The 144,179-nt window shown below is 39.6% G+C and overlaps 1 protein-coding gene across 10 annotated transcripts; it reads right to left on the reverse strand.

The window, feature by feature from the left end:
- Positions 1-7,301: 7,301 nt before the first annotated feature.
- On the reverse strand, positions 7,302-109,545 carry LOC136886807 (F-box/LRR-repeat protein 2). 10 transcript variants are annotated; one of them, XM_068230603.1, is made up of 4 exons: positions 33,980-34,319; positions 32,927-33,064; positions 32,486-32,696; positions 7,302-7,744 (listed from the first exon to the last, which is right to left on the reverse strand). In XM_068230603.1, exons 3-4 carry the CDS (start codon positions 32,517-32,519, stop codon positions 7,455-7,457), a joined length of 324 nt encoding a protein of 107 aa, XP_068086704.1. In that variant the 5' UTR covers positions 32,520-32,696; positions 32,927-33,064; positions 33,980-34,319; the 3' UTR covers positions 7,302-7,454. The 10 variants fall into 10 exon arrangements, with proteins under 10 accessions (XP_068086704.1, XP_067015732.2, XP_067015729.2 ...); XM_067159631.2 differs by lacking the exons at positions 32,486-32,696; positions 33,980-34,319 and adding an exon at positions 109,309-109,491; XM_067159628.2 differs by lacking the exons at positions 32,486-32,696; positions 33,980-34,319 and adding an exon at positions 108,912-109,044.
- Positions 109,546-144,179: the final 34,634 nt, after the last annotated feature.

Genomic DNA, 144,179 nt, shown 5'->3' on the forward strand with positions numbered 1-144,179 from the left:
TATCTTCATTGACCATTTTCTCCACAATTCCCCTCGCCTGGCTATCACCAAATATCACTTTCGCCGGTGCACTGTGTGGGATTTTAGGCCTAACTTTGCCGCTTCTCGTAACGGATTTTGCGCTATACGTTTGACTGCTTCCTATACGGATACCTTGCGTATCGCTTACTTCCCTCAGGGCTGAAAATCTATTTTTGGTGTCAATTACAAAGTTGTCCTTATTAAACTGTACACTTTTCCTCCTAGAATCTGAAGCAACTTGACACCACGTGCTAGAATTCTCGGAGCCACCTGTGTTCTGAGTGTTTACTGGTACCGGTACTTTCGATTCCAGTAAACGTACCTTTTCCTTTAAAATCTCATTCTCCGCTTTTAATGCTTGTAAATCCTGTTGCAATAAAGAGAGAATTACAAGTACATTATCATTACCTTCATCCTCCAAGTAATGAGACGCCAGCGATTCGTTGACCAATGTAGGCCTAGGTTTGCTACCGCTATTCAAATTGCTCTCGCCACAGCTAACACAAGTCCAAGTATCTTCATTTTTAGCAAAACCAGCACTATATATACACTCAAAATGGTACCAAATTAAACACTTTTCACACTGGATACCATTCTTCACTCGCTTCTTGTTTACACCACATTTATTCCCGATTATTTCGCAAGAGAACCGGGAGCTATCTTCACTTACATCCTTCGCTGATGCCATCTTGTGATCTAACATGTCCCCAAAGATTATGTATTTTAAGATATTCTAATGGAGTAAGTTTAAGTTTGTGAAAAAATGTTTTCAATAGTTCTTGATTCATTGTTTACGAATATAACCATTCTTCGAGATTCAGATTTGGCTGATGATGCTCTGAAAGGGAGCGAAACATGTCCCACAAATAACTTGTCTATTAATGATGATATTTTAAATGTGACAACATTATAATGTATTGAACAGGTGGATTACAATAAAAACTTTGTTATTGCAAATAACAGATTTCAATACAGATTAAAACATGAGATTAGTCACTTGCAACCACCTCCCCTGGCGGCCAACATTCTGATAGTGAATTTCTTTTTGACAAATGGGACTCGAACCGGCTAGCCACAGCGTCAGACAGTTTAGATTTCAACGCCTTAGCGATCATAGCCAACAATAATGTGGGGGAATTCCATGGGATCTCAGGGTGTTTTTATATGGCAAAAGAAAGAAATCAGGTGCATACAGAGAATCTAAGGCAACCAATCAGGTAGGGCCATTTTCCAAGAACTGGGAATAATGACTCTTCCCTCAATGTATACTTTCCAATGCATAATGGATATCAAAGAAACCCAGATTAAACACCCATTAAGGAAGAAGGCACACCAAAATAGTACAAGAAGAAGAAATGATATCTAACAACTGCATCATGTGTCTTTCAACGTGTGCTAAGTGAGCGGTTTCCAAGGAAGGGCTTCAAAAAATATTTTAAGAAATGTGAAGAAAATTTACAAAAAATATTTCATAGCTCATTCAAAAATATGTTAATTTATATACCCAAGTCAGAACTAATTCATTCTTTAATATTATTTCCTGTTTTTAAGGGCACCCGGAAGGGGCTATGACTGCCATGTTAAAATGGGCGTTTTTAAGGAACATTTTCTCATGAAGTAATGAACCAAGGAAATTCTTTTTTTGTATACATATTTATTAGACCCTCGCACGTAGATAGACGACATAATTTTTTTAATATCTTCTGTTTTTTTTTTAAAATATACATTTTTAAGTGAACATCAACATTTTATATTTTAAAAGGAGACCTTTGGTTAGTTACATACCACCTACAAGTTTGGTTAATGTACGTTCAGTGGTATCCGAATAAATGTTCCTTAGATACACAAAAAACTACTTTTCAGGAAACGAGCCCCAAAGTTCCTTATGCATTCCACATTCGTACAGAGGATCATCTGGGTTCTCTTCCATCTCAACTTGTAATCTTCTATTTACACTTCGTTTCTTCTGTCTTCCAAGCTTCACCAGATCCCTTTCTGCTGCATCTGCTTTCCTTTATCTTTCCTTATCTATAATTGACATTCGTTTCAGTGTTGTGCCCTAGAGGTACCGTTATACGAAGTCTTTGTAGAACTTCGCTCTTCGAGATATTGCCCCCCATTGTATATTGCCACGGCATCATAAACACCAAAGTGGAGTGTTTTTATACTCACAAATACTCTCTTGGGTATCCGAGTCCAGATCAAAGATTTAAGCATTCGTTAGGGTTTTTGGGTTTTACCGAGAAGGCATTTCCAGAGAAGATTTTCATAGGATAAGTCTCTGAAGACTGGCCTTATGGTTTCCGCGACTGCATACGGGAGATTGTGCTTGTGGTCGTGGTTGCAGTTTCCTTCATTTTATGGTATTTGCACCACGTGTCCTCCCCTTTTGGAAACAAACCGTGCTGTGGTTGTTCATTCAGCATCTCTTTTGTAGTCAATTGGGGAACACACATTTGCACACTCACTCGTAACGTTCGGAATAACAACAGTGATTTTCCTCTTTCCCACATTCTTACGCATCTTGAAAATCCTATTACTATGTCTACGCATCTTGTTCAATGTATAAAACTAAACGAAAAAAAAACCCAGCTGAATACTGTTGTAAAAAAGTCGCCAAAACAAACAATAAACACATGCAGTTATGTTCTCAATCATTCTGCCATCCAGGTTGGCCAACAATTGAAAGTTGCACTTTCCTGCAGCAGAGATATCCTCTCGCAGAAAATGATCACGTTCTGAAACATAAACACCTTCAACAAAGTCTTTGTCACCGCTTACAAATGGAAAGTAATGTTATGTCACATCAGTTCGAGGACATGTCATGCCCGACATCTGCAGCACTCCAGGTAATTTAAAAATTAACACCCTTTCAAACATCACAGAGGTCTGAAACAAAAAGTATTCGAAGGAAGAAAGTCACAGGTATATAAAACTGCAAAAAAATAAAAAATAAAATTTTTTCGATTTCACCCCTTCCGGGTGCCCTTAAGTATTTGATTGGGCCAAATAGATTATTTTTTATTTTTTAAAATTAGAAATTCAAACTTCAGCAGATAATGAGCCCTCACAAATGCCAGTGCTAGGTCTTAACCATTATAAAAATAGCTGTGGGATACTTACCAATTCTTGAACTCTATGCAAACCTCACTGTGGACATTTTATGCAACGTAGCATGCAATGAATACCAAGAAATACTTTAATTGCCATTGGTGTAAGAAGTTGTTTCAATTCTTCATTTGTCTCTCATTGATAGTACTGGCTGATACACAATGCTTCACACTTGAAGACATTTTCAGGGAAGTACTCCTGGAAGTACATTGCTGGGATTATAGACACAACTGTATATCATTGTTCCTTTTACACTACTCCCACTGAATTTTCCTTCTTTAAGTTTTGTTTTCACTACATTATTAATTTCAGTTTATCTTTTAGGTTTTTCTTTTTACTTTTTGTCATTTGTCAAATATTAATTCAAATGACCTGACATTGGTGGGTGCACGTCTTCCAAATATGATTGTCCTGAGTATAATTGTGTTTATTTTTAATTTCACTCATGTGTGCAATTGAAAAAAAAATAGTGTTTCAAGCAATTAAAAATATTAAACCTTCATTTCAATTGAACTATGCACATTCATACAGGTACATCTGACCATAACTTGTTGGTCATGAAATGCCATCTGAAGTTGAAGAAATTGAAGAAAGGAAAGAATGCAAAAAGATGGGATCTAGACAAATTGAAAGAAAAGAGTGTGAGGGATTGTTTCAAGGAACATGTTGCACAAGGACTAAATGAAAAGGCTGAAGGAAACACTATAGAGGAAGAGTGGGGAGTCATGAAGAATGAAGTCAGTAGGGCTGCTGAAGAAATGTTAGGAAGGAAGAAAAGATCAACTAAGAATCAGTGGATAACTCGGGAGATACTAGACCTGATTGATGAACAACGAAAATACAAGAATGCTAGAAATGAACAGGGCAGAAAAGAATACAGGCGATTAAAGAATCAAGTGGATAGAAAGTGCAAGGTAGCTAAGGAAGAATGGCTGAAGGAGAAGTGCAAGGATGTCGAAGGCTGTATGGTCCTGGGTAAGGTAGATGCTGCATACAGGAAAATCAAGGAAACCTTTGGAGAAAGGAAATCTAGTTGTATGAATATTAAGAGCTCAGATGGAAAGCCACTTCTAGGGAAAGAAGACAAAGCAGAAAGATGGCAGGAGCATATCCAACAGTTGTATCAAGGTAAAGATGTAAATAATTTGGTTATGGAACATGAAGAGGCTGTTGATGCTGATGAAATGGGAGACCCAATTTTGAGGTCAGAGTTTGACAGAGCTGTGAGTGACCTCAATAGGAACAAGGGACCTGGAATTGATGACATTCCCTCTGAATTACTGACTGCCTTAGGAGAAACCAGCATGGCAAGGTTATTTCATTTAGTGTGCAAGATGTATGAGACAGGAGAAGTCCCATCCGATTTTCGGAAGAATGTTGTTATACCTATTCCCAAGAAAGCCGGTGCTGACAGGTGTGAAAACTACCGCACCATTAGTTTAGTATCTCATGCCTGCAAAATTTTAACACGTATTATTTACTGAAGAATGGAAAAACAAGTAGAAGCTGAGTTGGGAGAAGATCAATTTGGCTTCAGAAGAAATGTAGGCACACATGAAGCAATACTGACTTTACGTCTGATCTTAGAGGATCGAATCAAGAAGGACAAGCCCACGTACATGGCATTTGTAGATCTAGAAAAGGCATTCGATAATGTTGATTGGACCAAGCTATTTATGATTCTGAAGATGATAGGGATCAGATACCGAGAACGAAGAATTATCTACAATCTGTATAAAAATCAGTCTGCAGTGATAAGAATCGAGGGCTTTGAAAAAGAAGCAGCAATCCAGAAAGGAGTGAGGCAAGGCTGCAGTTTGTCCCCTCTCCTTTTCAATGTTTACATAGAACAGGCAGTAAAGGAAATCAAAGAGAAATTTGGAAATGGAATCACAGTCCAAGGAGAGGAAATCAAAACCTTGAGATTTGCCGATGATATTGTTATTTTATCTGAGACTGCAGAAGATCTCGAAGTTGCTGAATGGTATGGATGAGGTCTTGGGTAAGGAGTACAAGATGAAAATAAATAAGTCCAAAACAAAAGTAATGGAGTGCAGTCGAACAAAGGCAGGTGAGGTAGGAAATATTAGATTAGGAAATGAAGTCTTAAAGGAAGTAGATGAATATTGTTACTTGGGTAGTAAAATAACTAACGATGGCAGAAGTAAGGAGGACATAAAATGCAGACTAGCACAAGCAAGGAAGAGCTTTCTTAAGAAAAGAAATTTGCTCACTTCAAACATTGATATCGGAATTAGAAAGATGTTTTTGAAGACTTTTGTGTGGAGCGTGGCATTGTATGGAAGTGAAACATGGACGATAACTAGCTCAGAAAGAAAGAGAATAGAAGCTTTTGAAATGTGGTGTTACAGAAGAATGCTGAAGGTGAGATGGATAGATCGAATCACGAATGAAGAGATACTGAATCGAATTGGTGAGAGGAGATCGATTTGGCTAAATTTGACGAAAAGAAGAGATAGAATGATAGGACACATCTTAAGACACCCAGGACTTGTTCAGTTGGTTTTTGAAGGAAGTGTAGGTGGTAAGAACGGTAGGGGTAGACCAAGGTATGAATATGACAAGCAGATTAGAGCAGATGTAGGATGCAATAGTTACGTAGAAATGAAAAGGTTAGCACAGGATAGAGTGGAATGGAGAGCTGCATCAAACCAGTCTATGGACTGATGACTCAAACAACAAAAACAACACATCTGTTCTCTTCGCAGAATTTTACAAAAACTGGCCTATTATTAAAATGTGGCTGCGATCGTGCCTAAGGATTTCAATGTGTCCCTCGAGCACTTACAAACTGGAAACCCCTGTGCTAGACCATGAAGCCTTTTATGGAGAACACCCTGCCATCTAGTGAGGAAAATTTTAAAAATCCTTCCACTCCTCCCACATAGGGATCACTTTTAGAAATTCTACTACTATATTACTCCTGTATTTTATACAAAGAGTAGGAAACAGAAGAACAAAAATACAAATAAAACACACAATTTTTTAAAAATTTATGTCGCACCGACACACATAGGTCTTAGGCGACGATGGGATAGGTAAGGCCTAAGAGTGAGACGAAAGCTGCCGTGGCCTTAATTTAAGTACAGCCCCAGCATTTGCCCCGTGTGAAAATGGGAAACCATGGAAAATCATCTTCAGGGTTACCGACAGTGGGGTTTGAACACATTATCTCCCAGTTGCAAGCTCACAGCTGTGCGCCCCTAACCACGCGGCCAACTCGCCCAGTACTAAAACATGTACAATAAAAGAACAGAGGAGAGCAAAAGACTTCAAATTAAAAATTAAAAAAAAAAAAGCTAAAAATAATTCAAGAACCTTAAGTGCTAGAACATTTGAAATGGCCGAGTTTGATTCTGTGCATAAAATATACCTGCCAACTTTACAAAACCAAAAATCAGGAACAATTATGAAATACAATTGGTCAAAACTGCTTATTCTGCGTGTCTTGCGAAATACAGGAGTACTATGGTATCGTCTCAAAACCCGACTGTTGCTATAGGAGGTTACAAGGCTAAAAATTACACACCTCTATTCCCTCACAGGAAGTATGTGAGAACTCATGCTCTTAGATGTCATTACTTAGCAAATGTATGGATCCTATTTTTATCAAGTGATAAATTAAATATCGCCAGAATTGTCTCCAAATGACTAAATTGCGTGCCAAAAGCCTGGATAAAATTCCAAACCTCTCCGCAGTGCTCGTATGGAGTGAGGGCATATGACGGTGTCAATGGTGATTCGTCCATCGGATGGGGACGTTAAGCCTTGAGCAGATCCCTTGGTGCTATTCGACAGGAGGAGGCTATGTGCCAGCAGCAGGTTTCACCCTCTCCCTTCCTACTATCATATATCATGTCATTCATTTCATCTCAACTCCTCTAATGAGGTTGGCGTCAGGAAGGGCATCCAGTTATAAAAAACTGGGACAAGGTTTGGACAAACAACAACACTCCTTTGTCAGAAATCACCGAGAACAAATTGTGCTGCTTTCTTTTGGATCTTTTTCGGTTCTTGTAACAGATAGTCCTGGTGTAGGTCCCGTACACTGGAACCATTTGAACAACCAGTATAAAATGGCTGTAATTAAACGACACTTTTGGCATCCACCCACTGGATGTAAATAAATCACAAAAATTGAAAACACATTTCATCTAGAGTTGTATAACTTTTATTTGACATGAAATCTCTTCATTACAACTATTTTGTATTAATTAGAGGAAAGTAAAATAATTAATTTAAAGTAAGAGCTTGAAAAACAAAACATTTGATTGTATGAGTATCCTGGATTTCTTGACATTTTAGTTGAAAGATTTGATAAACACTGGAGAAAGATAGCAAAGAAGAATGAAAGGTTTATTCGTCAGGGAGGCCACAGAAGCTTTATCAGGTTTAGTGGTGGTGGCACCACCACCACCACCACCACCACCAGTATCAGGCTGTGGACTAGTTCCTGTTCTACGTACTCGAAGGAAGCTATCTTTCTCATTGCAGTCATCATTATCGCAGGAGAATTCTGCATTTTCCACCGGTTCAGAACCTGGAGGTACTGGAAGTTCTCCAGGAAGCCCGCACCCACGGACTGCCACAGCTTAAACAAATAAGAAAAGAACTTGGTAACCTTCAGAAACAAACAATATATATTAATCCTAGAAAGATGAAGCATGCGTCTGAGAGGCCTGCAACTAAAGTATGCTGTTGCATCAAATATAAACCGGAATTCAGAACTAGCGGCTCTGGTAGTGAACGGAAATGGGAGGGGCCTTGAGAGGATGCTAGTGGGGACGTCTGGAGTAGGGTCTTGATGCATCACACACCACAGAGCGACTGCTTGCTTCAGTACCCCATTAGCGAGAAGGAGGTACACACGTCTATCGTGCGGCGCATCATCAAGTTTCTGATGAAAGAAGGCACCAAAGCTTCAAAACTTTTGAGAAGGCTCTATGCCTGTATACACAGTTTGGGGAAGCAACTCTTTCAAAGACCAAGGTGTATGAATGTCACAAACAAGTTTTGGTAAGACGGATAGAGGAAAATGAGCCCGACCATTTGCATCTCTGCAAACAACATTCGTACTGTACATGAATTTATTGACTAAGATCAGCACACAAAAGTTTCTGAATTTGCTTTATTCATAGGAATAAGCTTTGGAAGTGTTCAAGCCATCATGAAAGTGAACAAAACCGTTGGAAATTTATTTTGTCAGGTGGGTTCCTCCTCTCCTCGCTCAGGAACAAAAAATTTCCGCCAGGAACTTAGTCGGAGTCATCTGAATCTCTACAAGGACGAAGGATATGATTTAGACCACTGAAAGAAGAACCGGGAGGAATATGATTTCATGATGATGCCGCAGTACAGGAGTACGTGTGCAAGCAGTAGCAGTGATTGGGGGGGGGGGGGATGTCACCCCCACACTTTGTGGAGAAAAATCTAGGAATTATTTTTTGAAAAGGAATTTTTAAAACCCTGTTGTCTATTACCTAATTCTTTCCTTTAATTTCTTTAAATATTTAAAAAAAATACTTAGCAGAAATATGCACAAAATGTCATCCGATCCAGCTGACCGATTTTTCAGCGCCATTGTAACTGAGGCGGAAAAGGCATGCTCGTTTCACCCGGTAGGACGTGGCTTTGATTCCCCATCAGGAAGCCAAAAAAATTAAGAAGTGAGATTTCCACTTTTGGATGTGCACATGGCCCTGAGGTTCACTCACCCTACACCAAAAACGAGTACTTCACCCCACCAAGAGCCAAGATTACGGATAGGGGAAGCTTTTACTTTTCACCACTCGAAGGGCCTTCATGGCCTTTATGGAGATGACTTTGCTTTGCTTTTACAGCAAGTAGTACAGACTAGTGTAAAAGCATGCAGAAGCACGATTGGTATGTGGGCCTAATGGCACAAAATCTTAGTTGCACTCATGTGTAATTGTTCCTTTGGTGAAAATTTTATTGTATAGAGTAGAACTGAAATCCCCCCAGAAATATTATCACTGCAGTTAAGTTGGTAGACTGTTAACTTTTACTTCTCTGTCAAAATTTACTCAGAGAGCATAAAAACTTACCATTTTGTAGCTATTTTGTTTCAGTTTTGTTTTCTATCCCCCACTATACTTCCCAGACCTCCAGTACTTTTTTTGTTTTTTATATATTTTTGTGCCCCCCACTTCTAACTCCCAATTGCAGCTACTGTGTGCAAATGGCTCCACCCATGTTCTCTTTCTTTCTTTGATGACAGCATCAAAAAATTGCCAATTTGATGACAAAAATCCACGTCAGATTTGGGAAACTATGTAAAAAAAAAAAAAAAAAAATGAGGTGCATGTTTTGTATTTGTTGGTGGGGACAGTGGGTCCATTTATTATAAAGAACCACCTCATGCATCTGTTTGCATTTTGAATACTTAAAAGTGATGCTACAGACCAGTGGTGTAATGTTAGGGCAAAGCAGGCAGGCCTAGGCCTTCAAGGGGCCCTGCAGACTACTCGCAAAAAAATAAAAATAATATACGAAGCATGCTTTTTTTAAAGTCATCATTATCATTGCAGAGTTCCAGTTTTGTGGGTACTGTTAAAGAGCCTCTTCCACTTCTTCCTATCCATATACAACTAGGGGCCGATGACCTAGATGTTAGGCAGGCCCCTTTAAACAACAAGCATCTCATATACAACTTGTCATGGAGAACATCATCCAATGTCCATCCTCTGGTAACTAGATCAACCTTGATCATGTCCATCCATCAGGTTTTAGGTCTTTGTGCAGGTCTTTTCCCCTCCACTTATCTTTCCAAATTTATTCTAGCTGTTCTTGTAGGCTCCATCCTCACCACATGCCCATACCACCGTAATCTGGACGTGCCGATTTGGTCTAGTAGGGATGTCTTTATTCCAGCTTCTTTCCTCACCACCTCATTTCTTAACCTGTCCATTTTAGTCTTCTGGATGGTAGATCTAAGAAATTTTGTCTCTGATGCTTGCAGTCTTGATGAATCTCTATTTGTGAGGGTGCACGCTTCAACACCATAAGTTAATATTGGTATGAAACTGTTAAACATCATCAGTTTGGCCGGTTTTGGAATCATGTCAACCCATAAAAGTGTTCTTGATCGTAGAATTCTGATCCCTTTTGCTCTCTGTTTGTAATTTCCTTTCTGACCAAATTATCACTCGAGATTACACTTCCAAGGTAAGGAAAATTATCCGCACACTCTAGCTGGTAGTCTCCTAGTTTTACACTTGCTGGACGCCCATCTCTGTTGACAGCCATTACCACTGTGTCTTGGTCTTGCTGATGTTGAGGTTATATTCCTGGAACTGGGATTTCCACACGTTAAGTCTGGCCTGTACTTCGTCTGTTTCACCCCAAATCAAGATATCATCAGCAAAGGCCACTGCATTCAGTTCACTTAACTTTTCCTTGACATTCTTCATTATATCATCCATATCAGTGATGAACAGTGGTTAGGACAGTGCACTTCCTTGCTGAACTCCATTCTTGGTCTCAAACCATGATGATCAACCTTCCCCAATTAATTACAGTCTTTCGTAGTCAATCCCAACTGTATTGTGTTATCTTATGGCTCTGTCTCTTCATGAACCAATTGTTTTTCACCACCAACCCATTCCTCATACAGAATGTTCACCTTCTATATTTCTTCCACTATATCCACGAGGTCCCATTACATCCTCATATCCTGTTCTATCTGTCCCAATCTATGCATTCAGATCTCCCATAATGATTATTCTCTCTTTACTAATAACTTTTTCCAAATCATCAAGAAACTGGTTCTTATCCTCTTGACAGCATACACCTGTACCAAAGTTAGTTTTCCTTTCACCTTTATTATTCTGTTGCTAACATACTACAGCGACTCCTCCTAGATCTTTACTCATGATCAAACCAACACCATTTCTCATCTCTCTGTCATTTCCATGCCAATACAGTGTATACTGTTTTTTTTAATTCATTTCTTTCCCTCTCTATTTGGTTTCACTCAGCCCCATTATCATTAATATTCTCCTTTGCATGAGGTCCACTAGTTCTTCACATTTTCCTGTGAGACTGAGTAAGTTGATGGTCCCAATCGGTGTTAGTCTCCTCCGGAATTTTTGCATTTTTGCAAAATACTGTCTATCATCAGGCCATAAACCATCATCCCTGACATGAGTCTGCTCATGCTGGCACCTTATTTAGTTGTTAAATGCATTCCGAGGCTCTTATGTGTTTTGAAAGCAACTACAAGTAAGCTCTTTTACTGGCTTACTAGGCCTAACATAATTGAGGATTTTCTTTTGGAGTTTACTCCCTTAGCCTTTGAGGATTTCTCCTCATTCCACAAGGCAGTGGGTTCCATCTGTACTACCCCCAGAGGAATGGGTTGCCTCCTCCGCCAGCTCCACCGTACCGAATCATATTCTCCGCCTTTCCTGCTGTTGAGGTCTTCACCCTTTACCCTGAGCTGGGATCCTTTACCAGATGTTACACACAGGGTCAATGTGCTCTGGGACTCACATAGGCATGGGTGCCACTCCCTGGGCAAGGCTCACTCTAAGAGGGTCCCTACCTGTTAAGTAAGTACACTGCAGTACTTTGGTCATCATTCAGAGCATGCGCACTCAGTACATACATCTATAGGCTCCGTACGCTGATGGGAGAAATGGACTGCTGCGCTGCGAGTGGCGAACATTGTAAGTTAATGCGTTTCACCGCGCACATATCCGTTGATATAGATGTTGATTCCCATAGGGAATCTGAAATATTTGTCCTGAATGAGTAAATTTATAATACCAATATAAATGGTCCGTTATTGGACATTATAAATTTTCCTGCTAACTCATTCTTGGTTGCCAGCGTTTCGCCCTCGTGTGCTAGGGTGGGCTCATCAGTTGGTACCTAGCACACCTACCAATACGCTGGCTAGTGCATACCGTGGAGGCCACTGCCTAGGCTAACTGGAGCCACCGGCAGTGCCAATGCACTAAGAGACTTTGTCTCATCAGCAAAAATTGATGCCTGCTTGGCCATCAAATGATATAGATGTTGATTCCCATAGGGAATCTGAAATATTTGTCCTGAATGAGTACCTAAATTTATAATACCAATATAAATGGTCCGTTATTGGACATTATAAATTTTCCTGCTAACTCATTCTTGGTTGCCAGCGTTTCGCCCTCGTGTGCTAGGGTGGGCTCATCAGTTGGTACTTAGCACACCTACCAATACGCTGGCTAGTGCATACCGTGGAGGCCACTGCGTAGGCTAACTGGAGCCACCGGCAGTGCCAATGCACTAAGAGACTTTGTCTCATCAGCAAAAATTGATGCCTGCTTGGCCATCAAATGATATAGATGTTGATTCCCATAGGGAATCTGAAATATTTGTCCTGAATGAGTAAATTTATAATACCAATATAAATGGTCTGTTATTGGACATTATAAATTTTCCGGCTAACTCATTCTTGGTTGCCAGCATTTCGCCCTTGTGTGCTAGGGTGGGCTCATCAGTTGGTACCTAGCACACCTACCAATACGCTGGCTAGTGCATACCGTGGAGGCCACTGCGTAGGCTAACTGGAGCCACCGGCAGTGCCAATGCTCTAAGAGACTTTGTCTCATCAGCAAAAATTGATGCCTGCTTGGCCATCAAATGATATAGATGTTGATTCCCATAGGGAATCTGAAATATTTGTCCTGAATGAGTAAATTTATAATACCAATATAAATGGTCCGTTATTGGACATTATAAATTTTCCTGCTAACTCATTCTTGGTTGCCAGCATTTCGCCCTCGTGTGCTAGGGTGGGCTCATCAGTTGGTACCTAGCACACCTACCAATATGCTGGCTAGTGCATACCGTGGAGGCCACTGCGTAGGCTAACTGGAGCCACCAGCAGTGCCAATGCACTAAGAGACTTTGTCTCATCAGCAAAAATTGATGCCTGCTTGGCCATCAAATGATATAGAAGTTGATTCCCATAGGGAATCTGAAATATTTGTCCTGAATGAGTAAATTTATAATACCAATATAAATGGTCCGTTATTGGACATTATAAATTTTCCTGCTAACTCATTCTTGGTTGCCAGCGTTTCGCCCTCGTGTGCTAGGGTGGGCTCATCAGTTGGTACTTAGCACACCTACCAATACGCTGGCTAGTGCATACCGTGGAGGCCACTGCGTAGGCTAACTGGAGCCAACGGCAGTGCCAATGCACTAAGAGACTTTGTCTCATCAGCAAAAATTGATGCCTGCTTGGCCATCAAATGATATAGATGTTGATTCCCATAGGGAATCTGAAATATTTGTCCTGAATGAGTAAATTTATAATACCAATATAAATGGTCTGTTATTGGACATTATAAATTTTCCTGCTAACTCATTCTTGGTTGCCAGCGTTTCGCCCTCGTGTGCTAGGGTGGGCTCATCAGTTGGTACCTAGCACACCTACCAATACGCTGGCTAGTGCATACCGTGGAGGCCACTGCGTAGGCTAACTGGAGCCACCGGCAGTGCCAATGCTCTAAGAGACTTTGTCTCATCAGCAAAAATTGATGCCTGCTTGGCCATCAAATGATATAGATGTTGATTCCCATAGGGAATCTGAAATATTTGTCCTGAATGAGTAAATTTATAATACCAATATAAATGGTCCGTTATTGGACATTATAAATTTTCCTGCTAACTCATTCTTGGTTGCCAGCGTTTCGTCCTCGTGTGCTAGGGTGGGCTCATCAGTTGGTACCTAGCACACCTACCAATTCGCTGGCTAGTGCATACCGTGGAGGCCACTGCGTAGGCTAACTGGAGCCACCGGCAGTGCCAATGCACTAAGAGACTTTGATGGCCAAGCAGGCATCAACTTTTGCTGATGAGACAAAGTCTCTTAGTGCATTGGCACTGCCGGTGGCTCCAGTTAGCCTACGCAGTGGCCTCCACGGTATGCACTAGCCAGCGTATTGGTAGGTGTGCTAGGTACCAACTGATGAGCCCACCCTAGCACACGAGGGCGAAACGCTGGCAACCAAGAATGAGTTAGCGGGAAAATTTATAATGTCCAATAACGGACCATTTATATTGGTATTATAAATTTACTCATTCAGGACAAATATTTCAGATTCCCTATGGGAATCAACATCTATATCATTTGATGGCCAAGCGGGCATCAATTTTTGCTGATGAGACAAGGTCTCTTAGTGCATTGGCACTGCCGGTGGCTCCAGTAAGCCTAGGCAGTGGCCTCCACGGTATGCACTAGCCAGCGTATTGGTAGGTGTGCTAGGTACCAACTGATGAGCCCACCCTAGCACACGAGGGCGAAACGCTGGCAACCAAGAATGAGTTAGCAGGAAAATTTATAATGTCCAATAACGGACCATTTATATTGGTATTATAAATTTACTCATTCAGGACAAATATTTCAGATTCCCTATGGGAATCAACATCTATATCATTTGATGGCCAAGCAGGCATCAATTTTTGCTGATGAGACAAAGTCTCTTAGTGCATTGGCACTGCCGGTGGCTCCAGTTAGCCTACGCAGTGGCCTCCACAGTATGCACTAGCCAGCGTATTGGTAGGTGTGCTAGGTACCAACTGATGAGCCCACCCTAGCACACGAGGGCGAAACGCTGGCAACCAAGAATGAGTTAGCAGGAAAATTTATAATGTCCAATAAAGGACTATTTATATTGGTATTATAAATTTACTCATTCAGGACAAATATTTCAGATTCCCTATGGGAATCAACATCTATATCATTTGATGGCCAAGCAGGGATCAATTTTTGCTGATGAGACAAAGTCTCTTAGTGCATTGGCACTGCTGGTGGCTCCAGTTAGCCTACGCAGTGGCCTCCACGGTATGCACTAGCCAGCGTATTGGTAGGTGTGCTAGGTACCAACTGATGAGCCCACCCTAGCACACGAGGGTGAAATGCTGGCAACCAAGAATGAGTTAGCAGGATAATTTATAATGTCCAATAACGGACCATTTATATTGGTATTATAAATTTACTCATTCAGGACAAATATTTCAGATTCCCTATGGGAATCAACATCTATATCATTTGATGGCCAAGCAGGCATCAATTTTTGCTGATGAGACAAAGTCTCTTAGTGCAGTGGCACTGCCGGTGGCTCCAGTTAGCCTACGCAGTGGCCTCCACGGTATGCACTAGCCAGCGTATTGGTAGGTGTGCTAGGTACCAACTGATGAGCCCACCCTAGCACACGAGGGCGAAACGCTGGCAACCAAGAATGAGTTAGCAGGAAAATTTATAATGTCCAATAACGGACCATTTATATTGGTATCACATATCCGTTGTCGTCTCACCGCGTACTGCCATAACCGACTAAATAATAACTGTGGGGTTTCAGAGTGTTTTATGCAACAACAATTGGCCAATTATTCCAAAGTTGCAGAAAGTGGGCATGTAATAAATTAACAACAATTAAAACAGTTTGCAGGAAATAGCTACAGAGCAATAACTGCAAATGTGATCAGAAAGAAACATTGGTTCCCTAGATATCCTACCATTTCACGATAGAGGCTATGTAGTCATTTATGTATTAGTAGTGGTGATAACAAGATTAATGTTCATATACACATTCAACAATGCTGTCTTCAGAAAAATATCCTTGGTCTATTTCTAATACGATATAATGTTAATGTAGATTAATGCTGCTAGGGAGGCGTGTAATTTTAAATTTAAATTTTAATTAATTTTCAAAATAAACACGTTTTCTAAGAAAGGCCTTGGTAACAATCATTATTTCATGAAGGAGAATAATAATTGTTCCCATGAAATGTAAGCATATTTCAGCTGCTGTTGGGCCGATGACCTTCGATGTTAGGCCCCTTAAAACAACAAGCAAGCAGCATCAGCTGCTGTTTATACAGTTTGCTCAGAACATGTATCTTCACGTACTGATCTACCGTGTGAATGGTAAAATATATAGGAAAATATTTAAAATTTATTTCCACCTAATCAATACAATATAAGATGTTAACATTTAAGTCAAAACATTTTTCAAATGTGAGACATGTTTTGCCTCTTACTGAGAGGCATCTTCAGTCACTAATTAAAACCTTATTACTTTGTGAGACAACATTTCAAACATTCTACAGCTATTATAAAAATGTTCATAAAACAACTAAGAATCTAATATAATGATGAACAATGTGTAGTACACTTGATGAATAGGACGAAATTAGATGGTACAGTAGTACGGATGATGGCTTGAAGCCATAGTCAATATTAGGTTTTAAATACATAGTGGAAAGCATATAAAATCATTTCATTGAAGATATACAGTACATTCAAATGATATTAAAATAGTAGGTTCTTAGATGGTACACTTAAAAATGGAGGTATCATAAGTGACAGTTGATGGCTTAAAGCCGTACTCAGAGTTTGAAGTATCGGTAAAATAACATGTTAATATACACATATGAAAAAGATTACATTAATGAATATAAAATGTAAAATGTAAAGGAAAAACATTCCAAATGTTGGGCAATTATTATTGACGCCAGCGTATATTTGCCCGTAATGTTTAATGGTCAACAGTTCATGGGTTCAGCGAGATTGTGCTGACAAGTAGTTTATAGTTGATTCATCTGAGTAAGTTTGTAGAGATGATGATGAGCTGTTATTCTCTACGTTGGTAAGATTTCGCTGTTGTTTTCTTAACAGATTGACAATATATTTTCAAAATGTTGATATTGGAAATTTTTGGGAGTTTAATGGGGCTGTTGAAATAATGTTGTTGATTGGTTGGTTCTGAAACGAAGAGAAAAATTGTATTAATATGATGAGAATGAAAGAAAAAACTTGGGAAGGTTTTGTTAAAGTGTTTGATGAAGAGAGGATGTTGGTGCTTACCTATGGCGTTGCTGGCCCGTTTGACTTGTTGCGTGAATCACTAACGTTTTTACTCCTTGTGTTGTACGCGTGTCGTCTGTGCGGAGGGGGCGGGGCTGTAGGCTTGCGATTGGCGCACGGAAGCGTGATGTGTATAGTGGGGGAAGCAGAGGGGTGTGAAGCATTTATTGGCTTAAGATTGGCCTGTGGAGGTAAGTTATGTAAGTTGGGAGGGGGGTGTGATATGTTTGTTGACGTGGAAGGAGTGTTTATTGATTCTGTATTGAAAATATTTAAGAAATTTTGTCCTGAAGGTTTACTTTATTAGACAATGCCACCATTTGATCATATAAAGGGCTTCTATTGCCTATTGGTTCATTTAAATTGTTGTTAGCATTGAATTTTTGGTCTAAAAATATATATAAATTCTCAAATTCGGTCATGAGTCTACCTTTTTTTAATCTTTTTAAAATTTGAAGGTCCTGTGGTAAAATTGTGCCCAGTTTATTTCATGTGATTGCTCATCGTTGAGTGTTATTATGTTTCTGAGCATTGAAATGCTCGGAGTACCTAGTTATGAAGCTTCTTCCTGTTTGTCCGATGTATGAGCTGAGGCACTCATTACATTTTAATCTATAGATACCAGAGCCTGAGTATTTATTATTTTCAGAATTTATTGTATTGTGGTTGAAGAACATTTTTTGCTTTGAGTTTTGAGTTTTGAAAGCTATTTTGATCTCTTGATTTTTTAAGGTATTGGTTATTTCATGTATGATTGGGTTGGTGTAGGGGAAAGTCGGGAGGTATCGGACAGTTTAACTTTTCTGCCATAATTTGTTTATGGAATAGGAAAAAATTCATGTAATGCATTTTATAAGCATCTATATTCTTGTATCAACGTACTCACTAGAATATATTTAATCACAATTAAAAATACGGACAGTATTAACAAATTAAGGAGGTCATTACACTTTCGTAGGTTTAAAAAACGGAGGGTGGTATCGGACGGTCAATCTTTTTTTAACAAAAATTTATTTTTTTCACATTCAAAATAAAACAAATTAACGTTTAGCCATTCTGCAAATATCACACTCATTAACGTTGAAGATTCTTGATGGACTAAACAAATATTTAGTCACAAGATCACTTAATTTATCAAAAATATGTCCACTTGCTCCTTGTTGAAGCCTACTGCTCGCTGCAAGCTGATAGACTCAGCCGTCCTCAAACGGAGGTCTTAATGCCTCTTCATAAAATCATAAAAAGGGTCATTCCTGCCATCATTTTAGTTTTATTAAACCTATGTTTAGCTCTCAATTCCTCAGCAAATTGATACACAAGTTTTAAAAATTCTGATTTGATGAGTGGCATGAGCTGACTGTCGGGGCCTTGATATGCATGTACAGGTCATTCTCTTCTTCATCTGAGAATGTTCTCTGAAAAGTCTCACTGTTCGCTGTACACGCTTTTATTGGCATCTCTTTACCAGCTTCAAGACCTTTAATTCTATCATCTAATGTGCTTTTGTGGAACAGAGGAACATTGACTGGCCTCTCTAATACTCATTCTATTGTCCCTGACACTATTCACGGCTAATATTATATTGCTTTCTTCCCATTATCCTCGTATCTTCCCCATGCTCACCTAAAGCAAAGGATAGTACTATCAGTAACCTGGACGGAACTGCAACCTATGTGTCCGATACCGCCCGAATGACTCCCTTAAGAAACAACTGGAACTGAACGAGAACGTTCGAAAAGAAACTGATTCTAAACCCACGATATTACAGAGTAAGGAATACTGCTTCTGCTAATGTACTTACAGTTCAATGGAACTTATCCTTGTTGCTGCTACTTCTTGGTAAAAATAAATCCGTGCCGGCCGAAAATCACACAAAGGACAAAAATACACCACCACTCATAAACGACCCTGCCTTTCGACTGAGTAGGATGTACCCACCCTTCAAACATGCAGGCGGACCTGTGAGTAGTTAAACAGGTTCTGCCACATGCTGCTAACAAAGACACCTGTGAATTGTCCGATACCAGCCGCCGTCCGATACCTCCCGACCTTCCCCTATGTAAAGGTTGCGTACTTTGATTTTTCATTTTTTATTGGGGAGAGGTTTGTGGATAGTTTCAATTTAACCTTATTAATTAATTTGTCTGTGATGGAGGGGTTATATCCATTGACAGAGGCTATTTCCTTTATTGTATTTATTTCTTTTTTTAAATTGATGGTTGAAAGGGGAATTTTTAGAGCTCTGTACACCATACTGTAAAAAGAGGACTGTTTGTGTGATTGTGGATGTAGGGAACTTTGTTTAATAGTTGTAGGTGTGAATGAGGGCTTTCTGTAAATTTGAAAATCAAACTTATTGAAAGTTCTTGTTATTGTGATGTCGAGAAAATTAATAGATTTTTGGTCCTCATCCTCTTTAGTGAATTTGATGTTCTTATCTAGATTATTTAAATATGTTAATATATTTTCACTGTTGTTGAGATTTTTGTCAATTATTACTAGCGTGTCGTCGACATAGCGTAGCCATAGATTTAATCCATTGATGTTTTTTATTATTTTGTTGTTTTCGAGGTTATCCATATACATTTCAGAAAGGATTCCGGATAAAGGGTCTCCCATGGCCAGGCCTTCTTGTTTGTACATTTTATCGTTGAAAGTGAAATAGTTGTTTTGTAAGGTAAAGTTTAGTACTTTTAGGAGTTGTTCTATTTCTATTTTGCTTAAACTGCTGTGTTTGGAAAGATTGTTTCTTATTATTTCTATAGTTTTCTTTAGTGGAAATGTTTGAATACATGTTAGTGACGTCGAAAGAGCACATTATGTGATTAGGTTTTAAGTTGAATTTCTTAAGGGTTTCACATAATTCTATTGAATTTTTAGGGTGTTTGTTATGGAATTTAAAATGTTTTTTGAGAAATTTTTGGAGGAATTGTGAAGTTTTATATGTCGGGCTATTTTGGCTGTTTATGATCGGTCGAATGGGAACGTCATTTTTATGTACTTTCGGTAATGATCTGACGGTGGGTAGACTTTGGTATTCATGTTAATTAAATAAAAATGGAGAGTTTTTTAAAAGTGTTTTTAGGTTACGTTGAGTTTTTGTAGTGGGATCCTTTGGGATTATTGTGTAAGTTTCATTAGAGAAGAACTCCTCTGTTTTACGGATGTAATCCTGTTTTTTCATTAAGACTATAGTATTGCCTTTGTCAGCTTTAGTTACTATGATGTTATTAGTGTCAACTTTTTTTCTTAGTTCTAGGATCTGTTTTTGTAAGGTAGAGTTATTTTTGTTAGAAATTTCTTTTACAAGAGCAGGCAATTTCTTTTTAATTTTGTATTTTACATCATTCTGTTTGTCTGTTGGAATTTGTTTATTTATGTTTGCTTCAGCTTCGGCTATTGTGGTGATTATATCTTCTGCTTTGTGTGGGTTGGGCCAATTATGTTTTAGGCCTTGGTTGAACAATTGTGTTTCTTTGTCTGAAAAAGTGATGTCAGATAGATTGATTGTAGTAGGAACATTGTTCCAAGGGGAGGGGCATATTTTTATACTACTGTTCCGATTTTGCGATTTTGCTTTTTCTTTTTCTTCTTTTAAATATGTTAATTTGCGATTTAGGGTTTCTCGTTTTTTGTTCAATGTAATCTATATTTTATATGAAATGTGTTGTTGATAAGAATTCCATTCTAGAGGTGATACGATTGCGCGATAATCAAATGTTCGCGATAAAGTTGGGTATTCAAAAAAGATTTCTTTTTATACAGTAGTTTTATTTCATTTTTGAGCCAAATGTTGTTGATTTTATTTAGAATGTCTTTAGATTTATGTTTTCGTATCTCAGCATATGCTTTCTCCCTACAGCAGTCCTGAAAACTCAGCCTAATATGGACCAAAGGGTGCCAGAGTTTGTGAAAATGCCAGGTTATCAGGAAATGGGGTTAAGAAAGAATAAGTACAAGTGTCTCCTCACAAAATACAGTACTGTGCTTGTATGTACTGTTTGCTTGAGAATACAACAGAGAATAAACTGCCCAAATGCCCTTAAACACAGGAAAAGTACATAATTTATGAAGGCATAAAGCCTTTAGTGCATGAAAATGAAAATTATTGAATACACAGAGTACAGTACCTGATCAGACAGACATCAGAAAATTAATGAATACACAAAGTACAGTACCTGATAAGACAGACCTCAGAAAAATAATTTATGAAGGCATTAAGCTGTCTATAACGAAAATTAACTATCCGACTTTGCAAAAACCGGCTACTTTTTCAAAGAAATGCATAATGTCCTGTTGTCTTCTGCGCTGCACTCTGCGTTTTGTAGCTCCATCACGAAGATGACGAAGGAACAGTAAGTCCATTACCGACGCACCCTGTTGTTCATAATACTGAAAGTCGATTTTGACAGCTTAAAATTTTTTTTTTTCAAGTTGCTTTACATCACACCGACATGGATAGGTCTTATGGTGATGATGGAATGGGAAAGGGCAAGGAGTTGGGAAGGAAGCGGCCATGGCCTTAATTAAGGTACAGCCCCGGCATTTGCCTGGTGTAAAAATGGGAAACCATGGAAAACCATTTTCAGGGCAGCCGACAGTGGGGTTCGATCCCACTATCTCCCAAATACTGGATACTGACTGCAGCTATCAAGCTCGGTGACAGGCTTTAATCCCTCACTATGTGATGCTTTAGGAGCTTGTACAGTGCAGTCCTCAATGTCAACGTCTCATTAAATACGACAGCAGTAATAATTTCTGCATTGGATATAATGTCTTGCTCGGTATCATTCTTGAACCACTGTTCGACGTCATTTCCATCAGTTTCTGCACATCCAGGAACTCTTTTAAGGAGTCGAGTAAGTTTACATTTTCTGCTTTATCATGTTCAACGAACTCATTTCCCTCGTGATCAAGGAGTTTTTGCCAGGAACAAACTGGTCTTAATGACTCTAACTTGTTCCAGGCATCGCTACCCATCCAACAACATCTAATAGGTTAATTTTCTTTAAGTTCTGGATAAGACGTTGACCACCATCGTTTGTGCTTGTATCTTCTCTTGAGACAAAATAAAACTCCATGGTCCATTGGCTGGCGTAAAGCTGTGTCATTGGGTGGTAAAAACATTGCTCATATGTCCCCATTTTTTAACTCTTCAGTGTCTGGGTGTGGCCGAGTTATCCGGACTGCTGGGTTATCGATGCTGAGTTTTTGGGACACAACTGTATTACCTTTCATCATATTTTCATTTATGTCTTTGCACTTCTTTTTGTACCATTCTTCTCTTATTCTCCTTGCTTCTCTATTTATCTTGTTCCATAGTTTTGCATATTCTTCCTGGTTTCCTCTCGCTTTGCACTTCCTACGTTCTTCCATTAACTCCAGTATATCTCCAATGAACCAAGTTTTGTAAACTTCTTTCCCAGTCTTCCAAAGCATGCACATCAGCCATTTGAGTTATTTCCTTTTTTTCCCCCCATTTCGCCTGTACATTACTTCCTGACATCTTCTTGAGGTCAATTTTTTCCATCTGTTTTTTTTCTCATTTAAAGCTTGCTTGTCACATTTTACCCTAATAATATACCATCTTTTATATGGTTGTTTTATAACCCTTCTTCCTAAATGCAGTTGGCTCTTCATTAATATCAGATTGTGGTCCGTGTCCACTTATGCACCTGGATAGCTCTTACATGATTTGGCGGTCTTTTATCATTATATAATCTATCTGGTATTTGTCACATTTCAGATGTATCTTCTTTTGTTTGGAATTCAAGAAGACAGATTGGGGCAAATATTCATTTACAGGACGGAGGAGTAATGGATTGGAATAAATTATCAAGGGAAATGTTCAATAAATTTCCAAGTTCATTGAAAATATTTTAAGAAAAAGCTGGGTAAACAACTGATAGGGAACTGCCACCTGGGTGACCACCCTAAATGCGGTTGGTCGGTCGGTTAGTTGGTTGGTATTGAACATGTGTCAGCTTTCAAATGTCTAGGAAGCATAATAATGGGTCATATGAGGAGCAGTAGGGATGTAAAAACTCACATTGCCATCGCTAAAGAAGCCTTCAACAAAAGGAAGAGACTTCTATGTGGACACTTGGACTAAAGTTAAGGAAGAGGATGGCAAAATGCTTTGTTTAGTGTGTGGCGCTATATGGAGCAGAGAGCGGTGCTGATTTTTGTTTTAAGAGGAAGTACAACTATGTAATGAACCTCTCTGAACAATTTAAGTGGAAAGGAAATTTAAAATAAAACTTATTTATTCAATGAAGGAATTTTGAAATGAATTACAAAAATGACTGTATTGAGCCAAAAGGTCACTAACAAATAAAAGGGAATGTAAGTTTCCTGTGTGACAGAACACTTGAAATTTACATACCCTTGATTAATCCACTCTCACACATAAAGCAGATGACAAGATCAGAGGTAGCCACATCATTGGCTGGTATGCATTTGAGTGTCACCTGCAGACCAAGGTTCTGTCTTAGATCAGAAATATCGGCGCACTCTTTTAGGATGTGGGGCATGGTGAAGTCGGAACCACAAGAACACACTCGGTGGGGGTTGGGGGGTCTTCCCTCTTTAGTAGATAAGAATGGGTAGATCATCTGTGACCTATCCTTCCTCAAACTACACAATACTGTGGACGCTAAGGAAGATAGATGAAAAGAGACTAGAAAGCATTTCAGATGTGGTTATGGAGAAGGATGGAAAGGGTATAATGGGTGAAAATGGTATGTAACGGCCAGGAATTGGAAAGAGTTGGAGAAAAGGAGAAGTTATTACAGATCATCCATACAAGGAGGAACTGGCTTGGGCACTGGCTGTGAAGAGAGTGTTTGCTGGTGGAAGCTCTAGAAGGATCAGTAAATGGGTAACAAATGGTGGACGGTGTCGGAAAATTACACAAGAACTAAAAGGACGACTGCAGGCAGGACTGGGAAACTACGGAAAACAATCTTCATGGCTGCCGATGATGCGTTTCGAACCTACGATCTCCAGAATGCAACCTACATCTATATGGCCCGTACGACACACTCAGTTACACTTTACTATTGCATCATCTTCCCTTCGTCGAAGCTACCGTAGTTATGAGCAGATTACACTCACTGTAACAACGCTATAATGAAAGCTACACTTTCTCGTACGGTATCGTGTCGCTTTAGTGTCGATAATATTATGAGATTATAATTTCCACTGAAAGCGATACCCTTTTCTGTGGGCAAGTCATGCTCACCCATATTTGAGTAATGTGTAGGAAGACAAACAGCTAACTGGCATTCGGTGCGCACACCGACGAATTTCATTGGTCGCGACAAGCAAAGAGTTGTATGAAAGATACTTCTGTCTCCATTTTCAAACCAAAATTGAAACTTTAAGGGATGTCTAGATAAACATCAACTGAACATTGTTTATGCAATGGAAGATTGTGAACGATTTAGACGTTGTTTAGGTAGACGATGTCTAAGGCTTAAAACTAGTCATCGTTTCTGCAATCGGCCAAAATATGTATATCTTAATGTAGCAGGTTATAAGTGACGCCTAAGAACAAGTAGGATTCTTTCGAACTACACAATGTTAACGATAAGAAAAGTTATAGCAAAAACTACTATCTGCATCTGATGAGAAGTCGCGGCAGCTTTTATGTATGAAATGAGTAACAGAGACTACACTAAGCTGATCACTCCATGTTAAGAAAACAGTAAGCCAGGATTGCCATATCGAACAGCTCTGATCAACAGCATTGCGGAAAAATGGCGGCACATAGATTTCAATAATAATCATTAAATTTACGTCGTAATGGCCCACCTTTTTAACCCTAGAATCATAAACTTTAGTCTCCCAGACTACGCACCCCTGTAGTTTCCGCAGGAATTTCCAGACGCTAATGAACTGTGCTTTCCCCCTCCATCTAATCTTCCCCAGCTATCAACAATAAGTGCTGACCTTGATTTCAAGCATAAAGGTCCAGTTGTTTGTTCACTGCGACATGACCGTCAGGTGGTGGTGGTGATTATTGTTTTAAGAGGAAGTACAACTAGGCAACCATCCTCTATATAACACTAATCAGAGTGAATATATGGAAGGGGTCCGACACTTCGAAAAATGAAGATATCGGCCAAAGGAAGACAAGGGCCACGAAGGGCATGAAAATGAAAGACTCCCTAGCCCTCGCAAACCTAATAGCGTCGGGGTCTGAAAAGAACAAGAGTTGACCAAGAGAGGTCGGATAGGATAGATGAAAGTGAGGAGCCTGGCACAAGCAAGTGGAAGAAATGCCAGGACTCAGCTACGGGCCCCGTGGTCGCTGACCCACGCTCCAAAGTTCAGAGCCCCTGGGGCCCCTTTTAGTCGCCTCTTACGACAGGCAGGGGATACCGTGGGTGTTATTCTACCGCCCCCACCCACAGGGGGACGACATGACCGTCACCTGAGAGACGAAAGTTTATGATTTGTGAAAGTATTCGTGATTTGTACATAGCTGTAAACAGTGTGAATATTTGGTTTATTACAGTAATGTTTTTTGTACGTAATACGTAAGCTTAATAGGATACTGAAATTGAAAATCTAGCGCACGATGATGAATTGATAGCGGCAGTTCTTTCTGAATTAGACAGAGAACCACTAGTGGTAATGTATTTCGTGAATGAATTTACCCGGGCAATCCATGGATCAAACAGAAATATTATGACCGACAGTTGGTTCACCTCAATTCGTCTGGCTGATTATCTGCATTGCGACAATAACCTGACAATCATTGGAACAATGAGAAAAGACAAGCCACAGATACCGCCAGAGATGAAAACAGTCAAAGTAAGAAATCTTGGGTCCTCCATGTTTTGATATAATGGTATAAAAGCATTGGAATCCGATAAAGGAAAATCAAACAAGAATGTAATCCTCCTTTCTACATGCCATGAAGTAGGAACAATAGCGGCCAGTGGGAAACCAGATATGACGGAAGACTACAATGGGACTAAAGGTGCCGTGGACACTTTCGATGAAATGTCAACACTGATGTCCTCTTCAAGAAAAACGAGAAGATGGCCAATGTGTATCTTTTATTGTATGATTAATACATCACTTGTCACTGCATACATTATTTATGTGCATAAGATGGTTGAAAAAGGCCAAAAGCCACTTTCAAGGCGAAAGTTTGCAAAGGATATATCCAACATGCAAATGGCTCCAAAGCTGCAAGAGAGAATTCAGACACCAACTTTGAGGCGCAGCCTGAAGAGGACCATTGCTGAAATTCTTGGAAAAGATGGCATTCCTGAAGATCCTCAATCAGGTACTGCTGAAGGAAGAATAATTTGTGCGTTTTGTCCATAAAATAAATGAAGAATGACCCGATTCTTTTGTGAGACATGGCGAAGGCACTTGTCTTGATCACCAGGCAAAACAGTGCATTGAATGTGCCTATTGAAGAAAAACTGACCAGAGTGTATTGTCATCACTACGTGTGGTAGTTTTAAGTATAATATTCTGTATTTTGTGTAAAATGTTAGGTTTATGCATATTAAAGTGCTTTTCTTTTTGGTAGTCTGACAGACGAAAGTTTATGATTCGTGTTACACTGGAGGGACTTTATGATTCTAGGGTTAATACTGTAATATACAATATTATTGAATTACATTACTAAAATAGGGACTAATTTTGGCCTTGGTGTACCAACACACAATTGACATTAAAATCTGGGATAAAAATGTGTAAAATTTGAAAAATAAATTAGGCTCTAAATTGTTAGCATATGGAGTATGCACATCATCCAGACTCTTTCTCGCATTAATATTAATAAATTGTTAGTTCCATCACTGCTAATCATTACAATTTCAATTGCAAAACGGGAACTGGTAAATGTTGGTTCTGTAGTCTGATCGTCAATCACCAAATCTATACTTGAGTGGTGTTAGCAGTATGCAAGCCACTGGACGCCACTGTAAATAACCATCAGCTGACACAGAACTGCTAGATGGCGTTTCCACATCAACCAACGTAAATAAAATGTACCCGTAGTGCCTGTTAAAATCATGCTGAAATGCTGTTGGACATTGCCAGGATGGTACATGAAGATATGGTTAAAACTGACACTTTCTTAATTTGTGGCTGGTATAAATTCTCAATTCATTGCGGTGTCCATGATGTTAACCTCTCGTTACGGCATGTGGTGCATGGCCTCATCAATAAAGTAAATGAATCACTGTATTAATGTTAAAGAAAGAAATTGAGCATGGTGCAGGTGGTGGTGATTATTGTTTAAAGATGAAGTACAACTAGGCAACCATCCTCTATATAACACTAATCAGAGAGGAAAAAAATGGAACGGGTGCGACACTTCAAAATAGGGAGATATCAGCCAAAGGAAGACAAGGGCCATGAAGGGCATGCAAATGAAAGACTCCCTAGCCTCCATACGTAATACCATCGGGATAAGAAAAGAACAAGAGTTGACCAAGAGGGGTCGGATAGGATAGATGAAAGTGAGGAGCCTGGCACAAGTAAGTGGAAGCAATGCCACGACTCAGCTAAGGGCCCCATGGTTGTGAACCCACGCTCCGAAGTTCAGAGCCTCTGGGGCTCCTTTTAGTCACCTCTTACGACAGGCGTGGGATACCGTGGGTGTTATTCTACTGCCTCCACCCACAGGGGGGTGAAAGTGAGGAACCTGGCACAAACAATTGGAAACAATGCCAGGACTCAGCTAAGGGCCCTGTGGTCACCAAACCATGAAATGAAATGTCGTATGGCTTTTAGTGCCGGGATATCCCAGACGGGTTCGGCTCGCCAGGTGCAGGTCTTTCTATTTGACACCCGTAGGTGACCTGCGCGTCGTGATGAGGATGAAATGATGATGAAGACAGCACATACACCCAGCCCCCGTGCCATTGGAATTAACCAATTAAGGTTAAAATCCCCGACCCGGCCGGGAATCGAACCCGGGACCCTCTGAACCGAAGGCCAGTACGCTGACCGTTCAGCCAACGAGTCGGACACCAAACCATGTTCCCAAGTTAAAAACCAATGGAGCCCCTTTTAGTCATCTCGTAGAACAGAAGGAAATTGAAGGAAGTCAACAAAGTGATGATGGATGTTCCCGCCATTGAACTTCCTCCCTGCAAATGTATTTCTTAAATAGAAAATCTTCAGTAGTTATTTTAATAATGCACAGGCAAAAAATGCCTCATCATTTTTTCTTTCTTTCCTAATACAACATGAAGTAAACCCCATGGCACTACAGCCCTTGAAGGGCCTTGGTCTACCAAGCGACCGCTGCTCAGCCCGAAGGCCTGCAGATTACGAGGTGTCGTGTGGTCAGCACGACGAATCCTCTCGGCCGTTATTCTTGGCTTTCTAGACTGGGGCCGCCATCTCACCGTCATATAGCTACTCAATTCTAATCACGTAGGCTGAGTGGACCTCGAACCAACCCTCAGGTCCAGGTAAAAATCCCTGACCTGGCCAGGAATCGAACCCGGGGCCTCAGGCACGCTACCCCTCCACCACGGGGCCGGCATACAACATGAAGTACATTATAATATTCCTTAATCATGAGGAATTATGGGTGTGTATGAGGGGGTCTGTTCAATCCTTGTAGGTCCGTAGAAGCAATACTCTTTTCTTAATGTGGAATGATCTACACAAATATTAGTCCTGATAGACTCTGAAACAGATGCATGTTCATTATTAAACTGCCCATTATGCAGTACTTACAGCAATTGTGAAACTAAAGCACAATTGACCTACCATTTTGAAACATCATTAATAGCACCACAGTTTGAGTCACCATGGTGGAACAGATGTTTATTTTCAGGCCTTGAGATGTAAGATTGATGCTTGTGCAGCAGCCATGCTTACGCTTCTCCCCCCATCCACGCGAGTTCTCATCAGATGACCATAGTGTAACAATATATAAAATACAGTGGATATGTACATACCAGTGCTAACTGAATGGGAGCACAAAATATGTTGCTCATAGCAGGTACCGAACTGTGGTGATCAGTAACCCAGTACCGTAGGGAAGTATCTGAGACCATGATGGTGGTGGTGGTGAGTATTGTTTTAAGAGGAAGTATAACTAGGCAACCATCCTCTATATAACACTAATCAGAGAGAAAAAACGGAAGGGGTCCGACACTTCGAAACATGAAGATATCGGCTAAAGAAAACAAGGGCCCCGAAGGGCGTGAAAATGAAAGACTCCCTAGCCCTCGCAAACCTAATAGCGTCGGGGTCGGAAAAGAACAAGAGTTGACCAAGGGAGTTTAGATAGGATAGATAGACGAAAGTGAGGAGCCTGGCACAAGTGGAAGCAATGCCAGGACTCAGCTGAGGGCCCCGTGGTCGCCAACCCACGCTCCAAAGTTCAGAGCCCCTGGGGCTTGTTTTCATCTCTCAAAGAAGAAGGTTATAAGAGATGTAACCCTGGAGCATAGATGAAAGTGAAATAGGCTATCTACGTTAGAGCATCAGTAAAGGAGGCCTATTCTGTGTCGAGTGGTGGTGGTAATTATTGTTTAAAGAGGAAGTACAACTGGGCAACCATCCTCTATTTGGTGCTAAGCCATGCTGGCTACCATTATAATTATTTCTATTAACAGTGTTTGAATAATGTTGCATTGTTTAGTCTATATATAAAATAAGAGTTTTGTTTGTACATTGCTCAGAATTTAAAGAGAATGGTATATCTGTATCATTCCTGTCCATAGTAACAAGGAAATGCATTTTTTTATTTTTCCTTCATTTCTGTCTGTCTCTATGTATCTATGTATGTATTGAACCCATGACCTTTGTGCCCTAAGAATATTTAATAAGAAGTTCGATTCTTGATAGCATGGAGTTGACACGTGGCAAGGGGGTGATTACCTTCGGTCCCACGCTCTGGGATACGTGACGTCAGTCGCACGTGTCAACGGCGGAAGAATCTTAAGTCATTTTTGTGAACTGTTTCAAAGTGCGTGTATATGGCGTGCCCAAGCCAAGTCAAAAACATAGTGCCTATCCAATGAGGTCATTTATCCCACAAATCGAACACGTATAAATTTTAAATGTCCATGAACACTACCGCCGGAAATGTAGCGAGTATGTTGTCGCCTTCAAAACTCTTGTAATTACAGTTTAGTTAAGTCAGAAAATTTATTGAAATTTTCTTGGCGGCAAAGTGAGATGCCCGAAGAGAGGGGGTAACTGCTATAAATATGGAGGGATACCATGACGAAGTCTCCTTCTCCTGCATTTTGTGTTACGAAGCTGATGAAAGAGGGTTGAGCTGCTCTGTGAAATCAAACAACAAAAGTAGACTAAGTTCAACCGCAGATTTTAGCCATTGTGGCTGGGGTCTTGACTCCATGTGGAGATAGTTTTCTTGAGTGGAAATAATTGTACCAGATAGGACGGTCAAAGTACCGAATAAAATTTTATGTGATAAAGAAAGTAATTTGTGTGCGGAAATAAATACCGTCTACCATGTGCGCTCAACAAAAACAAGTGAAGAGCATTCCTTTTTTTTTTTAATGCTTTATTTCCAGGAAACCTGAAGAAATATAATGATCTGTAAAGCCAGAAATGTAAAAATGGCTAAATAAAAATGCCAGGGTCGCTGGTGAGTCCAACGATGACCGATGGCGTAACATAAGGTATGTGACTTACCATCTTACTACCTATCATATCTTGTTTCATGATCTCTAAATGTGTATTTGAATGGGGTATATATGACGCAGTTGGTCCCCTATTAAGTTTTTGTAAATGTTAGAATACGACCAGAAAAGAGTCATTTGTTTTATTTTCCACTTGGATAAATTTTGAAGTCTTGCGAGTGCTGTATGATGTTGTAAAAAGTTATTGAATAGGGTTTCGAAGTGATATCACGTCCAATGTAGATCGTCATTTCCGTGATGACTATATTTTGTGATGTCAAATTAAGATGTTCATTCGATGTAAAATTTTTCTGTCTAAAATTTTGACGTAAATAATATAAGAAATCCATAGTTACCCATTTTCAATCGAGTGGAAGCGCGCTGTCGAGTGAGAGTATAGTGTGATGAATTTGGTCACGGAGTGAAACATTTTTTTAGGCCCATTTTAAACTGTGTCTGACTGGCAATAAAAAGATCTAGTAGAATTTTTCAGTCATTTTCGTGAAAATCCAGTTATAAAAATACAATATCATTTTATGCGAAGTTATTCATTATTAATGCACTGTGCGTATTAGACGTCGTGGATTCTAGTAAGGATTTTATTCCAGTTCCTTCGGTCGGTGATAGTCGTGAGTTGGGAAACAGAGGTTAGTTTTTGATGACAAAGTTTATACAAGGAGTAATTTTAATACCACCTATTCAATACAAATTTATTTCACTATAGTGTGGTTAAATACACATGGAAATTATCAGAAATTTGAAGTACATGTTTCGCCCACTATTTATTGGGCATCATCAGCTTCAATCAATCTTAAAACACTCATGGTATAAGGAGTCATAATAACTTATGTAAAAAATTTGATGAATATTTACAAGTGTTAATACTGTGGATGTAAATTGTTTACAGTAAAAAATATTAAAACAGAACTTATACTAAAATCACTTTGAAAAAATGATGTGTTCATCTAAAAGTAATAGTCATATATTGTTTTTAAAAAATAGTCCATGTCTGACACTGAAATGGATCTTCTTGATGAGAAGTTTAAGCAATATATATTACACTAGGAAACAGAATATAAAAAATGAGGCGTCAACAGGATAAGAACAAAACGGTTAAAAGATGCAGTAAAAGTTCATATTTGAGGCCAATATTTAAAATAAGAATGAAAAGATGTAGTTGCATTGAAAGCAGTCTAGTTTATGATGTCTTGGAAAATTGGATTAAAATAGTGGTATGTCGTGAAGTGCTGAAAAACATTGAAGAGTTTGCCGTAAAACGCTGCTAAAATATCAAATAAAAGAAGGTAGGCTGGACGACAAATTCGTTTAACAGAAAATGCCTCTTGTAGACGTGGATGTCTGTAGTAGACAATGTTGTCAATCTGGAATGAAAGGGAAGGCTAACTTGACGACGGGAAATAAGCCGAGAATATATCACTGAAAACGATAAGTAGCCACATTAAAGGATTCATTTTTATAGTTTGAGCAGGCTTATTGGTGAAACGTGAATGTAAATGTTTTTCTCTCGTACATTTTTTATGTTTTCCATAAGACTAAGATGTTTGCTTCCTGAGTAACGTCTTTGTTTTGGTTGGCTGACACCTTCATACGATACAAAAATCAGGTAGTACTATGTTACGCTTTTGTGTAATAATGTAATAAAATTCAGGAAGAAGACTCAGTTCACTGCCAGGGTCCATGTTAAAAATTGGTAGTGCTGAAAGTGTTAATAAGAGTCGAAACTAGTCCCAGTATTAATAAAATATAGTAACATGAAATTAAAGTTATTGAATAGGTGGACCGTCCTCACCATTGGTAGTGATCAACTGTCGATACGGATCCATATTGAAACTTATTACTGCCCATCTCTCTCTCTCTCTCTCCCTGTGTGTGTGTGTGCGTGCGCGCGCATGCGTGTGTGAGAGAGAGAGACACACACGTACACCAGATCACTGTGCATGCATTGCCATCTTCAGTTCAGTATGCGGAACCACTGCAGTGAAACTCGCAGTTTATAATCACTGTAACAAACTCTGAAATTTCAGAAATGTGGCTGTGATTAAACTCTCCAGGATACTTTAATAATAGCTGTACATGAAAAAAAAAAGGACAATAATACTGTGTGCTCTAAGTTCCAGAGTACTGTATTTACTAGCATCCAAATCTCACTTTTGGTGTTTGGGCCATTTCTGGGAGAAAATAAGTAGAGTCTCCTCTTAAATCAATGACAGTGAAAATGTATAATACTTACTTTTACCACCTTTTTTGAAGAGTTTAGCAGAACATACATTCTTATAACATGCTTTACTTGGTTCAGGTTCCATGTTGAAGGGTACGTTACAACGTGGTTCTTCATCTCCACTGCATACAACACAGTTTATAGCATCGCCTGGAAAAACACAGAGACATAGTAGTAGTAGTAGTAGAATAGCATTAAAGTTGCAGCATCCTCCATCTTTTGGCTTTGTTTTTAGGATATGTGGCTATACCGCTCCCAAGCGAAGCCCATTAAATAACCAAGACAAGACAAGACAAGAATAGCATTAACGCGGTGAGGAGGAACAAGAATCTCCTCGCTGTCGATTGAAATGCCATATCAGTACTTTGTGAATAGAAAAGTGAAACATTTTGTGCTGAACTATGTGATATGTTGTTTCAGATTTATCTTTTAACCAAAACTTGAAGTTTGTTGTTGAACTGGACAACTTGCAATACCGTACCTCAATACAGATGACGAGAGTGAATGCTGAGGATTACGAGTTCTATTCTAACACCATCCTTCGTAACTTACGTTTCGCGGGGTCGCAGATAGGTTGGCAGAAAGGTAAAGAAGAACATCGCGTGTGTAAAGATTTGCTTTTAATTAGGGATCCCAGATTTTCAAAACAGAAAACTGAGGCACTTCCTTTCATGTTCGAAAGATATTTAAAGATATTTAATACAAGGTGGAGTTACGGGTACGTGAACGAATCGCATCCATAACATTTCATTATAACTTGTGTTCTAAATGGAAGATAATAATTGCTTTTATGCAAATAAAGAGCAAAATTTGCGGTAAATTAATAAATGCGATTTTTACTACAGAAATATACTTTGCTACATTACGACTATGAATTCCACTACGTCACAGCGCTTCAGTATGTCATTTGTTCATTTAATACTTTTGTGTGTGATGTCTTCACATTTTGCTTGATGTTACTTGGTGGGGCAGGTTATTGACTTCTGCCCATTTACCTCATTAATTAATACAATTATTGGCCCAGGCACCAACAAAATCATTTTCATGTTACGATAAACTTTTCACCTCTGTTTTCCTGTCAGAACTGCCTGCGCCCGACAAAGATATCGAGAATTCACAGACATCTAGTTTACATGGACGTATTTCTGAGTTCAATCTTGTTGTTTACTTAGTCTTGCTTAAATTATTCCTTTTTTTTTTTTTTAACAGCGTGTGTGAAGTTCAATAGCACTGACTTTCAAGTTCGAATACACTGACTGAATGAAAACTGTGGTAAAACTTCCGCAAGCGGGCCGGGCATGGCGCGCCTCACACTTCGTTCGCTGTACACACGGAGGCTTGGCGGCGGGTGATGCTGTCACCAACTGTTGAGAAAATGTGACGGTATGTTACAACCACTAAATTAACTTTTTTCTTGCCGTGCGGGCAGTATGCGCCGCGGCGATAGTTAAGAGCCTCTCGAAGGGAGTGTGGCCCCCGAAGGTTAATAGCGATTGTGCAGAATAAAACACTACCAAAATTAAACAAGAATGCCACTATTCTAATAAAATACATAATGTTATGATATTTACATATGGTAAAATAATGGGCTTTGATTTGCTATTCTCCGGACCACCTTTTGAGCAGACTAAAGCGGAAGTGACGTCATTGTGTCGTCACACTCGCCGTGGTTGCCAAATAAGCCGGCGCACGATTCAAAGTTGTACTCCACCACTATAATACAGCACAGCTCATGGAGTGAACCTCGAATGAATTTAAAATAATTAATACATTAACGTATGCGTGTTAGAATCCCATAGTTTTTAAGGGCTTACATCTTTAAACAATTAATTTACTAAATTAAATTTTAAATGTGAAAACCTACAATCTGTTTTCCAGTCAATGACTGGGTCAGGGATGGAATAAATGAAGCCCCATCCTGCGCCGAGGATAGGAATTGAGCCGGCTGCCGAAGCCTGTCTCGCTCCTCTGGGGCAATGATTAATGACTGACAGATGAAATTAAATGATACTGGAGAGTGTTGCAGGATTGAAAGATGACAGGGAAAACCGGAGTACCCGGAGAAAAATCTGTCCCGCCTCCGCTTTGTCCAGCCCAATTTCAATAAATTAATTATTACAAATATATTTTTATAAAAATATTATTACATATATTATTATTATTATTATTATTACCCTCATGCGGGAGGTTTCAGCGTCAGCTTACCTTGTGCCGCAGTAATTAATATGTGTCACTATCGAGTGGCTGCACATCCAAGTCGGAATCAGAGCCAGGTTCAGCACACGAGGTAAACTAATCCCGCCGTCAATACTATTCGCTCAGAAATGTTTATGAACAGACAGAATTATGTTTCTCTCGCCGGACGTAAAAATCTTGCGTTTCTTGTTCAACTGATAACAGTTTGAAGTTTTGTTCGGATGCATTGCACAATAATATCCAATAACGAGTAAGAAGAAACCTACAAACGTACAAGGGACTATAAGAATTATGAATTAGCACACAATACGCACATACATTCTTTTTGTAAAAGCGAAGCACACTGATAAAATTCCCTCACTGCTGTTTTAAACAGACTATGATTGGAACTAAACCCACGTGTTCAAGACACCCACAGAGTAAGTATGGCAGCTCCGCATTGACTGCACCATTGCCAAAACTCGCTCTGAGTAGCACACCACCCTTGCCCCCTCGCCTACCGTGTTACAACACCGTAGGGGCTGCCCCTGTCGCCCGCGCCATCCCCTGGTCTATACACTCACTTCCGCTTTAGTCTGCTCAAAAGGTGGTCCGGAGAATAGAGTCCTATGAATGCCACATTTTCCTAAAACAGTATTGCTTAAAGTTTAAAAATAGGGTACCGTTCTTAGAGTTCAAAGAGTCACTGGGGTTTTGGTGTCAAGTTCAAAAATCTATGCCAACATTGTCATACAAGATATATACATATGGTACAATTAAGGGCTTTGGCTTGCTGGAGTCCCATGAGTTTCATGAGTGCCCATGAGTCCCATGAGATGACCTCTGGTACTGACGGCGTAGTGTTTTATCCTCCGAGAAAATTAATTTAAAATGTGACGAAAAGTGCGGAAAATGTCGAAGATTAGTGAAAAATGGGATGTTGTGTGATTCATGTGATCGATAGTGGCATTATAAGTGCGGAAATTGCCCTAGAGACGTAAAAACTAATGGAAATGTTGACTGGATTTGTGAGTAGTGTGTTCAGAATGTTGTAGTTGGCGATGGCGTTGACGATGAAGCATCAAAAATAAATGATGAGGAATACAAAAGTGCATTAGAAATTATAAACATTCTGCAAAAGAACAATGAGGCTCTTAAAGTAGAAAATCGTGAATTAAAAGAGAAACTGCGATTGCTAAGAAGAAATCTACAACTGAATTTCCAGAAATGAACATCAGAAATAGGTTTTCTGCCCTAAATAATTTAATTCAGGAAGAAAGTGATCACATGCGTGAAACCAAATCATCGTGAACCGTTGCCATGCCAAGGTTAAAAATTAGGCCTAGATTTCAGAGTCAAGACCCAGCTAGGCCTAAACCAGCAAAGGTAGCTGTGTTTGGTGATAGCCAAGGAAGCGGAATTGTGGGAGTGTTAAAAGACTAGAATATAGCAGCAACTGGAGAAATATATCCAGGAGCTTCTATCAACAATGTCCTGGTAAACATAGAAAAAGCAACTAGGAACTTCGGGAGCAGCAATGCAGTGCTTATCATCAGTGGGACGAACGACATAGCTCACGACGACGCTAAGAATGTAAGTTCACAAGTTAAAAGTACACTAGGGAATCTGACTCACACTAACGTCTTTGTAGTGAACATGCCCCACAGGCATGATTTGAGTGGAGACTTGTGCGTGAACATTGAAGTGGACAAGGTCAGTACAGATATTGTTGAAATTTCTAAACATTTTCCGGAATACTCAGGTTATTGAATGCAGTAGTTTCGAGACACACTATTATACAAAACATGGCCTCCATCTAAACAATTCTGGTAAATGAAAGATTGCTAATATTGTTGATGATTTTATTAATCATAAGATATGTACTTTGATAAATGTAACTCCCTTAGGAAAATTAGTAGAAAGAGTCAGCTTTTCTTCAAGCTGGCTCAGTCAACTAGAAAAGTGTTATAAAATTTAAGAGGCCATGTAAACCAAAACTAGCATCTGTGACCAAATCAGATTGGTCACCAAATCAAACCATTATCAATGATAGTTTAGTAAGTAACCAAACTCAGATATGTTATTCTCCTATTCATAAAATACCAGTACATGAAACATCAGGTCAGAAATCTCCACCAATTATGAGTGATACAAAAAGTAGTTACTGAGAGGTAAATGGCATCCAAAAGAAAGATAGGAAGGGTAAATCTCTCAATTTATTGCAAGTGAATATCCAGTGCATTAGAAATAAGTTGTTAGAATTTGCCAAACCGAGAAAGTTGATGTTATTTTTGTATCGGAGCATTGGCTTTCGGAAAATAAAGTAGAATTTTTTGTGCCCCGTGGATATACTGTTGCAGATATGTTTTGTAGGAGTAAAAAGAAAAATGGGGGAGCTGGGATCTTTGTTAGAGAGTGTTTTAAATTTGTAAAAATTGATATAAGTCAATATTGTGTGGAATTAGAGGGAGAATTTAGTTGTGTGAATCTGGTTAATCAGAATGTGATAATTGTTAGTTTGTACAGATCTCCAAATGCCAATGTTTATGTATTTCTTAAGAATTTTGAATTAGTAATGGAAACATTTTTTAAGTTTAAGGCCAAATTTGCTGTTTGTAGGGATTTTAACATAGAGATTGCATATTCAGATGGGCAGATTTCTAGAAATTTTCTGAATTTACTGAATGAAAACCTACAACCTGTTTTCCAGTCATTGACCGGGTCAGGGATGTAATGAATGAATCATATATAGGCTATTATTACAATGGGGTCGCCACTCCCAAGGTAATTATTAATGAGTGATAAATGCTATGAAATGAGAATGGAGAGTGTTGCTGGAATGAAAGACGACAGGGAAAACCGGAGTACCCGGAAAAAAACCTGTCCCGCCTCTGCTTTGTCCAGCACAAATCTCACATGGAGTGACCGGGATTTGAACCACGATATCCAGCGGTGAGAGGCCGACGCGCTGCCGTCTGAGCCACGGAGGCTGAATTTACTAAGAATTCTAAATTTAACTTGCACAAACAAACTACCTACACATAATAATGCATGCTTGGATAATATTATTGTAAATTTTTTGAGAGATTTGTATAAACTTAGACTTGTTGCTGGGGGTTTTGGAGATCATGACCCCTTGCTCATATCATATCTTAAACAGCCTGACATAATTTACAATGATGAACCTGTTCTGATATGGGTAAAAATTCAGGGTGATGATTATATTAACACATTTATTGAAAATCTGAAACAAATTAACTGGGGCTTTGTATTTGAATTTCAAATGAGAGAAAATGATATTGAAACTGTATTTGGAAACTTTTTAGATAAATTGGTTGACTTGTGGCATTTATGTTCACCACTGGTAAAAATAAGTCATAATGGTAAACTTAAAAGCAAGAAGTTGAACTGGTATACTGGTGAATTGACTCAGTATAGAGAAAGAATGCTTTTGCTGTATAGAATTTATAAAAACTCTTGTCAAGGAGGAACCGAGCAGAATGGCATGTATAAAGCTTATCTTAATTGTAAAAAGTTATATGAAAGAAAACTTATCCATGCCAAAACATTAGCTTGTGAAAAATATATTGCGAATGCATCCAACAAATGCAAGGCGGCATGGGATGTTATAGTACAAGAAAACATCCCTACTCGAACTCAAGACACATTTCTCGATCTGGAAGAACTGAATAATTATTTCTTAAACTCTGTAAAAGAAATCGGAGATCAAATTAAGGCAACAGGTACAGCTGTGAGTGACTTTCTTCACAATCAACCCCCCTGCCGAAACACTTTCCATTTGGTTGTATTCACATCTGATGAAGTAATTAAAGTTAGCTTAAAATGATCAAACTCTAAGAGTATGGGTTGTTATTGGTTATCTAATGACATCATCAAAAGAATAATACATTTGATTTCTGAACCTCTAGCTTTTATTTTTAATAAGTGTTAAGAGTTTGGTGTTTTTCCCGATCTACTTAAAATTTCTAAAGTTATTCCAGTATTTGAAAGTGGGGACAGAAATTTCTTCAGAACTATTGTGCAGTATCGATTGTTCCAATAATTTCTAAAATATTTGAACCACTTTTTTTACAATCAACTTAGCAAGTATTTTGAAACTTACAATCTCCTATCCGACTGTCAGTTTGGGTTTCAACAAGGTAAATGACATTAACAGCTTTTGAAAACAAGCAGGTGATCTCTCTGGTGTTATGTGATCTAAGTAAAGCTTTTGATTGTATTAATCATGAAATTTTACTTGCAAAGCTTGAGATGTATAGTGTCGAGTATCTCTCATTGAACATAATTAAATCATACATAAATAACAGATATCAGTTTGTCTCAATTAAAAATAGGTATTCCAATTTGAAGTAAGTTACAACTGGTGTGCCACAGGGCTCTGTCCTTGGTCCATTTTTATTCATTCTGGCAGTCAATGATTTACCGCAAAATGTCAAAGCTCATGCTCTTATATCATATGGGGACGATACAACGTTAAATACAAAACACCAGAGCATCTCAGGTTTGAATCAGATGTCACAGGAAGCTCTTGCAACTGCAATGCATTGGTTTTCATCCAATAGGCATTTGTGCAATCAGGATAAAACTCAATTTCTCACACTAGGATTATTCAAATATATTGAAAGTCAGTCAGTCAGTCAGTCAGTCAGTCAGTCAGTCAGTCAGTCAGTCAGTCAGTCAAACTTTTGGGATTTCATATTGATGCCAAATTGAACTGGGAAACAGACATTGATCATGTTTGTAAAAAAAATATCACGAGTGGCCTATTTGATAAGGAAATTGAGGGATGTAGTTAGCAGTGACTACCTAAGGATGGCATATTTTGGTCACTTCCAGTCACACATTACTTATGGACTGTTATTATGGGGGCATTCTTCTTATGTATATAACATTCTTCTAATACAGGAAAAGGTTGTCCGCACAATGTGTAGGGCTGGTGCAATTGACCATTGTTGACCTCTCTTCATTAAGCTTAAAATACTGACAATTATAAATTTGTATATTTATACATCTTTGACAAATGCTAAAAACAATACAAATGAATTCAGTACTAGGGAAAACATTCACCTTCATGATACTCGGGGCAAAGCAGACATTGACATCCCAATTCATAGGCTGTCAAAAAACTGCTCACTCACATAAAATCAGTTGTTTAAGATTATTTAATAAATTACCACATTCTGCACGGCCCACTCCTTTAAGTAATTTTAAAAGAAAAACGTATGATTGGTTAATAGAAAATCCATTTTATAATACCTGTGAATTCTTAGAAATGCAGAATTTAGTATTAAGTTTTAATAAAAGGTGTATTTTCATTTGGCCTTAGTAATATTAAGTACTAAATTATTATCAGTTTGTTGTTGTTGTTAGTCATTTAGTCGCTTTCGACTCTCCGTGACCCCATAGACCAAAGTGCTCCATTTCTTCCTGTCATATACTATTTTCCAAAGTCTTTCTAAATTGAGAGCCGTGGCTTCCTTGATGCCATCAATCCACCTCATCCGTTGTCGCCCTCTTCTCCTGTTACCATCAGTCTTCCCCAGCATTAAGGTCTCTTCCAGTGAATCATGTTTTCTCATAATATGACCGAAGTACTTCAGTTTTTGTCTGAGTATTTGACCTTCCTGGGTTGATTTCCTGTAATATGGACTTATTAGATCTCTTCCCAGTCCATGGAACTCTAAGGAGTTTTCTCCAACACCATAGTTCAAATGCGTCTATTCTTCGACGCTCAGCCTTTCTTACTGTCCAGGTCTCGCTTCCGTACATTGCTACTGGGAAGACCATAGCTTTCACTATACGAATCTTCGTTCTTAAAGTTACGTCTCTACTCTTGAAAATGTTATCAAGGTTGGCCATTGCCTTCCTCCCAAGGAGCAAGCATCTCTTAATTTCATGGCTGCAATCGCCGTCAGCAGTTATTTTGGAGCCCAAGTAGATGAAACTAGGAACAACCTCCATTGTTTCACCATTTATATGCCAGGAGGTGATAGGTTTAGTTGCCATGATCTTTGTTTTCTTGACATTCAACCTTAGTCCAGCTTTTGAACTTTCTTCTTTCACCTTCATTAGTAGATACTTAAGTTGTTCTTCACTTTCTGCCAACAGGGTGGTGTCATCAGCATATCTAAGGTTATTTATGTCTCCCATCAATTTTAGCTCCAGTTTCAGTTTCATCTGTCTGAGTATTTGACCTTCCTGGGTTGATTTCCTGTAATATGGACTTATTAGATCTCTTCCCAGTCCATGGAACTCTAAGGAGTTTTCTCCAACACCATAGTTCAAATGCGTCTATTCTTCGACGCTCAGCCTTTCTTACTGTCCAGGTCTCGCTTCCGTACATTGCTACTGGGAAGACCATAGCTTTCACTATACGAATCTTCGTTCTTAAAGTTACGTCTCTACTCTTGAAAATGTTATCAAGGTTGGCCATTGCCTTCCTCCCAAGGAGCAAGCATCTCTTAATTTCATGGCTGCAATCGCCGTCAGCAGTTATTTTGGAGCCCAAGTAGATGAAACTAGGAACAACTTCCATTGTTTCACCATTTATATGCCAGGAGGTGATAGGTTTAGTTGCCATGATCTTTGTTTTCTTGACATTCAACCTTAGTCCAGCTTTTGAACTTTCTTCTTTCACCTTCATTAGTAGATACTTAAGTTGTTCTTCACTTTCTGCCAACAGGGTGGTGTCATCAGCATATCTAAGGTTATTTATGTCTCCCATCAATTTTAGCTCCAGTTTCAGTTTCATCTAATTTGGCATTCCTCATCACATAGGCCTTCTCTGCATACAAGTTGAATAAATAAGGTGACAATATGGAGCCTTGACGTACACCTTTCTCAATCTTGACCCATTCAGTTGTTCCATATAGGGTTCTCACCGTAGCTTCCTGATCAGAGTAGAGATTCCTCATAAGGCAAATAAGATGATCTGGTACTCCCATAGTCTTGAGTACTTGCCCCTATTTCATTGTATATGGTCAGTGGCAAATAAAGATTCTTGATTCACATATTCCAAAAATTGTATTGCTAAAAGGTTAAAAATAGGGTACAATTCTTAAGAGTTCAAATGGTCACGGAGTTTGGTGTTAAGTTCAAATATCTATGCTGTATGCCGACGTTATGTCCAACTGTTGTATAGATATGTTCAGGTGCATTGATGGACCACAAATATGCGGGGAACGTTGCATTCAGGAGAAATGAGGTTCTGTAACTTGTTTAACAGGTACTATGTTCTTTCTTAGTCTATATCGTTGCTGATACATGCTAGTTTAATTTAATCCTTTTTTATCTCAGGAAGAATTAAAAAAAGAACTAAACCTAATTCATGTAATAGCGGAGCATAATTGATACAATACAAACATGATAAACAAAATAATTCACAAAATATAAACATCAACCAAAAACCAAATTGAGTAGAAACAACAAACCTAAGGAAGACTAAGCACTTTTTACCATTAGCAACACCCACATCCACCCCATAACCAATATTTTCAAAAGACAATATAAGAATAGCTTACAGAACCATACGTGATAATTCCTCCATTTTACATAGCACTAAATCTTTCAATGAAAACAACAAATCGGCCACTCCGGAGTATACCGCATGAAATGCAACGATTCTGAAGCCAGCTACATCGAGCGCACCAGCAGATGTTTTTCCATTTGCTACAATGAACATATCAATGCCACTAAATATAATAACTTTTCATCCATAGGGCAACATGTCGAAGATCATAAACATAAGTTCACTATAATTGAGAATGACATGAAAATTTTGAATATGAACCCCATAGGCCCATTGCTCAATATAATGGAAGATTTTTACATCAACATAGACCAATACACTAATCCTAACTTCAGCTTAAATGAAATTATAGATAAAACAAATATTCTCTTCAACACAGCCATTCCCATTCTAAAAGACACATATTTAAAAAGAATGAGCAGACACAAACTTACACACAACCCAAAAGACACACCCCTCTCCAACCCACCCCCTCCACAAGCTGCTTCGCCCTCCCTACTTCCTCTCAATCTGAACGCTACGACAGTGATACGACATACACACAACAATGCGCAGCACACTTCCGACCATACTCAAAGTCATATCCAGCCCACATGTAAGTAACACATACACTGCAGCACACAAACCTTTTAGCGGGCACTCTCTATCAGTTATTCCAATTCCTACCTTTCCTTTTTTTCTTTCTCAGATTTTTTGAATTTATCTGAGCGGGAATGCAAGTATGAAGAGGGGAGCTCTATCAACCTACTTTCATATAATTCAATGTGTCGTACACAGCATATTATGCCTCAACAGGGATTAAATTAAACTAGCATGTATCAGCAATGATATAGACTAAATTTACAGAACCTCATTTCTCCTGAACGCAATGTTCCCCGCATATCTGTGGCCCAACAATGCACCTAAACATATCTACACAACAGTTGGACATAATGTCGGCATACAGCATAGATATTTGAATTTAACACCAAAAGTCAGTGACATTTCAACTCTAAAAATTGTACCCTATTTTTAACCTTTTAGCAAAACAATTTTCGGAATAAATGGCACTCATGGGACTCCAGCAAGGCAACGCCCTTTACTGTACCATATGTATATATATCTCATATGACATAATGTTGGCATACAGCATAGATTTTTGAACTTGGCACCAAAACCCCAGTGACTCTTTGAACTCTAAGAACGGTACCCTCTTTTTAAACTTTTAGCAATACTGTTTTAGGAAAATGTGGCATTCATAGGACTCTAAGCAAATCAAAGCCCCATATTGTACCATATGAAAAATATCATAACATTATTTATTTTAGTAGAATAGTGGCATTCTTGTTTAATTTTAGTAGTGTTTTATTCTGCACAATCACTATTAAGCAGGTTCATCAACAGCTATTGATGACATATTTACAGGTTGAAACTGGAATTTTTTTAAATGTAAATATTCTAGACACATTGTAAAATAAAGTATTCATTAGGTGTACTTGTGTACATAATTTAGACCAATTCTGTTGTTAAAATGAAGGAAATACGTGATTACACGTCTTTATTATGGTGAGTTTTGTAAGTACGCAGCCAGAAAACATCCGTTACCATCATTACACAGCTTAAGATAAAAATGTTCACCACAACATGTTGTGGCGACCACAGCCTTCCTGTTCACACTTCTTTGTCTAGCCCTAACCTCAGGAAGGAAACAAAAGATCGCACGATGAAACGGAATGCCACAGAAGAGAGTTGCCGTAGTTACATATCTATATTTCTCTAGTAATAATGGTATTTATCGATTTACCGCAAATTTTACTGTTGATTTGCGTGAAAGCAATTGCTTTCCTCCATTTGGGGTAAAAATTACATTGAAATTTCATGGATACAATTTGTTCACATAACCTGGAGTTATGTTTAACTGTTTAGCCTTAACGGTTAATGTTAGTGGATAATTTGAATGTCTATAATTCAAAATCGTCTTCAATTAGGATATTTTGCTTTGTCCCTAGCATTTTGTATGTAAACAATGTTAAAAGTTCATGGGTGATTCGAATTTTATTTTGGTTAATTCGAATTACTTATACTTGAATCGTCTTACTAATAAACGGTGTATAAATTTTATATAAGGTTTATACACCGTTTATGTGAAATTCGTTACTAATAAATCATGTATAAACCTCCTGTGTATACATCTGTTATAGTTATTCACTGAATTGCTTATACAGACCTTGTATAAGCATTGTATAGCAGCGAGTAGCAGAAAAAGAAATGAGCGAGCAGTTTATTTTCATAGTATTTACTGTCTGCAGTAATTTAATCATGGTGAAATATTCGATGTATCCATTCAATATTGAAGGAATGGACAATAACGTTGATGATCTTCACGGTATTTTAAACATAGAAGACGTACACCATTTAGGGGTTGTGGAGGCTAGACATCTTCGTATAGTAAAACTCTTTTAAAGAGATGGAATGACAGTGAATAACTATAAAAGAAGTGATGGTTGTGCAAATTTTTGTGTAATAATGTGTTACTGCTTAATAGTCTCGCTCTATGGCTAAATAGTTAGCATGTTGGCCTTTAGTCACAGGGGCCCGGGTTCGATTCCCGGCAGGGTCGGGAATTTTAACCACCCTTGGTTAATTTCGCTGGCACGGGGGCTGGGTGTATGTGTCATCTTCATCATTTCATTCTCATCATGACGTGCAGGTCGCCTACGGGAGTCGAATCAAAAGACCTGCACCTGGCGAGCCGAACATGTCCTCGGACACTCCCGGCACTAAAAGCCATACGCCATTTCATTTTACTGCTTAATAGACTTTTGAAATTACAAGTTTATTATACATTATTGGCCTCTACAAAGATCTTTCTCAAATTTGAGTATAAAAAGGGACATATTCTTTGACATAAAAAATTGTATAACTTGAAAACTGTATATAATATGATTTCCATACTTAGTAGTTGAATACTCAGATATATGATGTATAAATGCCTAATAGAAACTTTTTTGATCAAACCTTTCTTTTAGCTACAAAACAGTTTTACTTTCTCCTGAAAAGTAAGGATTTTGGAATGTGTGCCCTTTTCAACTCAAAGATTCAGTTACAATTGCTTACATTTTCCGTACTATCCCAGTTAGGAGTTCTTGATCTTTTCTTAAGCTTTTCCATTTCTTTCATGGCATTCATTACACAAGCAAGTTGAAGAAATATTGATATCAGTATAAGCCAATTTCCAGCTGTCTCACTTTGTGTTGCCACTGTCTTTTCGATATGTCAGGGGTGGCCACTAACCTTACTTCTGGGAGCCGCAAATTTAGGAGACAAAAAATTGGGAGCATGTTTAGAAAATGGTTTATAAAATGAAGACACGTTTTTCATTTTATACCAAATGAAGGAACATTTTCTACACCACACAGAACATTAGTTTTCAGGTACACATCAAGGAATGAGATTTTACTTTTGAGAAGTGCTTTTTTTAGTGTTCATTTTTGTTGTTAGTTTTTTTAAAATCTGGCTGATATTTGGTAAGCACACTTAAATTTTTATCAGTTCGTTCAGATCGATATGTGTATTTAATGAATTTAATCATTGAGTACAGTGATTCACACACATAAGTAGTCTCAAAGATTGAGATTAGTCTTTTGGCACACTGTTTTGTTAGTGTAACATTCCGTAACATTCTTCCAAAATTCTATGGTAGAAATGCCACTTCGTTTGAGTCCTTTTAGTCCTTCGTCCTCTTGCACTTCTTGTAGCTCCAACTGTACAGCTGCTGTATCCTTTGTTATTGGTGATGAAACAGGACTGCCTTCGCCCACAATATCAACAGAAAAAGGATTTTCCAGGAATTAAAAAGGTTCAAGTGATCTCAAATCATTAAATCTGCCATTAATTTCTTCAGCAAGGCCAGACATTTTACTCATGCAATCTTCAGTTTCCACCTGAACGTCAGGAAGGCTTTCAGTAATTTTTTTCAAACCTTAGTCTGAAGGTCTTTCCCAAAAAGCTTCAACTTGCTATGAAAGCTAAATACAGTCTGGGCCAATTCAGAAATATCTTCACGTGTGAACGCGGCTGGCTTCACATCACTACACTGGCTCACTGACACACTCTCCTGCTCAAAGCACTATCTTCCTTGTAAAGATATGTTTAGCGTTTTTAAATGCTGGACCACATCTGTAAAAAAAGCCAAATCTAACAACCACGAGGGGTCATTAAGTTCAGGGAATGATTTTCCTTCTATAAACTGTTTAATTGCATCAAGTAATTCAAAAAAATCTGTCAAGAACGTTGCTTTTTTTTGTTTTTTTTTTTGCTATTAGCTTTACGTCGCATCGATACAGATAGGTCTTATGGCGACGATGGGATCGGAAGGGCCTAGGAATGCGAAGGAAGCGGCCGTGGCCTTAATTAAGGTACAGCCCCCGCATTTGCCTGGTGTGAAAATGGGAAACGACGGAAAACCATCTTCAGGGCTTCCGACAGTGGGGTTCGAACCCACTATCTCCCGATTACTGGATACTGGCCGCACTTAAGCGACTGCAGCTATCGAGCTCGGTAGAGAGAGAACATTGCTTACTGATAGCCATCTTACTAAGCAGTACCAAGATGCATCATCAGGAAGCTCATCATTGTACATATCTTCTATAAAAGATTTCAACTGTCGGTATGTTTTGGCACAAAAGCGAATACAGTTAACAATTTTTAGAACTACCTGCATAATATGCGCGTACTGAAAATATTTTGCTGCTAAATGTTCTCTGTGAATAATACAATGTACAGGTAGGAAATCAGGAAATAATTTGTCAGCATTTAAAAGCCCAATAAGCCCTTGTTTCGTGCCAGTCATCGACTGTGCACCATCGGTAGCATTGCTGACAATATTACCGATAGGCACTGAGTTTTCTGTAAAACACCATCCAGGGCTTCTTTAATGTCACAACCATGAGTAGTATCCTTCAAAGTAACCAGGTCTAAAAGTTCTTCCACCACCTGCAAGTCCTTTGACACATACCTCACAAATATAGCTTGTTGTGGTTTATCTTTGATATCAGTAGACTCGTCGGGAGCCAGATTTACTGCTAAGCACTCGCTTAGATTTTTTTGTAAATTATTTAAAATGTCCACACTAATAACAGAAACTCGCCTCTCTATTGTGTGTCCAGAAGGATCAGTTTCAGCATTTTCTTATGTTTGGGTTCTAAAACAGAAATAACTTGTGCCATTTTCTTCTTAACAAACTCCCCCTATGTGTAAGAAATGAAGCCAGCCTCGGTTGTCAAATCTGCTTCCTTGGTAAAAATTGACATAACCCTACTCTGACCATGGAGTTCTTCCTTTAGTGATTTCAGCTCGGTTTTCGTTAACTGAGAACCAACAGGAAAATCTTTGTTGAAACCGCTGTGGTTAGTGTCATGATGGCGTTTTAGATTACTGGCCTTGAACATTGACAATGTTATTTGACACAAAAGACACATTGGCTTACCGTTTCTTTCTACAAAAACCAATTCTTCCTCCCAGTCGGTATTAAAAGCTCGATTCTCCTCTTCATATTTACGCTTCTTAGACAGCATCGCAACTGTTCAGACACCAAGCCACAACTGTACTGAAACAGCACACAACTGCACACAGAAAAGTATCGACACTCGCTACTGCCTATACGTGAACGCAACTGGCTTCACCTCACGACAGTGACTCACTGACACACACTCCCGCTCAATGAACTATCAAATGGAAGGCGCCGGCACTATCTTCACCTTTCATGTCTTACCACTGATCTACAGCGCTAACAACGTTAAGCTGCACATCACTGCTACTGACTGCCGCCAGCCGCGAGGTGTCGTTAGATTCCATTAATTATATCATTTAAGTTTACTCTAAGGTTAGTGTCAAGAGCCGCACAAGACTGACTCGCGAGCCGCATGCGAGGCTCGCGAGCCTCATTGTGGCCAGCCCTGCGATATCCCATGCTACTGCGCAACTTTCTGGAAAGTTTTGCTCGGAGATAACAGGCAATAGCGATCATAAAGGCGTTGAAGATGTGAAATACGTCAGTGAACTGCAGGAAGAGGTTCCTACGACTTTTTTTTTTTGCTAGGGGCTCTACGTCGCACCGACACAGAATAGGTCTTATGGCGACGATGGGATAGGAAAGGCCTAGGAGTTGGAAGGAAGCGGCCATGGCCTTAATTAAGGTACAGCCCCAGCATTTGCCTGGTGTGAAAATGGGAAACCACGGAAAACCATCTTCAGGGCTGCCAATAGTGGGATTCGAACCTACTATCTCCCGGATGCAAGCTCACAGCCGCGCGCCTCTACGCGCACGGCCAACTTGCCTGGTGTTCCTACGACTTGGAACAAGTGTATACGTGCTGTATAGTAATACAATGCGTATACCACGTTTATTAGTAAGAAAAATATACAACGCTTATACAGGGTTTATTCACTGTATAACTATACAACTATTAAACAACTGTACAAGGACTTTTTATTAGTAGGACGGGGATGATACAGCACAGTATTATATTTTACAGTACGCTAGACTGTGTGGGAATGGGCTGAAGGCGGGACAGTTCCATCTCCTTACCCCTCCAGGCTGCCTGTGTGGTCAGTGTTCTTTCCACCTACCCATTCCTCCCCTCTCAAATACTCCTTTGCCCTTGTTTTGAACTGACAGTTGCATCACAGAATCAAGGGGTCGAATATGCTTAGTGATTATGGTGCCGTTATGAGAGACTGCATTGTTTGAGCATTTGTGCTTGATCTTTTGTTGAGCGTGGTTAGTGTGGCAATGTCCTAATGAAAACCCAAGACGTACAAATCATTAATTTTAGCTGGAAAGGTAGCAGTGATTAGGGAAATGGAAAAGGAACTAAAGAAGAAATCTGGAATTGCTAACGAGTACAGAATTTCACCTAACACGCTATTGACTTATTTGAAAAATAAAGACAAAATTTTGAGCTGTGGAACTATCAGTAGGAAAGGCCAGAATTGGACATGAATCATATACCCACACATAATGAGGAGAGAATTAAATCAGCAAAGCAAATCATGATCTCTGCGTTTTATAATGGGTGTTAGGACTATTTGCAAGGGATAAATATCATTATGGATCCATATTGAAGATACTGTATGTAGGATGCTAATACATTAAAATTGTAAACAATTAGGAATTTATCTTTATTTCCATATGGGACATGTTTCGTCTTTTATTGAAGGCATCTTCAGTCACAGTACTACCTCAAGGCATAAATCAGGTACCTGATTTGGATTTAAATTGTAATTACTAAGAAATACATACATACATTATCATTATAGACTATTATGCCTTTCAGCGTTCAGCCTCTGAGAATTTACTAAACGTCGCCACAATCCTCAATTTGCAACTAGTGCTGTGGCCTTATTTAGTTCCATACCTCTTATCTTTAAATTGTTAGAAACCGAGTCTAACCATCATCGTCTTGGTCTCCCTCTACTTCTCTTACCCTACATAACAGAGTCCATTATTCTCCTAGATAACCTATCCTCCTCCATTCGCCTCACATGACCCCACCACCGAAGCCGGTTTATGCGTACAGTTTCATCCATTGAGTTCATTCCTAAATTAGCCTTTATCTCCTCATTCTGAGTACCCTCCTGCCATTGTTCCCACCTGTTGGTACCAACAAACATTTTTGCTACTTTCATGTCTGTTACTTCTAACTTATGAATAAGATATCCTGAGTCCACCCAGCTCTCGCTTCCGTAAAGCAAAGTTGGTCTGAAAACAGACCGATGTAAAGATAGTTTCGTCTGGGAGCTGACTTCCTTCTTACAGAATACTGCTGATCACAACTGCGAGCTCACTGCATTAGCTTTACTACACCTTGATTCAATCTCACTTACTATATTACCATCCTGGGAGAACACACAACCTAAATACTTGAAATTATCGACCTGTTCTAGCTTTGTAGCACCCATCTGACATTCAGTTCTGTTGAATTTCTTACCTACTGACATCAATTTAGTCTTCGAAAGGCTAATTTTCATACCATACTCATTGCATCTATTTTCAAGTTCCAAGATATTAGACTGCAGGCTTTCGGCACAGTCTGCCATTAAGACCAAGTCGTCAGCATAGGCCAAACTGCTTACTACATTTCCACCTAACTGAATCCCTCCCTGCCATTTTATACCTTTCAGCAGATGATCCATGTAAACTACGAACAGCAAAGGTGAAAGATTACAGCCTTGTCTAACTCCTGTAAGTACCCTGAACCAAGAACTCATTCTACCATCAATTCTCACTGAAGCCCAATTGTCAACATAAATGCCTGTGATTGATTTTAATAATCTACCTTTAATTCCATAGTCCCCCAGTATGGCGAACATCTTTTCCCTCGGTTCCCTGTCATATGCTTTCTCTAGATCTACGAAACATAAACACAACTGCCTATTCCTCTCGTAGCATTTTTCAATTACCTGGCGCATACTGAAAATCTGATCCTGACAGCCACTCTGTGGTCTGAAACCACACTGGTTTTCATCCAACTTCCTCTCAACGACTGATCGCACCCTCCCTTTCAAGATGGCAGTGAATACTTTGGCTGGTATACTAATCAATGAGATACCCCGATAGTTGTTGCAATCCTTCCTGTTCCCTTGCTTATAGATAGGTGCAATTACTGCTTTTGTCCAATCTGAAGGTACCTTACCAACACTCCACGCTAATTTTACTAGTCTATGAAGCCATTCCATTCCTGCCTTCCCACTATACTTCACCATTTCAGGTCTAATTGTATCTATTCCTGCTGCCTTATAACAATGGAGTTTATTTACTATCCTTTCCACTTCCTCAAGCATAATTTCACCAACATCATTTTCCTCCTCCCCATGAGCTCGGCTGTTTGCAACACCACCATAATGATTTCCTTTTACATTGAGAAGATGTTCAAAATATTCCCTCCTCCTCTCCAGTGATTCCCTGGGCTCTATTATGAGTTCACCTGAATTACTCAAAACACTGTTCATTTCCTTTTTCCCTCCCTTCCTAAGATTCTTGATTACTGTCCAGAAAGGTTTCCCTGCTGCTTGACCTAGCCTTTCCAGGTTGTTACCAAAATCTTCCCATGACTTCTTTTTGGATTCAACAACTATTTGTTTCGCTCTGTTTCTTTCATCTACGTACCAAACCCTGTCTCCCTCGGCCCTTGTTTGGAGCCATTTCTGATAAGCCTTCTTTTTACGTTTACAGGCTGCTCTCACTTCATCATTCCACCAAGATGTTTGCCTTTTCCCATCTTTACACACAGTTGTTCTTAGGCATTCCCTTGCTGTTTCTACTACAGCATCCCTGTATGCCACCCATTCGCTTTCTATATCCTGAACCTGCTTACTGTCTACTGTTCGAAACTTCTCACTAATCATATCCATGTACTTCTGTCTAATTTCCTCATCCTGGAGATTTTCTACCCTTACTCGTTTGCAGACAGATTTCACTTTCTCTACCCTAGGCCTAGAGATACGTAGTTCACTACAGATCAGATAGTGGTCTGTATCATCGAAAAATCTGCGAAAAACTCGTACATTCCTAACAGATTTCTTGAATTCAAAGTCTGTTAAGATATAGTCTATTATGGATCTGGTACCCCTAGCCTCCCATGTGTAGCGGTGAATAGCCTTATGCTTGAAGAATGTATTTGTAACAGCTAAACCCATACTAGCACAGAAGTCCAACAAACGCTTCCCATTCACATTAGCTTCCATATCTTCCCCACATTAACCAGTCACCTTTCCCATCCTTCAGTTCTATTCCCAACTCTCGCATTGAAATCGCCCATTAGCACTATTCTATCCTTGCTGTTGACCCTGACCACGATGTCACTCAATGCTTCATAAAACTTGTCAACTTCATCCTCATCTGCACCCTCACATGGTGAATACACGGACACAATTCTTGTCCTAATTCCTCCCACTGACAAATCTACCCACATCATTCGCTCATTTACGTGCCTAACAGAAACTATGTTACGTGCAATGGTATTCCTGATAAACAGCCCTACCCCATACTCTGCCCTTCCCTTTCTAACACCCGTCAAGTACACTTTATAATCTCCTATCTCTTCCTCATTATCTCCCCTTACCCGAATATCACTTACTCCTAGCACATCCAGATGCATCCTCTTTGCTGACTCAGCCAGTTCTACCTTCTTTATTCCATATGCCCCATTAATATTGATAGCTCCCCATTGAATTCCATTTCGTTTGCCAAGTTGTTTCCAAGGAGTCCCTCGCCTGTCAAATGGGAGTGGGACTCCGTTACTCCCATAGGTCCAAGGCTTGCTTAAAATGTTCTGAGCTCGGTAAAATCATGAAGCAGGATGCTACCCTACTTGCACATAGTCCAAGTGAGGATCTCTCCTCTAACGGGTTATGGACCACCGGTGAATTGTATAGTCCTAGCCGCCTGAGCACAAGGAGGGCCACGACTCAGAATATGTCTGAGATGCCCACTCCCATTCCATAGCAACTGGTATCCCGACTCTCAGGACCACTTACTAGGCCACTCAGCCGTTGCCCATGGTTCACGAACTAGGACGTGACTACAGTAACCCACAAACATGAACCATGCGTAAAACTCTGTTAGAAAAGTTAGGAAATTACAAAGCTTATAGTAACACATGTACATGGGAGCAGTTTGAGGATACAAAGTGTCTGGCTCCAATGTGCGTAACTATAATTTCTGCCATTGGTTTATGATCACAGTATTGACAAGGCAACTACACAGTAATATGCAGCAGTGGTTTGACCTCCATTTATATTATTAGGAATACTAGGAAAAATATTCCAAAGATTTTAAGATTGCCAAATGAGACTCCATTGGGAGAGTAGTCATACTGAAAGCTGTCTGTTTGAAGTCCCAGGTTCATGAATATGGCTCCAATAAGCAATGGTGAATTTGGCTGGCATGGAAGGAAATTTGATTGGGTGTCGTAATGTTTAGGCTTAATTTCGGTGTAGTTGAAAAGAAAGGTTGTTAAGTACATGGTGCATTGTGAATGGCAACAATGACTGCCGTTATTTGTTGATAATAGTTGTTTCATGGAACATGTTCCGGAGTTAGAATCACTCACTTAAATTGAGTTTTTGTTAACTTCTTGATAACTTTTTGTATGCTATGTGCAATATACCAGCGTGAGAATGGTTGATCAGACTTTAAACAGAGGTATTGTCGTAAATGAAAACATGAAGAACATTGGGAAGAAGTTATGGTTTGTGATGCTGGCCTAGTGAAATAGATTGGAGTTTATATTTGGCGTAATCTGCAGTGGAGGGATCAAATATGTAAATACACTACGACTGAGTTGGAGTGTCACGGCTAGGGCAAGTCATCTTCAATTCTGTGTGTGAAGTGGAGCTGTAGTGGCACGCCGTGCTGTGGTGGATGGAGTGGAAGTTGCTGCTGAGAAGCTACTTGTTGACTGACTGCCAGTCACTTGTATTATTCCTAGTATTCCTAATAATATGAACTGAGGTCAAACCACTGCTGCATATTACTGTGTAGTTGCCTTGTCAATACTGTGATCATCAACCAACGGCAGAAATTATAGTTATGCACATTGGAGCCAGACGTTTTGTAACCTTTATCTTCAAACTGGTCCCATGTAAATGTGTAACTATAAGCTTTGTGATTTCCTAACTTTTCTAATACAGTAGCACCAATGTTTCATGTCAGACCACCACTGCTGGACACTGTAAAAATGCCCTGTGGTTTTACGCATTGGGCCGACTACTTGTATCTTTTACCTTGGACTGCCCCCATGTAAATATGTAAATGTAATCCTTTTTACCTCCTCTGCGAACCATGTGACCTTGCCGCGATGGGGAGGATTGTGTGTCCCAATGAAGCAGATAGCCGAGCCGCAGGTGCAACCATATCGGATGGGTATCTGTTGAGAGACCAGACTAACGAATGGTTCATCGAAAGGGGGGTAGCAGCCTTTCGGTAGTTGCAAGGGCGGCAGTCTAGATGATTGACTGATACGGCCTTGTAATAATACTCAACATGGCTTAGCTGTGTTGATACTGCTACACGGCTGAAAGCAACGGGAAACTACAGCCGTAACCACCTCCCGAGGACATGCAGCTCTCTCTGTATGAATGATGTACTGATGATGGCTTCCTCCCGGGTAAAATATTCCGGAGGTAAAATTGTCCCCCATTCGGATCTCTGGGTGGGGACTACACGAGAGGGGGCGATCATCAGGAAGATGGATACTGACATTCTGCGAGTCGGAGCGTGGAATGTTAGAAGTTTGAATCGATGTGGTAGGTTAGAGAATCTGAAAAGGGAGATGGATAGGCTAAAGTTAGATGTAGTTGGTATAAGTGAAGTACGTTGGCAGGAAGAACAAGATTTTTGGTCAGGCGACTACCGAATTATCAACACGAAATCAAACAGGGGAAATGCAGGAGTTGGTTTAATAATGAATAAGAAAATAGGGCAGCGGGTAAGCTACTATGACCAGCATAGTGAAAGAATTATTGTCGTCAAGATAGACACCAAACCAATGCCCACCACAATAGTGCAGGTCTATATGCCTACTAGTTCAGCGGATGATGAAGAAATCGAAAGAATATACGAGGAGATAGAAGATTTAATACAATATGTAAAAGGTGACGAGAATCTAATTGTGATGGGAGACTGGAATGCAGTGGTAGGCCAAGGAAAAGAAGGTAGTACAGTAGGAGAATTTGGATTGGGACAAAGGAACGAAAGAGGAAGTCGGCTGGTTGAATTCTGCACTGATCATAATTTAGTCCTTGCCAATACTTGATTCAAACACCACAAACGACGGCTGTATACGTGGACGAGACCTGGAGACACTGGAAGGTATCAAATAGACTTCATTATGATTAGGCAGAGATTCAGAAACCAGGTGTTAGATTGCAAAACTTTCCCAGGAGCAGACGTGGACTCTGACCACAACCTGTTGGTCATGAAATGCCATCTGAAGTTGAAGAAATTGAAGAAAGGAAAGAATGCAAAAAGATGGGATCTAGACAAGTTGAAAGAAAAGAGTATGAGGAATTGTTTCAAGGAACATGTTGCAAAAGGACTAAATGAAAAGGCTGAAGGAAACACTATACAGGAAGAGTGGAGAGTCATGTAAAATGAAGTCAGTAGGGCTGCTGAAGAAATGTTAGGAAGGAAGAAAAGATCAACTAAGAATCAGTGGATAACTCAGGAGATACTAGACCTGATTGATGAACGACGAAAATATAAGAATGCTAGAAATGAAGAGGGCAGAAAAGAATACAGGCGATTAAAGAATCAAGTGGATAGAAAGTGCAAGGTAGCTAAGGAAGAATGGCTGAAGGAGAAGTGCAAGGATGTCGAAGGCTGTATGGTCCTGGGAAAAGTAGATGCGGCGTACAGGAAAATCAAGGAAACCTTTGGAGAAAGGAAATCTAGGTGAATGAATATTAAGAGCTCAGATGGAAAGCCACTTCTAGGGAAAGAAGACAAAGCGGAAAGAAGGCAGGAGCATATCCAACAGTTGTATCAAGGTAAAGATGTAGATAATTTGGTTCTGAACATGAAGAGGCTGTTGATGCTGATGAAATGGGAGACCCAATTTTGAGGTCAGAGTTTGACAGAGCTGTGAGGGACCTAAATAGGAACAAGGCACCTGGAATTGATGACATTCCCTCTGAATTACTGACTGTCTTAGGAGAAACCAGCATGGCAAGGTTATTTCATTTAGTGTGCACGATGTATGAGACAGGAGAAGTCCCATCTGATTTTCGGCAGAATGTTGTTATGCCTATTCCCAAGAAAGCCGGTGCTGACAGGTGTGAAAACTACCGCACCATTAGTTTAGTATCTCATGCCTGCAAAATTTTAACACGTATTGTTTACAGAAGAATGGAAAAACAAGTTGAAGCTGAGTTGGGAGGAGATCAATTTGGCTTCAGAAGAAATGTAGGAACACGTGAAGCAATCTTGACTTTATGTCTGATCTTAGAGGATCGAATCAAGAAGGACAAGCCCACGTACATGGCATTTGTAGATCTAGAAAAGGCATTTGATAATGTTGATTGGACCAAGCTATTTATGATTCTGAAGATGATAGGGATCAGATACCGAGAACGAAGAATTATCTACAATCTGTATAAAAATCAGTCTGCAGTGATAAGAATCGAGGGCTTTGAAAAAGAAGCAGCTATCCAGAAATGAGTGAGGCAAGGCTGCAGTTTGTCCCCTCTCCTTTTCAATGTTTACATAGAACAGGCAGTAAAGGAAATCAAAGAGAAATTTGGAAAGGGAATCACAGTCCAAGGAGAGGAAATCAAAACCTTGAGATTTGCCGATGATATTTATCTGAGACTGCAGAAGATCTAGCCACACTGACCAGTCTCCGTCCCGATCTCGGCGCTTCAACTGGAAAACTTTCAGCTTGATGCCTATAAAACCTCATTTGGCTATAAAAATTTCCCCTACCCCCGGTGATTTTTAACTAAAATAATCTGCTCTACATATTTCTGAAATGTCAATGCTAATTCTTTCTTCCAACCTCTAAAACATCAGGACGCACTTGGTACTAAAATTTTTTATCCTTGCGCACCAGCTGCTCTTGTGTAAATATGTATATAATTGTAAATTCTCAACTTTCAATTAGATAATGTAATTACTATATAGTTACCAATCATTAACATTAGTTTTTATTACAAACATTTACGCTGAATGTTAAATGTAAATATTTTTAAAAAACTTTATCTCAACTGTTCAATTGAACTATGTAAATACTGTATAGTTACCAACCTTTGACATCAATTTTTGGTTACTAACATTGATGCCAAACACTACACCTTTTCTCCCTTAATTGTTTTATTGTAAATATTTTTTAAACTTTTTATTTTCATATGATTGCGTCAACTGTTTCTCCAGAGCACCACTGCAGAACTCTACTTTGTTATTTTTAGGCATTGGTGCTGACTTTTCATCTAAACCTACATGTTCAACCATCACTTTTGTGCAAATTTTTCCCATACTTAATTTTTATATGTTGTTAATAATATGTATTAATTTGTACATGTCTACTACTAACCAGTTACCTGATTTTTTACCTTGAGGTGATATTTTGACTGATGATGCCCTCAATGAAGGGCGAAACATGTCTCAAGTGGAATCTACAATAAATTCCTAATTTATAAAATTTATATGTATTGAATAGGTGAAAAAAACAAACCTTTTAACATCCTACTGCAGAAGATCTCGAGAAGTTGCTGAATGGTATGGATGTAGTCTTGGGTAAGGAGTACAAGATGAAAATAAATAAGTCCAAAACAAAAGTAATGGAGTGCAGTCGAACGAAGGCAGGTGATGTAGGAAATATAGATTAGGATGGCAGAAGTAAGGAGGACATAAAATGCAGTCTAGCACAAGCAAGGAAGAGCTTTCTTAAGAAAAGAAATTTGCTTACTTCAAACATTGATATCGGAATTAGAAAGATGTTTTTGAAGACTTTCTTGTGGAGCGTGGCATTGTATGGAAGTGAAACATGGATGATAACTAGCTCAGAAAGAAAGAGAATAGAAGCTTTTGAAATGTGGTGTTACAGAAGAATGCTGAAGGTGAGATGGATAGATGGAATCACAAATGAAGAGATACTGAATCGAATTGGTGAGAAGAGATCGATTTGGCTAAATTTGACGAGAAGAAGAAATAGAATGATAGGACACATCTTAAGACACCCAGGACTTGTTCAGCTGGTTTTTGAAGGAAGTGTAGGTGGTAAGAACAGTAGGGGTAGACCAAGGTATGAATATGACAAGCAGATTAGAGCAGATGTAGGATGCAATAGTTACGTAGAAATGAAAAGGTTAGCACAGGATAGGGTGGCACGGAGAGCTGCATCAAACCAGTCTATGGACTGATGACTCAAGCAACAACAATCCTTTTTAACTCCATATTATTAATGAACATTGTTTTTCTCATTGACATTTAGTAATTATTTTCCTAACATTTCTGATAGAGTAACGTCAATATTTCATACGGACCACTGCTGCTGGACACTGTTAAATACCCTGTTGTCTTACGTATTGGTGCCAGTCACTGCCCCCATGTAAATATGTTACGTTAACCATTGTAAGACATGCCCTAACATTTTGACGCTGTTATCCTTCACAACTGGTAATTTACAGCCAACGGCTGATATGTTGGTATCCATATTATCACTGAACATTGTTTTTCTCATTGAGTATCCCTACTGTAATATGTCAATATTATTTCTTAGTAATTACAATTTAAATCCAAATCAGGTACCTGATTGATGCCTTGAGGTAGTACTGTGACTGATGATGCCTTCCATGAAAGGCAAAACATGTCTTATGTGGAAATAAAGATAAATTTCAAATTATTTAAAATCTTAATGTATTGAATAGGTGACATGATAAACTAATTAGCATCCAACATACATTAAGAATATTTCACACACGGTATATTCTGTATCTACATAGTTTCTAAAATCTAAATACTGTACTGTATCTATAAACAGATAACTATGTTGTAAAATATGGATATGTTTGCCAATAATACCTAAGATGAAGTTTCTTTTGCAAAATCTAATGTTTGAGTTATTTTTGTAACCATTTTGTTTAATTGGAATTTGTGGATAATTCAAATTTTTTAATGGTCCCTTGAGGGTTGAATTGTCCAAGTTCCACTGTATCACAATTATTTCAAATAATAATTTTCTACTTCAGCTAAAGATTTTAAAAATTACTTGCAGTTAATTTTACAGATACCTTTCCAAGATGCTGCTGGCCGCAAGCCTCCATTGTATGACAATGCAGTGACATAGCACTAGTACTCACTATTGCTGTACAGTAATATCCCTAATTGATAAAACTGAATAATGGTTCTGTTTTGGGTACTTGGTTGTTGAAACTCGTAGTTGGTTATTGGTTGAAGTGCAAGAGTACCGTACTTTTTTCGATGAGTGAACAGTAATTGTTTCTTATTACTCAATATCATTCTAAAAATTTAGAGAGAGAGCAGAAATTTAAAATCTATGCTCGAGGTATTTCACTTCCTTCGATGAATAGAGAACATTTTGCAGATTTTTTTGTTAGAAAATTCCTAGAAACAAAACACCTACAGAGCCCTATACACATACAAGCATGGTTTCGCGAACCTGGTCTTTTTCAAAGTTTGCGAGTGAAGATCGCTTGTGTGTGTTGTCACACAAACCATGTTCGTGCGACGAACATCGTTTCGCAATTATAAAATCATTGCTTTATGTACTATATGTGAATGTATTGTTCAGCAGAGGGTGACCCAAAACTGCGGGGTCGAAACTGGTACTGTAGTATAATAATTATAATAAAGAACTGTTGATAAGGTGAAATTCCTTTCCTATTTAAAGATGTGTAATTCGTCAATACGGATATGAAGATTATAGATTACGATACCGTAGCCAATCAGGCAAAAGGTCAAAGATTACGAACATTGTTTCTCTTGAGTTGGAAAACTTGGTTTATGGAGTTTCCATTTAGCGTGTTTATTAAGTGGTGCGAACGTGGTCTTCAAGTTGACTGTACAATCCGGTTATGACTGGCTGAGTTGATAACATAAGACCAGGCATTGGGAGCGAGCAGTTGATAAGAACAATATGATTCTGTGTGCTCTTTAGAGGGCTAAACACACGTATATATAATAGCCTAATAGTTTTACATAAGCAAGAATACAATAATTCTAATACTCGCATTTAGATACTCATCCTTGAGGACCTCGTAGGCAGCTTTGCAAGTTTATGGAACTATCTTTCCCAGAGCTTAAGGGGAAATTGCTGCTGAAAACTTCAAATCTTCCTTACTTTTTCCCTTAGCCAAGTACCGAATTTTAGTGTGAGCCATACTTCTACCATGATCGCTTTTCTCATATGGGTATCTTGCTTTGTGATCAACAGCGCGACTACTTTTAACAGGTTTATATATTCTGTATCTGACATTCACAGAAGATTTTGAAAGTCCTTTTCACTTGTATGTTTTAACATGTTCAAAAGATTCATATGTGACCACATATCTCCTTCCTATAACCAGTCCTTACACCACGTACTCCTTTTCTTCCTCTTCTTCGTAACACAACCCAACTCGTCTAGCACGATATTGGCAGCCGCAAATTTGAAAACGCTAATTTCCACTACAAGTGTGAGATTGAGTTCTTAATGCTGGATGAATGTGTGTGGCGAAGCAGAAGCAAACTTTAGGAGCCACGTTCCTATTTGTATAGTGCGCTTAAGATCCTGGCTTTAATTGAATTTGATTCTGCCAGAATTCAAGTTTTACTGGTTATTACATTTCTCATTTGATTTAATAGGACCTGCTGAAAGCTATGTCCAGTACTGTTCTCAGGTAATGCAGATAATACGCAGCGTATGACTGTGGTAGTAATGGATTTTGGAAAACCATTTTTCAACCAACATTTATTTAAATGGCTAGGGAATATTTTTTGCTTTAATTATGATATCATTGTAGGTGGAATTCTGCCCACATTTTTGTGCCATTAAGAAGAGGCCAGAGATGGGAAATGGATTCTCGCCATCTCATAAAATGTTTAGTATGTAATTCCATCATTAGACATTAAGACATTTTAGCTGAGAGAATTGGGGGATGGTACGGTACTGTTATACATCTGATTCTGAGATTTTATAAAGAGGTTGAAATTGCTGTGCCCTGCAAGTTTCTACATTTGCTTGAGTAGTAGTACACCATTTCAAAAACGAGATATTGATTCGTGGATTGAAATGTGAAGAAGGACTACTGGTACTGGAACACTTCTCGCATTGGCAGTACAAGCTGCTGTGTCATCAAACACCAACAAAGGATTTATGAGGTGCATGATTTTATTTACCTTACAATCTGCTATATAGCCTATACAATGGACAAAGCAACTTAATATCAACATCCTGCCCCAGATGGCAACAAATTGGTCACAAGACATGGAAAGGCATAAATGTACTTTTATAAGAAGTGTTTCTGATTTCCTACTTCGTGTTTCATCTTTCATGTATATATTGCTCGTAATGGCACGATACCGTTCGCACATTGATTGCTGGAAGCCTCCATGAACACCACCATTTGGAGATTTATGATGAAGTAGGATTTCTTTCCACAAATGAATACACAAGGCGAGTTGATATTTGCGTGATTGACCGGGCGAAAGGTGACTGATCCCACTGTAAGATTAGAGAAAATGAACAGCGGCTTGATTCGTGTGCCATACCGTAAAATGGGGTGAATAGGGACAAACACAGGAAAAATAATAATTAATTCTTCAAAATGTCAACTGAAGATATTTTGTTCATTTAAGGGAAATTGAAGTGTTTTTCATTTTTATCTTTTCAGAAAGTCTAAGGATTTATAAAAATACAATTTTTTGTCAGGGTGGCCAACCTATAAGGCAACTGATGTTTTCGAGCCATTTTTATGGTTCACGAAAACTTTAATTGGTGAGCTAATTTTAGAGGCTGAAACGGTCTGTTAGGATTATAATTACATTCGGTGATATTCTTTGACCTACTTCTGAAGTTTCTAGAAGATTCCTGTGACTGAACTGTGCATTATTTAGTTCTTTTAGAGACTTGAACCATATAACTTGAAAGTGGGGTGAATAGGGACAATGGGAAAAAGTATGAGAGAGACCCTCATTCAAGAACTCATTTACCTGTGGATGCCGAAATAGTTGAAATGACAGTTTTGAAATTGAAAATTGGCATGTGAATATTTTCAGCAGCGGAGAAATTCAACATTTCAACATCTGCTTGACAAATTATGTTGCTAACACAGATGGAGCCGTAGTGTCTATGAAGAAGAAAGGTGGGCAGACAATTTTATCACATGATTTCGAGGAGGAATTGGTAGTGTGTCCTGGCATGTTGTAGAACAAGGAATAGGGGTAAGGAAGCTGGGTGAAAGTAAAGTTGTTATATGATGGAGGTGTGGAAAAGGTCTTTGTAGGAAAGGTACTGAAAGTGAAAAACCCAGGACGAAATTACCTAGGAACATTTCTGAGACAGTCTATGAAAGTGTCTGGTATTTATCTGTTCCCAAATGTAACTGATGATTTTGAGTTCTAGCAGAAACAGGTGAAAACATTCTGAAGCCACCGGTTGTAAGAAGGGGAAGATATACTTTCAGTGAATTGTAAAGATTTCTGTTTGTCTATTGTGCCAAACAAGTAAATTCTGCACCCATAATAAATACATTGTACATTAAAAGCTATTTAGAAACATACATTGTGTTCGAATCAACCCAAACACCGATTAGAATAGGGACTCCATTTAAAATACCGAGTGTCCCTATTGACCCCATCGCTGGGGTGAATAGGGACAGCCCTTTAAAATAATATATACAGTTCTACAACTACAGGAGAATATTCTATGTGTATAAAATATAAACACACAACTTCCCTTTTAATAGAGTTAACTAATTCCTTCAAAAGTTACTAAGCAAAAACAAAAAAAACTGTCCCTATTCACCCCATTTTACGGTATATGAACCATGTACTGAGGATCTCGGAAAGAAGTATAAAATTACGAAATGGTAAGTCATTGGCCTTATGATTGGCTCTAGAGGGACAATTCTTACGGAGATGCTGAACTTCTTAACACATTGAAGATGGGAGACGAGTTCACTCGTGTTTGGCTGGCCGAGCGTTCTGGGTGGGAGACGAGTTAACTCGTCTTTACTAGACTTGTACATTCGGTGACATCTGTCGAAACCTCTGAAACTATCTGGCTGTCAAGGTTACTAGAATCTCGAAGTTGAAGCTTTTCCTTATTCCATGCTAGCTTTGCATTACGTTCTTCCTTTGTTTTATGATTCGTTTGCTAAGTTTTCCGACCTCATATTTACATCGTTCAAGGAGCCAAGTGGTGGGTAAGATGGCGCTTCCCAGATTGAACATGGGCATAGATGCAGACGAGACTTTTAATGAATTATATGCAGATAAGTATTCAGATTGCCCCAGTGATGTTGACGATCGCGAGTTCGATGTTACAGTATACTGACAAATGTGCGCCCTTCAAAACAACGTGAAGTAGTGGTGGTGAGGCTGAAAGTGATGTTGCGAGTGTAGATGGAAGTGATGTCTATTTGTTCTGATGAATGGGTAGAAAATAATAGTTTGCCGAGTTTAAAGGATTTCCCAGGAGTTTCTGGCATAACGATAAGACTTGATGAGCCTCAAAACATTGACGAAGTAGAAGGGGTTACTTTTTGTGATGATTTCTGTGAATTTGTTGCCGAGCAGACGAACTTGTATCCAGCGACCTACTTCATTACACAAGATATCGCCTAAGGGATTGAAGTGGACTGATGTAACTAGTTGTGTATTGTGAAAAGTGTTTGCTTTGTTTATATTGACGGGACAGGTAAAATAATCATGTTGAATAGACTACTGGTCAACTGATTCCCTGAAAATTTGCTGTGTGCCCCTTCACGGAGGTCATTGCTACACAGCCTACCACACCAGGAAATAATATTAGGACTCTTTCCAAAGGTCTCCAGTAAATTTCACCATAATCAGTAGAAGGTTTGTGTGAAGTTAGACTGATTTGTTTATGTGCATGCACTGTAGCAGTAAGTTACACAGAAAATAGCTGGGCGCAGTGTTTGAGCAGTATGATGAGCACTTGCTCCACAATGTGTTAAGAACAAACAAAATCCCAGACACTATTATTCAGACCATAGTGATTCTGCGCTGGCGATTGTTGGACACCATTTGTACTCCCTAATATGAAGTACTGTGTATTGGATTTTATTCTTCAAATAAAATCTGAAAGGGACAATCTACCTGATGGTGACAATTTTAATCTTGAGTTATGCCCCATTTCCAGCTTAAGCCAAACATCATATAAAATAAATATTGTTCATATCAACTGATTAGGAGTGCGATGTTCCGATTCCCTAAAAGGGGCGGCTACCAGGTCGATTATCTCTCTGACTGCAAGAGCATAACAGCTGGTATGTAAATATCACACACCTGCTTGCTATGACAGTGGTATTTTTTGAAGAATTTCACGCTGCTAAATGTGTATGCAATAAACAGAACTCCATTCAAGGGCGAGTTAGAAGATATGTTCTTCTCTGAAATTCAAACGTTTGTGAGTTTACTATGCAGTAAATCCATTAATTAATTAATTAATTAAATACATTTAATTTGAAAGGTCAGTGCAATTTATTGTAAAATATATCACAAGTATGACAGCGACTTAAACACAGTACTAATAAATTTGTTGACGGGAACCATGGCATCAAAAATGATTCAGATGATTCAGAGTGCCCGGTAATAACAGACAGCGATGATGTTTGATTTTTAAGTAGGAAAAGGAAATTTTAGTGAAGATATCTGAAGCAGTGATGGAGAATGGAGACTAATGTGGGCTGATACTTGAACTGCCAAGATAGTATTTACCTGAAAGTTTAACAGGAGAGGGCAAGCTGGTTTGATGACAAGGAGGACAACATATAACAATTAGGCATTCAAACTGAGAGAAGAGATAAATAAAGAGGCCAGGCCTCTACGAGGGCAGGATATTTCAAATGTCTGTTACAGCAAATCCATAAATACAGCATTATATTATTTTCAATCATCATCAACATAATTCACTTTCTGAGAACCGCATGTCATTGAGGGATCAAAGTTGAATTGAGAGCCCTGCATATGGCACAGGGCTTCATGATGGAGATGCCAGAGGCAAAATTCGTAGGTACAATATTCATATAATTATTTCATCATACTTTGACACCTTCACTTTCACTTTCAAAGAAGGCAACACAGTCTTCAGTTTCTCGAGAGCACATGTGTCCACATTTCTACAATGGTAGATCTGAAGACATTGGAGATTCTGCATGTGATGAGGAACTAGATCCCAGGGAAATTCAGCAAGGTCTTGCCACTCTAGACTCAGATGCCTTAATTTACTCAATTTTACAATATTTCGCAGACCTACTTTACAGATCGAAATTTTAAGGCACTTCAAACATTTTACACTTTGTAAATGAAGTATCCCAGTCTCTGTCACAAAACTGATATCAGATATAGTCAAAGAATTGAGCTCTTTAAAATTAGTAATCATTTTTAAACTAGCATCCGTCATTCGATAACAGCTTATCAAAGAAAGATCCTTCAATAGCGGACAGTTTTTTATAAGTACTTCAGTAACATAATCATCAAAATAAGTTGATAGTATAAGCTTTAATTCTGCTAACTGTGCCATATTTTCGTTTTCAAATATTTCTTGGAGATCATCTGACTCATCTTCAGAATTAAAATCGGTAATTGAAAGTGCTCTTACAGTCTTCAGTTTTCCAAAATATTCAATTTTCTCATAATGCCTCCAACAGTCACTGTAGTTGAACAGAGACAAAGACTTCAGCTCGCAGATCGACAGAGCTGGGAGCACACATTCACCGGATTCGTTGCAGCAACATACTCCTAGAGTGTGCAGGGTGTCTTTTCTCATGCATAGAAGATGGCGAAGGTCATTCATTTCAAACCTATCAGTCCAAAACTCTAGATGTTCTAGCTTCTTACAATGGTCTGCAACTGGTTTTAAGATCAGCGAAGTATTTGTGTCTGGATCTCCAGTCAAATTTAAAACCTTCAAATTGGTGAATTTTCCAACCACCTCACACTTATCAAAGTCTGTCAACACTGAGTGTGGAATACTCAGATACTGAACTTTTGGACATTTTTCCTGCAAGGTCTTAAGAAAGTTGAGATCAAGGTCTGGAAGTGTAAGTATTTCTAACTTTCTCAGTTCCGCACAATTTTCTGTTATTGCCTGTAGGACTGTATCATCAAAGCTGTCCTCTAGAGTAATGTTCTGTAAGTTTGGAGAAATCTTCAACATTTTCACAACTTCTTCGGATCTTGCTTTGTATTCAGGACAGTAGGTCACATCCTTCCACAGCCTGGTACTGTGGGCTACTTCCCTCCACCGAGAACACACATTCTGAATTGACTGAAGCAGATCTCTGCGAGTGCAGTGGGCGAAGATTGTCTCCAGTACCTCGCTGGGCAGAGAATTTACTGCAGCCTCCATTTCTGGAAAAGGAAAGTACAAAATTAAGCATTATAACTTCTGTAATTAAAAGCTTATTTGAGATTAAAATAACAGCACCACTGAAAGTGATCTAAAACATTTCCACATTCATTAGAATGTTCTCACTGACTCTGAGGACTGAAAAAATAATTTATGATGTTGGAGTGTTGTTTATAAAGAGTGATTGTGTGTGTTTGTACTTCAAAATTTTCAGCATAGCATAATAGCATTTGTGCACATCAAGTATACAGACAGCAGACCAGATTCAGTGAGCAGGATTGTATGGAATGCCAAGTTGCCAACCTAACTCTGTTGTGGTGGATACGATTCAGTTTCACAAGGACACTTTGCCTTGCTTATCCATATGCTGCACTGCTAAAATGTGTTCTATAAAGTCGTAGGAGCACCATGCACTGTAGGCCCATGTAGTGCCACTAAGAAACTTCAAAATATTCGGTTTGTTAGTACATTTGACTTTTAACTGACGCACACATGGTTCTCACAATAATTTACTATTGAAAAGGCACCCAATAAATCGGTACATGTCAATTATAGCAAGAGGGGTCCCCGCCTAAATAAAGCTCAGGATAGGGGTGAAGAGTGCGCTTTTGGCAGAAGTTAACAACTGCGGTGAAAGCAGAAAGGCATGTTCTAAAGTCCACTGTTCCACTCCCGTAGTAAATTTCTGTATTGTTGCTCTGAGGCTGCCATACCTTGTAAACTAAAAAGCACAGCAAAATTGTCCACATATAGTGATGGTACTACTTCTGAACCAGTATCAGCAAACATACAATTTATGTTGATTGTGAACACTGAGAACAGATCCTTGTGGCACTCCATTTTCCTGAACATGATATTGCTAATATGCCCTCCCTCCTTGGACACTGAATAGATGCAGGGACAAAATATCTGCAATAAAAACTGGCAAGTCACCTCAGTATTTCCACTGATGCTGGACTGAAAGGAAACCATATCATTCTCCGATGTCATAGGCTTTTTCTAAATCTAAGAAAACAACCACATCATGTTGTTTTCGGAGAAATGTACCCTGGGTAGAAATCTCCAAGCATACCAATTGGTCAGTGGTAGAGCGCGCAGCTCAAAACCCACACTGGTCCTTGGACCAAAGTTCCAAACACTACACAAGTCAGCGATTCACTGTCCTCTCAGATAGTTTTCACAGACGGTTAGTGAGACAAATAGGTCAGTAACTTCCTGCATACTTAGAATCTTTGTTAGCCTTGAGGAGAGCAATTAATATTCCCTCTCGCGACTGTGATAGAACCTCACCCTCTATCCAGATTTGATGGAACACCCCAAGTAGATATAAGAGGCTATCCTCGCTGAGGTGTTCTCTACATTACATGGTCAGGGAGCTGCGTCCTTGCACTGCGGAAGTTCCACTTGGTAAACGGCACACTATAATCCTCTAAAACTTGAGTGGCAAAATTCTGATGATGGTATTCTGCCTCCCGCTTCAGAGCCAGAAAATCAGGATGGTGATTCCCGTATCCAGACATATCCGCAAAATGACTTGCTAGATGGTTAGCAGTTATGACGATACTGCCTGAAATGATGATGTGGATGATCCTTGTATTCCTCAAATGCATCCGCACTTGTGATGACTGTGTATGTGACTTCATGGGCAACACATATCCTTCCTGCGATGCTTTGTTACTATGTCAAATAAGAACTCACGTGTTGGTTCAAAGTAATTTAAATCTTACAAAGTTAGCCACAGTAAGCTGCATACCATAGCATTTACGATGTGACATCATTCTGCTGCAACTTCATTGTTCCATCAAGGAACGAGTTTTCATCGAGGAGTCCCAGAAAAAGATGGAACGGGCTCCTCAGCAGCAGTAGGAATAAGTTGCATGATACAACTCATATCTTCATATACTCTCCGGCTATTTGGCCAATGGCACATTTAAAAATCAATTGAGGACTAGCCTCGATGGATTTCTGTTTCAGAAGAGTAAGAATAATTTATTTATTGAACACTATAAGACTTACTGTCCCAATCACAGGGGCAACGGTGTCATATAAACTACAATTAACAGGGCGGTACTTATATCTAAACTATAGTCTACAATAGTATCTACTCTAATCACCTCTAATATTAATATGAAATATCAGAGTATTTTTCTAATAACTAAAGAGCATTATATTATTATGGTGAAAAACACATGACAAAGTAAAATAACAAAAGAAATGAAACAATTTACATACAAGCATTATTTATTTATTTATTTATTTTTATTTTAGATTTTTAGCCAACATAGGACTACTTAGTCAGGTTTATGGAGGTTTTCAATCAATCAATACTGATCTGCGTTTAGGGCAGTCGCGCAGGTGGCGGATTCCCTATCTGTTGTTTCCCTAGCCTTTTCTTAAATGATTTCAATGACATTCGAAATTTATTGAACATCTCCCTTGGTAAGTTATTCCAATCCCTAGCTCCCCTTACTATAAATGAATATTTGCTTCAATTTGTCCTCTTGTATTCCAACTTTATCTTCATATTCCATATTGTGATCTTTCCTATTAAAGACGCCACTCAAACTTATTTGTCTACTAATGTCATTCCACGCTATTTTTCCGCTGACAGCTCGCAACATACCACTCAGTTCAACAACAATGAATGTGTTTTAATTTAATCCACCTATTCAATACTTTTATTTTCACTTATAGTGGTTACATAAATAGACTATCAGTTAAATGGGACATGCTTCGCCCTCAATTAAGGACATCTTCAGCCTAAAAATAATCAAGAGTACAACTAATATTAAATGTGGAAGCTAAAAGTTTAGCCAGTTATTAAAATTTGGGACATAAAACTGTGAGAAATGATACAAAATATAAAGATGCTAATGGAAACACTGTCAATGATTAAACTATAATCTTGTCCAATTAAAACAGTTCATTTAAAATGTTAGGGGAATACCAAAGTTGTAATAATATAAAGCCAACGACATGAGGGCGTGAACACAAGCATAAAACATGATTGTCATAAATACAATATGTCCAAGGCCGCTGATGAAATTCGTGAACATAAAGTGAGACAGAAGCATCAGTTGAAAAATTGTAGAAGTGGCCCTTAGCATCCTTGGCTGAAACCTTGTCAGTAGATACTGAAATAATGTTTTCTGTAAGAGAAGGAGAAGTTGAAGTCGGATTACATAATATGAAACAGATGAGGACTTACATGTTAGTTGAAAGTTATTTGTTATCTACTGTTGTGTTGGTTACTGCCCTTCTGTTGGCTCTGAGTCTCGTGTTGAGGCGGCAGTGAACTTGGTGGGAAAGGAATAGGGGAGTGTGGAAGGGAGGAGAGGATGGGTGGAGTGAACCGTATTGCTACATCAAGGCAAGAAGACAGCGAGCAGAGAATAGGATTCTTTACTCTATGAAGGTAGCAGCTTCTGAGGCACTCAGTTGTCTGCTTTTGAGCCCGCCAACGGAAGGCAACGTGGTCGTTCTGGTTTATCTTGATAGTGTTGTTTATGTAGTTTTATTTGTACCGAGCTCGATAGCTGCAGTTGCGTAAGTGCGGCCAGTATCCAGTATTCAGGAGATAGTAGGTTCGAACCCCACTGTCGACAGCCCTGAAAATGGTTTTCTGTGGTTTCTCATTTTCACACCAGGCAAATTCCTACAGAAAAGAAATCAACGCAGTGATTAGGATAACTTAGCTGGTTTTCCATCTGCATAATCTCTGACAATATGGAGGCCATAACAGCTGCGATAAATATAGCGGCTTTTGCATCTCCATTATGAATATAACTGGCTTTGCAAATGTATGGAAGATGCACATGGGGCTGTACTATAATTAAGGCCACGGCCGCTTCCTTCCCATTCCTAGCCCTTCCCTGTCCCATCGTCGCCTTAAAGACCTTAAGACCTATCTGTGTCGGTGCGACGTAAAGCAACTAGCAAAAAAAAAAAAAAAGAAAGTTTTATTTGCTGCTTGTGATAAGTGTAATGACCGGAATGATGTAAGCAAATGAACGTACAGCTATGTTACGAGAAGAAAACCATACTGCAAATCATACTAGTGACATTGAAATAGTGATTGAAACTGGGCCTACAATATCCAGGAAAAGGAGAAGATGCTCTGAACCGTGGAAAAGGAATGTCGCTAAAAGAGCAAGGTATGCTTTATTGTCAGAACATTTTAATGGAGGCACTTAGTGTGCTTCATTGTTACGTGCTAGCTGTTTGTTTTTATTAGGTTGATGTATTTTCGAAATGCCTTAGCTGAGAATTCTCAAGTAATTGTTTTTGTTTCCAGACACGTATCTAAAGGACTACCAAAGAAACCAGATTGTAAATACCAGAAGTTAGCAACCTTTCGATGACATAAGCTGTCGATGCAAGATGTTCGTAAAATACATCAAAGGTATTACGAGAAACCAGACTTGCAGTGGAAAAGAAACTTCATCCTTCAGCATGTTCAACTTACTACTCCCAGAAAGAAGTGTGTTGCACCGGGTGTTCCTAGGAGGAGGAATTTTAAGCATCTACTTTATTCTTCCCAAACAAAGAGGTGATGTAACTGAAAATGTGAGAGTGTGCTGCGTTTTTAAACATTCTGCAGGAGAAGCGTGACCATGTGAACCGATTGTGTCAGAGATTCAAGGAAAGTGAAACACGAGGCAGTGACCGTAGAACTGAAATATAAAGGCCAAAACGTGAAGCAGTGAAAGCATTTATTAAAACTTTCAAACCAATTCAGAGCCACTATTGTCGGGGAAAGAAAACTAAACGACAGTACTTCCCTAGTGATTTGAACACGAAAAAGATGTGGAAAATGTATACTGAGATACACCAAAGTGATGATCTCTACGTTGAATATGAATTTTTCCGTATGGTATTCACAGAAAACTTCAATATCAGTTTTGACAATCCATACTCAGACAAATGCTCTACTTGCATGTGCACTCAGAACAAGATTTTGCAAGAAAAATCTCCAGAGAAGAGAGAAGGTTTAAAATTCCAGTTAAAAACACACAAGAAACGAGCAGATGCTTTCTACGATAAGATTCGGCTTGAAGTGGAAAATGCACTAACACTGAGCTACGATTGTCAGAAAAACTTAGCACTTCTGAAAATTCCGGATCAGGCAGCTTACTACTCCCGCCAACTCTACCTCTACAACTTCACCATATGCCAGGGTTCATCATTATCACCACAAAATAAAAGCAACACTTTAAGCTATTTTTGGATCGAAAATGAGTATCCCAAGGGATGTAACCAAATTGCTTCAGCAATGGATCACAACTCTGCTCTAGATGAGGTTACAACTGTATGTTTGTTTCCTGACGGATGCGGCAGTCAGAATAAAAACAAAGCAATGCTGGGAGTGTTGTCTCACTGGCTGCTTTCTGAAGCTCCTAACTGTTGAGATTTGGTTCCCTGTTGTTGGGCACTCATTCATTCCACTTGACAGTTTTAGGCAAATTGGAGAGGGAATTGAGGCAAAGGGATGTGATTGAGAGCCCAGAGGATTACACAAAAGTGTTAGAGAGCTATGCTATGGTAATCCATTTGGGTCGAAGTTGTTCAGTCTGTAACTGGAAATCCGACTCTGATGGAATCCTCAAACAGCCAGGCCAATGGCATTTCAAATTCCAGAAGTCAAAGAAAATTATGATCACGCGTGGCAAAAACAAGAACATCACTTTAGTTCAAGGCGATCCGTTTTACAACATTGACATTTGTGAACCTAAAAGTCTTTGCAGGAAGGGACAAAACTTCAGGCAAAATGCTTGTATTGAAAACGTTGAAGAAACTGTTCAAGTGAAGGCAGCAAAACTGAAGGATATCAGGCGAATTTTGTGCCTCCACTTTGGTGAAAACTGGGGTGAAAATGAAAAGTTGCAGTTCTACAATATGTCCTTGCAGCTGATGTTATTGCTACGAAAGAAGGCTGTATGGATGACGATTGTGAAGATGACAGTCAAAGAAAGGAGGAAGAGGATGTTGATTACACATAAGCAAGGATTTATTGCATGCTCACCTGATGTTTTCACACTGATGGGTATTATTATAGGCCAAAATGAACAGTTCAAGTTTTCCTTATTTTGTCTCACTGTGAAAGACTATTTTATTTAATTTGCAAGTTCTTCTTGTTTTGTCTCAATGTGAAAGACTATTTTATTTAATTTGCAAGTTTTTGCAAAGTGACTGTTTAACTAACACCTTTTGAAGTCAATAGATTTCAACTCGTCATATTTTATGTTACATTATTCCTGTTTAATTTTCCATACTAATCTTATTTCCGAGGCACCATATCTGCTTTGTCCATATAGGCTATTGTTACGATGGGCTCGCCACACCCAAAGGCATTTTATACCTACTGCCAGGTTCAAAATTAGGCCGCCCCTAACATGGAGACAGACGCCTTTCGTAGCCGCTCCTCTGGAGTACAGACGCTACGGGTATGCCCCTTCCGCCATCTCTGCCGTACCGAAGTCCACCTTCTCCGCCGTAGATGCCGTTGAGGTCTTCACTCGTAACCCTGAGCTGGGACCCATACCAGATGTTACACACCGGGTCAGTGTGCTCTGGGACTCACATATGCAGGGGCGCCACTCCCTGGGTAGGGCTGCCTCCGAAGAGGGTCCCTACCTGCTACCTGCACTACCTGCTACTTGCTACGTACCCATAACAACTTACGGAGCAGAAACTTGGACAATGACAAAGAAGGATGAGAGTCGAATACAGGCAGCTGAAATGAAATTCTTGAGGAGTATGATACAGAAGAGTAGACGAGACAAAATAAGGAATGAGAAAATCCGGGAAGAAATTGGAGTGGAAAAAATGAATGATAGAATAGAGAAGAGCCGACTAAGATGGTTTGGGCACATAAAGCGAATGAGCGACGAAAGAATGCCAAAAAAGGTGATGGAAATGCAAGTCCAAGGAAGGAGAGGCCGTGGACGACCACGATTGAGATGGAAGGATACCATCCAACGCAGCATTATAGAAAGAAACCTGGACTGGGACACAGTGTTGGAGGAGGAGTGGTGGAAAGACCGAAGAAAGTGGAGAGGAACCATATTTGCCCCTACCCGGCTACAGCTGGATAAAGGGAAATGATGATGATGATGATGAATCTTATTACTCTGCAAAGCCATTCCACAACATTACACCATTTCAGGTCTAAATTCAACTATTCCTGCTGCTTTATGACAATAGATTTTATTTACCATCTATTTGAACTTCTCATGCGTAATTTCACTAGCTTGTAACATCATTGTCATCCACCCCTTGGGCTCTGTTGTTCGCAATGCCAACAGATGAATTTCCCTTAATGTTCCTTCCACGTATCTAGTGATTCCATTGTGAATTCACCTAGAGTTACCAAACACTTTTCATTTCCCTTTTCCCTCCCTTTCTAAGAATTTTTAATTGCTGTCCAGAAAAGTTTCCCCTGACATTTGACCAAGCCTTTCTAGGTTATTGCCGAGATTTTGTCACGACTTCTTCTTGGATTCAACAATTGTTTGTTTTACATTGTTTCTTTCATCTGTGTTCAATTCCCTGTCTGCATCAGCCCTTGTTTGGAGCCATTTCATTTACAAGCTGCCCTCACTTTGTTGCTCCACCAACATGTTTGCATTTTCCTATCTTTACACACAGTTGTTCCTAAGCATTCTCTTGCCATTTCCACTACAGTATCCCTGTATTCTGATCTTTCTTTCTATATTTTGAACCTGCTTACTGTCTATCATTTGGAACTTTTCACTAATCATATCCATGGACTTCTGTCTAATTTCCACGTCCTAGAGATTCTGTATCCTTATTCATCTACAGACATATTTCACTTTCTCTGTCGTAGACCTAGAGGTAGGTAGTTTTTATTGAATCTTCAAAGTGCTGTGAACCCTATTTTACCATAAGGTATGTTACGGTTGTAGTTTATACAAAATATACAATTTTCACTATCAAAGTTCCTGGAATATCTGCACAATTCCCTAATTCAAAATCGGTTCACACAGAGAATTCTCGTCCTAATTCCTCCAACTGCTAAATCTACCCACGTCATCTCTCATGTCCAAGCCTAAGATAAACTATGTTGTGTGCAATAGTACTCCTCATGAACAGTCCTTCCTATTTTAACACCCGTTAAGGACAATTTATAATCTTCTATCTCTTCTTCATTATCTCCACTTATCCGAATATCATTAACTCCTAATGCATCTGGATGCATATTCTTTGCTGACTCTACCAGTTCTACTTTATTTCTTGCATAAGCCCCATTAATATTGATGGCTCTCCATCAAATTCCATTTTGTTTGACAAGTTGTTTCCAAGCAGTCCCTTGCCTGTGAAATAGAAGTGGGACTGAGTTACTCCCATGGTTCCAATGGAAAAGGTCCGTTGTTGGACATTATAAATTTTCCAGCTCACTCATTCTTGGTTGCCAGCATTTTGCCCCAGTATGCCAATATGGGCTCATCAGTTGGTAACTAGCTCACCTACCAAGACGCATGGCTAGTGTATAAAGTGGAGGCCACTGCGTAGGCTACTTGGAGCCACAGACAGTGCCAATGCACTATGAGAGACTCGTCTCTTATACAGGAAAATATTTCAGGTCTGAGGATTGCTTAAAATATTCTGAGGTCGGTAAATTCTCTGAAGCAGAATGCTACCATGCTTACACATAGTCACAGTGAGAATGTCTCCTCTAACAGGTAGGTACCACTGGTGGATGGCATAGTTCTAGCTGCTTCAGCAATAAGAGGGCCCTGGCTCAGAATATGTCAAAGATGCCACTCCTATTCCATAGCAAAGGGTATTCCGACTCTGAGGACCACTAATTTGCCACTTAGCGGTTGCCCATGGTTCATGCACTATGATGTGTCTATAGTAAACCACACCACATAGAGCTGGGGTCATATGTAGTATTATGTAATAATGTGTAAGGTGATGTTACCTAGCAACAGTACCTTAAGAGCTGCGCAGGTCTCAATACTTCCCATCTCAGCCTGAATGGTTGCTAGGTAATACAGCATCACATATTTTATTGAAAATCTTATTAAGATAATTTGATTTTCCCAGAGGGAAATATTCATTATTTTCTATTAGTGAGACACAATTTCCAGAAAATGCGCAGTTCTTGACTCAGCACTACACTCTTCTTTGATCACAACTAATCTAGTTTCATAGAACATATTAATTTTTCAAGAGTACCTACGTGCAAAGGCTATTCCAAAGTTTAGTTTGGGAACCATTCTGAGTAAACATGCTTCTGATATCTGAGAACATGGCAACAGTTGTTTTGTTATGGTAATAGAATGATGGAAGCATTACAGCTTTCTCAGAGTCTGTTTGGTTAAGCTCATCTGATTACAGTAATTTTTAAAATATACACACTGTCAACATAAAAAAATTGAAATTTTCTGGCAGATTACATTCATAAATCTCAGATATTGACAAGTCCTTAAACATTACATGGTTCACTTTGTTATTGTCTTAAATTATCATACAAATTTTAAGCCCTCATGTTTCGATAGGCTTTAGTTGTGTAGGACGTTAGACCTTTACCTGTGATATTATTTACTGGAGTATGGGATACTAAATAAAGAGGCAATGAAAATGCCACAACAGATTTTGCTGGTGCTGATGTAGAATTTGAGCACACCACCACTGTAAACTGTACTCTGCCATACCCAATGTCCCTATTTCATTGTACTTAGTACCATTAATGGTGGACTTCGAAGGAGGCAAGTTTTCACTAGGATTGTTAACAGCCACATTCACTAAAGTATATTTGCAGAAATGTTCTGGGAATTATTTTGCTTTAAAACTATGATGACTACGGTGTCACTCCAAAAAATTTTTTTTTTTTTAAATACGTAGAGCATCATGAGAACTGAATAATATCTACCATGTTCTAACAGATAGAACTATGTCTTGCTCTTCATAAAAATTTTCTAAGTGTTTCTAAATTTTGCCCCAAAGATACGGCATGTACATCTTTATCACAGCTACAAATTCATCGCTACTCTCTTAGAAAAAGTAACATACAAGGGTGAATTGAGTTTTATGTCTAGTGGAGTATTGTTTAGATTATTCACAGAGACTTCCCAAAAAGAGGAAATGTTCATTGAAGTTTCTGTTTGATGAATTGAAGAATCTCTGCTACTACCAATGACGGTAGGTTTTAGAAAGGCTGAATACAGCATGGATTAAGGAGCAGATATTTCTGTTAGGTAACCTTCTTTTATGCAAAATAGTACTTTTTATTATTTTGTGCAAGACTTGCCAGAAAAATAAACCTATTTTTTTCCTTCTGAAGAGTGTATAGGAACACCGTATCAACAGTAGCGGACATCTTCTGCAAATTTCCTAATACTTACCAGTTTCCTACAACCTAATCACTGCTGTGTAGACATAATAAAGGTTGCAAAGTTCTTCCCATTGATATTCACACTGATATTCTTCACATTAATAATAATAATAATAATAATAATAATAATAAGAAGAAGAAGAAGAAGAAGAAGAAGAAGAATTAGTATTATCCTTCAAGATGAGTGGAAAATCCTTAAGTTGGAGAAAGCAAATTAAAAGTCTGTAATTTATAAGTACTGGAAACCACAGATTAATCTAAACCTTTCTTGTGCGAAACACAAATATCTTGAAGTAGCCAAATTATTTAAGACTAGCTGTTACTCACGGCTTCGCTCACGAGGATTTCATACGTTGTTAAAAAAAATTCCTCGGTACTGCACTAAGACATCACCTGAAAATCCCTAAAGCATATACACTCGCCGAAAAATTGCATTTCATTTACGCCAGAACCTCTTTGTAAACTACGTTTGTGGCATTGCCTTTTGGGGCTAAGATGACCAGGCTACTGGCAGAGCTAAATCTGGAACATGCGACACGGAACTCTACATGTGATAAACAGTCAAAAAAAAGGGGTTTCTTTATATCTAAAGGGGATTACAAATACCAATTTTCACGCCTGTAACTGTTAAGTTTAGGAGATATACTCATTTTAAAAACTGCCCCACTCCTTAGCTGAGTGGTTACCATTGAGGTCGTCAGTTCACAGAGTTCTGGTTTCGATTCCGGGCTGGGTCGGATATTTTAATCGCGTGTGATTAATTCTTCTAGCTTGAGAAGACGTTGTTTGTTTGTGTTTGCCCAACCTTCATATTCACTCAACACACCACATTACCAACCACAACAGGAATACGCAATAGTAATTACATCCTTACACATAGGGTTGGTGTCAGGAAGAGCATCCAGTCGTAAAACAGCGTCAAATCCACAAATGCAACACAGTTCGCACCGGCGACCCCACAGGTATGGGAAAACCGGTAGAAGAGAAGAAGATACTCATTTTAAAACCATCTCCCGCTTTTTAAAATTTTTCAACCTCTTAAGTGGATTTTCCAGAAAAAGTGCGTTCATTTATCTTTAAAAGAGATTCCAAGTGCGGCCTACCAATTTCAACGTCTCACTTCTTTTCAAACCTCACCCCTTAAGTGGATTTTCTGAAAACAAAAATTTGTGTCCTTTTATTTTAAAGAAGATTGCAAATAGCAAATTTTATGTTTGTAACATGTTAGATTTTTGTGATAGATTGTAGATGATCTCGCTCCTGTAAGCATACTGGAGCTGATGTTGCCATGGTTACTGCAGTCCGATTCCTATAGCAGGGGTAGTGTGGTGCCAATATCTCAATAATGGTAGATTTTAGGGCCTTAAAACGTGGTTTTTGGGCCCGTAGGGCTTACTGAGTTTTGTTCCTTGCATCAAGGGGCTTAAAATGAGCTTTGTCTCATCCTTGTATGACAAATTCAATATTTCGCCTAGATTAGCCTAGTATTTTTATATCTCCTCACGCCCCCCCCCCCCCCCTCCGAATTGTTATGAAAATGAAACATACCCTATAGCACTCAGGGATAGTGTATCTTAGAATCAGTCCAGTAGTTCGTGAGATTTGCCATTACATACAAACAAACTTTACCTCTTTATATATTAGTATAGATATGTTTCACTGTATCGCATGGGAGGGCACGTGTAGAGACGGTTTTCTCTCAGTTGAGCCGAGATTTGATGATAACAAAGCGTCACCCATGTCAGCAGAAATGTTAAATACAAGAATAAATATTCAGGATGCTTTTAAAAGTTACTGTCGTAAGACAAACCACAATGAAGCAACTGACAACAGAGAGATCTGCTTACTCTTGTTACACTGCTCATCCAGAAAAGGAAAGAATGGGCATCAAATGAACTTGATAGAGGGGAAGAAGTAAAACTGAAGTTAAAGAAAGCTGTGAAAAGAAATGATCTTGGGGATACAAAGGTTGCTCACAGAATGCTTCAAGGAATGATAATGTTAAAACAAGAGGAAGCTTGTACATAATCAAGTAGAATATATGCAGAAGAACTTAGATGGATGTCTGTCTTGTTACAAATATTTTCCAGACAATATAACAATTTAATGGGTCATAGTAAACTTTTTTTCACTTATGAATGTAATATTCATATTATAGTGCTGTATATTTTTGTTACGGTATTTTAGTATGATTGTATTAAATACTTCTGATAAAAATCAGAAATAAAGGGCAAATGGCAGATTGCTACAAGCAGTGATATGAAGATTGCTTTGTAAAGAAAATATGCAAAGTGTTAATTTTTGTTTTAATTTAGAAAATTTTACTTGGTATATTACTACTAAGTGGCAGCCTCGTGTGCTCTAGTGATTATTCACCCTCTTCCAGAGACAGGACCAATGATGAGTTGCTGGTAAGTTTTTCCTCTCCCTGCCAAGCATGACTGCTGTGACTCAAGTTGTTCAGTTTCCTGAATTTCCTCCATTATGACTTTGTTGCTGTTCCTTGTATGATTCTTTTAACAATGTAAACATCTTAACTTGTTCCAAAATAGTGAGAACGATTTGGATGGAAGAAAGTAGTACAGTAGTGTACTACTGCACCCTGAAGATAATCTCTTGTTCTAAACAGACAGTCGTACACCTCAAATGTCTATTGCAAAACGTCCAATCACATCACATTTTCAAATGTAATATTTCATGTAAGTAGATAAAAAAAATCCTGTTTTTCAACTCGCGATCTTTTGCCCTATGAAAGGTTAACTATAGAGCACGTAAGGCAAAACTAAATTATACCCACTAAGTAGTGCACCACCTCCACCATAATCTCTCGTGATCCTTCAGAACAATACTTCAAGGATTTCATTTCAGGAAGAAATAAAATGTAGTTTGTATATGCCTAATTCATGATTAAATAAAGGACCTCAAATCTGTGTCACATGTTTTATCAATGTTAAAACAACAGTTTTACACTAATGTTCGTAACTCCCTATTCTTTGCATTAAAATTCTGAAAACACTGATTGCTAAGTTCTGTGTACTTATTTAGCTAAATATTGAATAACTTATATATTTCAAAACATCCAACACTGTATTCTCTACTTTACGACAGGCCAGAGATACATACCTAATCTAACAAATTACCCCTTATATCACAACATTCGGGGGCCGACGACCTAGACGTTAGGCACTTTAAACAACAAGCATCACCATCATATAACAACATTCCCAACTACCCATTACTAACTGAAATAACTGCTTTTGATTTGAAATGCTCAAAACGGAACTTCATAGTCACTTTCAATTAAATTATACACACATAACCTAGCTACTAGGTGTGCAGGACCAGCCCTATTTAATTCACAAAAATCTCAACATTGTAAATTCTTAGTTTTGAGGGACCGAGCTCGATAGTTGCAGTCACTTATGTGCAGCCAGTATCCAGTAATCGGGCCCCACTGTCGGCAGCCCTGAAGATGGTCTTCCGAGGTTTCCCATTTTCACACCAGGCAAATGCCAGGGCTGTACCTTAATTAAGGCCACGGCCACTTCCTAGGCCTTTCCTATCCCATCGTCGCCATAAGACCTATCTGTGTCAGTGTGTGGTAAAGCAAATAAAAACAACAAGTTTTGAGGGAATGAACTTCAGAATATTGCTGTATAAAAGTATGGAATACATTGCAAAGAAAATTATCACCAACGTCAAATTCTATATAAATCTATATACAGGGTGAAGCGTAATTCGCGCACTCGGGCGTCGCAGCGCGACTCCTCACATGTCAGCAATAAAAAAATGTCTCTTACTAAATTTCGTCTTGCGAGTATATCCGGCAGAAAAACGACGTTGAAGAGTAGCAATCTGGCAACACTGTAACCACATGTATGGTAACTACCTCAGTCAGCAAAAGTTGGTCGTACAGTACAGTTGGTGCAGTGGATAGAGTTTTGGGTTAGCATGCAGGAGGTCGAGTGGTCGATCTTGGGTTGAGGCGTATGTTTTTTATTTCGTAAATGTAGTGCAGGTGGTATGGTATCTGGCATCTTAATCGTCAACAGCGATTGCAGTGGATCCTCTAGAAACAATTTGCACTTACATACTACGATCCTAGAAATGGACGAACTATCGTTTTCATTGGTAAGCTTTGAAAGGCGCCCTTTCCACGTCGTGGGCGTGAATTTATTCGCACCACTTCATCTACTAGATGTGAAACCTGTTTGTTTCAGCTGTCTATTTCTTATTAGTGCCGGCCCCGTGGTGTAGGGGTAGCGTGCCTGCCTCTTACCCGGAGGCCCCGGGTTCGATTCCCGGCCAGGTCAGGGATTTTTACCTGGACCTGAGGGCTGGTTCGAGGTCCACTCAGCCTACGTGATTAGAATTGAGGAGCTATCTGACGGTGAGACAGCAGCCCCGGTCTAGAAAGCCAAGTTTAACGGCCGAGAGGATTCGTTGTGCCGACCACACGACACCTCGTAATCTGCAGGCCTTCGGGCTGAGCAGCGGTCGCTTGGTAGGTCAAGGCCCTTCAAGGGCTGTGGTGCCATGGGGTTTGGTTTGGGTTTGGTTTTATTTCTTATTAGTCTAACCAGGTATTTGTTGTTTCAGCGTTACAAAATGTTGTAAATGGAGGATACATGTGACCTCAGAAACGGTGTCGTACTGTATTACAGTACGTAATGTCAGATGGAAATTAGCAAATAAAAAATGCGCCTCAACCCAGGATCGAACCATCGACCTCCTGCATGCCAACCAAAAACTCGACCCACTACACCAACTGTACAGCACGACCTCATCGTGCTGACAGCGGTAGTTACCCTACATATGGTTACAGTGTTGCCAGATTGCTATTCTTCAACGTCCGTTTTCTACCGGATATACTCGCACGACGAAAATTTGTAACATACATTTTTTTATTGCTGGCATGTGAGGAGTCGCGCTGCGACGCCCGAGTGCGCGAATTACGCATCATCCTGTATATCAAATAAGAGTTTTGTCTGTACATAGCTCAGAATTTGAAAATAATGGTATTTCTGTATCGGTCATGTCCATAGTAACAAGAAAATGCACTTTTTGCTTTTCCGTAATTTCTGTCTGTCTGTCTGTCTGTATGCACACGCATCACGAGAAAACGGTTGAAGAGAATTAAATGAAAATCGGTATGTGAAGTCGGGGGATAAGCCTCTACAATCTAGGCTATAAATCATTTTACTCACGCTGAGTGAAATGGTAGTTTAGGGGAAGGCCTAAAATTTAATTCTCAAATAGTGTTGTTATTAGTAGTCCTATCTTGATGAAAATCGGTATGTAAAGTCAGGAAATAAGTCGCTATAGTCTCGGCAGTAAATTATTTTATTCACGCTGAGTGGAATGGTAATTTAGGGGAAGGCCTAAAATGTAATTCTCAAGTATTTCTTATTAGAGGTGTAATCGGTGAATGCTACACAACTAAGGATATATAGTATTAAATTTCCTATTATTCATGTCTTATACATTGTTACCGTACTGGCTATGATCACAAAGATATTCATGAATTTGGATTTTTGTTACTAAGTCCATATCAGCACCGAGTAACGAGAAAATGGGTAAACAGTATTTAATGAAAATTGGTGTGTAAAGTCGGAGAATAAGAAACTACAGTTTACGGTATAAAATATTTTACAAATCACAGAGTTGAAAGAAAACTAAATGTGAAGGCCTACAATATAGAAACCTCATAACATTGATCAACAATACCATTACATTGACCATTGTTTGTCGTGATGTCCTTTGTGTCTTCTGTTGCCCCTCTTCTCCGGTAGATAGGATTACTGCTGCGTACAGAGTATTTTTATTTGATTTACGTCGCACCGACATAGATAGGTTTTATGGCGACGATGGGATAGGAAAGGGCTAGGAGTGCCTTAGGCCTTAATTAAGGTACAGGCCCAGCATTTGACTGGTGTGAAAGTGGGAAACCACAGAATACCATCTTCAGCACTGCCGACAATGGGGTTCAAATCCACTATCTCTCGGATGCAAGCTCACAGCTGCGCACCGCTAACCACACGGTCAACTCACCCAGTCGTACAGAGTGTAAGAGCCTGCCTGAATATTGATGGGAAGTAGATGGGGAGTTAGATAACTTTCTTCTTTAGCATGCCATTCCCCTGGTTTATAAATTTTCTGATACTACCGGTACGTAACACACTGTATCATCAGCATTCGGGCTATTCAATCCCTACTCTGAGGCACTGATGGGAATGAACAGTGTGCATATTTAACGGAATAATGGCAGTTGAGTGTTCATGGCAATCTGCAGCCTGGTCATCCCAGCTCTGAAACTTTGGACTATTAGATTGGCACCGCAATCTAACCGCAGCACTGTTCGTTAAAAGTGATAAAACGTGCGGCTTTCCATTTGATCGAATATTTTATATGATAGCATTGCTTTAAAACGCTACATTCGTACTTACGTTTTTGTAATTACCTATGTGTATTTCAGTTGGGAAAACCACAAAGTCAGTCTTTCTGAGAATCCCGTAGCGAAGCACGGGTACATCAGCTAGTCTTATATATACAGCATAAAGCATCGACAGCCAGGTTTTCTATACCGCCTTACTCACTTCTGCTTCTCATCCATATCATCCTTGAATACACATCTCATTCCCTGAAGCTTCAAGTGCCTGATCAATGACACACATAGTAATGTCTGTTCCTTTGTGTTATCAGTTGCGGTATAAGGACCCCTTTTCTTTATATACTGTGAACATGTTTCACTTTCAATGTGTTGTTTCCACTCCAGGAAGCTCTCTGCCATAGTATATGAAGTTTCAAGTCCTCCATATAAACTTGTGTGGCGCTGACGCTCATGACATTTTAAATTATAATCTGCGTGAATTGGTTATCGCAAAATTTACATTGGTGCGAAAGAGATGTCTCACTCTTTAAACGAGTTACAATTTCATCTAGTTTCCCTGGATGGGCTTTAGAAACATGTTGACTAAGATTTCTATTATATTCATACGTTTTACCACAATTTCCATCCCCGCAGTATAGGGATAGCATGCCTGCCTCTTACCCGGAGGCGCCAGGATCGATTCCTGGTTAGGTAAGGGACTTTTACCTGCATCTAAGGGCTGGTTTGAGGTCCACTCAGATTATGTGATTACATTTGAGGAGCCACCTGATGGTGAGATAGCAGCCCCCGTCTAAAAAGCCAAGAATAACAGCTGAGAGGATCTGTCATGCTGACCAGACACCTCGTAATCTGCAGGCGTTCGGGCTGAGCAGCGATCCCTTGGTAGGCCATGTCCTTTCGGGGCTCTTGCGCCATGGGGTTTTACCACAATCAGAACATGAATACTGCTTGACGTGGTTGATTATAACGCTATGTAAGAAACTACACTTCAACTGAACAAACACCCGGCACGTAACTAAATAGACACTATACTTTGGCAGACCAAATGAAATACACAAAATTCAGAGGTACAGTACACACAAAATGAGAACAAACAACCACTGTCTGCAAACAGAAATTATGAACTGAATACATCCACAAGTTGGTATTATTAGAAAATACATATAAGCATAATTTTCCTCGCAAGATACCCACTCATAAATGCAGCCTAATATGCGAATGTCTATATGAAATCATCATTTCCCGGTTCTCTTTGTACGTACCGTACTTGTAGTGGACCTCCACTAAAGAAACTTAGTTCAATCGTTCCACAGATCTTCAATTGTTCTTTCGTATTCTCTACTCAAGACAGGAGTACGCCATTCAGAAATCTTCAGTTTGCACCATAGGGTTCATTCAGCCTAGAAGCAGCAGTACGCCTGTCAGAGGCTAATGTAGAGTAGCGAAGAGTATGAGTGAGTGGCAAATTTAGAATTTAGAGTATGAGTTTATGTTTCTGACGAAGTATTATTTATATCTAATGTACTGTGCAATTTGTACTTAAATATCTGAAAGGAAAGAACTTCTAATTTTAAAATATAGGCCTACTTCCAGTTGTTTTCAATAATTATGAATAATGGGGATGAAGTCATGTCATCATTTATAAATAAATATACAATGAAAGTGTATATTTTAGTGAATGACAATGCGAGTACCAGAGCGCGTGCGCAGCCGCTGAGTCGCTAACCTCCATCGGATGCTAGAGTAAGATACTGCTTTGGATCGGAGCAGCGTCAGCTATGTTCGGCTGTGCGTGATGTCAAGCGTGGTGTTAGATGGCAGTGAATCTTAGGCCTCCCCAAGGAAGGCAGAGCCTCTACTTTCTTCTTCTTCTTCTTCTTGAATATTGATTAGGCACTTTCAGTACATCACCGATTAATTTAGCTTTTGGAATATTATTCATTCGATATATGATTGGAAACATTGAAATAATAATCACTATGTGAATTACATAAATTACTGTGATGATAGTATGATACAAGACATACATTACAATGATTATCCACTTCTTCAATTTATAATTGCACACACAGTTAGATATTAAATAAACATACTTTATAATATTAAATGGCTTTTATAAAGAAAACAATTGATTGTGTTTATTATCTCAGTAACAGGATTATACAATAAGCAAGAGACACTTGTTGCTAATTAATTGGTAGTTAATAACTGAATAAATCATCTTGGTGGAAACTCAGAATTCATGCATTGCATTACCATTGCCTCATTGGGAGTTAAGGCATGATTAAACCTCATCCGTATTACTTCTTACCACTCATCAACATCGTTCTAGTATGTCCTCCTTCCCCCACCTCTACTCTCGTCATTCCTCCCCCATCACCTTTGATTTATCTGATGACCTTGGAACACACAGGAGCATTAAAGAGAAAACATGTTACTTCGAGCTAAAACAGCATTGCGAGAGTGAGGAAAGTGCAATGATGTAGTATCTTCATATACCACTAGATGGATGACTGATCCAATCCAACCTCCACGGCAAAAAGGAGCCCGCACGTTAGCTATCGTATTTAACTTTGCCTTATTTATGTCTGTTTTATGCCTTGATTTACTTTAAAAGGTCGGTTATATCAGGCAGTGAGATATATCCTCTCATAGGTACGTAATTTAACTTATTCAAGCCGGTAATACTTCAATCACTGACTAATATAAGCCATTGAATTATTATTATGATTATTATTGAAGAATTGTTCTTTTACATGCAAATCCCCCTTTGTTGAATAATAAGGTGGGTAATCGCTGTGAAGTGGAAAGGATTCGTGTCCAACAAGTAGAGTTATATTTATGACCGACTGCTTGGTTGAATGGTCATCGTTCAGAAGATCCTGGGTTTGCTTCCTGGCCAGGCCAGGGATTTAAATTGCAGCTGATTAATTCTTCACCCCCTGCGGGTGGGGTATCCCCTGCCTGTCGTAAGAGGCGACTAAAAGGGGCCCAAGGGGATCTCAACTTGGGAGTGTAGATTGGCGACCACGGGGCCCTTGGCTGAGTCTTGACATTGCTTCCACTTACTTGTGCCAGGCTCCTCACTTTCATCTACCATGTCCGACATCCTTGGTCAACTCTCGTTCTTTTCCGACCCCGACGGTATTAGAGCATTCGAGGCCTAGGGAGTCTTTCATTTTCACACTCCTCGTGGCGCTTGCCTTTCTTCGTCCGAAACTTCATTTTTCGACGTGACAGATCCCTTGTTTTTCTCTCTCTCTACCCCCTGTGGGTGAGGGACGCAGAAGGATAATACACGCATGGTATTCCCTGCTTGTCGTGAGAGGTGACTACAAGGGGCGACCAAGGGATGATTGTCTTAGAACCATGAAAGTACTTTTGATTAGTACCATCAAGCGGGGAACACCATGGGTTGCTTTTACTTGTGAGTAGTACCACTATGTTAGGTACGAAATAGGTTTGTGCTTAGTAGCAGCAGTGGGTGTGAACTGTGGGTTTCCAGTACCCGTGAGTCGTACCCATGTGAGCAACACCATGGGTCTGGGCGTTGCCTGTGAGTTGTACCACTATATGAGCAACACTGTGGGTCTGCGTTGCCTCTGATTAGTACCCACTGTGTGAGGAACACCACGGGAATACCGGCGCCCGTGATTAGTACACCTAGGTGAGGAACCCCATCGGTTTGCGTTGGCTATGAGTGGCGCCAATGTGTGAGAAACACCATAGGTCAGCGTTACCTGTACGACGTACAACACTTGTGAGTAGTACCATCGTGTGGAACACCGTGAGTCTTCGCTCCTTCTGATTTGTACCCCAACATGACACATACCATGGTTCTACTTTACTAGCAATACGTACCATTCTGAGTGGCCTTTGCCCTGGATTTTGGAACCCTTTACACATCAAGTATCCTCGACTCAGGATTGTGCTTTAGAAGTGGTCCCTTGGTCAGTAATACTATTATTTATGATAGTTTTTTGAGCCGGATCCACTGATTGTTTTAAATTCGTGTCCATCCATTCGTTCTTCACATTTTTTATTTTGGTCAGTGGATGATTTTGAACTTTTACTTTGTCATTTCATTTCGTACCATTAAGGGCTGATGACCTCAATGTTAGGCCCCTTTAAATAACAAGCATCATCATCATCATCATCATCGATTAATTCTTCTGGCTTGAGGATAGGGGGTTTGTTTGTCCTCTTCAACCACTAAACTACCACAGAAACACGCAATAATTATCACATCCCTAAATATTGGTTTGCCTTCAGCAAGGGCATCTGGCCATAAAACAGGGCCAAACCCACACGTGCGACACAGTTCAAACCCGCGAAGAAGTACAATTATGTTTGTAGTGCACATTTCATACCCAAGGATTATGAACCAAGGCCTTTTGGTAGAATAATAATGTTATTGTTTTTACACCCCACTAACTACTTTGATGGTTTTTGGAGATGCCAAGGTGCCAGAATTTTGTCCCATAGGAGTTCATTTACATGCCAGTAAATCTACCGATATGTAGCTGGTGTATTTGAGCACTTTCAAATACCACCGGACTGAGTCAGGATCAAACTTACCAAGTTGGGCTCAGAAGGCCAGTGTCCCAAACATCTGAGCCACTCAGCCTGGCCTTATAGTGAAAAATGCACACTAATTAGAAATGCAGCTCCAAGGTGTTGCCAAGTACTGCACCACCATTAATTACATGTTTGCTGAAAAGTCAGCAATATTTCCAACATTGGTAGATCACCCTGTGACTGATGTAGATGTGAAGATAGTCGGAGGGTTCAACTCGTTAAACTGATGCCAAATGTATTACCAAATAAGACTTAAAACATACGGCCACTCTCACTACACAGAGGTGAATTGGAGAAAGACGTGTGGTTTCAGGCAACACTGTTTAAAGAACTGTAATCTCATGTAAAAACTTCAACATTGTGTAAGGATCTTGCTCTAGTTATTTGTTTAATAATCCTACCCTGTCAAGTCACTGTCATTTAGTGTTTGGCTAACATGCCTAATCAAATATCAGAAAATATTTAGGAGATTAGGTTGTTTTTCAGTGTCCATTTCCATGTATAATTATAGTGGACAATTCTGTTTGCATAATATGGAAACGTGTTTTGCCGTACAGAATGCCGCCATGCCTGGCATCACTCATGCGCGTTGAGACTGCACGGACTCAAGCATCTAGCGCAGGTCCTCTCAAACATCAAAGTCTCATGCGTGCAAACCAAGGAGCTGTGCAATGGGCATCTTTCCAACTGCGCTCGGTTCAACTCGACATTGCAGAGCAGAGCTGCGCAGCTGGGATATTGGATTCGGGAGATAGCGGGTTCGAACTGCACTGTTGGCAGCTCTGAAGAGGGTTATTGATGGTTTCACACCTGGCTGTACCTTCTTGAAGTTCACGGTCGCTTCTTTCCCGCTCCTAGCCTTTTCCTATCCCGTCATCACCATAAGTGCAAAGTAAACTCAACTGCAAAGAAACATACAGAGAATTCCCGATATTCGGACTTTCAAGAAAGTATTCACCTGAAACCTTGGTGGGGGAAGGAGAGGGGGAAGGAGATGAATAAGGATGGACTGTACTTTATAAAATGATTACTAGAGAAAATATTTAAATACAGTTTTATATTATCTAATTATTTGTCTTTTTATGCATTATTTTTACTGCAAAGATCCTTCATCTATACATATTTGACTTTATGACTATCACTCATCACTGAGACATTGAAATCAAATTAAGAACCTAGCGTATGGCCAAGAAGTTCACGACCGAAATGTTAGAGGCACCCTTCGGGGGTACAATGTTCAGAAGCCTTTATCCAATTATATATCACTTCCACTTTCAAACAAGGCAATTCAGTTTTCAGTTTCTCGACAGCACGTAAATCCACATTTATACAATTGTAGATGCCAAGATATCCGAGATATTTCATGTGAAGAAGAATTAGATCCCATGGGAATTGAACCAAGTTTAGCCTCTCTAGAGTTAGATGTCGTAATGTACTCAATTTTGTTATATATCCCAAACCTACCTTTGTTACCTTCCAACAGCATGATATTGTAAGGCAGTTCAAACCCCGTACTCCTTGTAAATGAAATATCCCAGTGCCTGTCACCAAACTGCAACCAGATATACTCAAGGAATTAAGCTGTTTAAGATTAGGCATGATTTTTAAACTAGCATCAGTCATCTTACTACAGCTTATCAAAGAAAGATACTTTAATAGAGGGCAGTTTCTTACAATGACTTCAGTAACATCATCATCAAAATTAGGTGAATACTGGAGCCTTAATTTCACTAAATGTGACATATTTTCATTCTCAAATATTTGTTTCAGATGATCTGACTCTTCATAATATAAGTCTTTAATCGCAAGTGCTCTTACTGTTTTTAGTCTTCCAAAATATTCTATTTTCTTGTCATGTTTCCGACAATGGCCATAGAAATAAAGACACAAGGATTTCAGCTCACAGTTTGACACAGCTGGGAGCACGCATTCGCCAGACTTGTTGCAGCAAGATACTCCAAGTGTATGTAGTGTACCTTTCCTCATAGACAAAAGATAACGAAGATCATTCATTTCAAAATTGATACTCAGAAACTCGAAATGTTCCAGCTCCGTACATTGATCAGCAACTGGTTTTAAGTTGATCAAGTAACTTGAGGCATGGAATCCAAACAGAATTAAAACCTTCAAGTTAGTAAATTTTCCAACAATCTCACACTTATCTAAGTCTACCAACACACTGTCTGGAATTCTGAGCTGTTCAACATTTGGACATTTCTCCTGTAAGTTCTTAATAAAGTTCACATCTGTGTTCGGTAGTCTACTTATTTGTAACTTTCTCAACTCGGCACAATTGTCTGTTATTGTTTGTAGAACTCTATAATCATATCTATCTTGGAGAATAATGTTCTGTAACTTTGGAGAAATCTTCAGCATCTCCACAACTTGTTCGGAGCTTGTGTCCTTCTCAGGAGAATATGTCACATTCTTCCACAGGCTGGTACTCTGGGTCACTTCTCTCCACCGAGAACACACGTTCTGAACTGACTGAACCAGATCTCTGTGAGTGCAGAAGGAGAATATTCTCTCCAGTACCTCGCTGGGCAGAGACTCCATTTCTGGAAAGAGAAACCAACATAACTTCCACTACATGGAGCGTACTTCTAAAGGAAGTAGAAAAGATAATATGTAAAATCTATTTTCCCAAACGAGGTTCAAGCAAAAGGGTGGGTGGTGATGATTCTTCTTTTATGTTATGAAAATGTGGATCTTAACCGCTACAAAAGATATTTAATTTGACCGAGACAGTTGGCTATGGGGTTAGGGATACAGATTTGAGCTTGGATTTGGAAGTTAGTGAGTTCGAAACCCCACTTTGAGCAGCTCTGGAGAAGGTTTCCTGTGGTTTCCCATTTTTGCACCTGGCAAATACTTAAGCTGTACGTTAACAAGGGAGATTCCTTCCCACTCTCAGTCTTTTCCTATCCCATTGTGACCTATCTGTGTCAGTGCAAAGTCAAGCAAATTGTGAAAATGAATAATTAAATTAACGGACAATTTAAAAATGTTAACATGTGGTTCTATACACAAATCCAATAGAGAAATAAACAAGACGTATAGACAAAACATTAAATTATGTATTAAAACAATAAACTGGAAGTTAACAAACCATCACTTCAGTGTCCAACAACCATCAATTTGTCCATTATTTTCTTTAGCACACACTGTTACACACAAAAGAGCACACACATGTGCCAGTGTCCAAACAGAATTCAATATCCTCTTCCCTCATCACTGTCATCTGAATATCTACATTTTGGCCATACACCTCAGACAAAATGGCTTCAACACCTCAGCACAACTGGATGTCTGTGCAGATCTTTCATGGAAGCCATCTTTAAAAAAACCTGCAAGAGAAGTTGTTTTATTTTTTTCTGATCACATAGCAGCCAAGGAATTTTGGCTTATGTTTCAGTCCTAGTCCAGCTCATGTCCTTCCTATAGCTAGCAAGCCTCCATTTCTGTAGTTCACAGGTGAATGTCTCTCGGCACTGATGGTTTTCCTATTTTCATGCCAAATTTTCAGGATATATTGTTTTAACTGATTGCATAGTCAAATGAAACTTCAAAACACAATGTTATTTCCTCCCCATATCACACTTGATTTTTGAGAGCCTCTTTTGATCTTATCTTCACTCCCATCAGCAGATCAAAACACTCAGTGTTGATAAATCTTTGGAAGGTTTAGTTAAGTACATACCAAAGATAATCAACATGTCTGCACCATTACACTGATTTATCGACTGACAACTAGGACAAGACTTGTAGCATGACGAGTAAAATACCTAGTGTAATCACTCCGCTCTCCTAATGTTGTCGTTGGTGACCCCACAGGAGTTTGGCACTGAAGTCGCAATGAACATGTACGCCATAAGTCGATGAAGGCATGTGCGTATGTGAAGTCGTGGTAAAAATCTCATCGCCTATCGAGGGAATTTATCTGTTTTGATATTTTCTGAAAGTCTGTGCAGTGCTTTGTGTGTCATTTTGTTATAAACTGTTTTGTACAATTTTTCTAGCATGATTAAAAATGTTTTCCCTCCAAGTATTTTCTAATAATTCCTTCTAACATTAGTCTCAACAACCTGGAATATTAACTGTGTTGAAACTGAAAAGAAATGGCTTCAACTTTAACAGACTGGTCATCTTTGGTGCAGATAATTTTGAAATCTCTTAGCTTATAAAAGAAAACCACAACCTCGGACATTACATCGGGGGGGGGGGCAGGGAGGACTACTTACAAATAATCTCAGCGTAGTGTTGAAAATCCTATTTCATTAGTGAAAGCACTTTGCAAGGAACTCAACGTCAAAGTTGGCAACAGCGACAATGCCTTGTGCCAGTGTCTAACCCTCAAGAAACAAGAACTCTTCTGGACTTCTAGTAGAATTCTCCAGCCATCTGGGAAAAATGTCAATCGCATACAACAGTGACACTGTTATATAATATAATAGAGTTTGAGGGATGTTCCACCATTCAACACATTGTAAAATATATTAAATTTATTGGGTGAAGACCGGTTTCGACTCCCTTGGAGTCATCATTAATTCTTCTTGAATATCAAATCAAGGGGAATCTGATAACAATCACCATTAGGGTTGTCTACATACAACTCGATTGGTTGACATAAAACATCATAATGAAAAAATATACACATAATGGCGATTGCCTAAAAACACATCAATGGGTTGCAAAACATACACCTTGAACTGTAACATACACATGGTATGCAATACTTGGAACTTAAAAAGTTCTCAGTTCTCATTTAAACTGTTGTGTGGTATTCGCCCAATTTTACAATGTGTTGAATGGTGGAACATCCTTCAAACTCTATTATATTAGTTATACATCAACACGAAATGAATATCATAACCTACAAGAGTGACATTGCAGTAAATACAAATTACTTTACAATGCCATGTCTCTTAAGGGTACTGTGATATCCTAAAGCCTACATACGACTTTTAAATCTTCACTTGTTAAGTGACATGTTAGCAGAGTGGTAAAGCTACGCTACAAGACTTCCAGATTGCTGGTTCGGGTTTCCAGGAATTTCTGAGAGGTAAGTTAAATTTGTGCAAAATGCAAATATATATGACGGCGGGTTGAAAAATTCTCGGAATCACCGCTAGATGTCAGTGCTAGAGCAACGAGGTTCCCGCGTAATAATCACACATCCATTGTGAGTGAACATGTGGCGCGTTAGTGCTCTAGCTGCAAGAGTGTGCTAGTGACGACTCTTTGTTGTTGTTCCCACGTTGTGATTTGTGACAATGGAAAAACCTGAGATTCGAGCAGTGATTGTAAAGAAAGGTATGAAAGCAAAGGAAATTCATGCTGACTTTCAGAACACACTGGGGGACTCTGCTCCTTCATTTTCAACTGTTGCCAAGTGGACCAGCGAGTTTAAATTTGGTCGGGAGAGCTTGGATGATGATCCGCGTAGTGGACGGCCAAAAAGTGTAACGACCCCAGAATTTATCGCAAAAGTGCATAAAATGGTCATGGAGGATCGTAGACTGAAAGTGCGCACGATTGCTGAAGCTGTAGGGATGTCTTCTGAATGGGTATATTATGTTTTAACCGAAGAATTGGGTATGAAACAATTATCCGCAAGATGGGTGCAGTGGCTCTTGACATTGGACAATAAACGCACCAGATTGGAAATGTCCGAACAAAGTCTGGCCCGTTTTCAGTGCAACCAACAAGATTTTTTGCACCGGTTTGTGACTACAGATGAAACTTGGGTCCACTACTATACCCCAGAGACAAAACAGCAGTCAAAGCAGTGGAAACATGTGATTCACCACCACCAAAGAAAGCAAAGGCCGGAAAGGTCATGGCCTCAGTTTTCTGGGATGCAAAAGGCATTCTACTGATAGATTATCTTCCTACTGGCCAAACAATTACGGGGCAATACTATGCAAACCTCCTAGACCAACTACAGGAAAAGATATGTGAAACAAGGCCTGTTTGGCAAGAAAAAAGGTCATCTTTCATCAGGACAACGCTCCGCCGCACACAAGTGTTATTGCCATGGCAAAATTTCATGAACTGGGGTACGAATTGTTGCCACATCCACCTTATTCACCTGATTTGGCACCATCAGACTTTCATCTATTCCCCAAGCTGAAAATTTTCCTCGGTGGATGGAGATTTTCTACAAGAGAAGAACTGACAGCCGAATAGGAGAGGTATTTTTCAGGCCTGGAGGAATCTCATTTTCGAGATGGGATCAAGGCATTGGAACATCGCTGAACCAAATGCATTAATCTACAGGGAGACTATGTTGAAAAATAAAAGCAGTTCCAGCGAGGTAAGATACTTAATTCTAGTACATTCCGAGAACTTTTCAAACCACCTACGTATGATGTAAATAAATAAAAGGAGACACGTGGAGTCGTGGCAGCAAGAGAAGGAGAATGAAAATTAAAGAGCAAAGTAAAACTAGGTATGCAGTAGTGTGACATCATACTGCCTTGGAAAACGAATGTCAAAATTCAGACAAGGAAGACTAGAAACTATCGATCAGTAAGAATTAAGAACATCAATGATGTCAAAAATTTACATAGTGAAACCACAACTCTAATGGCACAGCAAAGATTTGATAATGACAACCTCGAAGTATTTAAACATTTTATTTTCATTACCAAAATCTCACTAGGAAAGCACAATAAACAAACCTGAGGAAATAAAAATATTGCTGCACATTATAATGTCAGGTGGACATCGCAGTTGTGTCAGAAACTTGGGTAAGTGTGAAAACATGAATTGCTGTAATATACAAAACTATAAATGCGCATTTTTGCGTAGACGGAGAATTTAGAGCATTAATACTATAGAGTGCGCATAGCACCACCTTTTCCATGTTGCGGCGTGAAGCCAACATCTCGATCAGCTGATTGGGGGGGTAGTTCGAAGCAGATTCTGAGAGGATATAAGGATATTGTCAAACAGAGACATTTGAAAAGGCGACGAAATCGGAATATGAGATGTACCCTGCTTAGCTGTTGTGGTTAAGAGTAAATTACAATAAAAACCGTGGACATAAATGCGTAATTATGACGGAAATCCTTAAAACCAAAAGAGACCTACGATAGGATACACCGTCATTATGATCGCATTTTTTGCAAGTATTACATCCCCATGAGTAACAGTAATTGTTTAATTTTAATTATTTATTATAATGTAAGAGACAAGTAACTTTTTCCAATTACCGCGTCATATTGGGATTAATAGCTGAAAGGTAACCTTTGAAAGTTGTCCGTACGGAAGTGTAACCTAATTTTTAATATTAATGCGACTGACATCCACAATAAACACTTCATAACTTCCAAAAACAACTTTAAAATACTGTATTTGGTGTACTTTTGACTGAAATAGGCCTACTTCAAACCAATGCCCAAGCACAAGACACATAGCCTACAGGACCATTATGGGAAGAAACGAACACAAGTATCATACTTCAGTAAACCATACACCACTAACAGATGGCAACAAAAATGAACTCTTCAGGTTAAACGATAAACAGGCACCATAACAAGAAACATTCACTTATCATATGTTATAACAATTCACAATACAGTAGGGTCAACTGCATATCAATTGGCACTGGTTGTAGTATGTATTTGTGCCTATGAAGCAGGGATCTGTTATAAAATGCTGCTTCAACATTATTAATAATAATTGTACCAGGTGGTACACCTCTACGACACAGTTTAAATCTTCCGCCTTAAAGTACTCCTCTACAGGAGAAACAGTGAAATTAAAACTGGACCCACTTAAACTTTTCCTCTGAAGATGTCACTGTGTGAATTTCGACATGTTTTTGTTTATTATTTATCAAGAAGTTTGAACATTCTCTCGTAGATGTCACTGCTGAAAAACTATGAACATGCACCCTGGTGCGAAGTGAAGGAACTTTTTGAAGAAGTTTTGTATTCACAAGTTTTGCGTTTACTAAATTTCGTTCATTCATTTTTTGGGTTGGCAATATTTATCTTTTCTTTCTGCCAGTTTTGAAGTTAGCCAATCAATAATTTCTGTAATTTATTGTCAGCCAATCATGTATTTCTTCTTCGATTTTGTGTGTAACCTTTGATGTTAACCAATAAAACACCGCGGGTGTGTCTTGATCATTCATGAAAGGTCTCGAACTTTCCCCCCCGAGTGTTTATAAACTGCTGATTTTCTCGTCTCTCGGCCACTTGATCAACCTATAACCTAGTGTGTGGATGTGTAGCAGGAGGCGGGAAGCACCTCTTTCTTCAGGCAGCAGCTCTTCAGTAAGGTAATGGCCACTTAACATCTTTATTTCTTGCTAGCTCAGCAGTCTAACCTACGGGAAAAGTCCGAAACTTTTACCATGTAACCTACCTTCTGTAATGTAATTTTTGCCGGCTTATGTAAATATCTTTAACGGTAAATCGGGGATATTGAGTGCTTTACCCTCTCAAGCTCCCCTTCATTTTTGGTTTGAGGTGACTGTTTTGGTAACTGATTTTCTTCTCTTCCTTAATGTTGTAGATTTCTTTCTTATACGGGTCACCTCCATAGTTTGGGAATAGCCCCTGTTTGATTGGCCTAGTGCCTCTTAAGTTTTAAGAAGTTACATGTAGGAGTGCAAATACATGCCTCCATTCCTTTTGCATTTCTGGCCATTTACTTAACCTGTTCTTTTCTGCTAAGGCCCAGTAGGTTGGGTACAAGATACCCCAGTTTCATTTTTTAAGTTGTGCCTTGACGGCAATTAAGTGTAAAGTCTGGTATGCCTTTAATAGGCTTGAAAAATTGAGAGCAGGTCAGCTCTTTTATGCATTATAAAAGTGCCTCTAGGAGGCTGGACATTTGTTAATTACAGAGCTGGTGCTCCTGGTACTAGGGGATTTCTGCCCCTTTTGTAAATTTATGTTCCTATGTAAATTTTGTTCTGGAAACTCAAAAATTGTTAAAATAAGGGCTCGTAGCCGAAGTGTGTTAAAGAATTTGAAATCTTGGACCTCTTTCTAAGTCCTAAGTCTTGTTTTTAAAATTGCTATATCACCGAGCTCGATAGCTGCAGTCGCTTAAGTGCGGCTGGTATACAATATTCGGGAGATAGTAGGTTCGAACCCCACAGTCGGCAGTCCTGAAAATGGTTTTCTGTGGTTTCCCATTTTCACACCAGGCAAATGCTGGGGCTGTACCTTAATTAAGGCCACGGCCGCTTCCCTCCGACTCCTAGCACTTCCCTGTCCCATCGTCGCCATAAGACCTATCTGTGTCGGTGCGACGTAAAGCAAGTAGCAAAAAAAAAAATTTTTAAAAATTGCTATATCATTGTTATCTCACTAAGTGAGAGATTGTTGTTTTTTGAAAATATAACCTTCCATTTCAGTTTAAATTCTTTCTTGACAAAGTAGTTAGACCCATTACCCCCGGCACCTTCTTTCACCTCTGCTGATCCACCAAACCACGGTAACAATAATAATAATAATAATAATAATAATAATAATAATAATAATAATAATAATAATAATAATAATAATAATAATAATATTGGGAGAATATGCTAATAATAATAATAATAATAATAATAATAATAATAATAATAATAATAATAATAATAATAATAATAAAGGGATACATAAAATGCTACACAGGAAAAATTTCACTCCACTGCCACCTACTAAATTAAACATAGTTTAAAGACCAACATAAACTAATGCACATGCCACATTTGAAGTAAGACTAAAAATAGGATGTAACATCTGAAGAAACATCCTGCAGCATTCAGCAATATTGTTCCCAAAGTACAGAAATAAGACATGCCAATATAAAAGTAATTTAAGAATTAATTTCTATACAAATCAACCTGACTCATGGACAGAATGATGGAAATATGCCTAAAGTAGAACACTAATGACAGCTTCATACCCTCACACTGTGAAGTTTTTCTGTTTCAAGCCGTGCTTTATGGTGGAACCTCACTTTAAAATATTCCATCAAAACTGCCCGCTTCAGCTGATGAATGTGGTTGTCAAGGGGCGGAGAATCAAATGTATGCTCCTGAAGTTCTTCAAACACTTCTCTCTTAGCATGGTTCAGAACTGCCATTACAAGTACATTTAAAGGGTCATTCATCCTTGTCATTTTGTGCTGGAATTGTTGCATCATCTTTTCACCTTCCCTGCAGAGGTAAACCACATCTAATGATGGGATAGAAAGACCACCTCTGTTTTTTCTTTTCAAGTGTGCCGAATTTCAAACGTTCGTTTGGAGAACCGCCTTGCAAACATCACAATTAACTCCTTTGTGTAATCTCTTCCCAACAAAACCTGCTATATATTCCACTACATCCTCAACATACAGTGTCAAGTTGGCTGGGTGTGGAATGTAGTCGTGATCATGAATAACGAAAAGTACATCAGTACTGTTGGTAGGCAGATGAATAGGATCACCAGTTATTTGAGTGCAGTCTCTACAATTCACAATTACAGTAGGGTCAACTGCAGAACAACTGGCATTGGTTGTAGTATCTATCTGTATATGGAGCAAAAGTCTTTTATATGCTGCTCCAAACTGTCTAACTGTGGGATTGTTATTATGACCACCATGACTCCTAATGGCACTAAAAATATTTCCAGGTGATCCTGACTTTGTAAGTGAGCAGAAAATACATCTTCAGCTGTGGCATGTTCAAAATTGAGTCATACACTCCTAAGACAGACTTTAGACACACAATCAAACCTATGAAACCAGTTTTCCTAGAACACTTCACTAGACAAACACACCACCCATCTCCTGCAGTAATTGTATATATTCAATAGCCTCCTGAATGTAGGCCCTCGTACAGTGGACATTCTGTGCTTTCAATGGTTTCTGCCATTCCTTGGAACAAAGATTACGGCTGTTAAAGATATAAAATATATTGTTCATGAGCCTAACAAATTTTACAGTCTCCTCACACCCTTGAAACTGAGGAAGATATAAGTCTCTGTCACAATATGTCAATGCACTTGCAACACTTTCACTGAATGTTTGTGTGGCGAGCTTTATTTCATGGGTTCCTTCGCCCAGTGAATGTGCCTTTTGGTAAGTTTTGTTCCTAGATGAAGACCCTCAATACACTGAAGTTTCTCTAGCTCTTCTAAATACCTCCAATCTATGACATTATTACCCCTGGCAAAAGTTCTCTTAGCTCCTAAAGTATTCCTCACTAGAAGAATAAACACTTTAGAAACATTTGAGGGATTTTCAAACCAGTTCACCATATTATTTTTCTCAAAAGAAGCTCCCAGGCAACGGGCCATGGATAAATTAGAAACCGCACCATCAAAAGTAAGTGACACTACAGTTACATTTAGGTCATTTAAATTTTTAAGGCACTAACTCACTAGGTTTGCTCTCCCCGAGCCACTTAACACATTAATGACTGGCTACATTAATTAACATAGTTTCGTATGGGTGCGCGGGCGACCGGCTACGTAAATTAACGTTTTATCACATTGCTTCATTCTTGAGTGATTTTACCCTCTCTGCCATTTATTAATCAAAATATTTCGTGTTGTTTACTAACTAAAATCTTTGTTGATCGGGATTTAGATAGATATATTATTTTCTTGACAATGCTTTCGGCACAGGAAGTGTGGTTTCATAACACTCAGTACCGAGTGACCGAGTGTATCGTCAGGTGCCAACATGGCGCGCCGTAGCAAAGACAGCTCGAACAATGATGAAATATTTGGAGAATTGCATGCTGATAGTTTATCTGATGTTCCTAGTGATTGCGAACTTGTAAGTATTAGTGATTGTGAAGATGTGTGTCCGTCAACATCGAAATATACGCTCAGAAGTGAAAGTACGACATTACGTTCAGACGAGTCTGTTGATAGCGACAATAATACGAGTGAATTTGTCAGTGATAGTAAGGACAGCAAGGTTGGTGGATGGACAAATAAGAATGAAAACAGAGTCCTAGAACCATTTACAGGTCATTTTGATGTCAATTAAAAGTTCCATGTATTTATATTTCATTCTACTTCTCATGCTAGGTGTGCTTCAGTTGCCGGTCCACAGGAAAGAATGGAGTAGCGCGCGCCTGGACAACAATGGGTTAAACCGTTACTCAAAAAATAACCCATTGGAATTATCCAGTGTCCATTTAGTGAGACCACCATAAACACTAAAGCCTCCTTGGCTTCAGGTAAATCTTGATCCTCGATTTCAGTACCACAATTCACATAACAAAGAAATTGTTTTCCATCAAATTCAATGTGCTTCCGGGTGCACATTTCATCCATCATCAGTGCATACACTAGGGGCTTTCCATTGATAACCATCTCCTTTCCTTTCGAAATGAGAGCAGTTGCGGCCTCTGAACTGAATCCTGGCTTACCATCGACTGACTGATACCACTTCCGCAGTGTACTTGGATGGGGCAAACCACGAGAAAATACATCCCTCAAGTAGCTGTATGCACAACTTGAACAGAAATTCAATGTAAGTGCAAAGCAGCGTAGTTCAGGAGGATACTCTGCTCTTGTATTACCATCCTTTGCTCGCATCAGAAGTTGGGCAGCAGCAGGAGAAAGACATTTCTGGAACAATGGAAGATAAAAGTCAATTTATGGTATTACATTATTCTTGAAATATTTAACAGAGATTGTGATACAATAAGAGCAAATTACAGACTTCTAAAGGCTCCAAATTTTATGTATGTTTGTATCTGTCTGTTAAGTCATCAACACAGAGACTGGTTGGATCCTCAAATAGCACCACTAAAGGCTATGCAGTTATAGGGAAACCGAAAAAATCATTTAAGCTGTTTTTTTCTTACCTCAAGCGTGCAAGCAGCATCTTCAGTTATCACTATTTTCTCCTTCAGATGATTTACTAAGGCTTTCCCATTCTGCAACTGATTAATAGCTTGCTGATACTTCTGTCTTTCCAATTTTAGCTTCTTATGGGATTTATGAATAACTTCCCTGGCAACCTGCATGAAGGCCTGGGCTTTCCTTGGTGACTTTACCCTTTCCTCAGTGTAATCACCAACATAAGATTTTCTGAATACATTTGTTTTAGGAAGAGACTCATTCTCCTCTTCCTGAGGAGCACTGAAAAAATATGAAAATTACAAGGGTCAACAACAAAAATGTCTTACCTATGTGTAATATAAGTGTAACCTAATATGCTGCAATAGATGTTGCAGCTAAACAGTACCGTCAAGCGATTTCGGACACAGAGGTGGTTTCGGACAGGATGGTAGATTTGCCGTATTTTGTTGCATAGCAACGAAACGCCGCTGCTTATCACTTCCACGCGTATGAGTTTGATCTTGAGGTTATGTTTCCCGCGTTCCGCGCATTTTTTACGAGTCGACTTCATACTTCGAAAAATTTCCCGTGTGCACTGGCGTTGAAAGTTCACGCATTATCATTAAGTGTATACTTTCGATTGTCGTGACCGGAATGGATGCATTATAACTATGGTTCTTAGCAAGATCAACTGACTGAAATGTTCATAAACAATTGCTGTGAAATTTTGGTGTGATTTAGTGAAAAATAGTGTTTTATGCACATTTTACTGACAATTGAAAGCAGTCTGGGTGATTTCGGACAATGCCTAGAAATTATTAGATACAGAAAGAAGCTGCTTCAAGGTGTAATTATGAACCAAGTTTATTAGAAAAAGCCGTACGTGATATTAAAAGTGGCAAGTTGTCTTATAGGAAGGCATTTGATTTGTATGGTATGCCTTGGTCCTCCCTACGAAATAAAGTGCAGAAAGTACGTCCAAAAATGGGAAGACAACCAGTGCTAAATGAGGAAGAAGGAAATGCTTAAGGAAGCTTAGTCACCCTCCAGCCATGCTCCAACACAACCTGCTACTTCCCGCCGCTGCAAATAAAATGTTCTTCCTGTGAAGTCGATTTTTGGCCGTGACTTCCGCCGAGACGAAAGCAGTGCAGAAACAAGTGATAGTGCTGGCAGCAGTAATGAGAATTAATGCGATGAACCACACAATGAAGGCAATGACGTTCTGGTGTTGCAAGATGAGGCTTTCCTTGTTGCAGATTATAAATACAAGTTTGAGGAGCAAGGAGCATAGGAGGCAGTATTTTGGCCTGGCCTGAAATATTCGCTCAAATACTTGCACCCACATAAAAACAACAGGAAAGTGTTTGTGTTCCCTAACATCCCTGATGAGGATACAATAGCTAAAGAAAAAATGTCAAAAATACTTCCAGCCCAAGTTGAGAAGAGAGGAATGCTTATTTTCAGAGAAAACTTATTTTAGATTTATAGGCCGTAGCAGCTACATGTTCATTGTATCGACATTTTTGCATTAAGATTTGTATCGTTTTTAAGAAAAATGATTAAGATCTTTCAGTAGGGTTTCTGTGCAGTTCATAACTATTAATATTTCAATTTAGATCGGAAAATTTTACATTTACCTTGTCAGAAAATAAATATTGATCAGTAACATATTAAATTTAACATTGCAATAATTTTAACCAGTTAGTCATGTTTTGGACACCCTCTGAACACTTTAAATATCACAACACTAAAGCAAAAGAACGAAGAATTAAAATAAAGGACTATTTGTGTCCGAAATCACGTAATACGCTTTGAAACTTCAGACAGTGGTTTAAAAAGTATGTGCGTCCGAATTCACCACACTTTTTTTGTTTTCTCAGGAAAACATGCGTTGGCATAAATTTTTTTTTAAATAGGGTATTGTATTAATTGGATATGTTCCTCATTTTAGGATGGCGAACAATACAATTTAAGATCCCTTTTGTGAGTTATGGCGAAAATAACCTCAAAACCGTCCGAAATCACCCCGTTTGACGGTATGTTAAATGTCTTAAACACAAATATTTCACATAAGGATGACAGGCCACATTCCTGCATAAATCTATGGAAAATAATAAAAATAAGTAAATCTGCTCACACATAACTTGTTGATGCAACGGGATCCACTTGAAGTTTCCTCTTCACTGGAGGTTTTCTCCTCTTCTCAGCTGGTAAAAGGTGGGGTGGAAAATTAAAAATTGTTGGTACTGAATTTGGCTTCAGTTTAACTCCCACATCAAATGCTTCATTATCAAAATACTGAAGTGAAAAATGCTTAAAGCATAATCTTGAATGCTTTCCAGGCAAGAAATTCTCTCTTCTTTACGCAACTACCTATTGCTTTTTTCTTGTCTCATCACCAGGAAAACTGAAATCAATTAAAGCACAATATTCAAACCTGCTGTACCGGGAGAATGGAACTGTAATCAATAAAATAAATCACATGTAATTGTACGTATTCTACAGATACCTGATAACAAATGTATGAAACCCTTTACATCATCATAGTCTGTGACTATAATATTTAGGTAAATATTTACTTACTCGTGAAAGGATATGCCAGATCCGTTATTGAAGGTCTCCTTGCATCCATATGCTATGCAATAGTGCACCATCACTTCATTAACAGTAGCTAAAAGTCACTTTTAAGTACGCTGATTATTCTCGCCTATAACACAATGTCCAAAACTCTCGCGCTACCCACCAGTCAGCTGTCTGAAATCTTTGCTTCAAGAATGTGACATCATCAGGCATCTATGCGAGGCCGACGAGAAATACAGGCCATGCCCCGTTAAAGTCACGTGACAAGTCGTCCCAGCAATGGTAGAGTGAAGCCAGTTATTACATGTGTTCTTGCGGTGTTATTGCTAGTTTATTTTGGATTACGGAAGGAAATAACTGAGATTTTGTTTATGTGAATATGTTGGTGTTGTGCAACAGTTCCTTACATTATTATAGTGTTGTGTGCAGAAGTGTAAGTAAGTATTAATTTACAAAAAAATGTATATAACCTCAATGTTGTTCACATAATTCAGCAATGTTGGGCTGCAGTACACGAGTTGGATAAATTACAACACCAGTGCTGAGGATTTAGAGGTAATACATTAATATCCTATTTAATTACAGATATATAAAAATGAAAATTTAAGTATTAGATATGATGCTGAAGCCAGGTACGGAGTGGAACAAATGTAAGACTTGTAAATAGCTTACAATAGGCCTACCTGTCACCCTGCGTTCAATAAGATATTCCTTACAATAATGTTATTGTAAATATAGGCTTAATTGTGCATTAGCCAGTTTCATTAGCAACATTTGATTTAATTGAGTGTGCATATCTTTACTGCAGTAAGATTTTCAGTTTTTGTCATCCAAGGGTAGTAGGAGACCCTATGTTTCATTTAATTTCAAACTGAATAGGGTGGTTCTAAGACAACTTCTAGGAAGGTAACAAAATGTTAAGTATTAGATATGATGCTGAAGCCAGGTATGGAGTGGAACAAATTCAAGACTTGTAAATAGCTTAAAATTGGCCTAGATAACTTCCAGGAAGGTAGCAAAATTTAAATATTAGATATGATGCTGAAGCCAGGTATGGAGTGGAACAAATGTAAGATTTGTAAATAGCTTACAATAAGCCTACCTTTCACCCTGGATGCAATAAGATATTCCTTACATGAATGTTATTGTAAATATAGGCTTAATTGTACATAAACCACTTTCATTGGCAACATTTGACTTATCTGAGTGTGCATCTCTTACAGCAGTACGATTTTTAGATTTTGTCAACCAAGGCTAGTAAGATACACTCTATTTCATTTAATTTCTAATGAATAGGGTGGTTCCAAGACAACTTCCAGGAAGGTAACAAAATTTAAGTATTAGATATGATGCTGGAGCCACGTATAGAGTGGAACAAATTCAAGACTTGTAAATAGCTTAAAATAGGCCTAGATAACTTCCAGGAAGGTAGCCTCTGTGGATCAGTGGTAGAGTGTCGACCTCCGGATCCCAAGATGGCGGGTTCAAACCCGTCAGAGGTAGTCGGATTTTTGAAGGGCGGAAAAAAGTCCATTCGACACTCCATGTCATACGATGTCGGCATGTGTTTACCCGATGAAATTCATTAAATCTCAGCCATAGACGCCCAAGAGAGTTTTGGTTTACTCGGTCTGGCATCTAGTGGGCCTAGAGTAAAACGGAACATCAAAATAGACGAGCAGACAGCCAGATGGCATCAAATCGAAATGCCTGCACACGGTAGCTGAGGACATACGATTATTATTATTATTATTATTATTATTATTTAGCAAAGTTTAAGTATTAGATATGATGCTCAAGCCAGGTATGGAGTGGAACAAATATAAGACTTGTAAATAGCTTACAATAGGCCTACCTATCACCTTGGATTCAATAAGATATTCCTTACATGAATGTTATTGTAAATATAGGCTTAATTGTACATTAATCACTTTCATTAGCAACATTTGACCTATCTGAGTGTGCTTCTCTTTACTGCAGTAAGATGTTTAGATTTTGTCAACCAGTGCTAGTAAGATACACTCTATTTCATTTAATTTCTAACTGAATAGGGTGGTTCCAAGACAACTACCAGGAAGGTAACAAAATTTTAAGTATTAGATATGATGCTGGAGCCAGGTATGGAGTGGAACAAATTCAAGACTTGTAAATAGCTTAAAATAGGCCTAGATAACTTCCAGGAAGGTAGCAAAATTTAAGTATTAGATATGATGCTGAAGCCAGGTATGGAGTGGAACAAATATAAGACTTGTAAATAGCTTACAATAGGCCTACCTTTCACCCTGGATTCAGTAAGATATTTCGTACATGAATGTTATTGTGAACATTAACCATTAGCATTATTGAGTGTGTATATCTGTACCTGAGTAAGATTTTTAGTGTTTGTTCAACCAAGGATAGTAAGAGACACTATGTTTCAATTGATCTGTAGTTCAGTAGTGTTATTTTAGTAGGTTGAAATATGCTGAAATGTATATTATTTACCACGCTACGATAGTCTCTCGCGTGCGCTCTACAGTAAGACCTGCCAAGTCACGTGATATTCAGTGTATGACGTGCACGCCGCGGCCTGTCTTTCTCGTTGGCCTCGGCATCTATGGATATTAGTGTTGACTACTGAATGCATGAATTGAAGCAGTGTATCGATTCATTCAAGTGTCCGAGTGAATCGATTCACAGGAACGGTGACCTCACGGCACACGATTCAGCTTACTCCCAGCGGACAGTGCTGAGTGGCGCACTCACTGGACATTGACGGGGAGCCGAGCTTCCGCTGCAGCGAGACAGTGAATCATGGCACATCAAAAGAATCATGAATGAGTGCGGCTCAGTGAGACACAAGATACACACGACTCCTTATCGGCACACTGGACAATGGACACTGGCGGAGAGCAGGGCTTCCTCTGAAGCAATACATACAGAGCCATGGTACACCGAAAGAATCGTACGTTAAATGGACCCCCGAGCTCAGCTCATTTGAAAATAATACCCACCAGCATTCACTGACCTCTTCTTAAAGGGAGGTTTAAATAATAGATGGATTTATTTGCAGTGTTAAAAAGGTAGTCAAAACATAATTCTAAAGTAGCTAGTAAGTAGGTAGGCTATTAGGTTATACTATTTATTAGTTTAATGAATCTTAGTATTATAACTTAGTTGACATTTGACAATTATGATTATGAGTCATGCTTATGACCACTCAAAAGTACTTGTTTTATATTGGGAAGAACAGCTCAGTATTGTCTCAGTTCGTATGTCACATCGTTGCACAAGACTTCAATAATATGTGGACAGTAAGTGAGCCGAGTGATGCAATAACTTAACCAACAGTATGTTGAATCAGGACACTAGTGGGCTACTGTACATCTCGGGTAGCCTATACAAAATATGAAGATTTAATAATATCCTCTGCTGATAGAAAAATGCAATACATATTTTCAAAAAGGACTTAGCGAGTTGGACGTGCGGTTAGTATTGCGTAGCTATGCGCTTGCATTCGGGGGATGGTAGATTCGAATCCCACCGTCGGCAGCCGTTAAGAGGGTTTTCTGTAGTTTCCCCATTTTTACACCAGGAAATCCTGGGACTGTACCTTAATTAAAGCCATGGCTGCTACCTTCCTAATCCAGGACCTTTCCCATCCTCCGTCGCTGGAAACCTTCGATGTATTAGAGTGACTAGCATTTTTTTTTCTAAGAAAGGAGTTCATAGTATGAAGACCAGATGGCAGCAACGAACAATGAATGTTGTTGCTGCTGTCTTATCATTACATACTACACAGATGCAGTAGGAGTGGTGACTCCAAATACAGTAGAGACAATACACGACACTGAGCGAGATATCGAGGGACAGCTATTGGAGCTCACTCTAGCGGATAGACCTGAACGGTACTGATTCTGTCATAAGAGCACGTGCATTTTTGTGTGAATTTTTTGGTGTTATTTATGCGTTCTCAGTGAGTTGACATAATTAAATAGTAGCGTGTGCCATTCCTTGATATCTTCTCTCAACATGAGGGGAAATGTATGTGCTGTGTTTGGCTGCAGTAATTACGAAGTAGAGAAAAATGCGCGGTCGTTCTTCAGGTTCCCTCGTGACAAGAACATGTAAGTAATATTGTGTTTGGATATATATTCTTCCAGTGACAGAGATTTTTATAGTACTTCATAATCTTCTGACCTGCTCGACCCATGTTTTAACGGGCTTAAAATATAATACGCATATTTTATTGTATAGTGCAGCAGTTAACCTTCAATACCGATGTGTTGTTGTAGGTGTGATCTGTGTGTTTTGAAATGTCACAGAAGCGATTTGGATAAAGTGTACAAGAAAGAAGGGACGTTACGCTTGTATAAGAATTATAAGATCTGTTCAGATCATTTCCAGGCCAGCGACTTTAAAAATCCTTGACTATACAGCCAAGGGTATGTTACATTTTTACTCTAATTGTACGTAAATATTCCTCAAAGCATCACTATCGACATTTTCAAACTTTTCTTTCTTTTATCCCTCTTCTCAGATTAAAGCCGGGATTTTATAGATTTTCTTTCTGTTAGTAGGCTTCATGTTAAGAGGAAAATTGTCCAGCTATTAAATGTTAATTCATTGCATCATATGTGTAAGGAATGTGCCGATATTTTTATTGACAAATGTCTTAATGTGATGATACAATGTTTTTAAATGAGGAAAAAGACAAATCCAACCGTAAGATTTCAGGCAGGTATGCTAAAGCTAAAAAAAGTAATGCATAAATGAAAGATCAAGCCATTTCACAGCAGTCCATTTCACACCTTATTTATATGTCTAATTTCAGTCTTTAAATAATAACCTTTTAAATAATTCTTCATTCATTTATCCAGAATTGCTTTAGCAACTTCAAAGTTAATATCTCAATACCACTTTCTTTCTAGACGTAATTTATTTATCCATTTCCGTATATACATTTCCATTGATATTTGAATTTAGCGCGATTTGTTCAGGTCAAGTCACTAGGAGCGCCACCGTCGAATTGTCTCCCATTTTAGCAAGGCGAAATCCGTAAGTGTCGTGTATTGTCTCTACTGTATTTGGTGACTCTAATGTGCCGTGAATCGGATCACTGTATCGATTCAGTAACGTGAACGGAATCAAATGACTCGATTCAGTAAAATGAATCGAATGTCCCATCACTAATGGATATATGATCGAAGCGGGGGAAGTTGGTGGAAGTGGAACGTAATAACATTTCGCACAGCTCGAAGGTAATGTCCAATGTCAGTAATAGCAAATAGAAGTATCGTAATATTAACCAGACATCACTTGAGTCTGTCAATCAATTTGTAACATTATTTGGAAATGTTTTTTGTCTGGCGACACAAATATTGATCTCCTAACAACTGATCAGTTAAAAAGGAAATGCAAGAAGCCTTTACTGTGGTATGAGTTCAAGCTATGGACCTATCTGTACCGTAATAGAGCGTGTGTTGATAAATAGTATTTATATTTGTTACTTACCAAGTGTCAGTAGCTTCGTATATCAACAGTGATAATTCCGAGCCCCTATTCAATGTCGCATGCGAGGCGAATAACAAAGTGCTGGGTCGCTCTTGAACGAACTGAAATACTCATTCCAAATACTTATTCTAACCCAGTGTTGCCAAAACATGATTATTTTCCATAGCCAGTTCTCCGTCCGACCAACACTCGCAAAATAGCGAAAATCCGAGAAAATTGGATTTCTCTATGTTTTCGTGGAAAAACATAAATTAAAACTCATTTTAAATACGGCGCCCGTTACTTTGTATACGCGTCAAACATTAAAAAATCCGCCAGATTCGGTCAAAATAGAAAAATATGACTAAGACATTTTAAACGTTAATATAAAGACAAATATTTAAACATATTTGCTCACCTATGTTGATTAAAATAATAATTCATCCATATCATCAAATTCTTCTTCATTTGAGGTGCTGGGTGCGCTGCCAAGTTGCTTCAGAACTTTTCTGGTAGAACGTAAACATGACAGCAATTTTTCACACGCTCAAGTACGGCCCACACAGTCAGAACTGAGTGTACGGTACCATATTTGTTTTAAGTCTGCTCCTGAGGGAGGTTTTCACATCGTTTAGCGTACTAAATGCTCTTTCGACTTAAGCATTTGGCTGGGGTAAGACCAAATACAGTAGAGACAATACGCGACACTTACGAATTTAGCCTTGTTAAAATGAGAGACAATTCGACGGTGGCGTTCCTAGTGACTTGACCTGAAAAGTCGCGCAAAATTCAAATATCAATGGAAATATACGAACATGGATAAATAAATTACGTCTAGAAAGAAAGTGTTATTGAGATTTTAACTTCGAAGTTGCTAAAGCAATTCTGGATAAATGAATGAAGAATTATTTAAAAGGTTATTATTTAAAGACTGAAATTAGACATGTAAACAAAACAGCTGATAAATGGCTTGATCTTTCATTTATTCATTACTTACTTTTTTTTTTTTTTTTTTGCTTTCGCATTCCTGCCTGAACTTTTACGGTTAGATTTGTCTTTTTTCTCATTAAAAACATTTTATCATCACATTAAGACACTTGTCAATAAAAATACTGGCACATTCCTTACACATGAATTAACATTTAAAAGCAGGACAATTTTCCTCTTAATTCTTACATAAGCGTAACGTCCCTTCTTTCTTGTACACCTTATCCAAATCACTTATGTGACATTTCAAAACCCACAGATCACACCTATAACAACACATCGGCATTAAAGCTTAACTGCTGCACTATACAATAAAATATGCATATTATATTTGAAGCCATTTAAAATATGGGTCGAGCAGGTCAGAAGATTATGAAGTACTATAAAAATCTCCTTGTCACTGGAAAAATATATATGCAAACACAATATTACTTACATTTTCTTGTCACGAGGTAAACGAAAGAAAGACCGCGCATTCTTCTCTACTTCTTAGTTAGGCCTACTGCAGCCAAACACAGCAAATACCTTTCCCCTCATGTTGAGAGGAGATATCAAGGAATGATACACGCTACTATTCAATTATGTCAACTCACTGAAAACGCATAAATAACACCAAAACTTCACACACAAATACACGTGCTCTTATGACAGAATCAGTAGTTCTCAGGTCCATCCGCTAGAGAAAGCTCTAATAGCTGTCCCACGATATCTCGCTGAGTGTCGCGTATTGTCTCTACTGTATTTGGTAGGACCAAAAGCATCGTTGCAAAATCTGAGAGCACCTGAAATGGATTTTGGGAACTTGCATCTTTTTCTATCCAACGTTCTATTGTACTACCAACATTGAACTGTGCCGTAGCTAATTTTGACCAATGAAAATCTATTTTCGTTATTTCTGTTTCAGGTCATTTAAGTTCTTGAGCCACTTTCTGCAGCCACCCTGTTCTGACACTTCCTGTAACATCTTGACTGTACTCGGCAGTCGCTGCTGGAGCTCCTCTAAATTTAACATGTTACAGTTGACATGTGTATATTGTGATTGTGTCTTCCATTTGACTTTGCATATTAACTCAGAATGTTGAGGTTAACACTTTAACATGTTGGCGTGTTTTCCGCTCCAGGTGGAAAACTTTTCAAGTCAATTCGTTGTTCGTGAGATGTCGGCACAGCTTCGGCAACTTCCGTGCTGTTTCCATTCCAACAGATGACCTAAACGACGCAAACGACGTACGTCCTGTGAAGTAGGAGTATATTTACAACACTCCGCAACACTCGTTCTCTTTGTTATAAAGTAGAAATACAGTTCGCGCTGTACAGCACTATACCGGCACTAAAATTTATAGTAAGAAAAATGGGGAGCAAGGAGATTACTCCGGACTTACTTAATGATATAATAGAAATGCCTAGTTGTGGGTTGCCCCATCCAAGGAATACAGAGATAAAGTGAAGAAAGCCGACAGTTTCCACGAACTTGAAATTATCTATAATTATTCCGGCGAGTGCTTCGGAAAAAAAAAGAACTAGCGTCCCTCAGCTCCCAGTACAGTCGAGAATTGCAAAAAGTTCGGAAAAGTCGGGGGCGGGAGCGGACGACATTTATGCTTCAAAGTGGTTTGCTTTTGAAGCAATGAGCAGGATGAGGGGAGGAAATGTGCCTCAGAAAATTGCATTTTTAAATCGTAACAAGAAGCAACAGTGGCAATAACAAAGGCCAAATCCTCTTCATCTTTTTTTTTCTTTTTGCTAGTGGCTTTACGTCGCACCTACACAGATAAGTCTTATGGCGACGATGGGATAGGAATGGCCTTGGATTCGGAAGGAAGCGACCGTGGCCTTAATAAAGGCCTGGTGTGGAAATGGGAAACCACAGAAAACCATCTTCAGGGCTGCCGACAGTGGGGTTAGAACCCACTATCTCCCGGTTGCTAGCTCACAGAGGGGTGCCCCTATCCGCACGACCAACTCGCGCGGTAATACTCTTCGTCTGAGTCCATTGTCCTTGTTTGAAAATACTAGACACCACCTAAATGTATTACCACAAACTGACATAACGAACTACCTGTATATAGAAAAAGGAAGTCAAGTTTAGCATTTTTATTAAATGTGGACACAATGTTAAATGAGACAGTATTGAACACTTAACATGTTGTTGGTGTCACCAGTTAACATTAACATGTTGTGTCCACATTTAATAAACATGCTAAACTTGACTTCCTTTGTTTATATACATGTAGGTGGTGTCTAGTATTTTCAAACGAGGACAATGGACTCAGATGAAGGGGATTTGGCCTTTGTTATTGCCACTGTTACTTCTTGTTACGATTTGGAAATGCAGTTTTATTAGGCACATTTCCTCCTCTCGTCCTGCTCATTGCTTCAAAAGCAAACCACTTTGAAGTATAAACTTCGTCCGCTCCTGCTCCCGCCCCCGACTTCCGACTTTTCTGAACTTTCTGCAATTCTCGACTGTACTGGGTGCGGAGGGACGCTAGTTCTTTTTCGATGCACTCACGGGAACAATTATAGATAATTTAGAGTTCCTGGAAACTGTCGACTTTCTTCGCTTTATCTCTGTATTCCTCTGATGAGACATCCCAAAAACAAGGCCTTTCTATTATATCATTAATTAAGTCCAGAATAACCTCCTTTTGCTCTACTCCATTTCTGACTATAGTACAGAGAGAACGACACACGTGCGCATACTGTATTTGTGGCTTGTAACAAAGGGAATGAGTGTTGCGGAGTGTTGTAATTATAATCCTACTTCACGTCGTTTGCGTCGTTTAGGCTATCTGTTGAAATGGAAACAGTACGGAAGTTGCCGAAGCTGTGCCGACATCTCACGAACAACGAATTGACTTGACATGTTTTCCACTTGGAGCGGAAAACCGCCAACATGTTAAAAGTGTTAACCTCAACATTCTGAGTTAACATGCAAAGTCAATAGGAAAATACAATCACAATATACATGTCAACTGTGACATGTTAAATTTAACATGGTGTAAATGTTAAACAGTGGAGACCGGCCTTAAGCAAAACAGAAAATGTTTGATTTCTGCGTTAATTTAATTTAGTCTCATCAAATTTACCAGTGAAACCTCTACTTCATGGCCAAGATAAGTATTAGGGGATTTGTGTTTTCCTACATCACCGGTTTGCAGATCCCCTCTATAACCGGGGACAGGCAGGCCCCGATTTCAAGTAGTTAGCGCCATGGGCAAACAGTCTATACACGCCCCCCTCCCCAATCAGCTCGCTTTTCTGTCCCTATGAAAAAATAATTGTTTAAAAATTAAAGATTACAGTTTTCAAGATTATGAGTTTTGCAACAATATCAAAGGAAACGCTATGTAACTAACACTACTCGAGTTAGAATCATGAAACTTCGCACACTGATTTAAAATACATTGTTCTTAGCTATAAACATTAATCAGTTAATTCACATAAAATGTTTTTGAAAAAAATATTTTTCCATACAGAATACTTTCCCAGTTGACTGTGAATACAATAACGAATCTCTTAAAACAACGTCTCCATTCGCAAGAGTACTCTTATACATGTTTTGAGACAATGTTCTTTTACCATCATTGTAAGTTAGCAGAGATTTCGAAAAGTCCACCATTACGTTTTTGTTTTGGACGATGTTCAATAATATTCTCAACTATTGAATTTAACTTGACATTCCAAGTAGCAGGATCATCGATAGAAGATGAATTAGGCACTTTAAGTAGTTCAAGTTCGTCACTCTGCGTTTTAGCAGCGCGTTTTTTTCTTTGTATTCAGTACCACTTAACTTTTTACTCTTGGATGAATACTGAAAAACATGTAAGAATTAAACGATACAATGAGTTGGCTAGGTGAGGTTATCAGGTTGATGGTGAGCGGATGTACGTCGTAAACAATAATACGCACACGAACCGTCACGAGCCAATGACAGACAGGGCTGTCTAGACTAACAGGGTTGCGAAGCTACCAGTTACAACTGCCCACCCAGCACCCGCACGAGTTAAATAATACCTTTCTTATTGCCTGTAGTTATTAATTTTTCTTCATAAAATTTAAATATATAGATTAAATTCAGATTTTATAGTTAGAATAGTTTAAATTGATTTATATAGGCTAATAAATGAATTGAAATAATTTGTAGAAAGTAATAATTTGTGGAAAGTAAAATTAATTTTAATGTAATGAATTTAAGACGTAATTCACGCAGGCCATAATTACTCGATCCGCCGGCCGCCGCCCCTCAAAAACTGGCGCCCTGGGCAAATGCCCAGTCCGCCCATTTGTAAATCGGGGCCTGGACAGGGCACTTCCGGATTTAACATTGTTTAAATGGGAGACTAATTGCAAGTGGCGTTACCTGGAATATCGCACCGAATTCAAATATCAATGAAAATTCGTATATGGAAATGGATAAATAAATTACGGTACTTCGAGACCGTGGCGACGCGTGACGTTTTGAAAAGTGCTATCACACTCCTCTTTTGAGAGTATATTGTCGCTCGTGCCGCAGCTGGTACAGATTCCATTTCATAACAGTGGTAAACTTCATAATTTATATTGCTTCTCTATAAGATAACATAACTTGAAAATGATGAAACGCACATAGTGCGTAAAGAGCGAAGGAGGAGCAAGGCGGTAATAGCTACGGCTCATACAAATAGAGACGTTTGATCTAATGATATTCCTGGAGCCCGTGTATTAACAGTTGTGGTAGTGAAATGAACAGCACCTGAAATAGATGAAACCCCTGCTAAATGGAGAGTGAAGATTGCTAGATCGACAGAGGCACCAGCATGAGCGATACATCGGAGAAACTAGCAGTATAATCGTTTACATTATGCAAAACATATGGCAGGCTACTCATGCACTCTTAAATATAAGGCTTAAAACGAATTTCTAACTGAGCTTTAAGGCTATTTGTAGTTCAGGTCGATACGACGGTATCTAAAATGTCCGCCACAGCATCGAACAAATTAGGGTTCTTAGTCAGAAATTTCTTCTAAATCGCAATCAAGAAAGTCCTGTACTTGTGAATTTCTTTGGAAGGTGTGTACCCGCTTTAAGGATGAAAAGTTTCTTTCAACGGAAGTGCTAGTTGCTGTAATGGTGAGAATGAGATCAATCAATTTCGTTGTTTCTGGATATGCTTCATTGATACCCCTGGTTTGCAAATATCGGTAGAGTTCATATGCACTATTGTTCACAAGTTTAGATTTCATCTAGAGGACAAAAAGGTCATTTTTTAGTTTTATGCACCGGCACACAAAATTTCGTCCATAGATCTTCACTAACGACGGATACGGTATGTACTGTTCGGGAACTTCTCGAAATTGTCAAACTGAAATAATTTGAGGTTGTTAATAGCAGTATGAGTTATATCATACTGGATCATTAGTAAGCATTTTTATCTGCTGAGTCAGCACCCGAGGTCATTGCCCCCTGACGTCATGACCACGTGACCGGCCACGTGCTTTTTGACAGCTGTCAAGATGACAGCTGTCCTCTTGACCGACCCTAACCTCGCTCTTTTAAGCACGAGGGCGCTGCTAACATCACTGTTGCCATCTTGATAGCATCATTCATTCATTCATTCATTCATTCATTTATTCATTTATTTCAATTAATTCCAACGAGCCTGCAGGCTCATACATAGGAATTGTACAGGACATTACATACTGGCGGGCACTTACACATCAAAATATAGTTTGTGTATATAAGATAATTCGTAAATGGTTGAACATATAAACACATACAATATACAAAATATGTACATCATCAATATGAGGATTACAGAGAATTATTTCTGACTGTATTTACATTTACTAACATGAAAGTTGCAAGGACGTGCTTTTGACAGCTGTCAAGATGACAGGTCCTAACCACGTGCACTTGTTGAACAAGTGAACGCAGCTTACCTCACTGCTGCCATCTTGACAGGTCCTAACCTCACTACTGCCACCTTAACCACGTAGGGGCGCGGACTTTGAGAAAGTGGGCAAGGCTAACCTCATAGACGGGAGTTTACCGCGAGCTGTGGCGCGCAAGAGTGCAAGGCTAACCTCAGATAATTTTTGTGCTTTTTTGAATTCGGGGGAGAGGGTAGAGAGGTAGTCCTCTTTTCCCAGCTCCCCTTACCAAAAATAGGGGATGGGAGAGTGAGAGATGTGCTCTTTCACTCTCCGTAGAGGTCCACTGCCGTAGCGATGAGTCCTCTACAAAAAATATTGCCCCGGCTGAGACGCCAGGACACGGCAGCCTCTTACGAGGCAAGCGAGTAAAACTACGACTTGCAGTTGTATTTATACCAACGTTGAGCGGGTGGGGGTGGGGGTGGGGGGTGCACAGATCAACATGCAGTGCGCGCTTATTATCAGACGATTGTTGCGCACTCTGGTTAAAATAAAAACTCATCTCAAAATTTCCGTTTGGCGATGCATGTACATCGGCTGGCGATAGTTGTACACTGTGGTAAAAGAAAATTTAAACTCATCTCGAATTTTTTTGTCGATGTTTGCACATCGACTAGCGATAGTTGTGCACTCTGGTAAAAGAAAGCTCATCTCGTATGCATGCGTACCTTAACAGGACTTTGAAAAACGGAATTTTGAAAAAGAGAACGAACACTAACCTCACTGCTGTCACCTTAACCACGTAGGGGGCGCGGAATTTGAAGTTTGTCATCTTGACGGGACATAGCCACGTGCTTTTAACAAGCGGAATTTTTGAACTACCCTAACCATACAGCTGTCACCTTAATGGGACATAGCTATGTGCAACACCATTTTAGAGAGGTGCAGCCTAAGGTCTCTGGGCTAGCTATTTGCCCTTCTCGACAGCGTTACGGAGGATATCGAATAGCATTGTGAGGTTAGCATAACGATTTATGTCCCCATCCGACAAACAAATAACTATGATCAGCGTCCTCTCGCTGCAGAGAGGATTTTTACACACACATAGAATGGTACATACTTACGCTGAATAGCTTGAACGGTCTGTCCTTGTAACAAAACTGGGTCAATCCTGTTTTCAGTTGTGTGGGGAGAGGGAGCGGAAATGTATTGTTAACTTACCTTGTTAATAAAATGATTTTACCCTTTTAGTCACTACTTACGTCAGGCAGGGGGATACCGCAAAAAATATCTAATCTGGCTATAAATCGAACATAGACACAAAAAATTAGTCTGTTACGCCGAACAGCTCGGACGGCTACTCAGGTGGCACACTTTTAGTCACCTCTCTGAACAAGTTGTTGATATTTAGAACACTGAATTTTTATTGTAACATTCGAGCTTATAGATCTGAACACCAGAGTCATTTAATTGTCTACTGTAATATTGACATTACCCGATGTAAAATAGGAAACCACGTAAATCTATTATCATGGCTGACGACGCAGGTGGTTAAAAGGTACAACCCTAGTATTTTACATATTAGTCTTAATTCGTATTATCTCTTCTGCGATGTCTACACAATAAAACATAACTGAAATATGATTTAACTACATTGTTGTCTGTCTGTAAGAGATAGGGGACCTATCTCTTTCGACTACACAATTACAAAGCAACTGAACTTGAATAAAAATTCTCAATCACAGAACATTAAACTCTCTTTGAAGAAAACAACTGGAAACTACGTTACTGATTTTTTCTTCAAATATATCTTATGCTGACGTTTAGTCATAGAAGTCTCGGGTTCGATTCCCAACAATGACTAGAATTCTAACAAATGCACAATGCATAAAGAATACTACGACCACAGTACACATTTTAATTGCAGATTATATTGAGGAAAATATACATACACTTACCTTTGAAGAAAACAATGATCACTACCATTATTAATAGTGGATAGATGTAAGCTCGAAGGATTCCCTTCCGATAACCTGCCTAGGAATTGAACGCCAGCAAGCAAATGCTATGGCTGTATGTTACAGCATCCGACAATATTGTTCCATCTCAATAATAATAATAATAATAATAATAACAATAACAATAATAATAATAATAATAATAATAATAATAATAATAATAATAATAATAATAATAATAATAATAATAATAATAATAATAATAATAATAATAATAATAATAATAATAATAATAATGCCATTGGGTTTTCATTCCACTAATTTTCTTTTTACGGATTTCACCGGATGCCGAGGTGGGAAAATACGAAGCTAATGCTACGACTGATAAATACATCACCCCAACAGTATTGATCCCGTCTTCTCGGTAAAATGATTAGCGATGTTACGGACCTATGTCTTTCGACTACACAATTACAAAGCCAATGAGCTTGAATTTAAAAAAATCACAATCATAGAACCATAAACTCTCTTTGAAGAAAACAACTGGTAACTACCTTACTGACTTTTATACAAAGGTCGTGTGCAATAAAATGGGTTAGTTTTAGTCATAGAAGTCCCGCGTTCAGTTTACTCTAAATACAAAGCTTACAGCTACAAATCCCAAACCGCGTGATTAATTCGTTCGGTACAAGTGTGTTGCAATAACATTATCGATTTCCTCTTACCAATTCGATTCAGTATCTCTTGATTTGTGGTTCAAGCTATCCATATCACCTTCAGCATTCTTCTGTAACACCACATTTCGATCCTACTATCTCCTGGATGAGGACTATTCAAAATACTATGTACCCTGTGAGCAGCAGACGAAAGGATTTATCATGCTGACCACACGTCACCTCATAATCTGCAGCCCTTCGGGGCTGAGCATGTACCAACTGAGCAGCAATCGCTTTAGCGTTAGCGACAGTGAGATTCGAACCCTCTATCTCCTGGATGAAGACTACTCAGCCTGCGTAATTACAAATTAAAGAATGCAAATATACCGGCCCCCGGTCAAGGATATATCAGCTGTAAGGATTATAATGCTGGCCACACAGATTACCTCGTAATCTACAGGCCCCTGGGGGGCTGAACAGCAGTCGCTCGGGGGCTGTAAGCCACACATGATAATGCCTGCCTCTTGTTCGGTTCACATACACTTTTTGCGTGGGATTCGAACCTACTATTTTCCGAATGAAGCCGTAAGCTCCTAACCGCACGGTCAATTCGCCCCGGTACTATAAAATGAATAGTCAAGTTGCCCGTGCGGTTAAACACGTGTAGCGTGTCGTGATGAGGACCAGTCCGAAGCGATGTACGCTGACCACACATTACCTCGTAATCTGCAGGCCTTTAGGGGGCTGAGCAACAGTCGCTAGGTAGCCAAAGGCCTCCGTGGTTTTACAATTTCAGCAAATCATATATTTCAGGAAAAGCTAAAAAAATTGCATAATAGGATGAAACCGTAACATTACTGACTGTCGTATTTCTACTTGCAATCAAGTTTAGAAAACATCGATAGTAATAATATTGGCTTTACGTTTCCCACTAATTACTTACACGTTTTCGAAGACGCTGAGGTGTTGAATTTTATTTCACACGGGAGTTCTCTTATGAGGTGGTAAATCTATTACATTCTTAAAAAACAATAATCACCACTACTGTCACTCTGCACAGTAAAAACTTGGACATTGAAATTACGCACACACGCATACACACTTATTATCTTACCTGAGAGTGTCAATACTTATATATAAAAAATAAAGGAAATTATTCTTGTTTAAAATTGATTTACATTCAGTGCAAAAATAGAGAGAGTTCTACTCTTAGCGTGATGTTCATCGTTAGTGAGCTACACGTGTCTCTCAGACATTAGAAAGAGGAATATTGTAAAATTTATTCAGAAAAAATAATGTTCCACCGAGTTGAGATTATTACCTATTGGGCTGCGGTACAAAATTGCGTTACCTCAACGTTATATGTCTACAACTTAGCCTATTCGATCCTGGCTTAATCAAAAGTAATTTTTCTACTTTGACGGCCTAGAGAGTAATGCGCGAAGTGGCTGATATCAGCAGCCCATTCCTGGCCAGGCCTAGGAACTTCTCGGCCACTTCCTCCCTACTCCTACACCTTTCCTGTCCCATCATCGCCATAAGACCTATCTATGTCAGTGCGACGTAAAGCAAAAAGAAACAAATGCATATGTTCTATGGAATTAATGTATGCATATCTCCTGACTTACTATGACATACAGAACCGAGAAATATTAATAATATGCCCCTTGTTCTTCTCTGCACGCATTTTGTTCTGGAATTTAGTCCTCCTCCATATGTACCTTTACATGTTAGTAAATTATCTGTTACGAGACTGACATATTTGGAAACTTTCAAATATACCGGGCTGAGTCCAATCAATCAATCAATCAATCAATCAATCAATCAATCAATCAATCAATCAATCAATCAATCAATCAATCAATCAATCAATCAATCAATCAATCAATCAATCAATCAATCAATCAATCAATCAATCAATCAATCAATCAATACTGATCTGCAATTAGCGCATTCGCCCAGGTGGCGGATTCCCTATCTGTTGTTTCCCTTAAATGATTTCAATGACATTGGAAATTTATTTAACTATTCCCTTGGCAAGTTATTCCTATCCCTAACTCCCCTTCCTATAAATGAATATTTGCCCCAATTTGTCCTCTTGAATTCCAGCTTTACCTTCATGTTGTGATCCTTCCAACTTTTAAAGACGCCACTCAAACTTATTCGCCTACTATTGTCATTCCACGCTATTTCTCCGCTGACAGCACGGAACATACCACTTAGTCGAGAAGCTCGTCTTCTTTCTCTCAGTTCTTCCCAGCCCAAACTTTTAAACATTCCTGCAACGCTACTCTTTTGTCGGAAATCATCCAGAACAAATCGAGCTGCTTTTCTTTGCATTTTTCCAGTTCTTGAATCAAGTAATCCGGGTGAGTGACACCGATAGTGTCGTATTTATTCACTTTCTCCCCTAACGTTTTAGTTGTGGGCTAATCCCCATTGAAATTCGTGTCCTGTAACTTTGCCTTTCCGCAAACTATATTCCTTTCTTTTCCTTAATACTTCAAGTTTTATCTAATTCACATATTCTCCAAGCTTGCGCTCAGCGTCTTGGTTAGAACGTTTGGAAAGAAAAGTTTCTTGTATGTGCTGCCCTCTATCAAGAGAATTCGTTCTGCGTTGCTCCGCCCCCTAAACAATTAGAGCTCTCTGCGTTAGAAGTTCTTCCTTGCTCATCAAAGCCGACCGTGAGCGGCCATTAAGGGATTGTTGATTGAAGGAGATGCTTCGTCAGCGTACAGGAGCCGTTTTCAGCCGGTGTGATGGATGATGGCTAAGTGATATTAGTGAGAGGGCTCTCTCTTGGTGCTCTACTTCATCATGGGAGCGTCCCCAGACTGTAAGGATTGTTATTTTTCTTAAAATTTAATCATCATCTATGTGAGTATTAAAATGGCTCTATGGCGTCATATCAACTTTAGCGGAATTTATTCTGGACCTTAGTGAACAGGAACTTCTTTCGGCCTGCATCTATTTTGAAATCTTAGTCGTATACTGTGGTGTGTTGGATCCCTTATAGCATTCCGTCTGTTTTCTCGGCTATAAAAAACTAACGTGTCTAAAGTATCATTCGTGTTTGTTGTAACATAAATTCACATACTGATCTGGGGTGAAGGTGAATTAGTATATCAATTATATTAAAAATTGAAAGATAGCGTAATATTTTATTAATGGTTGTTACCAAATCACCTCACTAGGTAAAGTTTTGTACCATTTGAGTTCCAACCAAGAGAACGGAATTTTAATTTAATTTTCTTTGTCTTGAATTTTGTTCCTGGGTTCTTTCCTTGATTTCTACTTGTAAAATCATGTTTTGCTTCTTCGTTGTTATGGCCATTGTTTCCGTTATAACTTTAGGTAATGGCTCTTGGTTCATGGCGTGTGTGCGTTGCTATGACGATAGATAATCATTGTTGTTGTTGTTGTTGTTGATTATTATTAAAGATGATTCTTCTTTCTCGGAGACTAGCGATCTAGTGTGACGATTCTATTTAATTTGATGAGTTATGGTATTTTGAGCACGTAAATGTGCAATTCATTTTTAATATTTGGTTTCTTATTCTCCCTGTGTGAGGCAATCGTTGTGATAATTATAATCTGGACTGCAGGTAGCCGTTCCTGTTGGAGAGAACTCCGTGGTTAACGAAGTAATATTTTTAAAGAAAAATTATAAACAAAATAATTATTTTATTTACCCTATTCCTCTGGTATGTTGAGGCTTCTAAAGATATTAGTTTAAGTTATGCCTAGTTCATTTTCTTTTCCTTATTGCGTTGGTCGACCACGATTTGTAAACTTAATTTTCGTGTGGAGTTTTAAACTTAATTTACTATTTGTTTCTCTTTTAATTTTTCCTGGCTGGACTTTTCCGTGTAATTAAGAAAGCAAAATGTTCCCTCATTTGGTTATGCAGAGTGTAAGGATGACTTTGCCATGATGAAGAATGGGAAAGAAGAGCTGAAGGCAATTTGGGAAGAAATCCGTAACATGAAAGGTATTATAAAATAGACAATCGCAGAGGAAATTAGAAACGTGTTACCGCGATTGAAGCAGAGAAATGTGAGTGAAATTTCGAGCCACTCAAAGGTTCCAGCATACGATAGAAAAAAGGGAAGTCTGACCAAGAAGAAAACTGCACCTAAACCACCTGCTCTACAGCTCAACAATCAAACATCAAATGATCTTGAGTCAAGGTTTGATGCCTCATCTGTCAAGCCGGATCACTCCCAGGCATCCGATACCAACATCCAGTTCACTGCTCCACTAATCAATTACGGGGAAGATGAAGACGAAAAGACAGATAAGGTGTGTGAAGTTTGGTCGGAGGTAGTTAAACGCAATTGTTCAAGTATACCATTCATTAGAGGATCTAAACAAACTCAAGGTAACAAACTTCAAGCGGCAGCCAGGGTTGCTTGGTTATATGTTGACAGTTTACATCCAGAGACAGAGTCAGAAGACCTCATGAAATATCTACAAGACAATGGGATTAACTGTAACATATCTTGTTCTCAACTGAACACCAAAGGCACAAACAAAGCTTTTCGTGTCGGTATAGATTTTAAATTCTTAGACACGGTTAACTGTTCAAATTTCTAGCCTAAAGATGTGCTGGTTAGGCGGTTTTATTTTCGCTCCATTAGAAAAACCAGTTCGCATCTAGATACACGCAATTAAGCGACAGGATGATCCCTGCCCTCACGAAATCAAGCTGCTGTCTTGGAACACTGAAGGACTACTAGGTATAGCTCATTCCATTCGAGCAATGCTGCAGACGTGTGATGTTGCAATATTTGTGGAAACTTTTTTAACATCGGAATGGAATGTTCTAGCTGACAAAGGACCTACTGGAAGACCTAAAGGAGGAATTTCTTGTTTTTTTGTCAGATAAATTCTCGCCTTTCATTGTACAGCGAAAGTCCAAGAATGCTCTTGTAGTGCACTAGACTGTGTGTTCTTATTGGTGTTTATTTTCAACCTTACTCCACTTCAACAGACATTATTGATGAAACCAGCCGCTGTTTGCAAGTAACAAAAAGAGAGGATACAGTAATCCTTGCGGGAGATCTTAACTGCCGTATATACATTCCACTTCAGAAAACAAAAGAGGTCAGTAGTTACTTAGAGGAGGAGGGTTTTCATCTACTCAATAATAAGGATCAGAGGACATATATTTGCTAAAATGGCATGAGTACGATAGACCTTGTATTCATTAACTCAAAATTAACTCTAATCAGTCAAGTAGTTATAGCAGAAACAGAAAGAAACATTTACCAGTTGAGACGAGATTGAAACTAGTTAACTATTACCCGTGCCCAGAAGTACTACTAACTCAAGTGAGCAGGCGGATTGATTTGTCCTTAATTGGTGACTCGGAAAATAGGATAGTTATTGAAAAACTACAAAGTGGCACTCTCTCAGAGGTAGCAACAAAACTGGAAAAGATCATTAAAAAGGCTGTCATCTCCAACGACATCCGCCAAAGAAAAGCTAAGTCTTGGTTTACTGTGGCGTGTTTCAATGCAAGGAAAATTGCTTTACAAGCCTTACAGGGTGCAAAAGTGCAACGGACAAAGGAACAGTTAGCAGTTTACGCTAGGTTAAGAAGAGATTATAAAGTCAGTGTCGCAGAAGCAAAAAAACAGTTCAGAGAGAAGGAAGAGAGACTACTAATTGAGGAAGCGAAACAGAATCCATATAAAGCCCTTCACCCAAGGCAACCGTGGATAATAGCACGCTTCGCCACTGCGTCTAGAAAGAAAGTGCTTTTAGTTATTAACTTCAAAGTTGTTGAAAGAGTTTTGGGTAAATGATAGAAGAACTATTTATTACTTAAAGACTGAAATTAGACATGTATAAGTTTACAAGAAATTAATTTAGTTTACTCTATTGGTTTAGAGTCTATTCCTGAGGAGGTTTTCACATTGTTTAACGTACTAAATGCTCTTTCGACCTCACCATTTGTGAAAGGGTTTAATCTTTCATTCATACATTACTTTCTTTGCTTTAGCATTCCTGCTTGAACGGTTGTGGTTAGGTTTGTATTTTTCCTCATTTAAAAACACTGTATCATCACTTAATGCCTTTTTCTCCTGGAAGGACTACCCCTTTTACAATGAGCAGTAGCACTTGTTGTTTTATTTTCTTTGGGAGATTCTGTGTTGGTACAGATGCCGGCTTTAACCTCAGGAGAGGGTTATGATTTTGAGCAATGAGCTAGAAGAAAGACTATAGAGTGGCTAACGTGGCTGCTACAGCGGTCTGGGTGGTGCCAAGGCGAAATAACGAAGCAATAGTTTAATAGCCATCCATATAGCCTACCTTGCTGCGCTTAGAGTGCGTTAATTTGCCTACCTTGCTGCGTTTAGAGTGCGTTAATTTTAACACGTTCAGTGCCAGACCGAATTTCATAGGACTGCCATCTAGTGCCGTGAGCTAATAACATCGAGTTACTCCCTGGTGCCAAAACGTTCACAGGCTTAACCAAGCAAATCATCGCTGAAATGAGGATGTATTTATGATATATTAGGTCAACTTATTATGTATATTAGGTAAAATATTGCGACCCCATATGGGGTCGTATTGGTCATTACGAATTGTACACGAACACGCGCCCCCATATGGGGTCGTACTTATACAGTAGTTACTGTCCCGACGCTCGGTCATACTTACCTTTTCCTTTGCAGGGACGCGTTATACGCTGTTGATTATGAGAGATATGTTAGCTTGTTCATACTGGGGCCGTAAAAAAGTAGGATCCCCGATTTTAGGTCAGGAAATGTTTGTAAATGGCGATCTTCCGATTTTAGGTTAGGAAATTTTCGTATAAAATATTGTTATATAAAGCAGTGAAAATCATGTAAATTTGGTTAATTAGTATGTAACAGAATATTATTATAAGAAGAATTAGTAGTTACGGAATATTGAATAAGTATATACTTTTATTTGTATAACATTTAATTTGAGTGAGAGAACCCAGCAGCGATGATAGTGCAACATGGAAAACCAGTGACTATATCGTTGAAGACGGTCATAATTGTTGCAACAGCTGGCTTGGAAACCCGGAATACAGCGGCGATGTGTATGCTGAAGACTAATTTATCAATATGGATGAACATGCGAGATCGCTATTTGCTCTGTACTGAGTTCTAAATTAATGTAACTATATACTACGTTTGCATCATTGTCTGACTTGTTCGATATATCGTCCAGACTATTTGCACTAAGTATTTTACTGCTCGATTTGCTAGTAACGACTTAAAAAAGAAAAGGAAACTCGCAGCACTGCACAATTACATAAACAATCCGTGCGCGAGATAGACAATGATATTTTCACCCTACATAGCACTCTTGACGTACCCATATGGGGTCGCGCCAAAACAGGAATTGAAGAATGGAAGGTGGACTATGCACCTACTTAAATAGACGACCAGCGGATGGCAGGAAGAGAACTTACACAGCTTCGAATCACATACTTACTGCGCACCCAAATGGGTTCGCACAGTTCTCGATTTAGAACGAACGTACGACCCCATATGGGGACGTGAAGTTCAAAAACTTGACTACTCTCACGTACCCATATGGGGTCGCTTGGCACTCAACGTGTTAATAGATTAGATCGAACAATTTAACTGCATAAATTATACTCTGTATGTGAGAGGCTCGCAATTGCATAAATTGCAGTGGCGGCTCGTGGATATCAGCAGTGGGGGGCGCACCTTAGTTTCATAATTCCACAAATATCTCAAGTTCTTCAATACATGTTATCAAGATACACAATTCGAACACTATACGGTGCAATGCATACGCAATTGTTTTTATTATTATTATTATTATTATTATTATTAAATGCCTTTACTGGTAGGACCTAGTGTTTACAGTGCACTGTGTCTTCTGGTATGGGCTAGAGCAATTTTGTTACTTTCATTGATCTGTCTCTGTCTTATCCTTGGCTTTGACAATATGAAAGTGACTGAGGTATGAACGATGCTAGTAATTCCATTCCTTCTGCAGCCAGTCCCTGCTATGAATGGTGTGAAAATGTTGCTCATAGGGTCGGTTGGTGCGTGCATTTCAGTGGGCTTCGCAGACTGATATGTAACAGCAACTTCTGGCTCAGTGAGGAAAGCAACGGGAAACTACCTCACTCATTTCCCTAGTATGCCTCTTCAGTGATGCCTAGGCCATCTATGACAGCTGATGGCAGAGCTGTTGAGGATCCAACCAGCCTTAGGGCTGAAGACTGAACATACATACAGATTTATTATTATTATTCAGTAATTATTATTCAATAATAATAATAATAATAATAATAATAATAATAATAATAATAATAATAATAATAATAATAATAATAATAATTACAGCAATAGAACCAGCTTTTGGGTGGTTAGGCCGTGTGCATAATGCAGAGTTTCGTCCAGACGTGCCATTTGGACTCATCAGCTGGAATGGCACGCCCCTCCAGGACTCTGCATAGCAGTGGCAGACCAAACTGTGTGGCCCCGCCGAGTTAGCAAATCAAGTTTGCTAACCTGCTAAAGGAGAAAAGATTTCTCCGTTCAAAAAAATGCTCCCCCATTGGAGATACAACATCAAAAAAGGCTTTCACGGCCGTGAAAGCCTTTTTTGAATAATAATAATTGCCTGTTCTTGTCCACCATCGAGTTATGTTTACGAATAGTTTCATTGTAGTGATCACTTACACAAGACACGACATTGACTTCACCAAGCATTTCAAAGTCCATGGTACTATTGATATCACCCCTGTGGTGATCCATTTATCTACTTTCCTAGAAGGGGAGAATAGCGGGCAAGGAAAGCAGTAAAAGGTTTCTGAGATATCACTTCCACATATCCGCGAGTTCTTGTTATATACGTCAGGAGAACTAATTTGTCTTTGGAAAGCCCTATTTTCATTTTTCTTTGTCTCCGGTTTTTTCAACAAGAAGTCTGGTGTCGGCCTAAAACACTCCTTCAGTTCGACTTTCTTCTCGGTAGAAAGAGAAGAAAACGTTAGTTCTTTAATATGTTCGACGGTAATCATACTGTACGAAGTGCATATATAACACTACGGCTAGATATAAATCACAACCTTTCTCCTAATTTCACCTTGTCACAGTCACATCACGGTAATTCATCAACACAAAGTTAAACATCGCGCTCTCCAGTGAGTATGGCCAACATGAGTCAAGTGCGAGGAGCCAGTAGTTACAGTCGTTACTCGTTTCGTTAGTTAATAATCCTAAAAATTACAAGACTATTTTAAATGTATACCGGCACATTTAACTCAGGTAAGTGCCTCAGTAAAATAGTTCCTAGTTTTAGGAGAGAAATGGCATAAACTGACCCCTGTTAAATAGAAATCATATCACCAATGTTTCGGGTAGGTTGGCTGCAACGATGGGCCGCGGCAGAAACGCGCCGGAATCTCCGTAGAACAGCACATCTCTACTGCGCCTCTGATTGGCTCCCTCAAGGCCAGTCAAGCGAGACTCGAGAGTATTTGGTCCGCTGTGAGAGAGCGCCCTCCTGCGTAGGGCTAGCAGAGCATCGCGCCGCAGCACAGTACAACTCGCGCCCTTGATAATAATCTTATAGTAAAATATTTCCCTTGTTAACATTTAAGATTAAAACTCCCGAATTTAATGGAACCCCGTGGGGGGCGCGCGCCTTAGCGCCTCCCAAACGAGCCGCCACTGATAAATTGTAAAGAAAAGTCAAAAGATATACACTGACTGACAGAGCAAATGCAACACCAAAAAGGAGTGGTCAGAACTTTATGCCAATTGCAGGGTAGACTGACGTCACTGAGGTATGCTCATGATGTGAAATGCGCCGCTGTGCTGCGCACGTAGCGAACGATAAATGGGACACGGCGTTGGCGAATGGCCCACTTCGTACCGTGATTTCTCAGCCGACAGTCATTGTAGAACGTGTTGTCGTGTGCCACAGGACACGTGTATAGCTAAGAATGCCAGGCCGCCGTCAACGGAGGCATTTCCAGCAGACAGGCGACTTTACGAGGGGTATGGTGATCGGGCTGAGAAGGGCAGGTTGGTCGCTTCGTCAAATCGCAGCCCATACTCATAGGGATGTGTCCACGGTGCAGCGCCTGTGGCGAAGATGGTTGGCGCAGGGACATGTGGCACGTGCGAGGGGTCCAGGCGCAGCCCGAGTGACGTCAGCACGCGAGGATCGGCGCATCCGCCGCCAAGCGGTGGCAGCCCCGCACGCCACGTCAACCGCCATTCTTCAGCATGTGCAAGACACCCTGGCTGTTCCAATATCGACCAGAACAATTTCCCGTCGATTGGTTGAAGGAGGCCTGCACTCCCGGCGTCCGCTCAGAAGACTACCATTGACTCCACAGCATAGACGTGCACGCCTGGCATGGTGCCGGGCTAGAGCGACTTGGATGAGGGAATGGCGGAACGTCGTGTTCTCCGATGAGTCACGCTTCTGTTCTGTCAGTGATAGTCACCGCAGACGAGTGTGGCGTCGGCGTGGAGAAAGGTCAAATCCGGCAGTAACTGTGGAGCGCCCTACCGCTAGACAACGCGGCATCATGGTTTGGGGCGCTATTGCGTATGATTCCACGTCACCTCTAGTGCGTATTCAAGGCACGTTAAATGCCCACCGCTACGTGCAGCATGTGCTGCGGCCGGTGGCACTCCCGTACCTTCAGGGGCTGCCCAATGCTCTGTTTCAGCAGGATAATGCCCGCCCACACACTGCTCGCATCTCCCAACAGGCTCTACGAGGTGTACAGATGCTTCCGTGGCCAGCGTACTCTCCGGATCTCTCACCAATCGAACACGCCGCTCGCGGTGGTCCCACATCCTACTGAGTCGATGCCGTGCGCATTGTGTAGCCTGCATATCGGTTTGAAATAAACATCAATTATTCGTCTGTGCCGTCTCTGTTTTTCCCCAACTTTCATCCCTTTCGAACCACTCCTCCTTGGTGTTGCATTTGCTCTGTCAGTCAGTGTATCATATTTCAAGTAAGCGTTTTCTTTAGTAAAGTAGGCCTACACAGTTGGCGATTAGCAGAATTACGTTACACGTGCTTGTAACGCACTCCAGCATGTGTACAGTAGGCCTACTTTTATTTTCCTGTAGGAATTGATCAAACAGCGTACCGTAACAATATGAACTGTTTCCTGCCTGGCTGAGTGGCTCAGATGGTAGAGCGATGTCTTTCTGAGCCCAAGTTGGCATATTTGTTGTTGGAAGGTGCTCAAATACGTCACACCTGTGTCAGTAGTTTTAACTGCCCGTAAACGAACACCGGAGGGACAAAACTCCGGCACTTCGGCGTCTCCGAAATCCGTAAAATGCAGTTGGTGGGACGAGAAAGCAATAAGACTATTAAGTACAAGCCTTTAGAGCACAGTACCCGGGATTTTGAAAATAAATGTGTGGGCGCCACTTGCACTACTACTGAGCGAGTTGGCTACGTGGTTCGCGGCTTTCGGGATATAGTGCGTTCGAATCCCGCTATCGCAAGTCCTGATATCTGGTTTTCCGTGGTTCCCATTTTCACATCAGGCAAATGCGGGGGCCTTGTCCTTTCCCACATTGGCCACAAGACGTTTCTGAGTGGGTGCAATAGAAAGAATCGGCATTACCAGAGTATTCGTAAGATCATGAACACAATTTGAGCAATTATTTTGAATTGTTTATCCTATAACTTCTTGTTCTGATTTATTATTATCATTGGATACATTATTACACCATTTGTACTCCACACCTCTAGAATACTTAAACCCTGTTTCTGGAACGTGAGATATCCAGCCTGTCGCGGTATCGAATGGTTAACTTGGCGTTGCACGAACGTAAGAAACATCTATCGGTTCCATAAATCGCTTGCTAACTTAGAGGGCCCTGAGCAGGTGGGCGCGTGCGCAGTATCAGCAGTCAACACTAACATTGTGTTTGTTAACATTTTCTATGGCTTTCTCATCTTCTTCTGACGAAGAAATTGTAGAAATGGTCAACATTCTAGAACGACCACGAATATATCATCGTCGGCCTAATGTTCTAATGAAGTCTAGTGAAAATGATTTAAAAGACAGATTGAAGCTAAACAAATATAGTCTTACTGAAGGTTTGGTAGAGGTTACAGGCGACAATTTGCGTCCTGTGACAAAATCTTATCCATTGTCCCCTTTTGAACAATTGTTAGTTACGATACCGGTACCCTTTAAGAGTCTTATCATATTTGCATCTGTGACTGCATTTGTGTCCATAAAAGCACTGGTACCAGTAACTGAGTATAATAGATAATATTACATATTTACCGTGGTAGGCCTACTTGCATTAGCAGTGACCATATTATAATTTTATCGTGGGATTGTTTTTAATTAATGATATTACAATACAAGGAACTAACAGGTTATATAATTATGTTAATTACCTGGTGTATATCTTCATACTGTGATCAAACAATGTCCATATTTTGGAATAAGAGAGAAGATATACAGTATATTTATAAGGCTCAGTGCAAACTGGATCGCGCGTGACATATGCTACTGGTATGCAAAATGTCAAATTCTTCCGACAGTCCTTAAACACTACGAAACTATCACCCAGGTTTGCAAGAACTAGACGAACACCAATTTCTCGCTGCATGGGCTGCATGGCAAAGAGGGGGTAATACGAGTTGCACAGAAAGTTCAAATGCCATGCATTACTTGTGCGCATGCGCCTGACAGTCTAGAGAACACCATAATGCACAAAAACAAAGCAATAATAGGGGTGGCATCTAGTGTGTATTTATGAAACTTGATCAACGAGCCAATAGTTGACAGTTCGATAAAATAGCTGCAACGCACGAAGATTTATCGAGTCGAGTCGACAGCTGTAACAAAGCAACAGCTATCGGAAAGATGTCTCACCATTCCAGAAACCGAGCATATTCTCCATAAATTTTATTATTATTGGTTTTACATCGCACTGACTACGCTTTCGGACACGGCGAAGTACCGGGATGTAGTCCCGCAGGAGTTCTCTTACGTGGCAGTAAATCTACCAACACAAAGTTGACGGATTTGAGCACCTTCAAATACCACCGGACTGAGTGAGGATGGAACGTGCCAGACCGGCGTTATTATTAGTCTTAATGCTCCTTGGACTCCTCATCCGACCGCGTCGAGGATGTTTACAGGGTAGTCGATAGTTGATCGAGGAATTCATGTACACCCGACAGAACAAATGAGCACAGTGAGTACACCATTCCTCCTAAGGTTGGCATCAGGAAGGGCATTGCGCCGTAATATTGCAATCAGTTCATACAAAATGTCGATTCCAGTTAATTAAGAAGATCCCAGGAAATGTTGTGATTATTATTGTGTTTTTTCCGGCAATTCCGAGGTTCACAGAGAGACAATAAGGGTCTGGGCTGAATGGCTTCACAAGAAGCAGAACTTAACCCGACAAATTTGGAAATATTATTTCTTTTCTTTTGTTTTTCCTATTTTAAAACTGAATGAGCACGTCAGCTCTAACAATAACAGGGACTTAGAAGTCCGGTACAAAACTTGACATCATTATCAATTCGTTAATTTACATACAAAACAGCATCATTGCTCTTGACAGGTACAAATATTTTATAAGAGCAGGAAGTTACACTACATAGCAGTCAGAGCTCCAAGTATGCCATAGTTTAGCCTCGCGCAGCCATCAGTTTCTCATGGCGCAATAAAATTCCTATCGGTTGGCCTCACATTAAAGCATTCATACACAGTTGCCCCGATGTGCGCTTATCTCTTGCTCAGTAGTTACATTAGTCACTGTTCCCAAAGGGAACTAACACAAGTGAATACACTGAAGAAAATGGAAATTGCAACGCCCAGAAGGAGTGGTGCTACATTGCTGCAATTGAACATGCAGAGCGAGTGTTTGATTGTGATTCGATGATTACACTTTCAGGTCCCTCTGACGGCAAGTTTGGACAACAATCAATACAGGATGTGCCCACCACGAGCTGCAATACATTGATGAATTCGTCGAGGCATAGAGTCAGTAAGGCCCTGGATCGCTTCCTGAGGAATTGTGGCCCATGCTTGCTGCACTGCACGGGTCAGTTGTTCCAGAGTTGTGGGTGGCTGAGGACGGTTGGCCAGTTGTCGACCCACCATGTCCCACACATGCTCAATAGGACTGAGGTCCGGGGATCTGGCGGGCCATTCTAAGGTTGTGATGTCATGGAGAGCTTCTCTGGAGATGCGTGCAGTGTGAACCCCGGTATTGTCCTGCTGAAACATCCCATTAGCAATGTTCGCCATCATAGGGACAACCACTGGATTGAGTAGCCTATCAACGTACTGTCGAGCAGTCCTAGTGCCCTCAACAAGCACTAATTGTGATTTCACATTAAAGCCAATAGCTCCCCAGACCATAATGCTTGGTGTTGGCCCTGTGTGCCTCTCGACAATAAGATCTGTGCGGCCCCTCTCCCTGGTACGTCGGCGCACACGATTCCGGCGATCACTGCGGGCAACACAGAATAGCGATACATCACTAAAGACGACCCTATGCCATTCGTCGAACCACGTCGATCTCTCTCGACACAAGGTCAGCCATTCACGTCGCTGTTGTGGGGTCAATGGAACACATTCTCCAGAGACATGGGCTCGTAAGCCAGCTGCACGCAGGCGATTTCCAACTGTTTGTTGTGTAACGTGGGGTGCCACAGCCGCTCGAATTTGCGCTGCTGTTGCATGGGGTTCCATCCGAGCCATCCGAATGATGCGGAGTTGTCTGTCGCGCTGGGCCTGTGCCAGGTCTACGAGTGTGGGTAGCTTCATTTGACCACTGGTGCCGTACACGTTGTACAGTAGATTCCTGTCGACCAACACGTGCAGCGACAGTCCTTAGCGATAACCCAGCCGCACACAGCCCAATTATCCGAGCCCTCTCAAACGGCGACAGTTGTTGATAGCGTGCTCTTCTCTGTCGTCGAGGCATGTTTGACTGGGAACACTTCACTGCACAGACTGCAAGTCAACTACGCTACACCAGAGTCCGTATACTGGAGTTGATTCCTCCGCGACCAATCACGTGGGGAGATCTGTAGCAACAATCAAATGGGTCTGGAACTTTGATTGTTTACAAACCATCGTTCCATATTTCGAAAATCATCACAAACGACCAATGCTTTCATGGTGTTGCAATTTTCATTTTCTTAAGTGTATTTACACTCCAAAATAAGTAAACAGGGGCATATTTGCCTATACTACGTGGCCTTAATTGTAAAGTGAAAAGATTGTACGTAACCGGCCATAAACAAGGAGGCGGAACACCAGCACTCCGTATACGCATGTTAAAACCCTAAGTGGGCTTAAGCAACACCGGGGTGACGAGATAAGTCTTTGTTACTTCCCACTAGCGAAGTGCTCAGACTTGTCGAAAATTCTACATTTAAATCACCAGCTTATAAAATTAAATTCTTTCGTTCTTTATTCGAATCAGAAGTACAATAGAATAACACTACATTTAAAACAAACAAACTATATACACAAAAATATACAACTAAAAGGTCTACAACAATATATGACATACAGATGTCACACCGATTCGGTCCAAAATTTGGCCACTTCAAGGGCATTTGGATTGGCCAGCACCAAGTCTTCCATTGTGCAGTTCGATGGACCCAGGGGGCAGTATAGCAGGTGTTCGATTGTCTGAGGTCACCACAGTCACAAACGGCCGTATCGATGGGAAAGTTTCATTTTTGTAGATTCGCTCTGGTTCTACCCACTCCAGATCTAATTCTCAGTCCTCAGTGTGACTGGGAGGCAACACTTCCCGTGGTTCCATCCATTTCAAGAGGCCAGGGGTCTTTTATTTCCATTTGGTAATCCTGACTTTGTCCGATGATCCTTCCGGGTGCTCTGAAGGTTTTATTTTACATGTAACTAATCACTGAAGATGTTAAAAAGGTTTCCCTGGACTTCAGTCTTCCTTGGGCAGGTTGTTATCCAAAGAGTGGATGTGAAGGCATTAAATTTGTTTTAAGTCTTTCGTTATTAGGAGCAACCTCTCTCCTGACATCACAAGGGGCAATACCAACAAAGTAATTGATTTTCTCGAGAGGAGTTAGCTTCAGGACACCAGTAATTATTCTACAGTTTTCATTGAGTGCCACATCAATCTGTTTTGCGTGAGCAAATTTGTACCACACTGGACAGGCATATTCACCGGCGGAGTAACATAGGTCTAGTGCAATAGTTCTAACAGTTTGTAGGTGTGTGCACCAAGTAGATCCAACAAGTTTTCTAACTAGTGTGTTCCTGGAAGAGACCTTTCGTTTTACCTTCATACCGTGCACCTTGAAGGTGAGACTGCGATCGAGAGTGGGATGGAAGCAGTGGTCTAGCGTAGCTCCATTCCATGTCACAATGACTTTCCTGTTGGCTTGTTGATGTCATAAATAGAATGAACAAACTTGGGTTCTGCTCAGGTTTGGCACACGTTGGTTTTGATCATAGTAGTTGCCGAGTTCTTCTAGGGCAGCTTTCAGAGTGCATTTTATCGCTTCAAAACTATCTGACTGGACAGCGAGAGCAAGGTCATCAGCATAAATGAAACACTTGGTGTCTTGAGGCTGTGGCTGATCATTTGTGTACATATTAAATAACAAAGGCGCCAGTACACTTCCTTGAGGCAAGCCGTCCTTTTGAGTTCCCCAACGACTTCGCCGACCCTGAAATTCAACAAAGAATCGGCGGTTATGAAGAAGTGTAGTTACCAGTCGTGTTAACTCAAGATCTTTACTGAGACTGCATTTTTTTAACAGGAGTCTATGGTTTACCGTGTCATACGCTGCTGTGAGATAAACAAATGCGACGCCTGTGATTTTTTAACTCAAAGCCATCTTCAATGTGCTGAGTTAGATGCAAAATCTGGATGGTGCAATTTCTTCCAGGCCTAAATCCTGACTGCTGTGGGATAAGAAGTGGGTCAATAACTTCAGTGAGGCGATTCAAAATCATTCGTTCCATGATTTTATACAAGTGGCATAGAAGAGATATTGGTCTACAACGTTTTTGGATCTTCAGGGTTTTTGCCTGGTTTTAGGATTGCAATCACCCGTGCCTTACGTCAAATCTTTGGGACGCTGGATGATGCTAGGCATTTGTTGAATAATTCTAGGAGCCACAACTTTGTTCCAGAACCGAAGTGCCTTATTTGTTCAGTGCAGATATCGTCCAAACCTGCAGCTTTACCACTTTTACACATTGTAATACCATTTTCTAATTCAGTGAGTTTAAATGATCTGGCTAAAGTACTGATAGCCTCAGATTCCCCGATCACAATTTTTTACTCTGATTTCCTAATAATTGATCGTGATTTGCCATTATTAAGCAACTGTGAAGCAATATGATTGGCTGTAACATTAGCATGGACTGAGCATTTAGTTGGGTCACTGTTCAGGTTTTTCAGAAGCCTCCAAGCCTTTTGACTATTAACTGAGAAATCTGTTCCCTCCATCAATTTCAACCAAGTTTTCCTTTTGTCGTCTAAAATTGAAGAGAGTAAGTCATGTCCGGCTGAAATGGTCTCTTTGCTGCAAGGGTTCTCTTCGAAGAGGGCAAGGTACTTATCTAAGTAGACCTTTGCATCAACAGTTAAAACTTGGTAGTCATGTGTCGTAAGATTCTGGTTCTGGAGGAATCTCCCTTATGAAGCTTCAGGTGTATTGCTAAATTTTCCCAATTAGCCTTTTTGAAGTTAAACCTTCTCCGAAAAGGTACTGTAATCGGTCATGTTACAGTGGTTATTTGGCACATAATACGGCGATGTTGAGAGTTGGTTAGGGGAGAACAGACTGATTTCGCACACTGCTGAGATACATGTTCACTGGCGAAAATAAGGTCTGGATTGTAACCACGTTTCTATCGACCAATGTTGAAACTTGGTGGAATCTTACTGTCGTGTATAAGGTTAAGTTGGAAATTATCAGCCCACAGCAATACAGCATCCCCATTTCCACCATCATGTGCATAACCCCAAACTGTACTATGACTGTTGAAATCTCCAACTACAAATTTCGTACTTTGCTTACAAAAGTTATCAGGGGGCATAGAGGAAAAATCAATATTTGGTGGCTTCTACACTGATGAGATAGTGCAATTACTACGAGCTCAACTGTTATTATTTCAATGTTAATGTGATCTGTTACAGATGTTGACAAGACCTGAGTGCGAGGATGAACAAATATTGCACTTCCGTACTGACTATGTGGTCTTTCAGCCACAAGTCGTAGATCAGCAATTTTGGGACGTCGTTGATGGTCACTTCTGTGCGTTTTCTGAACACAAAGCACGTCACAGTTATTAGTTTGACAGTGTCGACTCAATAGTTCCTCTTTAGATGATAGACCATCTATGTATTGGCTTAATGTAGTTAATTTCAACCTTTAAAAAGGCCTTTGAATAGTAGTTGCCATCTAGTTCTTAATTTAAAAGTAAAGAAGTTGAAAACTTCCCCTCAAATTATCCGCAGGAGCTATCACGCGTCTAGGTAAATTCTGCCGTTACCTTGTGGCGCTGGATCTTGTTCACGCAGGCCTGGCCCCTGCCTCCCTTAGGTCACGTCGCACTCCAAAGCACTGGAGCAATTCAGATCATACAGCCCCCCTCGCGTGGCAATCGTCACTATTCTACATTGCCTCCGACATGCTTTTAGTTCTAAGTAGAAGAAGAAGAAGATAACAGGGAGGAGTGGGAGTGTGACGCTACATGCTCAGCATGTTGCCAGGCCAGATGTAGTGATGGGTATTAATAGCGGTGGAATCGGGTAATAAGTGTCAGGACAAAACACGTAGGCAAACCTGACCTGTTGTAGATACCATATGCAAGGATGTGGGCTGGATGTTTCCAAATCATGTTAGTGAGGAGTCATGTCCATTTTCCTGCAATGATTGTTTGTTATGGGGTATCAGCCGTCTTGGCACTGCGGGATTCCGTGCGCGGATCCAGTGGCGTCTGGGCTTTGTGACTACAGAAAAAGTCCCATTGTCCAGTTGCCCGTGTTCCCTGGTGCAAAGCCTCCATTTAGGGAGAAGGGATAAGCCAAGCCTGCTATGTAGCTGGGGCTAACGCCTTCTTTGCGGTGCTGGTCACTCATGGCACTTCTATTCTAGACATAAACATAAATGTAAGTAAGAGTGGAGCATCAGCGGTTCTAAAACAATGGGTGCAGAATTAGAATTATCCCACGAGGTCATTGATTCCTGGCAAGGTCATTGTCCCCTAGTACCACGTGCTATTGTTACAAACAAGACCAGGTGCTTTGTTTACAAACATAAGCACGTGTTAGGGGCGGAATTTGAATAAGAGGACAAGGCTGACCTCACAGACGTTATCTTGGAGGGTCCTAAGCTCTCCACGTGCTTCTGATTACAAAACAAGACCGCGTGCGCTTGTTTGATAGGTGTGAGGAGCAGAATTTGAAAACGAGTACAAGACTAACCTCACAGATCTCACCTTGGAGGGGCCTAAGCTCACTCCACGTGCTTTTGATTACAAAACAAGACCGCGTGCGCTTGCTTGACAGGTGTGAGGTGCGGAAAAACATGCTTGCTCCAAGTAGAAAGCCAGTGTTAGTGTGTTATATGCCATTCTATTTCAGGATTGTACGAATTCAAATGTATTTAGTATGTAAATATCGTTTCTATTTGAATATGACCGTGAGTTTTTTGCTGTTTTTATTACAGAGAAGAGGGATCTCTCCCTCTCGTTCTTGTGATATCGGTCATCGTACTTGGGGAGATGTGTGTTCACTGCCAGACCCGTCGGTTATTAATGGATTGTGTGTCGTCATCATACGGGTAGTGTTATAAGGTTCTGTTCACTTCACGTTTTGTTTGTGATTAACTAGGGTTACATTTTAATTAGGCGACCACTCTGATGCTAATTCCAGATTAATTAAAGTATTATGTTGTTTATGTAATAAGGGAATAGCTTCGCATTCGCAAAATCTTGAAATACGCATAAAGATGTGATTTTGTTTGAAAATTATTGTAATAGGATTACGAAGTTCGTACTCAACACCAAATAATCAAAAGAAGGGTGAATCAATTCAATCAAGAATTGAAAGCCATATCATATTGAACCATCCTGTTCATTGGGACAATTGTATTAATTTGAGTATTGGATATTGGAATCACACAAGGCCACCCACGAAGCCAGTGTCTTACAGTATATGTCATAAAGGAGTCCAGAAGAAGCGTTCTTGTGTGAAGTGAGCGCGAGCATCATTATGAGAAATCTCCAGAAACGCACTAAAAGGAGTTATGTCCCAGGCCAAGCCTCTTGATGAAGATTGGGGACGCTTCCCAGATCCCGGCTAAACTTATTATAGGAGGGAAGAAAGAATTAAATTAATATCTTTGGTTACGGAAGAGTTGCATTGGATTTGAGACAAGAATTGCAACCTGTATTATTTCTGCTTTATTTTGATATGCATTAGGGCTGCATTCATTAATGCATTCGCTAATTAGAGCTCATGATATACTTAATGGGGGAAAACTTCCCGGGCGCGCTAAGATTGCACGCAGTCAAGCGGCTTGATGACGCTATCCGGGATTATAAAATAAGGCCGCCGGGCATATCAGAGTCATTCTTGGACCAGAAGGCTGCTGGAACGAATCATCATACTGCGTGTTGGTACTGAGAACAACGCTTTGTCTTCGAGCTACACCTACTACCCATACTGCTATTTCTGCAAGGAAGTAAGTAATCAACTTGAATATTCAGATGAATTTAAGATTTTACCTGTGAGAATATGCTATGGGGAGATGAGGTACTGCTTATAAGAGACTAATGAACTAGTAGCTTCATATTTCTATGAGGTCAAGGTATTACTGACGAAAGGCTAGAATTAATATTGGCTCAGGTTAGGAATTCTGAAACTATATGTTGTCCGTGTGATAGGGTGAAAGAACAGTGACTGAGAGGAGTGAAGAAACTATTGTGTACCAGGTTAAAACTCTGAACGAGACTTGGTTAATGTGACGTGTGAGACACGATAGTAGTGGAGACCGGCATCGAGTTTGGACAGTCTGTAATATAGGAATTTATTTTCAGTTACCCCAGCATCAGGTCAGAACGAGTGTTTGACATCACCATTGCAAGGAAGCCACAACCAGGAGCTGAAGCCAACACGACAACGGGCATCGATCCAGGAACGTTGGGAGCATCTGATCAGCACAACGTCGAAGGGGACACCTTCCAACTACAGAGGGAGCTGTACGAAGACGCAACACAAGAAAGAATGTCTCCAAGTGGTCAACAGTATCTGATGCCAGCCCCGCAGTCTATCATGAGGTGGTAGATTCAGTGGTCCACAGGGATGGCCGCTCCGTAATGTCATCAATAACATAAGGTCAGAGCTTTCCAATTCTGTTTCAAGCATGTCATTTAAGTTTAGATAGGAATATGGGGGCCGTCAGTCCACAGATTAGTTATGGTAGGAAATTTTTCCTTGTAATTTAGAGCTAGGCCTCAAACTCGAACCCCGTACATTAAGGTAGATGTTATTTGTAGAGTCCTTGTTAGCGTGTTCATATTTCATTTTGATTGTGTTATTTTACGTACATGTGTTTTAAGGGTCTGGTCGAACTCCTGTGGTCATAGGAGGTTAGTCTTACAGATAGGTTTTTTATATATCGCATTTAGGCATTTGTTTCTGCAGACGTAGATGTGTATAGTTGTGACCAAGACGTAACCAGTAATTCACCCAGATTCACTAATAGAGCGAGCGAGTCCGAATATTTGAGAGATATGAGCCCATGAGAGGCAGAAATAAGATTTGCGATTGATATGAGAGAGCCCAGCGCAGTTGAGAGTATGTATTGGAGAGGCCTAGTATGGCCATGTGTTTGTGTCTTTGGCGTATCAAGGTTGAGCCCATGGGAGGCGGAAATAAGATGAGTTATCTCGCTGGGGATATTGAGATGAGGGCAGATCGCCCAGGTGTATTTAAAAAAGTACTTTTTAGCAGCCAGGTTACGTGAGGTATTTTGAGAGGCGAGATGTTTTTCTGGCAGTCAGCTGAGCCCATCAATTATGTGGACTGTCGCTGGTGAAGTGGTTACAGGGGTGAGGGTGCTGCGCCGGACGTCACAGTCTTGAGAATTGATTATTGTCGTCTGCAGTTTGTCAAGTGTGCCAGGGGGGAAGAAACGACCTTCATGTTTTGAAATCAGGGAGAGATCTTTTTATGTCCTATTTGTTCTAAGTTAATTTTTAACACTGGCCCGTTCGATATTGACACCCGTGTATATGTTGGGTGTGTCCTTTTTATTTTGTTTGCATAGGTATCCATCTCTTGGCACAGGCCAGAGTAAAGTGTAGCTTTCACCGAAGTCCCAATCGCATCAATGGCTGTGGCAATATGGAAGCTGCTGGGGTATGGGCGGTGCTGAGTAATGACATTCAGAGCACAACTAGTGCATCTGAGTGTTATGAAAGGTGTTGCTCATAGGGTTGGTTGTGCTGCAATAGCACTTTCTGACCCAGTGAGGAAAGCAATGGCAAACTACCTCACTCCTCGTCTTGCCTAGTACGCCTCATTTTGGTGCTGCCATTGGTTTTTGTGGTTTCCTTATAACCACATAACTTTTGGTGGTGCTATTTGGGGATCCAACCAGCCTCTGGGCTGATGACCTAACAGACAGACAGACAGGTATCTTTGACGCCTTACTCGTCATGGGACTAGGGTTCGTGACCGAGTCAGGTCATTGTACATTTTGTGGTGATTTTTGTTTGCACCGGGGTTCGACGGCGCGAGGCATTGTAAATTTTATGGGAATAACTGTTTATGAGTAGTTAAGCGGATATCCATCTTTCTATACTTCGTTACTTACACTATTGTAACATGCTTGTTGCAGCACAACTGTTTTCGTGAAGGCAGTGAACTGGTTGTCATCGGCTCAGCGTTATTTTTCCCTGTCATAATGAAAAGCTCTATCCTTTGTAAATAAGTCAATTTTATGTAATAAATCCCTATTTGTTAAACTTTGAATGCAGCGATGTTTCTGTTAGATATTTTATTTTATTTTTAATCTAGCCGAATCTTACCTGATTTGCCACATATCCTCTTGTTTATCTTTTGTTGCCCCGTTATACCCATGTTATCCCTGAGAAGAGCGCTTATCCGGCTGAGTGAAGAGGACTGTGTTCAGGTAAGACTATGTGCACCAGCTCACGTCTGTGAGAGTTCTTTCACTACTGTACTCTGGGTTCGAGACCGGCTTTCGCCTGGCCGGAACTTTAGAGTCCAGTAGGGCACAATATTAAAGTAGTAAAAAATAATTATGGAAGATGTCATCAATTTTTCATTGGGTTTTTACAACGGGATATGGATCTCCAGGACTTTATTAAAACTTAAACGTGTTATTCATGTTTAATATATTCAATTATTAGGGTTATCATGCGTATGTTTATTTGGTTAAACAAGAGTTATTAAATTATTTTTAAAAATTATGCTTATCATTTGCCACGAAATGCATCCTAGATTTCCTGAAAGTTAGATTTAAGTTAGTTAAATTTTGTAGCCGCGGATGCACTGCGACCCTGGGAGGCCGGTGTTTTTATCTCGGAACAGAGGAGGAGGTGCGGTAGACCTCGCACTGTCGTAAGGGCATTTGTTAGCTCATGAGTTTGGATTATATTTGGGAATCCAGATGAAGTGACACTTGTCTCTAGACGGAAAAGGTCCCTTGAATATCGATCTCTGTGGCGCGTGTTCCCATGTGAAGACGACCCATCCAGGGTAATTTTCACCGCCGCATGCTCCCATAAGCTATGGGGATTGATGGGAAAGTTCCCAATATGTAGTTTTCCACATTCATTGTCAATTTTTTACACTGGTACTAGCGTAAGAGAAGGACAGCATGTTCACTGCAACGGGGTCTTTACTTTTGCCTATTTAGAATATCTGTCAACAGCATATAATTTGGTATAGCCATTTACATTACACGATGTTGTACCATTCATGTAAATGAGAAATAAAACTGGACCTAGTATGGAACCTTGTGAAACACCATGGGGTTACATAATTTGAATAATTATTCTCATTAACAAGTTGTTTTCATCCTGTTAAATAATTGTTGAATTATTTCAGGGCACGAATTGTAAAATTCTGAAGCCCGTCCACTTTGGTGCAAGTGCTTTTCTAATCATTAAACAGAACTAGAGAAATTTAACTGGTGGACGGTAAAAATATGACTTCGTTGCGTTGATCTGAAAATGCAGCCTACTTTTTGTTGAACACACAGTACTTTACACTACATTAAGCTACCGGAAAGGTTACTTGCTGTACACAGTCCACTACGTAATGTAAAGCTGCGGACAACACACCACAGAATATAATGGCCAAGTTGTGCACATTCTCTAAATATTACACAGCTTCCATTCAGATATGATGTCAGTGAGGTATCTGGCAATATCGTCCTTAAATTTTCTCTACGATTTGCTTAGATCAGTTTTTCTATCCTGTCCAAAGAATGGATAGCCACAGAGTAACGATCAGATTCAACAATTCTCCGTTTAATGCGATCACATATAAAACACTTACCTACCTGATGTTCCTACCATCAATATCATGAAGAGTAGTGTTTTATGCTTAACTTCTTGTAATGCCACTGAACTGTCGTGTTGACAACATAACACAGAGCAGAACACTTCAGCCCTTTTTGGAATTTTGATGCCCAGATTTGAGAGTGTTCCATCAATTTGCTAGTGGTTAAACGTCGCTCGAAGATATTGGTGACGCAAGGATAGCAACGGCTGAGGTTTCAGGTGTGCCTCGCAGAAAAAGATGAACCACAGAAAAGCACATTCAGGATCGCTGAGCCCACCATCTCCCAAATGTAAGTTAACAACTACGCGACCAGCTCGCTCGGTTCTATTAATAACATCCTCTACATACTGACCACCACTGTGCGAAAAGCTCACTCGGTTCTATTAATAACATTCTCTACATACTGACCACAACTGTGTGAACAGCTCACTCAGTTCTATTAATAACATCCTCTACATACTGACCACCACTGTGTGAACAGCTCACTCAGTTCTATTAATAACATTCTCTACATACTGACCACCACTGTGTGTCCTCTACATACTGACCACCACCGTGTGAACAGCTCACTCAGTTCTATTAATAACATCCTCTACATACTGACCACCACTGTGTGAACAGCTCACTCAGTTCTATTAATAACATTCTCTACATACTGACCACCACTGTGTGAACAGCTCACTCAGTTCTATTAATAACATTCTCTACATACTGACCACCACCGTGTGAACAGCTCACTCAGTTCTATTAATAACATTCTCTACATACTGACCACCACTGTGTGAACAGCTCACTCAGTTCTATTAATAACATCCTCTACATACTGACCACCACCGTGTGAACAGCTCACTCAGTTCTATTAATAACATCCTCTACATACTGACCACCACTGTGTCAACAGCTCACTCAGTTCTATTAATAACATTCTCTACATACTGACCACCACTGTGTGTCCTCTACATACTGACCACCACCGTGTGAACAGCTCACTCAGTTCTATTAATAACATCCTCTACATACTGACCACCACCGTGTGAACAGCTCACTCAGTTCTATTAATAACATCCTCTACATACTGACCACCACTGTGTGTCCTCTACATACTGACCACCACCGTGTGAACAGCTCACTCAGTTCTATTAATAACATCCTCTACATACTGACCACACCTGTGTGAAAAGCTCACTCAGTTCTATTAATAACATACTCTACATACTGACCACCACTGTGCGAAAAG

This window comes from Anabrus simplex, chromosome X (assembly GCF_040414725.1).
Source record: "Anabrus simplex isolate iqAnaSimp1 chromosome X, ASM4041472v1, whole genome shotgun sequence".
Classification (NCBI taxonomy): domain Eukaryota; kingdom Metazoa; phylum Arthropoda; class Insecta; order Orthoptera; family Tettigoniidae; genus Anabrus; species Anabrus simplex.

Coding starts and splice junctions, on each gene's coding strand:
- LOC136886807 (XM_067159625.2), bottom strand. CDS start 66,712: ATGGAGGCTGCAGTAAATTCTCTGCCCAGCGAGGTACTGGAGACAATC.